The sequence below is a fragment of the Corvus moneduloides genome, chromosome 3 (assembly GCF_009650955.1).
Source record: "Corvus moneduloides isolate bCorMon1 chromosome 3, bCorMon1.pri, whole genome shotgun sequence".
Classification (NCBI taxonomy): domain Eukaryota; kingdom Metazoa; phylum Chordata; class Aves; order Passeriformes; family Corvidae; genus Corvus; species Corvus moneduloides.
This window is the reverse complement of record NC_045478.1, coordinates 3,207,010-3,346,065: the sequence shown is the minus strand read 5'-3', so window position 1 is coordinate 3,346,065 and position 139,056 is coordinate 3,207,010. Positions and strand designations below refer to the sequence as shown.

Sequence of the window (139,056 nt, the reverse complement as noted above, 5' to 3'; positions counted from 1 at the left end):
CCATGGGCAACTGTAGTGCATCTTTTGGATTGATTTAATCCAAAATGAATCCAGGGTTTTAGGCACTGTGTGATCTGGAGGGGAAAATGTTGAAGGCTCAAAACAGAGACTGGAGTGTGGTGATGCTTCAGAAATGAGCTGGTTCAATCCCAAAAGATGTCCTTTGTTCTTTGACAGCTAGAAGAAAACCCAAATTCTGCACACCTGAAAATGCCAGCTAATAAAATTGTCCTTTTTTTGTCAATGTCATGAACAGGTGGAACCTGCTCTGACAAGAAGGGGGTTGTGATCCTGGCACCTTTGCCTTGTGAGATTTCATTAATTAGGCAAAGAACCCAAATGCAGGTAAAAATGCCCCAAATCCGACCTCTGGTGTGGTGCCTTCTGCCTTTCTTCAAAATCCTCCAGCTCATGCTCCTCCTTCTTGACACGAGGCCAACAAGACGGGACCCAGGGCTAAAAACTTCTCAGGACATGACGCACAAAAATCCATCCTTCCTTCCTGGTGTGGGAAGGCTAAAAGTCACCCACCCCATCCTCCAGCCTGGTCTGGTCTGGGGATAAAGCCAGAGCCTCACCCTGTCACCCAACAGGGCTCCCGGGGTGGCACTGGGCGAGGAGATGCTGACCAGGGTGGAAAACTTGAGGTGATGGGGAACTGACCACGCTTGTTGAGGCTGCTGAGTCCCCACCCCTTTCACAAATGGTCTCCTTATCACTGGGCACTGTTTGTCCAGGAACAGGGGAGAGAGGACAGGGAGGAGCAGCATCAGCCTCTGCTCTGGGTCACCACACCAGAGGCTGCTCAGAGTCCTTTTATAGGATGGGTGGGATTCTTGTCCCAGCTGCTGCTCCTGGGAGGCCATTCCAGAGCCCCTGTAGGAGCCATCTCCTAAGGTCCAACTGACATTTCTCAGGCTCACATGTGTCTTACAGCACTGGAGCATCCCTGATACCTTCCTGAAGGGTATTTTTGATTGACTTGTTGATTCTACCCATGGATTTCAGGGTGTGGAGAAGGATGAGGTGACATCGCAGGGTAATCAATGCAGCAATGTCCATCCTGGCCAGTTTACAACACTAAATTCAGTGGGATGTTTTCTGGGGGGTGTTACAGAGCAGGAGCCTAATTCTGGCATGCTAAATTGTCCTTAGGAGGTGCTGCTGCCTCTTCCCTCACCATGGAGGGCCTACAGAGCCTCTCTGGTTAATTTAACTGGCTAAACTACTGCTTCCAGGTCAAGAAAAATCTTCCTCAGCCTCGTGTCTGAAGGCAGAAATGCACTTCTCCGCACGTTTCAGAGACTAAAACACCCAGCAGCGAGGCAAGAGGGACATGGAACTTCAGGACATGGTTTAGAGGCCTTGCTGGGTTAATGGTTGGACTCGATAATCTTAGAGATCTTCTCTAACCTTGATGATTCCATGATTCTGTAATTCTAGGGTGGTTGGTGTTGCCATGGAGATGCCAAGTTCCAGCTCAGGATATTCTATGATTGCGTTCATTCTGTGAAGTTGGGGTAAATCCTACCAGCTGTAAGCAGCAGCAGAGACATTTGCCTGTGGTGTTTTGTGCCCCCAGGATGTGTCTGATGGGCTCTGTGCCGTTCAGAGCAGAGAAAACCCCATTACAGATGTGTCCAGCTGCAGAGGAACCACAGCTCAGGGCAGCTGCGGAACAACCACTGTGGTGTGAGCACAAACAGCACCTGAAATGTGAAACAGAGTGAAGAGGAAGAAAAGTCTGTGATAGTTTTTCAGTGCCAATATTTGGGGCTTTCAAGGCATTTCAGGGTGGTTAGGTGCTTGGCCCCTACTGGAATAGGATGCCTTCGGGTGCAGGTACCAAAACAAATTCCGTAAGAATTCCAGAAAACCCTGGATGCAGAGTAAGGGGACAGTATCTTAACTGGAGTAACTTACCCCTATCTCTGGTTGCTCTGAAGAGACTCTTGGGACCCTGATTTTAGACAAAGCAGAGCCATGCTCCCCTCCTCCCCCTCCCTGAGCTGCGAAGGGTTAAAGGGTGGGGGAGCCATTTGATTAATAGATGTCGTGTGAACGAGCGCATTTGCCTGTGACTGCATTCCTGGGGCTTTCGGCGGGGCGATAAGCTGCGACCAAAGTCCTCCGGCTCTGGGCAAGGAGAGCAAACAGGGCCCCAGTGGAGCAGTTATTAATTCCAGCCTTGCATCTCCCAGGGCTGTCTCTCAGCAACGGGGCTCCCGGGAAGCCTTTCACACACCAATCGATACAGCTCACCTCTCCCCTTGCCCTTTTCATCCTCGTCCCCCCTCCTTTTGCCCTTTCCAGCCTCATCCCCCTTCCTTTTGCGTGCTTGCCCTGGTATCTTTCCATGCCAGGACCTCCAGCTCTGGGAGCCTTTCCCATGGGCAGCACGGGAAGGGGAGGATGATATTCCCCTTGGGGTGATGGAACAGCCCAAAGTGATGCTGTAGTTGTACCATCCTGTCTCCCCTCTGGGTTCTTCTGCAGTGGGGATGGAATTTTTGGGACTAAAAAGGGGAAAGAGTAATCTTTCCCAAGAGCATATAAACCCTTCTGCTCCCATGGAAAGACACCCTCTGTGAGTCGCTGCTTTTCTTCAAAATACATTTATAAAATGAACACACCTGATTCAGAATTTCTTTGGGTGCAGAATTTCCTTTTGCCTCAGTTGCAAATCGATTCAAGCCACAAGTTGTCTTTACAACTCCAAACTTTGTCATAAAGACACAGATTGAAAGCGAAACTCCTTTCCCTTCCCTGAAAAGCAAAACAAACCAAAACAACCTGGACCTTTCAACTTGCTGGTGTTCAGATAGAGCATTGGCATCCTTGCAAAGCTGCTTTCACACAGATATGTTTTTAGTGGCAGTGATTTCTCCATGCCCCAATTTGGGGGCAAAATGTAGATTCCTGGTTGCTGATGTCTCTCCTAACCCCACAGCTGCTCTCAGGAGGTTGGTGGTGGCAATGATCAGACTAGGAGGTGTCTCCTTCAGGAAAATCAATTTCTTGAAATGGGCCAGAATATTCAATGATGGCTTTGGGAAGGTTGAACACCAGACCACTTCACAATTTACAAGTTTACAATCTCAGGGCAGGAGGTAGGACAGGGGTTAATGGTTTTAAACTAAAAGAGGGTTGATTAATGTTACATATAAGAAAGACATTTTTTATGATGAACGTGGTGAGGCCCTGGCACAGGGTGCCCAGAGAAGCTGTGGCTGCCCCTGGATCCCTGGAAGTGTCCAAGACCAGGTTGTACTGGGCTTGGAGCAGCCTGGGATAGTGGAAGGTGTCCCTGCCCATGGCAAGGGGCAGAATGGGATGATCTTTAAGATTCCTTACAGCCCAAACTATTCCATGATTCCACAATTCCATGGATGTTTTTGGTGCTGATGAAAACAAGATGTTTTCAACGCATGCAAACCTGATTACTTCCAAAACAAAGTCATCTTTTTAAGCCAGCCTGTTTTCCATAAAGAATCCAATTCCAGATTTCCTAATAAATATTATGGAAACCTTCTGGCATTACAGAGCATCACAACGGATCTGTATTCACACCTAAGCAGGCAGAGGTCACAGAAAGGCACCACCTGCAAGCGACAACACCTTTGCTCTGTAGAAAACTGATTCGTGTCTGAATCCTTTTCAATCCTTGAGGAGAGAAGTTGGGATCACACCAGAGTTTGATCCAAACCACAACTGTCCTCCTTTCCTGTATCTCCTTCAGAGGATGTGGTGGTGTATGGGAGGCCAGGACCACCAACCTACAAGGGGTTTGGAGAAGGGAGACAAGGTAATGTAACATTTGATTATAAGCAACAAGCCACAAGCCTTGTGCCTAACTCTGGATTGTCATGGAGAAGCAGTAAAATGAGATGGCCAAAGAGTCAAAACTGATCCCGTACTGCGAAATGGAGAATTAAATGCCTGACTGGGACTGTAAATGTCTTCAAATCTATTGGGTGAGAAATATGATAATCTTGAGCAGAAATTCCATTTAGCACTGATAATTTTTACACGATTCACTACAGTGAGTACATTTCCATATAAAAATGTAACAAAACCAATAACAATAACAACAACTAAACAAACAGGTTTTCTCTATTAAAAAATACAGAAAAAAAAAGAGTAGTTCTGTCCAAGAATTCCCAGCAGACTCAAGTAAGCCTTATATCTGTGGTAGCCGATATGGAAAAGGCATACTGAGGTCATCTAATCCAGGGGCCGGAAACCTTTCAAGGGTTCAGTGCCAGACTGTATTTTTCTTCCCTGGCAGAAACTCAGCGGTCTCTGTCTCTCCTGAAAAAAGGGTGAGGATCCCATAAGGGTGGGATCCTGCCTCTCCAGAGCTAAGCTCTCTGCAGCAGCCCAGCTGCACTCTCCAGGATTTATCCTCATAGCTCCTCTCCCAACACGTCCCAGCCTTGGATATCATGGAATCATAGAATCCTGTGTTGGAAGAGACCCACAGGGATCATTGAGTCCATATTCCACTCAATCTCCAGTTGCTGGACAGCAAAGCGTGGGTCACCTGTGTTCCTTTTGCCTTCCAGCCCCATGAGGACATCTTGGCTGTTCTGGTGCATCTTCAGTGAGGAAAACCATCTTAAACTCTAAATTTATGTTCCTGGAACTTTCAGTTGAATCCCATCCCAATATTTTGGGATGAAAAACCCAGGAGGATAAAAACTGTGCATCTCCCTGCAGCTAAAGATCTCCCCAGGGGTTTTGTACTGTGGCAGGTAAAGGGTGTTTCATGAAGACCCCAGTATCCCCACAGCCACATCAATTAGGAAATCCCATTGGCTTCAGAAGGTCTTGGAGGATGTGGTGTGGAGACTCTTGTGTTACATAACTATTCCCACCAAAGCATTTCCAAAATGGAAGGTGGGACTTGATAATCTTTCAGGCCTTTTCCAAACATTACTGATTCTATGATTCCATGAAAAAACAGCATGGACCATCTGCAGGAATTTGAGACCAGACCCAGGCTGTTCTCTTTCCTGAAATCCCAAATCTAACCCTACACATCCCTTCTCCCTGAGTTTCTGAAGCCTCTTTCCCAGTCCCCAACCACTTCTCCTGTTAGCACAACTTCCACTTTTCAAAGCCAGATCGAAGAACCAGCGAGGTCAGGGGAGGGAAATGGGTCAGCACTGAGGTTGTATAAACTGGATTTTTAATCCTTAAGCATCTTTGATCACCTTCCTCTTGTGGGCTGCACTTCAGCTATGCAGAGCCCTTCTTCAAGTAGTCTTGAGTCAAAGGGATCATGGATTCTTTTGGAAGAGATTGCCTGTTCCAAGGACTCTTTCTTTCCTGAAGGGTTGATGCATTTCATTGTGTGGAATGGTGATTTCACAATCTGTGGTCATTAAAGATTTCCCATGGGAAGAGAGGTGTTCATTGGTGTTCCAGAGCAGACAGTGAATTTCTCCTGTGAGCATGTCCCTGGAGTTCCCACACAAAGCCAGGTTTCTCCTCCTGCTCTGTCCCAGATGTGGTCAGTGCAGGCAGACTGCAATCCCCGATCCATGCCCATGTGTGCAGAGTGTGGCCCTTGTCTACCTCAGGGAATTCCCTCTGGGAATGGGGATTTCCAACAGGATATTGAGTTTTGAGGGAACAGAAGTCAACCTCTGAAATACTGATTGACTCAAGGCCAGGTTGGACAGGGCTTGGAGCAACCTGGTGTAGTGGAAGGCATCTCTGTCCATGTCAGGGGGTTGGAATTAGATGATTTTTAAGGTGTCTTCCAACCCGAACTATCCCATGATTCTGTGATTCAGAGACCTCTACACACCAATGCAACCCAGGGCACAAACTGTACCCCCAGAAGTCCTGATGAGCACGGGGGTTTGAGCCTTCATCCCTCCCTTTATCCAGACAGAGAGGACCTCCTCTCCTTCCTCGTGCACCTCGGCACTAAAACCAGGCACTGCAACAAGAAATTTCACTCCAACCATTTAGCTGGTGTCAGAAACCAGATCCAGACTGGGTCCTTCCACACTCACGAGAGTTTGGGTGGGATTGTCATGAGGTGTCTTTGGCCAGCATCAGTTTATTGAAGCAAAGAGAGAGGAGGAAGGATGGAGATGCAAGAGTCAGAGCTTCTTATGAGGCAGGGTCTCCTACACAATCTTCCACCTTCAGCAGTGTTCCCTGGGCATCTTGGCTTCCTCACAAACATGGACCTCCATCCCTTTTTTTTGCACTCTTCAACATTTTAGGGTTTTAGGGTTTGCTTCTATCTTTGGATAACAAGGAAATGGTCCCCAAGTTGACCAGATGGGTAAGAAAGTCCTCTAGTTTGGGAGAAAGACTAAGGTCATACTCAGAAGTTTTTCAGCAGAAAAACATGTAAAAAGGACTGTAGAAAAAATACTTTATTTTTATTTTTGTTTGTAAGTCTTGACTCCTGATGAAACAGAGGGGCAATCTATGAAGCTTTTCAGCCAGATTTGATTCTCTCTCAGTGGAGTTTTGTGCTCTCTACCCCTGTGATGTGCAATGTCCTCATAGATCTGCTCCACCTCTGAGGATTTGGGTAAAAACATCACCCCTTTCACAGCACAAAACCCATTTTCTGCTTTTACTGAGTTTCCAGCTGGGGCTGATCTTGCACCCACTGCCTTGTGGCAGGCTCTGAACCCTTAGTGCTCCCACAGAGGGATGAACAAACACGGAGAGAAAGACCTGAGCTGGTTCCTGAGCCTATCCTGGCTCCCACATTTTCCCTGTGACACAAGGTTTTGCAGCATCCCCACTCCAGGCTTTCTCTAGGACTTGCCTTCCCAACGAGTGCAGCGTCGGCACTAAAAAAAGCCCTCTTCACTGCGAGCCAGGCCAGCACGTCCGCTGGAAAAATGACATAACCCCGTCACGTAATCTGGAGTTCCTCCTCTGGGGCAGCCTCGCGCCGGGGCCCTGTGAGAGGAGATCAAAGGGCAGCACAGGAAAACGAGAGCGGAGCCCACAGAGGGAAAAACACCCTCACCCGTCAGGCAGGGCACTATCGCAGCCCTCGGCGGGCTCTGGGAGTTCCCGTTCACAGGAGGGATGGAGACAGACATCCTCTGGCCCCTGGCACCGGCTGGGTGCGGGCAGGGTGTCCTTCTCTGTGCCTCTCCCACTTTATCTTTCAGACTAGTGTGGGACAGCAGCGGGAGACAAGGTTTTGCTCCTCTTGTGCCTGCTCAAATCCCGTGGAAGGGATGTTCTTGACCCAAAAGAACTTGGGAGACTGCAGTGCCACCAGCATACCCTCCCCTGCGTTCTCCCGCTGGTTTCCCAACTCTCCCTGACTTCAGAACACCCAGAGAAAACACAGAAGATGGATGAGGCAGTGGGAGGGAGGTGAAGCAACAAGGAAAAGCAGTGGAAAGTGGTGGTCCCATGCCAGGAGTGGTGGTGCTGAGTGATCTGTGTTGCACACAGAGCCTGGCACAGTCCTGGCAGGCTGGACCCTTTCCATCCTTCATCCTCCTCCCTATCCCTGCAGGGAATTTGCCACCAGCTGCACTCCCAGCCACGTCCTCCCACCCCAGCTCCATCTGCCCAGCAGTGCCCACACCAGGGGATTTGCCTTGCCCAGGGTTTGTGGTTTCTGACCCCTGACTTGCCCGTTGCCACTGGAATTCCCTATCACTCCAGTGACTCAGCTGACAGAAAGGGAGACAATGGCATTTTACATCAGCCCAGGCTATCAGGAGCCTGCCTTATCTGAGCTGTGTTTTTCTATTAGTCTAACACTCCATTGTGCATCCCTTTATCAGCTGCAATGTTGATGTAATGCTGGCTTGGAAGTGGTTTCTGCATCCTAGCACTAAGACAGCTCACTTTTATTTCGGGGGGGGGGGAAGGGGAGGGTGCGAGAGGAGGGTTTATCGGGATTCTCAGGAGATAGGAGCCCTTCTCCTGCACGGAGCAGGGAGGGAGCGCTGGCTGGGTGGTGGAGGGGGGCTACCAGCCCAAACTGAGCAGACTTTTTTTCAACCAGCAATTTAATGAGCATAATTTCTGCTCCTCCCATCCAGACAATATTTTTAATTGGAGTGTTCGCTCATCAGGATGAATGCCCTCTCTGGTTCCTTCTGCAAGTCCCAGAAGGTTCAGACCTGGCTTTCTGCAGCAGGACTGGCCCAGCTGCTGTTGGCAGTGTAAGCCCTGACATGTCCTGTAGTGTGGATCATCCCTTGGAGCATTTTCCTGGGCAGCTTCTCACTGGCTGATACACTTAGGGTCCTTTTCTCCCCCAGATTTTTTACATCTCTAAACATCTATTTTCAAAATCCTGCCAGCAACTGAGCATCCTTAAAACCACTTAAAAAAAATATCTGTGGTTGAATGAGAAGGATAAATTAATCCTCATGCATGAAGTGTTAAGATAATGGTGTGGCCTCATAGGCTTTGCTTCCTGATGATCCTTGTGGGTCCCTTCCAACTCAGAATATTTTAAGTTTAAACCCTCAGGACCCAGCTCCATGACAGCAACAGGGACAGAGTCACTTCAGCTGTTACACAGGAAGGGAGGAGCAGATTGGATTTCTGTTACTGCAGCAACACAAGGTTTATGGCCAGGTAGGATCAATTATATGTCAGATTTGGCTTATTCAGCAGTGGAAAGAGCAGCAATGAGGTTGTCAAGGCAGGGCACAGAACATCTGGAACCATCTCCGAGCATCATCCGTGACTACCATGGCCTGGTTTCACTCAGCTCCCCCAGCCCACGTGGCAGCCATGCTTTGGCCAAAGTCAGCAGCACCAAATACTGATCAAAATCATATTTTCAAGCCCACTGTGACTTCCTCTTGAAGCAGTCTCTGGGGTGAAGGGATGGACCCCATCAGGAGCTCTCTGCTCCTTCCTTGGTGGGATTTCGTGTTTATCCTTTGCTCCTGATTCCATGCGTGAAGGTAGGACCAGAAGATGTTTTTAGATGTCCTCTTGTTTTAATGAAGTTATTAATTTCGTATTTTGCTTCACTCAAGCCCAGTGGCCTAGTAAAGACGCTGCTGTCAGGATACTCCCTCATAAAGTGCATAGAGCCACTTGTAGAAGCCGTACATGAAATAGAATCATAAAATCATAGAATCAATTGGGTTGGAAGGGACCTCAAAGATCATCTATTTCCACTCCCTGCCATGGAGAGGGACACCTTCCACTATCCCAGGTTGCTCCAAGCCCTGTCCAAACTGGTCTTGGACACTTCCAGGGATCCAGGGGCAGCCCCAGCTTCTCTGGGAAACCTCTTCCAGTGCTTCGCCACTCTCTGAGTAAAGAATTTCTTCCTAACTTCTTATCTAAACCTGTCCTCTCTCAGATTAAAACCATCATCCCTTGGCCCATCACTATCTGCCCATAGAAAAAGTCCCTCTTTCTTCTTTTTATAAGCCCCTTAAAGGTCTCCCTACAGCCTCCTCTTCATCACTGTGTCATTAATAATGACCTAGTTTGACTCCTCCTTTGCTGTTTCACTGGTGCCCATTCGTGGGCTGACCAAGCAGAGGGTAACATTGATTTTGGACTTTGAGTTCAAATGCTGGGTGGGGCACCATGTGTGAGGGGCTGTATTTTGTGGCCCTAGACAGGTGCCTGCTGCAAATCCATCACCCCAGCAGCGTGGTAGCTCTGATTAGCTCAGCAGTTTTGTTTGATATGGAAGAATAAGCAATCACATGTCTTGCTGTAGACCTCTGAACACCTGTTAAATACCAACAGTGAGATTTCAGGCTTTTCTGTAGTACGTGGAGCTCCAAAAAGCTACTCAGGACCCATTTGCATCTCTTCAAAATGTATCCTTGAGACTAGAGGAATTTACAGTGAACTGCAAATAACAGCCCCAGGAAAATTCTGTGCAATCTTCATCCTCTGTGCCACCACCCAGGGTGTGATGGAGTTCTCACACACAACAGAAGAGAGGGTGAGTGGGACCTACATGTGCTGCCCAGGACAGTGCTGGAGTCACATTCCTGGAGGGATTTAAAAGCCCCATGGATGTGACACTTGGGGACGTGGGTTAGTGGTGGCCCTGGCAGTGCTGGGGGAACAATTGGACTTTTCATCCATCCCCAAAAGGCTTCAGCCTGGGGCTTTGGCGTTTGCCTACCGGCACTTTTGCATCTGTGTTTGCATACCCTGGGTGAGTGTGTTTGCATGTTGAGCCCTGGAGATGAGTGAAGACCACACCATGTTTTACTTGAAGCGGAGAAACTAAAACAGGCCTTTCTGAGAAGACCTTCAGAGCTAATTTCATTTCTTGCTCCTTCACTTGCTGCTCCTTCGCCTCTGCACCCATCAGATAAGTGAGAATCCCACATGATGGGGACTCAGCAGAGTTTAAATGGAGTGCTTGGGTGGCAGTTCTGAAAGCAAGGGTGGAAACACAAACTGTGGCGGGCAGAGTCGTGGTAAATGGTTACTGCCCATCATCAGCCACATCTGAGGGGCTGCTGTGTCCTCAGGCCACAAATAAAAGTGTGGAAAGGCTCATGCAATGGGGTGAAGAAGCCCTGGAGGATCTCATCTGGCAGAGGTCCTACCTGGACCAGCCATCTCATGCACTGAAGCTGTTTTGCTCTTGCCTCTTCCTCTTCAGCCTCCCCTGCCCGGGATGGGCCGGCTGCTCTCTCCTCACAGCGAGTGGCTGCGGTTTCGTCTCAGTCATCATTTCTATTGTTATCTGCCCATTATCTGATCCTCTCCCAGGCTGGGCCAGGAAACATCCTTCTGTCTCTGTCTTCGATGGCGCTCCATCCTCTTCCTCCTTGGAGAAGACAAAAGCAAAACAAGCGCATAATGAATCAGCCGTTTCCCTTCTCACTTCGCCCCTTATTTCCCCCTCTCATTTTTCACACAGGCCGGTTTCTGCCTTTTCCCTCCTGTTTGTTTGGGATGTGGCCTGCGCTCAGCATCCCGGGGAGTCTGGCCGGCTCCTCTCGGAGTCAGCGGGAGTTCAGCGGTGGGTAAGGCTGATAGGGCTCCTCTGGCCCCCAGTGCGTCCTCAAACGTCTGCAAGAAGCTTGGCCTCCTGACACCGGGGCATGGGATCAACTCCAGGGCAAGCTGGAGGTTCATACGGGTTCAAGAAAGCAACTGGACAGTTGGGTGGAGGAAAAATGTTCTATCAAGGGTGATTAAATATGAGATCAGCTTATCCAGCTCAGGATGTCACGCGGCAGAAAGGCGCTGAAGGCTGGAAGAGGGTGTTGGGGAAGCATTGCTCTGTCCTTGCCCTCGTTTTGTATTTCTCCATGGCATTCCTGGAGGAGAGGTGGGGCACTCACCTCTGTGCACTCCATGGGTTTTGTTTTGGCTGTAGAACAAGATGGGGCAAAGCTCTGCCCCTGAAGCCCAGCACTCCTTAGCCTCCGGGGACCTTTCCCTTTTGCTGTTCCAAACCAACATTGGGCGCCACATCTAACATTCAGTGGGATTCTGCTTCTAAGCCCGGTGGTCCTGGTCTTCCCTGGACCTGGTCAGGGTGGGAATATTGAGGGGCTGTAAAGAAAGCTCCCCTAAAACACCCACACCAGTCCCCATCTGAACAACACCTCCCTCCCCTTCACCTCTCCCCACTACCCAACAGTGCTGTGCTTTGGTTCTCCTGTTAATTAGCCAGCTTTTCTTGGGATTTTCAGAAATCCCTGCAGTCCAGGCTCAGTGCTGCTGTGGGCTTGGTTGTGTCTTCCAGGTAGGAGTCAGGTCTTTGGAAGCTTAGCTGCTTTTTAGGGAACTCAACTGCCAGCTGGCCAAGGGCAAAGGCCAGTGGCAAAGACTTCGATGTCATTGGTGTGTGTGACGGGGGTCGGTGCCAATGGGTGTTCCTGGCCCCATTTCCATGACTGGGGGAAAGACAAGAATCTCCAGGGACTGATTCCAGTCCTGAAACTTTCCTGCTCTTTTCAGAAAATGAAGGTGAAAAACAAGACACACACACACACCCCAGATAGACGAGTTCCCCCAAATTCAGATTCTGCAGTGATTTTTTTATTATGAGTTTTCACTGTAAGTAGAAAGGAACAAATCATAGAATAATTAAGGTTAGAAAAGGCCTCCTAGGTCATCAAGTCCAGCCTTTCACTCATCACTACCACACCCACTGAACCATGTCATGAAGTGCCACGTCTGCTCATTTTTTTAACACTTCCAGGGATGGTGACTCCACCACTTCCCTGGACAGCCTGTTCCGGTGCTTAACCACTCTTTCAGCGAAGAAATCTTTCCTGATAACCAACCTGAACATCTCCTGGCATAGCTTGAGGCCGTTTCCCCTTGTCCTATCTCTGGTTCTCTGGGCAAAGAGGCCAAATATGAGAATGCAGAAAGGAAAGATGAAAACATCCTTATTTCTTTACCTTTATAAAACACCCTGACTTTTCCTGTCATTTCTAACCAGGCCACATGGCCGAAACCAGAGGGATCTTCTCTCAGTGGATGCTGGGATAGTTTGTGGTTAGACACTGGGAAAGCCAAACTGCTGCTTTAGAAAGCCTGAAAAACCCTGAAAAATGAGAAAGGGCATGGAAAAGGGGCTACAGAGATTATCTGAAGAGTGAAGAGGAAGCCTTGGCATGACAGTCTCAGAAAGCTTGAGCTGCTTGGCTTATCAGAAAAGGAGATGGAGATGTAACTGGAGAAGCGCTGCCTGGGGAAAAAAATGCCTGATGAAAAAAGTGTCTTTAATCTAGCAAAAAGTGGCCTTGCCATGGCTGCAAAGCAGAGCCAAAACACCCAGGCTTGTGGTTGCTGCTGAGGGGAATTAGTCACCTGGCTAACCCAGGTTCTTCATCCCTGGATACCTTTAAATTAGGAGCAGATGGATTTCTGGAAGCAATGCTTCAGTCAGGTGCAAGCTGCTGAGTTTGCAGGCAGGAGCTGCATCTGAATATCACACTCACAGTGCTGAAATGAGACGGGATGAGCTCTGATGGATGGAGATTCCAGTTGGATTTGCTTCAGAAGTTCTGGAAGGACTGCAAAGGGAGACCTGACACCTCCTTGCTGACTGGTTTATGGGAGTTATGAGATTTCTTACTGGTTTGAGGGCACAGCCTTTATTCCTATCTCAGAGCTTCTGATTGGGGTAAGGCAATGGCTCAGCAAATCAAGGTGATGGGGAAGCCATAGTGAGAATCACAGAATCATCAGGGTTGGAAGAGACCTTCAAGATCATCTAGTCCAACTAGAATTTCCACTGGGAAATCTTGGAATAGGCCAGGAAATGTTTCTGCTTATGAAGACACACTGGGAGAGCTTGTGGTGTCCAGCCTGGAGAAGAGAAGGCTCCAGGGAGACCTCAGAGCCCCTTCCAGTGCCTAAAGGGGCTCCAGGAGAGCTGGAGAGGGGCTTGGGACAGGAGATGGAGGGACAGAACAAGGGTGAACGGCTTCCCACTGCCAGAGGGCAGGGTTAGATGGGATATTGGGAAGGAATTGTTCTCTGTGAGGGTGGTGGTGGGGCCCTGGCACAGGTTTCCCAGAGAAGCTGCAGCTGTCCCATTCCTTGAAGTGTCCAAGGCCAGGTTGGATGGGGCTTGGAGCAACCTGGGATAGAGGAAGTTGTCGCTGCCCATGGCAGGGGTTTGCAACTAGGTAACGTGTAAGGTCCTTTCCAACCCAAATAATTCTCTGAGTCTATGGATTTTTGTGCTTTTCTGCTGGTGTTTTTACACTCTTTATCCTTCTGGGTGTGCAGGTCATAAGCAAACAGGGAGGCTGTTGGATTTAGTACTTCACCTCTTCAAAATGGACTTGTCCTTTCTTTAATACTTATCCTCTTCTTCCTTCTTTTGTTTCATTGTTTTTTTCTCTTTGAAGGGATATTTCACTCCCAGCTGCTTCATTATCAATGTTCAGTTTTCTCACCGGGCAAGATTTACAGGAGAGACTTTCAACAAATGTGTTGCTTGAAAAATGTTCTTCCTGAGCTCTGCCTGCCATTCTGAGGAGGATTCTCTGTTGGGGAGAGCCTCAAGCAGCTAAACAGGGTGTAAAAATCCCATTTAGACCACAGGCTGCAAGGTGTGAGCATCAAGAGAGCAACTTGAAGGAATTTTGAGCAAATTTTCAGCAACAGAGGGATAAAAAGTGAACAGGACTGAAGAATACTGTGACAGGTAGGGGGCCTTGAAGAACTCAGTCAGTCCAAACAGTGGATTAAACCTCCATAACCTTTCCTCCTTGTGCAGCCTGTTCTTGTAAACCACTGGTGATGGAGACACTGTTCTTCCTCTCCCTTCTCTCCCTAGACAAGGAAATGAGGAACATATCACATTTACCCCGTGCCTTATCTAGGACTGAACACTCCATGTCCTTCAGCTGCTCCTCCTCGTCTGTGTTTTTCACTCTTCTCCTCATCCTTGTTGCTGTTTTCTGCATTTCCCCCACTTCCTGCTGTAGCTCCGTGTGGTGCCCAGGCTGGACCCTGTGCTGGACCTCCTCTATTGCAGGTTTTGGACCAGTTTATGCATCTCAGTGTGGAATAAAAGCCCCTTGCTCCAGCTGATTGATGCTCAGCCTCTGATCTGCAATGCAGATTCCCTTCTGCTCCTGCTATGCTGCCTGGTGGCTGGTCCCCATCAATCCCACCTTATTGCATGCAGGATCTCTTTCCTAAATCCACCTTTTCCTCACAAACCTTTGTTCCCTGGAGATTACTGTATTCTCAGAAACACTCAGCTTCCAGGAGTTTTTATATTGATATGCCAATGGAAATACTGTGTTCTCGCTGAGTTTCTCAAACTCCCACAGAACCAGTGGTGATCCAAATCTTTTGGAAGTCAGACCAGTCCCATCCATATGAGGCGGAGGTGGGCTCCCAGCCCTGGGGGACATCAAGGATTTTGTGCCCTGTGTACACAGCCCTCGGCATGGCAGGGAGGGGCTGCAGCCTCCTGCATAGAGAGAGGCCCTGATACCTTTCATTACACGGCTGAAGACAAAAAAAAGCCTTTCCATTCATTCTGAGCAGGTTTTCCAGCCCCTCCCGTTTTGACCCGGATTGCTTATCAGCTGAGATATGTTTATCCTAAATCTTTCTTTTCTCCTTTTTGTGTCTCCCCCTCACCCTCTCCCTTTCCTGCTTTTTCTCCCACTGTTTCTCTCTCCCAGCAGCCCACATGCACACCCCCTTCCCAAGGCCAGGGCTGAGCTTGCAGAGGAGTGAAGCTTCAGACTAAACTTTATTTTGCACGCTCCCTCTCTCAAGGGCACCCAGCGTTTTTTCAGCTGTTGATCACTGCAGAACTGGAAGGTTCTGGTTTGTGCCATTGAGACAGCACCAGTGTAATTACAGCGTGTTCCCTCCCTGTGGAATTCAGGAGACACCAGCTCCTTTTATAGCCTGGCCAGAGCCCCTCTGAGGGGCTGCTCCTGTGTCTCTCTTACACCCTCTGTCCCCGGGAGTGGCGTGAAAGTGCTGCAGCGTTGACCTCAAGCCCTGCAGGTCCTTTAAGTGGTTCCTAGAAAACCCTCCTGGCATTTTGCCTGTGGGGTACAGTCACAGCTCTGCCCTGGGACAGCTGTGCTGGTGCTGGCTTGTGTCTCTGCAAAGTCTCTGCTGCTGCAGACACTATTCAGAGACAAGGTCCTGAAAAATTCCACATTATGGCTTAGAGACGTGGTTTAGGGCTAGGCTTGGCAGCACCGGGTTCATGGTTGGACTCAATCTTAGAGGGCTTTTCCAACCTTAATGGTTCTGTGATTCTCTGCAGCGTGAGCTGCCCAGTTGTGCACATCTCCTGTTTCCAGGAGCTCTGCTTCTACCACTTCCTAGAGAATCCAGGAGCCCTTTACCTCAGCCTAGGTTTTGCCCATGCCAGGGCAGGTGTTAGGACGCAGATCAGGAGCCACCCTCCCTGCAATGGTCTGCTCCCAGAGCAGTGGTGCTGGTGGGGAAGATGCAAGAGGTGGGGTGAGATGAGAAGTCCTGCACTTCTGTTGTCTGGGAGGTGCTTGTGCTGTGGGAAATCTGGGCCTTTTTGGCATCCTGGGAGTTGACAGCAGTGTCTAGTCAGGACGATTAAATAGGAAGAAGGGAGAACATCACTACATGCTGCTTTCCCAGCTGTTCAAACCCAACTTTCAGCCTAAATCACATGGAAATATCAAAGCACCAATGAGCATCATCTTCTCCCTGTGGACCTGTGACTTCCATTCTGCTTCTGTCTCTGGGAGCCCATCCTCTGGTTGTCCCCACACATCCCAGCCTGCTGTTGTTTTCCACATTCCTACCTATTGGATGGTATTAGCAGAAAATCAAGTGCATGCAATTCTTGGGGATTGGAGAGAAGTCCCTCCTGCTCCTTCTGTAAGGACACAGTGTTTCTGTGAAGCCATCCTGGAGTGTTCCTCTCAGATTGCAAAAGCAGGATGTTGCAAAATCTCTGAGGACTCTGGGAGACTGAGACTGGATGGAAACCGAGGAGTCTTGTTCTCCAGAATTGCTTGGATGTTTTGGCTTTCCTCATTCCGAGGTCCATGGAGCGTGTTGTGTCCCAAGTGAGACAGATTTATTTATCCACTGGATAGTGTTGGTCTGGGAAGTGAGGTGGGATTTAAACTCTCCTCCTTGAGTGTCTCATCATGCTTCTCCCCAGCTGTGAAACAGAGGCAGTGCAAGAGTGGGATGAAGAGAGCTCAGTGTTATCATGAATTGCAAGAACAAGTGTGTTTCTAATCTTGGAGATGAGATGATCTTTTCCGTCACAGGACACAGCTCCACTAATAAATAAGACAGTGCCAAACACAGACACTGGAGCTTGATTGTCTCTGTCGTTGACACGGTGCTTGGCATAGTTTTGGCTCCAGCCAGCTACTGCCATCCTAAATCTGCACAGGGCAGAGCACAGGGGTGCTGCTTCACCCAGACAAAATCCTGATGGAACACCCAGTCTTTTGGGGTGCCCTGTAAGAACCCCCTCTGGGTGCAAGGAGCATGTGGCCAAGCACAGCTGAGCCTGTTGAGGCATCACTCCTCTTGCGCTGCTTCTTAGACCCTTTGCATAAACATTTGCAAGTGGCCAGGGTTGGGAAAGAGCCCGTGAGCAGATAGGGCTCTGCTCTGACTCCATGCGGCCGCTCAGATGTTCTTGCCCTGCTTTTCATGCAGATGAGCTCAGACCATGGCAGAGGTCAAACCAGCACAGGATATCTTTAAAAAGCCCAATGCTGAACATGATAGCTCTTCCCAAAAGCTTTCTTCGTCAATTTTTTTTCCACTCCTGCTGTAGTCAGGTCATGCCAGCATTTCTGCTTGTAGCGCATGGAAAGTGCAGCAACTGCATGTCAAAAAATGTGGGGAATAAAGAACTACAGAAGAAAAGGGCAGATAGCACAGGGCAGTTCTTGTTTATCTCGCACTGGGGCTTGCAAGGTTGCAGAGATCCTCAGGCTAAGCTTGGATGGAGAGGAGATGTCCATTAGCTCCGTCTCCTTCATTTTCCATGTAAAGCTTTCCCCCCACTTTGCCACTCCGGTCCCCCCAGCACTGCCCCTGGCCCCTGTCCCATTAGGACCCAGCGGGCTGTCGGAAGCGTAATGGAAGAGAGAGCTTTCATCCATCACAGACCTTGAAGAGTTCAGCGAGGCAGAGCCATCACAGAGGAGAAACATTCCTCCACGAATCCCCTCTTGTCTCTCGGGTGGGAAGGGGGAGGAGGAGGGAGAGATAAGGACAAACTAATTTGTCTTTTTTAATTGGCTCAGAATACTTGAACGAAAGCTGGTTTGTTATCCTTGGCTTTGCTCTGGCAGGCGTCCAGGATGTAGGGCAGGGCCGGAGGCTTCTGAAGAGTTAACCTCTCCTAAATATCCTATTAGGATCCTCTCCATTTAGTGTAAGGCCAATGTAAGCAGAGTCAGAGTGGGAGGGCCTCTTTGGCTTTCTTTTTTCCCTTTTTCTGGTGGAAACTCAGCTTTGGAAGGGACACAGGGACACAGCGAAGGCCTGAGGGTGAGAGTCTGCTGGTCAGATTTTGCTGTATGCACTGTAAACATCCAGAGCTGAGCTAATCACCCCCAGCTCACTCTGTAGTCAGCGAAGAGAGACAGGCGCTTTCTGAGGGACAATCGAGTCACACTAAGACAGGATCTGAAAGACGTCAAATGATTCAGACCTGGAGTGGCTGAAAAGGGACAATAGAATGGTTTGGGTTTGAATCATAGAATCACAGAATGGTTTGGGATGGACTGGACATTAAAGATCATCTAGACTCAACTCCAAGACAATTTTTCACAGGATGTTTATATTTACCTGGTGTCACACAGATGGGACAACAGATCTGTGGGAGGCCTGTGCAGGTCTTGGAGAGCAGCTGGGGGCTGAGGGCATCTAAAATGGCACTTGATGCCAAGGCATGGGCAATGGATCAATCTGATAAAGTCACTGTGGATGACTCAGACTCTGGATGTTTGGCCTTAGCTGATCATGTCTTCAATACACAGTTGTGCAGAATCATGGAATCACAGAAAGGTCTGGGTTGGAAGGGACTCTAAAAATCATCCATTCCAATCCCCGTGCCATGAGCAGGGGCACCTTCCACTAGACCAGGTTAAGAAGCGGCACTGAAGTCAGGCTTGGGGTCAGATTGCCCGGCCATCCATGATTTCTGTTGAGTGACCTGTTTGTTGTAAGAGGGAGATCACCAAATCCTTTAAAACAAACTCAAAAGGCATATTTACAAGACTGTTTAGGCATGAACTCCACTTTCATCAGTCTTTATGGTCATGATGTCTGACAGACAAAGTGGCTCAGTGCTTCCTTGAAGGGTCCCAACTGTACCTTTCATGAAGATGGATGATATGGGCCAGGCTGGTCCATGGGCCTTGGAGCAACCTGGGCTAGTGAAAGGTGTCCCTGCCCATGGCAGGAGGGTGGAGCAAGATGAGCTTTAAGTCCTTTCCAACCCATGACATTCAATGATTTTATGTGTGTGGAGCTGAGCTCAGGACAGTGCTGGTGGATCTTAGAACGACCCTGGACTTTTCCAGGGCTTCTCACATGCCCAGCTGAGGTCCAGCCAAGGGGCATTCTGCAGAAAACCAGCGAAGCTGCACTCTTTGGCTTCCTCCTGTGCTTGGAGGGGTGGATCCTGTGTTTGCAGATGGTTGCAGTCCCAGGTCAAGGCCTGTGCCCTCCACATGTCTGGGAGCATCAGATTTGCTTTGGTCTCTGACAGCATTACTGCAAAGTAATTTCTCTCTTCAGGCCGTGCAACTTCAGCAGGGGAAGAGGCGAGAGGCAGAGCTCAGCAGCTCTGACAGACAGTTTGACAGGTCCAAGGGTTAATTCTGTGCTCCGTTGTGAATTTCCCTTTGTAGAGCTGGCAGGCCTAATTGATTTAGGAGCCAAATTCCCATTTCTCAAACAAAACTTATCCGGACTTGTAAAAAGTGGAGCTTGCTTTCAACCCCAAAGCAGGAGAGTTAATGTGCTCTCTACATGTTCTGCCATCTTAAATCATGCTAATTAACAATGTCATTTAATTCACAGAAATGCCTGATTCCGTTTTTTTTTAGAAACCCATGTTGTGATCAAAACCCATCATGTGGGCAGTTTAGTTGCATTCCCCAGCCCTATGGAAAGGAAATCTACCTTGTAGGGGGGTTGTTTGTGCAAATAAAAGCTGACAAAGTGAGAAAGGGAAAAATGTTCTGGAGAAAGATATCCAAGACTGGAATGGCACAGCCAGGGCTGTGTTTTCCAGGGCTGGAAGTCCCTGCTCCTTTTTTCGTTGATGGAATATCCTGGAGTTCACCCAGTGTGACCCAAGTAACGCCATCGCACACCAGTCCCAGCCCCTGGGTTTTGCTTTTCTCAGAGGGTTTAATCAGCTCCTTTGACAGATGCAGGCAGAGAGGGGGTGGCCCTGCAGCCAAACACTGCCATGGGTGCCCCTAGAGATGGGTCTTGTTCCCTGCTCCATCCCAAAAGTCCCAAGACGCCTGGGGCAAGTCCCATTCCATGGCAGCTGCAACAGCCTCAGCCAAGGATCAAAGAACCCCGGGAGTGAAGGGGCTCCTTGAGGGCATCTCCCCCACCCTCCTGCCCCAAGGCAGAGTCAGTATTTGCCTCCTTACCCTTGCCAGGGCTGTTCTGAGCAATACTGAGTTTCCCAGGCAGTTTCTCCTTCCTGCACTTCCCTGTCCTTGCCATTAAAAGTCCCTTCCCTCCCTTCTTTTACCTCTCATGAAGGAATGTCACTCCTCAAGTGTCTCTGCAGACGAACCAATTTCACTGCTCCCTCCTTAATCTGACTTTCCTGCGCCTTTAGTCATTCTCTTGGCATTTTTTTGGGCTGTCCCCAGTCTGACCCCCTTTTCCCTTAAAGCCTGGAGGGGGGCCCAGTGCTCCAGCTGAGACCTTCCCAGCACCAAGGAGATAACTCCAGAGCTGACTTCAAAGATAATGCCATAACTCCATGGAGCCTTCCAACGGCTCAGAGGCTTCCCAGCTTCACAGAGGTTGGGAAGAGGAGTTCCCATTGTGAAAGGAGACTGGGAAGGCAGATCTAAGACATTTTGGTGTCCACGTCCACCTGGCCAAGCCTAGGGCTCTGCTGCTGAGGGGAGCAAGGAGCTGTGGTGGCTCCATCAGCACTGGGGTGGGATTTGGTTGCCACAGGGGTGTCTAAGGTCATTTCAGTCTGAGATCCTGCCACCAGTTGGCCTCCTGTTGACATCTCAGGTGCTTTCAGACTTTCCCAGTGCCTCTATTCAGCCAACTGAATAATATCTAAGGGTATAAAGGGAATAAAGGGAAAATAAAGGGAATTTAGACATCCAGATCACACAAAGACACTGACCTGGAGAAATCTATTAGTCTTAATCCACAACTGAGCCCTGACTTGTCATGCCAAGTCTCACAGCTTCCCTTGGTATTTCAAATCTCCCTTCTCCATTCCCATCACTTTTCCCTGTGCAAAGACTCCCCTTTCCCTGCTCGGTGGAGGCACTGCAGGACCCCTTCCCTCTCTGTCCCTGAGCATCCCCTGGGAGCAGGGGACTAAGATATCCAACATTTGGGACTTGAGTCTTGTACAGAGGAAAAACACCTTCCCTCAACTCTCCTCTCACTGTTGAGCTTAGCCTGGAGAGGAGCTGCCTCCTCCTGCCTGGGGATGTGCTGGGGGCCGAGCGGAGCCCATTCCTTCATGGAAACCCCCCTTCCCTTTTCCATGGCTCCCAGACCCGGGCACCCCCAGCCCTGGGAGGGCTCTGACAGTAACCATGCCACGGGGGGCTGTCAGTCAGGGCAACGTTGGGCAGTGTCAGCCACAGTTCGCTGTAATCTCCCAGGGGGAGAGCGGTGCCAGAAGTGACAGCTACCTTTATCCACTTCCCAGGGATATAAACAATATCCTGAAATAATGACAGGGGGAGCATAAGCATCAATATCCTTCAGCTGCTTCTCCTCCCGCTCTCTCCACCCCAGAGTACGTTCCTGAAAAGCCTCGTTTCCTAATACCTGGGGTTTCTTTGCTTATTAGCCTTATCTGCTGGAGCAAAGTACCTCGGTGAAAGACATTTTTTGGTGACGTTTTTCGGAATGTTTTTGTAATCCTTGCATTTATAGGCAAAGACAAGGAGATCAAAGCTGCCCGGGGTTTATAAAGCATGTCAGGCTGAAAGTTTGACATCAATTAGGGTGATATACACGTTGTCCAGATTTATGAGAAAACACTGATTTGGCCCCATCCCCTGCCCCCAAATCACTGAGACTCTTTGCAGTGACTTGCATCTCTTTTCAGGGCCTGCTGATGAGTGATCAGGGATCTGTGGCCCAGTGGTTCTTCCCAGCTGGAATCCTGCATGCCCTGCATGCACTGAGCTGGCCGGACTCAGCTGCTTCCATTCACTCTGCCCATGGCACTGCAGTGGCAGCAACCAGAAATTACTCACTTGAAATGTGTTTGGAAGGGGAAAGGGGGATACAGGACTGAGGATTTAGTTTTCTTCTTAATGCTTTTCTGCTCAATGCTTTTTTTTTTTTTTTGTGTGTGTGTGTGTGTGTGTGTGTGTGTGTCTTTTTTTGCTTTCTTTTGCAGTAGAAATTACTGTCACCAGAAGGAATGGCTGAAAACTGTAAATTCATCACGGTTTGGTTGCAAACGGACAAATTCCTTCTCAAAAGGCTGCTGAGGGATTTCTTAATGAGTGAGGTTTGGGTCCCCATCCCCACCATGCTCACAAACACTGTCCCAGTCTGGACACCCTCTCTGTGACACAGCAGGGAAAGTGCAGGGGAGCCTCATGGCTGAGTTGTTCAGGAGAAAAGAAGAGATTTCAGTTCACAGCCTCTCTCAGGCTCAGGAAAGTGAAACTGGAATCATCTGGTTCCCAGAAAGGAGCCATGACCTTCTCTCCAGTCCTCCTGCTGAAGGTGGCCATGTCTATTAGCACAAAATAAGTGACTTGTGGAGCGTGAAGGTAGCAGAGGGGAGGGAAGGCTGTGCCTTTCATCTTCGGGCTGCTCCCCTGCACAGGTGGCTGTGCTGTCTTTGCTTTTGCCTTATGCAGTGAGAAGGTGGGGATGGAGCTGGAATCTGATTTATGGACGCAGAGTCCCTCTCTTGTGGTCTTCTGGGATTTGTGCTAAGAATCATGGAATAGTTTGGGTTGGAAGGGACATTTAATGGTCAGCTAGTCCACCCTTCCTGCAGTAAACAGGGACACCTTCCACTAGCCCAGGTTGCTCCAAGGCCTGTCCAACCTGGCCTTGGACACTTCCAGGGATTGGGCAGCCACAGCTTCTCTGGGCACCCTGGGCCAGGGCCTCACCACCCCCAGTGTAAAAAATTTCTTCCTTATATGTAGTCAAAATACAGCCTCTTTTAGTTTAAAATCATCACTCCACATCACAACAGGCCCTACTGAAATTTTGTCACCACTCATGCAAGGTGATTGTGATTAGCAAACCCTGACCTGCAGGAGCATCTTAAAAAAGCATTTTTGGTGCTCAACTGTGTGTTTTGCAGTTCCCCTGCCTTTGGGAATTTGGTCCAGGGAGAAGATCTGAAATGTCAGGAGAAAGCCACCTTTCCCCCAGCTGGAGGAAGTCCCTAGACATGGATTTGGAAGCAGTGGAGCTGTGTATGTATCTGTTCTGCAGATTTCATTTACGTCTGGTGTCTGGACAGGCAACAAATCCCACAGAATCATTTACCTCTGCATGGCTGGAGTAAATATGAAAGCAATCCTGAACATCTGGGAGCCTAAAAAAGGTTCTGGATCTAAAAATGGTCAAAGCAAAGGCAGGGAGGGGGATGAGGATAATAAATGCAAATTGGACTGTTTATCCCTAAATTAGACCTCACTTCCATCTCATATCCCATGCTGCCTTAGATATCCTCCAAGTGTTTCCTGGCAGTCCCTCTGCATTTTTAACATCCAAATTTTCCTTGTTCACCCCAGCGTTCACTGCTCTTCCTGTGTCTTGTGACCGAGGGTTGATTGCAATGGACATTGTTCCTCCAGAGCAAACCAGGAGCTGATTGTCCCTTTAAACCTCCTGGAACACAGAAATTCACCCAAACCAAGGAATTCCCCGAAAGTACCTGTGACAATTAGAAATGGAGTTTGCCAGGAGGAGGGAACAGGAGGTGAAGATTTCAGCGGGGATTTTTGTCCCTGTGTTGTCACAAGTCATTCTGTGCCACAGTTTTGTAATGAGAACAGAAACTTCCACCAGGATTTTCCATTTCCTCCAAGCAAAGCCCAGTGCTGCAAGGATTCTCTCAAATCTCAAGGCTCCTACACATCTCAATACCTCCTCCAGATCAGACTCCAGGCAAAGGATAAGATTTAATAATTTATTGCTTTTGCATTGAAAATATCTCAGCACAGGGCTTTTTCCACTCCTTTTTGCTCACTGTGGCTGTCAAACGTGTCCTGTGATGGTCGCTGGAGGTGTCACCCAGACACTCAGCAAAGCCTGGAGGGATTCAGCTCATCTTAAAGCAGACACCTCCATCCTGCTGAATTGCTCTCCAAGCTCCACTGACTGTGGAGCCTGGGGGGCTACGGTGAATTCAGATGCCTAAAAACATCCTTGATCATTTTTCGGGTCCGTTGGCTCTGATGCAGAGTGGTGCCATTTATCTGGGAAGAGGAGATGTGCTGTGATGTTTGTGTGGTCCAACAAAGCCCATGCATGTGACCCAACCTGTCTTCTGCCCATCCTTTAGAGCAGCACTCTGAAAATTCCTGTAGGTCCATGAGCTGGCCTGGCAGCTTCTGTGTCTCTGCAGCAAGGGATGCTTGAAAATGGACCAGAATCAACATTCAGGGACAAAGAGCTGATGTGGGGGTGTCCAGTACAGCTATTTTAGGATGAAATGAATGAGGAACTCCTATGGGACCCCCATTATTGCCCTTTTGCTGATCTCTGGAGCCATTTAGGATGTCAAGGTGTGCAGGTTTTCTTGAAAGACCTTTTCTTGAAAGACCTTTCTTCCTGCAGACCCCGGTGGCTCAGCACTTCCCACCTTGGGATTTTACAGTGGGAGCTGATGTTTTATCAGTGAACTGAGCTGAGTGATCCAACTCACCAGGGAAAGCAATATTAGTTACAGCTTCTCTACAAGGGATGTTAGAAGGTTGGCTTTAGTTGTGGTGCAGCCACATCCTTTATTCCTTACTCCAGGCCAAACCAGAAATGACCTTGAGTGCCTACTCTGCTAATTTCTCCCAAATTTTGGGACCTTCAGCTTCTCCAAGCTGCGCTATTCAGTCCATGCTTGCACTTGCTCCTCATTTACAAAGCCATAATGAACAAATTCAGTCTGGGAAAGGCACCAGAATGTGGGAGCCCTCTTCCAAAGAGCTGCTCGTGGAAAGGTGCCAACCAGGGAGAGAAATGCCCTGGTGTCCCCTGATGTCCACATGGCAGTGGGATATGGGGCTGTACCTTTAGCTTTCCTGGCTGCAATGATTCCTCCTATGATTGCAGACAGGAAGAAATGGGAAGCCATGGAAATGATTAGAGGAAAGGCTGAGATAATTGGCATTGTTCAGTCATTTTGAAACTCAGGGCAAAATGCATCCAAGTTTTCTCTGGGGTTCTTTTGGGTTGGTTTTTTTTGTTGTTTTTGTTTGTTTGGGGTTTGTTTTGTTTTGTTTTGTTTTGTTCTGTTTTGTTTTGTTTTTTGGCTGGACTTGCCAAATTTGGCCTGAACTTGCAAAGAGACTTGATCTGCCAAAACCTGCATTTTTGAGTGAATTAATGATGGTTGTGAAAAATTTCAGCCAGCTCAGACAAAACCCAGAGCTGTCTTGAAGAGATAAAGTTGAAATGGTGCAAAAGTCTTTCCAGACAAGCCTTTATGGTTAGCTCCTTAAAGGAATGCATGTACCTAACTCCCTCTCAAATGATGGAGAGTCACTACTTAATTCTTGGATGACATTGGCCTTTCATGCTTAGATGGTGATGGCTGTTCTTGACAGCAGAAGGGACTGAACCAACAACCACTGAAAGCAAAAAGCAGAGTTCACACTAATTCCATGCACCCCATCCAAGGATTTGCACAGATTTCCTTTTAGGACAGTGTGAGAAACATTTGGTGGCACAGGACTGGATCTAACCCTTCTTCCTCTGAGCAAATTCCTGCACTTGGCACGTTTCAAGCCCAGTTTGCTTTAGCCTTAGCTGTAGAATGCAGATTCTGTTGAAAAATGCCAGTGACTGTCTCTACTCTTTGGCCTTGCTTCGTTTTCAAATCAAAGAATGGCCTCAGCATCCTCCCTCATCCTCCCTTTTATTTCCCTCTTGGCAAAAAATAAACGCGTATATTTTTCCTAGGATGCTGGTATCTCTGCCCAGAACATGCCATGACATTATTTTTAACTCTGTTTTCTCTTCCTTGCCTTTCTTTATGGAAGAGCCTTGGAAACCTGTCTCTTTTTTTTCATCTGTGCCTGCATCTGCTTTGCCCTTTCATTCCCTTCCTCGCTGCTCCTGATAAAACACCTTGGTCTGATTCCAGCAAAATGCCAAATGCACCGTGCAGGGAGCTGGGCAGAAATACCTCTGCTGATTAAATCACCCTTTTTAAATAGCCTGAGCTGTTCATGTCAGCCCTGGTGCCAAAGAGTTTCTTGCCTACCCAAATCCACTCAGCAGCAGCAGATCAGTGGCAGCCAACCTCTCTTGCTCTTGGCTTGTGCTGAGGAAAGGCAGCTAAAAACCAGACAGATATGGAGATATCTCCTGAAACAACAGGAGGAGGTGAAGGAGCTGGAAGAAACATTTCTGGGCAGACTGGATGCTGTATTTCACCAAAATTCTGTTGTTTTCTTGCTGAGTGTGGGCTGAGAGTTGTGTTTAGGGCCTTAGAGGGCCGACTGTCAGCTGTGGTGTGTGCTGGATGGACAGGGCACTGAGGGGTTTTGGGAGGCTCAGATGTGTCTTGGTGACCACCAAGGTCCTGCCTTATCTTTGAGATCTTGTGGCACTTCCTGATGCTGAGTTTTCTCCTCAGGGACACGGAGCAAAGGGACTGCCCTGCTCATGGGTGGCTGAGCTTCCCGTGGCTCCAATGCTCCTGTTCAGGTAGGGAGGAGGGTGGAACTGATTCCATCTTGCTGGGCACTCAGGACCTTGCAGATGTTGCATCTCTGACAAAAGGTTAAAGGAGGAAAGGCATGAGGAGGAGAGCTGACCTCCTCTGGGCTGACTGTGCTCAGTGGGTGACCAGGGAAGGAGAAATGTTCTCTGGCTAAATGCAGACTTCTCTTTAGGATGGAAAAGACCTTTTTTCCCCCCACTATCCATACTGGTGGGCTGACTGGACTGCAGCAAAGGCTGAAAGATTGTCCCTGTTCACGGTGGGTGCAGGTTCCAGTGCACTTTTGCATCTCATCTCCAGGCATTCCAGGGCCTTGTCCTAGTTTGGGTCCAGGCCATTAGCACTAACAGGTGACTGGGACTGTGGACCAGGGAAAATCCTGGTCAAATTCATGGTGGATTTATAATCCACATGAAAACAGTGTGGATTATATATGGATAGAAAGAAAGAAAGAAAGAAAGAAAGAAAGAAAGAAAGAAAGAAAGAAAGAAAGAAAGAAAGAAAGAAAGAAAGAAAGAAAGAAAGAAAGAAAGAAAGAAAGAAAGAAAGAAAGAAAGAAAGAAAGAAAGAAAACCCAATTTTACACCAGCAAGACTTTAAATAACACACCAGGGCTTTGTAAGGGGTACAAACCCTTATGTCTGAGGGAGGAGGAGAAGAATGGAATCTAAAAAATATCGCATGGGATCTGCTCAACCTGCTGCTGGGGGTATCTGGCACTTTCTGTTGAAGCATCACCCTGGAGCCACCAGCCTGGGGAGGGGACACCGGACCAGAGCATCCTGCACCCCAACCCCGTTACTCCACACTCGTCTGCCAGCGCAGCCCTGGCCTGTCCTTCCCGTTCCCAGGCAGGAGTCAAGGTCTCCGTGGCAGGAGAGCCTGACGCAGGCAGCTCCCGCGGTGACGCTCCCGCTCCCGGGGACAGAACATTCCCGAGGGGAGGCGAGGGGTGGCCGGGGGAGACAGGGCACGGATGCGCACAGACAGTCACCTTGAGCAGCTCTGGAGCAAGCAGGGACACAGCAGGATTGTTTTGCCATCCTGCTCCAAGCAACAGGAGGAGGAGGAGGAGGAGGAGGAGGAGGAGGAGGAGGAGGAGGAGGAGGAGTAGGAGTGAGGCTGACCGCAGGGATTTCGTGGGAGATTGTGTTGGAAGTAGCCGGCACAGCTGGGCTCCGTCCCATGGCCTTCACCTGCTGCTTTGCCAGGGGAAAAAGGAAAGGAGAGATGTGGCTGCAGAGCTCTCTGGTTTCTCCTGCTTTCATACTTTGTTTTCTTTCCAGATGGAAGGACCCTCTGGTCCTGCAGCATGGGTTGGGTCCATCCTGTTAGGCTGTCTTCACCTTCAGAAAAGGATGGCCAGACTCACAGTGATTATTGGGAATTTGTGAATGGTGTCTGGTTCATAAAAACCCCCAAACTATGCCTGGGACTCACCTGGGTCAGTGCTACCCAGGCCAAGCCAGACCTGTGCCAGACTAAGCAGGATGGACTGTTTGGAGGTGGAGCTTCAAAGGGTTTTTTCCATGTTTCTAGGAGAGACAGAGCAATGAGGTCATCCCCTTTCCCTCCATCCATCTTTTGAGCTCCTCCTGCTTCAGAGGGAACATTGGTTGGGCATTTCCCCTGCAACAAATTATCCTGATATTCCTTCCTTTTCAATCCAAGTGGGACAAGGCTGTGGGAGTCCCTCTGAGTAAAATACAGTCCATCCCCAGGGCTCAGGCCCTCTTTGCTTGTGTACAAGGAGTTGATGATGGGAAGCTGGAGCAGGGCTTTGGACAAGGGCCGGCGGGGACAGGACACAGGGAATGGCTTCCCACTGACAGAGGTCAGGGTTAGATGGGATATTAGGAAAGAATTCTTCCCTGTGAGGGTGGGGAGGCCCTGGCACAGGGTGCCCAGAGAAGCTGTGGCTGCCCCTGGATCCCTGGCAGTGCCCAAGGCCAGGCTGAACAGGTCTTGGAGTACCCTGGGAGAGTGGAACAAGATGATCTTTAAGGTCCCTTCCAACCCAAAGCATTCAAGGATTCTATGAAACTGGAGGCGAAATTAGATCACCAGCCTGGTGCTTGTTGCTTTTATCCCAACAAATGGCTTTAAACTTTCAGGCCACACCTTGGGGCTGGGATGCTGTTGGTCCATGCCGAAGGCTTTGCAGTCTTCCACTGTCCCACTCTTTTTAGACCAAATCCATAAGAGACAAAGCAAGGCAATATTTTAGAAACACCCACAAGTGCTTCTGTAGCACCACACACTCAAACTGTGCACACAGAGCACACACACAAACCAGTGCTCCCGCCCCTGCAGCCTTCCCCGACTCCCCAGCCCACCATATCCAACACTCAGCCCCAGCCTGAGCCTCTCCCAGCAATTTTGCCTCAGAGCAGCCAAAGTGGGAGTGAGAAGAGGGCAGGGGGCTGGGGGGGAAGGGTGTAAATTGCTCACGGAGGATGCTATCACGTCAAACGCTCTGTTTACAAGCTGCTGCCAGGTTATTGAAGATCAGAGAGTCGCTGGCTCTAAACACAGCTACTCCTGGAGTGCAGCGTGCCGGGGCTGGGTGATACATGTCCCCCCGCTGCCCTTGGGGTGACCTTTGAGACCCTGGAGTTATCAGGGGGAAGCGACCATGCGGTGGGGCTGGGGGACCACCTAGGGTGTGAGGGGAGCTGTGGGGAGATGCTGCACAGCCCAAGGGGATGAGATCTGGAGATACAGAGGGCTCCTGGCCTGTACAGAGCCAGGGCTGGGAACGTACAGGAGCATCTAAACACCTGGGATAAACATTTGCCGGACCATGGATGGCAGAGGTGACTTTTTCCAGTCTGACCAGTTGGGTTGACTGGCATCCTCTGTGGTGCTGGCGCATGGAGAGGTGGCTCTGTCCACCAGATGAAAACCAATGCTGGTGATTTCAGGCAGAATTTGGTTTATTGGATGTATCTGTAGCATTAAATTCAACAGAGCCAGGAATCTGATCCTCTGCACTGCTAAAGTCTTAACCTGTTCCCAGAAACTGTCAAAGACCCAAACAATCCCTGGGCATCAGACTGGAGACAGCACACACCAAGAACTGCTCCCAAAATATATTTTGGATCTGTCCACACTGCTCTGGAGGCTGCGAGAGTTTAATAGCATGGACATGGCCCGGGCAGACCAACTGGCCTCAGGATCAGGGGAAAGAACTGGTATTTTTTGTTTACCAGCACAGCTGTACAGAGTAGGTGCCAAAGTTTAAGGTACTGGAGAGTGAACAGCAGACAGAGCAGCCCTGGCAGTGTTTGTCAAGCCAGAGGAAGGCCCCTGAGTCTTTGTTTGAAGATGGCAATGGCAAAGTCTGGTGGAAGTGTCCCTGTCCGTGGCAGGGAGGCTGTAACTGGATGATCTTTAAGGTGTCTTCCAACCCAAACCATTCTGTGATTCCGTGATTTTATGAAAGTTGGTCAGATGCAGATGGGAGAAGCAAGGTTTGATATTAATTTCTGATCTGGATGGGACAGGCGAGTTGTTCTGGGCGTTGGATCTGAGTAAGAAAACAGGGGTAAAGCCTCTCACATTCACCTGTTCAGAGCAGCTGAAGATCCCCCTGCTTGCCAGAGCACATTCCCCAGTCAAGGCTTTTCCCTGTGGCTTGGAGTCTCCCTGTGGTTATGGAATCATTTAGGCTGGAAAAGCCCTTTGGGATCACCAAGTCCAACCATCCCCCAACACTGCCAAGGCCACCATTCGCCCATGTCCCCAAGTGCCACATCCATGTGTCTTTTCATCCCTGCAGGGATGGGGATTCAGCCACTGCCCTGGACACGCTGTTCCCTCATTACCAGCGGTGTCCTCATTCCCAGATACAAATATGGCTTTAACTCCCATTTCTGGTCATGATCCCGAGCATCCTCAGCCCAGGGTAGTGGACTGACCACAGCAAAATTCCCACCACCCTGCCAGAGCTGCCTTTCCACTGTCTCCACCCTGTGGCTTCAGCCTGCCCTGGAAAAATAAAAACAAAAGAGGAAAGATAAGGCCAGAAAGAAGGTTCAGGCGAGGAAGAGTTAAATATAGATTTGAAAGGTTGAGGGGAATCTCCTGCTATCACAGAGACAATGATGGCCAGCAAGACATCTGTCTCTGGTACAATTAGGCTGACATCTGGCATTTAGAGGATGGTGTCAGGAACTGGAGACTCCAGGGAGATGCTCCTTCCTCCTGCTTTGCTGGCAGAGGGCTGGAGCTCAGGTTTAGATGATGAGGCAGAGAGGATGAGCTGGCTGCAAATCCTTCGCTTGTGACCATGGGGATGGCAAGGCCATCCTCATCTCCAAGGACAGTCGGAGCTGGATTTCCTCTTGCCAGCTCCCAGGATTGTGAACAGGCCAGAGCAGCTGCCCATCCCTTCTCTCCAAAGCTGGATAAACTCCTAATTTTAACTGGGAATGACCTTGGACAGATTGAGGGAGGAGGAAACCCTGGAGAAAGGAGGTCTGGAAGCAGCCTAGGAAAGGAGAACCCATGGCAGGTCACAGCCTGTCTGCAGCGGTGGGCAATCCCAGATCCCCTGGAGGAAGGTGCAGCCCATGCCCCGGGAGAGCAGAACAAGGAAATCAGAGATTTAGAGGCTTTCCAAGCCAGGCTCGTAACACCCGGCTCAGCCCCCTGAGGGATGAGCAATCCTCCAGAAACAGCCCCAGCCCTCTGCCTGCAACCCAACACAAACCTCTTTGGGGCAGCCACGGGCCCTGAGTGATTAAGGAAAATCTTAATCCTTCTCTTGAGTCCTTCCCTTGAGTCCTTCCCTTGAGTCCTCTTATCCATGAAGAGTTCTCCTGGTTGGTATCAGAGATGGAATGTTGCCCTGAGCACCCACTGGGGATGGAGACAACTTTCCTTGGGCAGATGAGGACTCTGCTTCCCACCAGGAACACATCTCTGCTCTCTGCCACCCTCACAGCCTGGCTGTGACACATGGCCCCAGCATCTCCTTGGTTAGGGGTGCTCAGGGATGGCCACAAACGCTTTTCAGAGCCAGCCTGGAGCACCACAACCCTTGGGGATGTTCTGAACCAAGATTCCTTGGAGAAGCAAGCTGGGTGAAATCTCCTTGGCACTGGGCTCCTGAGCTGCCTGGCCAGGGGAAGCAGCCCTCCTGGAAAAAGTGGTCATTGTTCCCTTTGGTGGAGCAGCTCGGAGACCAGAGCTCAGCCTGGCAGGACATTGGTGCCCTTGTTTGCTCTGCAGTGTTTGCCAGGGAATATTTACCCTGCTGTGTGTGGGTGGAGGTAAAACAGAGCCAGGTGAGGGCTCCTCACCACCTCCCTTCCCCAGCAGCCATGCCTTGGATTTCAGTGGCAGCGTGGCAAGATCCAGGCACCCTGTCCTGCACAGAGAAGGTGGAGACACTTGGGTCATCCCTTTGGGAGTGATCCTGAGCTCCTGTAATGTGGCAGCGTGCATGTGAGTGAGCTGTGCCAGCCAGTGTGCTCCAGACAAAAGCCCAGCATAGGATGGCATTGAAGTAAAATCCCATTTCCCAGGATGTGGGACAATGGCTTTCAGCTGAAGGGGGGTAGATTTAGATTAGGTATTAGGAAGAACTTCTTGTCTGTGGAGAAGCTGTGGCTGCTCCATCCCTGGAAGTGTCCATGGCCAGGTTGGACGAGGCTTGAAGCAACCTGAGATAGTGGAAGGTGTCCCTGCCCATGGCAGGGGGGTGGAATGAGATGAACTTTCAGGTCCCTTCTATCCTAAATCTTTCTGTGATTCCGTGGTTCTGTGCCATGACTTTGGTGCTGCTTTAGTCTTCTTTACCCGGCTGACCAAGCCCATCTCGCAGCTCCAGAGTCCAGCTGCAGATGGAGCATGTGCTGTGCTGAGTCTTCTACTGGTGATGAGAAAACCCACACTGCTGGGAGTGCCTGGGTTCTGAGGAAAGCTGGAGCTCACACCTTATCAGATAGACAGCAGGAAAACCACCCAGTGCTGTAGCTCCCCAGTCCCACCCTCTCACTGGTTTTCCTGTGCTCTCCCTCCCTCTCCCACCTCTCTCCCCTCAGCACCTGCTGGTTTTTCCATGCCTGTCTCCCCCTCTGGCCCTGGCTCCAGGTATCCAGATGAACTTCCCACTTTGCCAAGACATCACAGTGCACAGCTATTGCCTGGAGAAGGTTTTACACTGCAGCATCTGCAAGGTGAAGAACTGAGAAATACCACAAAAACCTTCTCTCCAAAGCCTCAAACCACTTGTAAATAGGTGTTAATGACAACGAGCTCAGCACAAGACCAGACATTACCCACAGAGATGAAATTTCAGACAGAAGATGAGGATGCAGTAGCAGGACCAAGGCCACATGGGAAAGCAAAGACCGATAATGGAAGTCTGAATCTTTCAGTGTGAGAATTGGAAAGACCATCCCAGTGGCACCCAGGGAAGAAAAGAAAGGATTATCTCGGATATTGTGCAGGATACACATCACTGGGCAATTCTTTTAATCCTTGTCTGAGACATCCAGTGCTTCATGCTCTGTCTGTGGCAGGAATTGACTCATATCTTGTAAAACACCTTTGCACAGCCCGACAGGTTCTTCTTGGTTAGGTTCACAAACTGAATTTGAGAGCCTGGATCACTCTTATCACCTTCCTCCTGCTCCAAGACACCCCTGTGAGCCTCTGGCTGGAGCTCACCCATGTGAAGAGACGCCTCTTAGGCTGCCAGGTTGGTGACAAATGGGCTCTTGCAGAGCTTTCTGATGGCATTGGAGCCATCCTGGGCTGGAAGTCACAGAGGACAGCACCCCACTCCTCACCTGGGATTGTGACTGCAATCCCTGGTGTCCATGCTCAGGAGGGCAGGTCCTTTTCTGTCCGGCTGTGATGGAGGAGTAGCAGGCTCCGTTTCTCAGAGGTTTGGGTGGGTGCTTTGTAAAACAGAGGATATTTTTTAAAACCACAGCTGCTCACAGAGCTCACACTCTCCCTCCATCCCTTGGAGAGGCTCAGCTTGGTGGCACAGCCCCAGCCCACTCCCCAAAGCAAGGGAGGAGTTTCCAGTGGCTTCTTCCAGGCCTTCATGGAGGAGATTATGGAGCCGGGTCTGCTGCAGGGAACAAATTTAATGTGTTTGTGCAGTAGGAACAAAAAGGACAGCGGTGTCCAGAGCAGAGGAAGCTCAGCTCACAGACTCTTGTTATGTTCACCCTGGGCTCGGCCAAGTGCTGCTATTGGCCATAAAAATATCCATTTCCTTTCTAATTTGAGCTACAGCACTTGACACTTTGGCCTTGGGCAATAATGCAATGTACAAGTGCTCAGCAGACACCCTGCAGCCCTTCTTCCTGCTTTGCTCCAGCACAAATAACCCACAGTTTTCACTTCAATAAAATATTAACAGCCAAGGAGTCAAATAGCTTTCATCTGTATTTATTTCCTGACTATCATCTCATTAGCAGGAATCTGCTGGTTCTGCATGGAGTTCCTGGGATCTGGGAGAGACCAAGCTGGAGTTCAAGCAAGGAGAAAGACTTTTCCTTCCACTCCAGTGAAGTTATTAAATAAATGGCTTTTCCCCCCGCACCATGGTTTAAGATGGGCTTTGTGTAGTTACAGCACAAGTAACTTGTCCCTAGGGAACCATGAAGGAACTAGGCTGAGGCTGATTCATCTTAAATTATTTCTAGGACTTACTAGCACTGAGTTCATGGGGATCAGGTTGTGAGGATGGGGATCTTTTCCACTGCCCAAGGTTTCCCACCCAGCTCCAGTGCAGTCCTAGAGGGGTACAGGTCTCCCATAGACTTCCATCCATCATCCCTATGGAAAAATCCCAGACACCCTGGGGTTTCTCCCCTAGACCAGCATTTCTGAGGCTGGATCATCTCAGCCAGTTCCCTTCATCCTGAGTCTGGGAGATCATTAATTGTTATTTAAATCCTCCTTTCCCCTGCAGGCAGACAACTCCTTTTACTCTGAGGCTCTTGTGCAGCAGTGGCATGAACAGATAATTCTGTGTCATGTCTTGGGGTGTGTTGGGTGTTTTTTCTGGCACACAGGTCATGGAATCATGGAATGGGTTGGGTTGGGAGGGATCTTAAAGCTCATCTCATTTCCACCCCCTGCCATGGCCAGGGACACCTTCCACTATCCCAACCTGGCCTTGGACACTTCCAGGGATCCAGGGGCAGCCCCAGCTACTCTGGTCACCCTGTGCCAGTGTTTTACACCCTCATTGTAAAAAATCATCTTCCTTATACCTTTCTTAGGGTTTAAATCTACCCTATTTTAGTTCAAAAACATCACTCCTGATCATGTTGCAACAGATTCTGGTAAAAAGTTTGTCTCCATCTTTCTTATAAACTCACTTTGGATCTTAGAAGGTCACCCCAAAGATTTCTCTTTCCATCTCTGCTGTTTCTTTCCCGTAGCTTCCCTGTTCCCCTGTGAAACGCACCCTTTACAGCTGGACTCAAAGTCTCCTCCTTGGAGAAGAAAACAGCAGATGAAGCACCCCGGGGGGATGATTCGGGAGAGCTCCCCGTGTCCCAGCCTGGAGCTCGCTCCTGTGGCCCTCACACCCCTCCCATGTGCCATCTGTGCCTTATTTCTTTGCTCTCCGCTCACCAGCCCAGTGAAACTCCTGACTGGAGACCAGCCTGAAGCCTTTTGAGGGCATTTCCCTGGTCAGAGATTCACCAGAAACCAGGGAAATGGATTTGAACCCTGCCAGCGCTGGGTGCGGAGCGGGACCGGCCGTGATGCTGCAGCGGGAGCTTGTGCGGCGAAGGCTCAGCCAAGCGAGGAGGGGTTTCATTTCTGAGCTCTTTTATTACACGAATTTTTACTTCCCATGCGCCGTCCAGATTCGCTGGGAAGGAGGGACACCTCGTGGCCACAGCACGAACGCATCTCCTGCTCCTCGGGCATCCTCACCTCCCAGCCCCGGCTACATCACCCCGCGCTGCCCGCGGAGCCCCCCGGCCTCTCCCTTCTCCTCCAGGGGCTGGAGGTGGTCACGGGAAGGACAAGGGAAGGACAGGGGCTGGCCACGGGAAGGACAGGGCCTCACTCTCACCCTGACGCCCCAATAGAGAGATGGGAAATTCTCGTATCCAGTTTTTCTTTTATTACTGACTTGAGGCGGAGCGGGGGCATCGCCTGGAAGGAACGCTCCAGAGCTGGTGTGGCCCCAGGAGGTGCGGACAGGACACGCTCCCACCCTGCCCGTGGCACGGAGGGGGTGTAGTATTGCCAGTAGTGGCATCAGAGGTGGGGCAGAGATTCTTCACCCCCATACCACCACCCTGGCCACGGTCCCCTCTTCCCGGGGTTGCATTTGAGGAGCTGAGGGGTTTTTCTGTACCCAGGTGGATCACGAAGGAGCTTTCTGTCCTTCGTGCCAGAGGTGATGCCTGCAAAGTAGGTACAGCCCTCCGAGGCGGACGAGGAAGGAGCTGTGCCGTCTCTCAGGCACCTTTTCAGTCTCTGCGACAACCACAGAGCCGGCAGCATCCGCCTCCCTCACGTCCCTCCTCATTCCCCATCTCCAGGCGCGGACAGGAGGAAGGGAAACGCCTGCACCGAGCCACCGCCGGGTGGTGGCCGTCCCGCGGCGCCGTCCCCAGCCGCTGGCGGGGCGGTGGCTCAGGGCTGCGGCTCGGGCTCGTACTGCTTCTCCGTGGAGGTGTAGAAGTCCTCGAGCACCGACTGCAGGTACTCGAAGGTGGGGCGCTCCTCGGGGTTGCTGCGCCAGCACTTGAGGATGACGCTGTAGAGCTCCCCGGGACACGTCTCCGGGCAGGGCATGCGGTAGCCCCGCTCCAGGTTGCGGATCACCTCGGGGTTGGTCATCCCTGGAGGGGAACAGAGCCCGGCAGGAGTTATTCAGCATCCCGGGGGTGGGGGGAAGGTCAGCGCTCCCAGCAGCAGCTCACACCCAGGGAGGGGCTGGAGGGGCTGCGGTGGTTCCCATACCTGGGAATCATCCCTTCCTCAGGGCTGAGCTTCCCCTCCGTCCCTCTGTCCCACCCCTGACTCCCCTCTGTAAGTCTGGCTTTGGACACGGAACTGAGGGAAGGAAACCCAGCTTGAAGAACCCATCAGGACACTGAGGGACACGTGAGTGTCCCCAAGAGGGACGCTGAGGGGCTGGAGCATGTCCAGGGAAGGGAATGGAACTGGGAAAGGGGCTGGAGCACCAGGAGTGGCTGAGGGAGCTGGGCAAGGAGCTCAGCCTGGAGAAAAGGAGGCTCAGGGGGGACCTTGTGGCTCTGCACAACTCCCTGACAGGAGGGGGCAGCCGGGGAGGGGTCAGGCTCTGCTCCCAGGGAACAAGTGAAATAACAAGAGGAAATGGCCTCAAGTTGTACCAGGAGAGGTTTAGATTGGATATTAGCAAAAATTTCTTCACTGGAAGGGCTGTCCAGCCCTGGCACAGCTGCCCGGGGCAGTGGTGGAGCCCCCATCCCTGGAGGGATTTCCCAGACGTGTAAATGTGGCACCTGGGGACATGGGGCAGGGGTGGCCTCGGGTTAAATCAATTTAGAGGCCTTTTCCAACTTAAAGGATTCCCTGATTCTAAGAGGCAGCTGAGTGTGTCTGGGCACACGTCAGTGAGTGCCTCCAAGCCTGAAGCAGTGCTGGATGCTTGGAAGTGGCTGGACACTCATCCGGTATTCCCAGAGCCCTGTAGCTGGGTAAGGGATCCTGTACCTGGGTAAGGGATCCTGCCGTAGGTGATGATCTCTGTCAGGAGGATACCAAAAGACCACACGTCAGATTTGATGGTGAACACCCCATAGTTAATGGCCTCTGGAGCTGTCCATTTGATGGGAAATTTGGCACCTGTCCCAAAGGAAACAAAGGGAAATAACACCTGGAGTTGGAGCATCTCCCTCACCTCCCACAGGCACAGCAGATCCCCAAAACTGATCCCTGATTCCTTTGGGCTGTTGATTATGATTCTGTGATTCTTCCTAGGAGAGGGGCTCCAGCCCTCTGATCATCTCCATGGCCTCCTCTGGACCTGCTCCACCCCAGAGCTGGATGGAGGATTCAAAACCAACGTCTCTGGCAGATTTATTATCAGACAACAACAGTAGGATTTTATTCTGTATAAAATTTCTTTGGCTTTTGCCAAGAAAAATTGGATCAGATGATCCTTGAGGTCCCCTTCCAACCTGGTACTCTGTGGTTCTGTGAAACCACTTATCAGAAGGGAGTTGTTTTTAGCAAAAATGCATAAATATTACAGCAAATATAAATTCCCCAGTCCTTAAAGCGGCATATTTATATTAAAACCAGAATAATCCCCATCTTATTTTGTCCACCAAGTTCTTGCTTAACCTGCTGTGGATGGCAATGACTGTAAGGTTGCAATTTCAGTTTAGCTAAGAGAAAAAAAAAACTCAGCCAGCAGCCAAACCACCTTGATAAGTGGGAACTGATCATGTTACACTGAGGAGGAAATCACATTTTTATTTATACACATCCTCACAGGACTGAAAATCCAACTGCGGGGTGTGAAACAAGCGCCTCAGTTGTTGCACATCACGCTCTGAGTGACAAGGCTGGGAAATGCAATCTACGAAGTGAGAATTGCTCAGAGCAGACAGAGGGGAGCTGCTATTCCAGAGCAAAGCTAGCTGGAGAAATGCTGATGGAAGCTGCTTTGCACTGGAAAAGAAGCTCCTTTGGTTATTAACAGAAGCACACTGATTTCATCAAACCTTCTCTGAAGGATAAAACTGCCTTAAAAACTTGCAGCAAAGCCAAAGTTCCCCTTCATGGCAGTTTCCAAATTACATTTGGGATCTTTTACTACTCCGAAATAGTTTTGCATGTTGAAATGGGTATGATTTGTATCAAAAAGTGTTTTGGGGACAGGAAATTGAAAGAAATGTTTCTTACTTTATTAAAAAAGCCCACAAAAACTATTGGAGTTCCTTTCCTCAGAGTATGTCTTAAGGGGAATTTTATCTCTTCCCAACTCTAGACGAGGACAGATTCCAAAATTTGAAAATCTTCTGGTAAGTGCCACTTATGCCCGACTTAATTGTGTTATTTCAGCCGCTGCTGCTGCTTTCCCTGGTGCTTTGTAGAGTCTCTTTGCAGTCTGAATGATTTGACCTCATACCTGGCTCAGAGTCAGAGCTCAATACAGGGATGATCTCAGAAGTATTTTCCACACTAAATGATTCTGTGATTTATTGTTTTTAAAGTTGTCCCGCTGCTGTGGAAGAGACCTGATGTGGTCAGGCCTTGGTTTGCCTGGCACACCCAGAAGCTGCTGCTGGGCCCAGATTTGTGCCTCCAGCTCCCCTCTGCAGTGTAGTGACTGAGTTACTCTGTTATTCCTTCCCTCTGGACTGAATCCCTGGGAAAACCTGGGCACAGGCATCAGCTTTTGTTAGCAGAGGCCAAATTTCTCCAGCAAACAACTAGAGGGCCAGCAGAACTCCCACAAACAGAGCCAAAAGGGTTTTTTCCCATTTCCCTCTGCAGTTTTCAGTTGGTTTTATAGTCCCCAAGCGCTGCTGCCTCTCCCAGGACTGGATTTTTGGGTGTTTCTGTTTCTCTGCCTCTTGCCTGGCGCTGGCAGCAGCAGCCACGTGGGCTCTGGTGCCCTGTGCCTGATCCCAGCCCAGTGTCCTGGCATTCCCGAGGGCAGCAGAGAGGGAGATGAGGGCAGTGCTGGGAAGGACACCCACCTTCCTGTGCCAAGTACTCGTCCTCGATGAGCCTGGCCAGGCCGAAATCAGCGATTTTGCAGCAGAGCGTCTCCGAGACGAGGATATTGGCAGCCCTCAGGTCCCGGTGGATGAAGTTCATGCGCTCAATGTAGGCCATGCCCTCTGCCACCTGTGAGGGGAGGAAGAGCCCTTCTTCATCATCACCTTCCCATTTTATCTCGGCTGTTTCCCACCCACCTTTACAAAGCATTTGTACGGCGTTGCTGGTATCTCTCCCTGATTGTGGATGTGCCTATGTTCCCCACGGATGGATGGATGGATGGACAGGTGGATCAGCAGACAGGTGAATAAATTGATATTGCCCTTGTACAGGTGCAGATATTCAGCTTCAGCAGCCTGAGCAGCTGAGTGAAGCAGAACTGAAGTGCCACTCTCTGTTTTGCTCAGAAGTCACAGCCCTGAGTTGTGTCTGCAGCAAGACCTGAAACCACATCATCGGATTCCCAGTTTCTGCCACAAGTCTCTCCTCCCCTGGGGATTTTAGTCATAAACAATCCAGGTTAAATACATGAATTAAGAAAAGGAAGAAAAAAACCCAAAAAAACCCAAACTAGCAAATCACAGAATCATGGAATGGTTGGAAGGGACCTTAAAGATCTCATTCCACCCCATGGGCAGGGACACCTTCCACTAGCACAGGTTGCTCCAAGCCCCGTCCAACCCGGCCTTGGAGACACTTCCAGGGATCCAGGGGCAGCCACAGCTCCTATAGGCAACCTGTGCCAGGGCCTCCCCACCCTCACAGCGAAGAATTTCTTCTTAAAATCTTATCAGGGTACCTGGTGTGTGATGAGCCTTTATCAATGACAGCAGCAATATTTCATTGATGAGTGCTGGGGGTTGAAAAAGAAGATTGATGGAAGACAGAGATTGCCAGGCTGAGTCTCAGACTTGGATTGGGCATTTATTGGGAAGGTGAGTGGGTCTGTGCAGCCCTGGCCAGCACTGGGTAGCACCTATTAAAGCTTTTAGATGCCTGTGCGTGAGGGCAGAGCAATTTTCCACTCCATGCAGATTCTCATGAGCCTCAGAAGTCACATGTGGTTTCAGACAGGATACTCACACATACTTTCCAGTGCTGCATTTCTAACCTGTGTCAACACCCCTCTAGTGCAAGGGCTGCTTTCTGCAGTGGAAAATGGAAGAATTGATGTAATTTCCTGTCCTGATGTTAATGAGATAGGACCTGGTGCTCAGCCCGTTCCAGCCCAGAGTGTTTTTAAGCATTTACCCTCAAGATTGACCACAGGATTGAGTGCATGGGCCCAGACTGTTCTAATTTTAACTCCCATGGATGTCATTGGATCAAAAATTACGCTCGAGAGGGTCGGGTGCCTGTTGGGCTATGATGTCGCCCCAACACCGCAGATAAACAGATTGCAAAATAGCTCAGTAGACTGCCCTTTCCTCCTGCTGCTCCTCCCAGAGATACCCAGGGAGTGTTTGAGGCCCTGTCTTGGGGAGGTGGTGCTGGGGTGGGAGAGGGAAGGATGAAAGTTGTTCTTCCAGTTGACACCAATGCCTCAGGGATGGATAAAATCCTTCCTACTGCATGCTGAGGGTGTCTTCTGTGAGTTTGGCACCATTGAGGTATGGGGATTTGGTCTGTGCCCAATTGTCCTGGTTCTGGTGTGTGGTGCAGGTTGCCCACAGGAGCTGTGGCTGCCCCTGGATCCCTGGAAGTGTCCAAGGCCAGATTGGATGGGGCTTGGAGCAACCTGGGCTAGTGGAAGGTGTCCCTGACCATGGCAGGGGGTGGAAATGGGATGATTTTTCAGGTCCCTTCCCACCCAAACCATTCTGTGATTCCAAAGTTCTGTAACATTGACCAAAATCTTTGCTCTGAGTCACACACGGATTGCTCTGGCTGCAGGAATTTCCTCCTGCACAGAAATGCATCAAGGCAATTTCTGGGGAATGCTCCCCCTAAACCCAAGGGCTCTGTAATATGGATTAACTGGGATCATATTCCTTACCCTCAGGAATTTAAAACAAACCACAGGCTATAGTTTTCAAGAGAGGGGCTGAAACAATGAAAGATGGAGGAAGGGAAGTGGGGATTTCAAGAGAGGAGGGAAGGAGGGAAGTAATTAAGTCAAAGACACTAAATGGGGAGGGTGCATTTGTCTCCATAACATCTCACAGACAACAATGATTAAGCTGCAGATACAGAAAATTTATCAGTAGTGAAGAGGGAAGGAACAGAAAGAGGTTTCTCTGCACCCCTATGGACGGTTCAAAGGAAAAATTACAGAAGGTGGCACTGCTTTAAAGTATTTTCATCCTGGTTAAAGCAAGAAGGAAAGTCTTCCACTATTATAAAACATTTCCTCAAATATCAAGATTCCCCAGTTGTTAATTCATTAAAAAGTGACTCTATTTAATGGCTGGAACCAGAGAACCTTTACACATTTTTTCCTCAGGTCTACTTTGCCAAGAGAGGCTGAGTGACGCTGCGGATAAATCCCAGACCTTTATTCAGCTTTATTCAGCCTGATGCTTCAGGTTTTTTTGTTTTCCCAATATTTCCTAATTAGCCTAACTGTGCTCTGGGTGAGCCAAATTCTATCAGCAGCTGGCTGGGACCAAAGTGCAGTGATTTTGCAATTCTCATTCTTCATGTGGTTTCCCTAATTTTGCCCTATTTGTGTTTAGAGGCACTTTGGGACTAAAATGTTACAGTGCAGCTGCAGCTGTTAAGATTTGCAGCCTTTTAACTTTAAAGTTAAAGGTTTGTCTTCATAAAGAGCAATATTCCCAGATTTGAGGGTCAGAACATCCTTTGTGCCTCATCATCAGAAGGGCAGAACTGCTGGTCCTGCATTGGGAGTCTCTTTTTTGAGCTTTTTCTTCTTTTTCAGTAAAAAGAAAAAGAAACTTTTTTCCTGCTCAGCAAGGCAGAAAAGCAAAATAAAAAAAATCAGACCAAAATAAACGCAACCACCCCCCAAAAAACCCCAGACTCGAGATCTCTAGCTCTGCACTAAGCTATCAGAGGCTGCCCTAGGGACAGAGCTGACATGCACAGGGACACGAGAGGGATGAGGAGAATCCCTCAGAAAGCACACCAGGAGGAGCTGTTTTTCTCCAGGACATCTTTGCTCTGACTGACTTCAGACTTGCAGGAATTCCACTGAGGCAATAACAAACCTTGGATCCTTTTCCCAGTGACTGTTCACTGACCTGAGCAGAGATGTCAATGAGTTTGGGGAGATTCAGTTGGCTTCCTTCTTCTGTCTTCAGGAAATCCAGCAAACACCCTGCAGGAGAGGAGGGACTGCTGTAACTCTTCTGAATAATCTATAAATTTCTTTCCCCTGGTGCTTCTCTGAACGTAGGCAACAAATCTGCCTCCATCCTAGAGAAAATCCGAGGAACCAGAATGGGTGTCCGCTGGAGCATCTTCCTTTAGGAAAGCTCCCAAACAGCCCAAATTCCTCTGTGTTTTGCACAGATCAGTTGCAAACTGCTGGGCATTCATCATTTAAACTGTTATAAACAAGAGGGGCAAAAGAAAGGACAATTTTACCACGAGGGGAGTAAAAACCTGAACCAAACTTCCAGTGAGAACAGTGGAGGGGAGAATTTTAAATGCTCTTCAAATGGAGCATCACCATTTTTTTTCATCACCCAGAAAGCCTCTTTCTGTATTAGAATCAAACTTTTGGGTCACTTTCTTGCAGATTTGGTACAACCCCCTCTTCCCCACCCCCATTCTGCATGGGACACTGGCCAGTTCACCAAACTGGTTTTGCAGAAGCCCAGCAAAGAGCTCCAGGAGGGTTTTACCGTTGGCCATGTACTCTGTCACGATGTAGATGGGCTGCTTGGTGACCACAGCGTACAACTGGACCAGTTTGTTGTGCCGGAGCTTCTTCATCAGGTTTGCCTCTGCCAGGAAGGCGTCAGGATCCATGCTGCCCTCCTTCATGGTCTTCACAGCCACCTTGACGTTGTTCTTGTAGTAGCCTGCAGAGAGAGAAAGATGCTTTTCAGGGATTTTGGGCTCCCTGCAGGCGCTGTGGGGTTGTGCAATAAGGAGGAGAAGAGCTCATGGAGCAGAAAACCACAGGAACAGCTTGAATCCCTCATAAAGAACCACAGGGTAAATGCCAGTGCCAGCAGGTGTGAGAGGAGAAGGGGCACTCATGTCACAGCTGCATCAGGGATCATCCCTGCAATGAGCCCATCCTCACACAACCCTCCCTGACCCTTTCTGGGTGAAACCCCTGGGGCATCCCACCAGCTGGGCTCTCAAATCACCCAAATGCCATCCAAAAGAGGCAGGACTGTGCAGCCAGGACATGAACTCAGCCTGGTCCTGTCCGCAATCTCGATTTCCAAGGCAACCAGCAACCGCAGAGAGGGCGGCAGAGGAAGCTGAGCTCCCCCCACATCCTCTCCTGCTGATTAGCAGTGGGCAGGAAGGCATCAGGGATTGCAATCTGGGGTATAAAGTGGAGCAGGGAAGCAGAAAAAGAGGGAAAATGTCCCCCAGGTACCCTGCTGGGTGTGACTTAGGATCCTACAGCTGTGCCCAGAATTCCCAGGAGGAATGAGTGCATATCCTGAGAGATGAGTAAATAGTGACTTCAACACCCACCCCCTGTGAAACCCTTGCTCAGCCACTGATCTGTGCAAACATGAGCTGTCCAGTCCTCCCCAGGAACCCTGCAGGGTGTGTACCCATAAATATCTGTTCATCCTGAAGGATTCCCACTCCCAGAACAGTCTTGCCTTAGGGGAAAAAAAAAACAGGCTTTCCATCTCCTCTCTGTATGTCTTTGTTTCCTGGAATGGAGGGAATTCCACTTACCCATCCACACTTCCCCAAACTGCCCGCTGCCCAGCTTCTTCACCAGCTTCAGGGCCTCCCGAGGGATCTCCCACTCGTCCTGAGCCCAGGGTCTCTGGGGAGCCAGGGATGTGCAGGGGGCTGTGAGCCGCTGGCAGAGCCCATCCCCTTTCTCTGTAAGAGGACAAAGCAGAGGACAGTTCAGTGGGATGGCAGAGAAAACCTCCTCCTCTATCCACACATGCCAGGAAAAATCAGCCCATGGCAACCTCCACAACCACACAGGGTAGGGGTGGAGCCCCCAGCCCTGGAGGGATTTAAAAGCCGTGTGGATGTGGCACTTGGGGACATGGGTTAGCGGTGGCCTTGGCCCTGCCTTGGACTCCATGGTCTTAGAGGGCTTTTCCAACCTTAATAATTCCGTGATTCCATGAAAAGTTTCAGCCAGAGGGATCAAGGCATCCGGAATGGTCCCAATCAAAGGAAAAAGCTCAAAGGGCAATAGAGGAGCAAATCATCCTGCCCAGTTATTCCAAACCCTGCTTCCCAAGCATCCCTCCTGCATATCCCAGCAGCATTCATCTCTTTCCTTTCCTGATGGGACACACTCCCTGACTTTAGGGCTGCGGGCAGAGCTCACCCTTGTAATTCCCTAGGATGGAAACCAGGACGTGGGTTCTGGTTGTAGGATCACACCTGGCCCATGGGAGCAGCTGGAGCAGCTGTGGTGTCTCCCAAGCCCGTCCTCCCTCTGTCCCCACTCTCTTCCAGGACACAAATCCAAACAACTTACGGCTGTAATGATGGATGAGCTCTGGCAGGCTGGAGAAAGTCACCCTGGGGGAGATGTAGTACCCCCCACCATCCAGGGAGCGGATCCTGTAGTGTTTGATGATGTCCCCGTGAGAGGAGCTGTTGTCTCTCACGGACAGGGAATAGGCGTCTGGAGAAGGAGCAGAAGGAGCTGTGAGGACAAAGTGCACCCCAGCCAGGGACCAGCTGCCTCCTCTTCCCTTGGCTGCCTCCAGCTGCAAACCAGCCCTGGCTGGTGCCTTTCCAGGGCAAGTGCCCCAGAATTTACAGCTATACATTTCCCTCTCTCCAAGGCGAGGGGAGAGGAAGAAAGTTCATCAGAGCTTAACTGATGCTGTCCAGGCTTCCTGGAGTAAGACGTGCCTGTGCTGTGTTCCAGCAGCCCCGTGGAAGCACTGTGGGAAGCAGCAGCACCTCCCCAGGCAGGGCAATCAGATGTTCCTTAGGTCAGGATGGTCTTTCCACAGCTCCATATTCCCATCTGAGATCTGTCAACCTCAGCATCACAAAATCAGAACGGTTTGGGTTGGAAAGGACCTTAAGTTTCATCCTGTTCCAACCCTCTGCCATGGGCAGGGACACCTTCCACTAGCACAGGGTGCTCCAAGCCGCATCTAGCCTGGCCTTGGACACTTCCAGGGATCCAGGGGCAGCCACAGCTCCTCTGGGCACCCTGTGCCAGGGCCTCACTGCCCTCACAGGGAAGAATTTCTTCCTAACGTCTAATCTGACCCTGCTCTCTTTCAATTTAAAGCCATTTAAAGCCATTTTCCTCTCAATTAAACATTATGAAGCCTTTGTGCCAAGGTCAGTGGTTCAGCTGGGGGGGTACAGAAGGGGAGTTAGGGAGATTTGTCTTGTTCCGTCATGAAGTTGTGACTCTGGCTAAACCAGGTCTAGAGATTCCCATCTGGAATCTTGTCCCTTTTGGGCTTCAAGAGAGCTGCTCAGCCATCCACCACTCCAACCTCCTATTCCCTCCGTGAGAATCTAACCCAAGGTTGGTTTTCAGTGCACAAAAGCATCACTAGATGTTGCTGCAGAGCAGAACTTCCAGCCTGTGTCAGTGTGACTCAACGAAGCTCAGCAGTGGGGTTTTTTCCCTTCGTCTGGATCCTGTTTCTGGAGTGAGTTGCTACAAGCCCGCTGGGCTTTTCTAAGTCTAATATGTCACCTGGGCTGATAAACTGCCCGTTTTGATGTTTTTTAATGAAAAGACAAGGCTGTACATGCTTAAAAGTGTGTGTCTGTTCATGCAGGATCATAAAAAGAAGCAGGGCCATCCGCAGCAACTCTGAAACCCCAATCCTGCATGTGAGGGGAAAGTTTATTAACATAAAATCCTCACTGGCTGGTGTTTCTCCATCCCAGCATCAGCGGTTTTCCTTACACCGTGCCTGAAAACCATTTGCATTTATAAAAAGCAGCAAAAAACCCCACCTCTGGGGATATTTGCTCTGTTGAAGTGATCATAAATCTTTACAAGCGGAGTTTGGAAGAGCCTAAAGTTTTTCCAAGTGACAGCAATCATTTTGAGGGGACTCCCTTCCTGCAGAGATCAGATCTGGCAGTGTAAAGTTCATGGAAAAATCTGGTGGTTTAAATGCAAGGCCAGGGAACCTCAAATTTGACATGGTGGTCTCCTCAGCAGAGGAAGCTCTTCTGATTCTCTTTCCTTCACTTTGAATGTCAGGCAGAAGACAGATTGAGAAGCCCTTTTGGTTTGATCAGTCTTGCAGCTGAACAACTGAGAAACAGCCCTGAAACATCTCCAACAGGGCAACAAAACCACAAGAGAAGGCAAAGGAATGGCTCCTCTGGCTCCTCTGTGGTACCCATGTGGCCCTAAGTTCCAAAATAATGATAATAAACATCAAGGCCAAAGGTTGGGCTTGAGAATCTTAAGGGATCGTTTTCAAGCTAAATGATTCTGTGAGGAAGAATATGACAATGATGACAACACCTTTATGTCATTATTATTACTATTACTATTACTATTACTGCTATTATTAACTTCCACTATTGCTGTTGGGGGTGATGATGTTGTTTTAATTTCAAAGAGACTGAAATATTGCGCAGGCCAGGCTGCAGCCCAAGAGAGTTGGGCTCACATGGCACAAGACCAAGAAGGTGCTTGGCGTGCCTGGGACACGGCTTAGGGTTTGCGTGTTACAAATTTTTACAGGGCAAGGCCTGCTCGAGGAAGGAGCCAAATGTGGTGTGAAGGCCAAACAACCCTGGGGAAGGAAATCCAGGAACTGATGATGAACATGTCTGCCAGGGAGCGTCTGGGGGCTGAGAGTCAGCAGGGAAGAGGAGACCTGCCCTGTTTGCCAGTGTGGTTGCACCCAAAATGCTTCCTCTCCCGCAGGATCTCCTTTCCAGGCCCCACCAACCCTCTAAACTCTCCTGCACCTTTCAGAGACAGGGCCAATCTCTGCCCTACTACCTGTGTTAATTTTTACCCTATGATTAAGCTAATGACTGAATTTCACCCCCAGCCACAGTTAATTTGCTGCAGGGAGTGTGGTGGAGCTTCCCTGTCATTCTCCATGGCCGGTTACTGTTCCCTTGGGAGTTGCTGTGCAGAGGCAAAGCACCAAGGCTGGAAAGATTCAGTTCTTCCTTTGCAAAATCATGGAATGGTTTGGGTTGGAAGGGTCCTTAAATTTCATCTTGTTCCAGCCCCTGCCATTGACAGAGACACCTTCCACTAAACCAACTTGTTCCAAGCCCCATCCAACCTGGTCTCTGCTCCCAGTGACAGCAGCAAACGAAGATCATTACGTGGACTCCTAATTCCCCCTGACGATATATCCAGGATAGACAAAAGGAATTCTTGCTCCTCAGCCACAAGGGGCATTCACCTGTCCTGCAGTCCTGCACCACATCCCCGCACAGACCTGGGTAAAGAATCTGGAGTACAAAATTTATGGAACAATCTCTTCATCAAAATGTTGACCAGCCCTGTCACAGCATCCCAGGGCAGTGGTGGAGTCCCCATCCCCGGCAGGGTTTAAAAGCCATGTGGAGGTGGCACCTGGGGACATGGTTTAGTCCATTTCTTGGTCCTCTAGCTCTCAACAGCCCCTTAAATTCTTCCCGATGGGAAGCGCAGGAGCTCGGCTGGATGCAGAGGCTGAGCTCAGCGAGGTCCCTCCTGCCAGGAGCAGAGATGCAGGAATCCTGCCGGGAGCCAGGAGCCTGTGGCTCGGCACAGCTGGGAGATTGTGTTCCTGCAGCTTTTGGAATGATTATTACTTCAGGGAGACTTTGTTTATTTGCAGCAGCTTCAGCAAGGACAGTGCTCCGCCGATGATTTCACTGCCGGCCTGCTTCCCACACTGTCCCCATACTCCCATCTTCCCAGGATGCTGGATGTGCCTTTCATGAACTCTGAGAAATGTTGGCTCTGAAGATTTGCAGAGTTTCTGCACCTCAAACCATGAGGCAAATGAGATTCTGCTCAGGGTGGGCTGGAAATAGGTGCTGCTCTTAGTCAGGGTGCAGAACCCATCCCGCTGTGCCTGAGACATCCCAGTATGAGACAAGCACCTCCCAGTTTAAGTCACTAATGGGGATTACCTCAGCCCAGTGCTTGTCCCTGATGGTCAAATTTTGCTGGTGATGTGCAAAGTGAATGAAAACACACGTCATGGGGAAGGAAAACAGGAAAAAACAGTGGGGCTCTAAGGGCAGGATTAACTCCATGTCCGCTGCTCTGGACATCTCTTGGTGGGCCACAGGATGCTTTACATCAGGTAATTCAGCTTCATGGCACATTTGGAGATGCAGGGCTTTGTCTTTTCCCCTTCTCTTTAGGGAGGAGGAAGCTGTGGCTAAGATGGATCAAATGTGGCCATTCAGGCAGCCCAAAGCACGGGGTGCTCAGGTAGCAGCTGGGCACACAGGATGATTCAGAGGATGAGGTGTTTGAAGGAAGAACACCCATATTTTATACCAAATATCAGAAAAGGCACAAGGCAGGGACACATTTCAGAGCAGAACCCAATCTATGAGCATTTGGGGCTCACATGGGGCTTCTACAGAGTGGAACCCACCACACCTGCTAATGCAGAATATCCCACACCTCGTTCTTCTTGACAGCAGAGACAGGGCATTAAGGATCTGGTGATTTCTCCTTGGATTTCAGGACTCCACCTCTGCTCAAGCCCTGTGTGACCAAGAACCACCCAAACTCCGGATAATTGCAGAAGTTGGGGACAATTGTCCTGCACAAGTGCAGAGAAAGGTCTGATCCCATGCGGGTGTGGTATCTAGAGATGTCACAAAGACCAGGACCACGTGTGGACAGAGCTTCAGACACAGCATGTGAGTATTTGGTCTGTGTTGCTCCCTGCCCTTCCTGGGTGTGACAAACAATCACACCAGTTCCCCAAATATCCCAGCAAACAAAGGGAGAGTGGGAATGGGATAAACAGAAGAGCAGCATGTGTTGACAAGTCCCAACCAAGCCTGATCATTGCAAAGGCACCTCAAAGGTAGCAGGGAAAGCCAGATACAGCAGAAAAAGTGACTCATAAAGTGAAATGCTTAGGAACAAATCTTTTAAATGTTTCCTGAACTAAAACTTCTGAAAGCTGCAAATCCCTAAAAATTCTGAAAGCTGCTCCTGCTTGCCATCAGCTCAGCAGGGATGTGGGGAAGTGAGCCCCGGCACGGGGCAGAGGGGGGAATTCAAAGTAGGGTGCTAAAGTCTGACACAGCCGCACTGCCTGAGGGCTGAGGGAGACAGATACAGGAGGATGAGATTCCAGCTGCTGCATCCAGAGCCTGGCACTATTTAATTTTCTCTGGAAATGGTGGAAGGAGTGCTTCCATGGTGGAAGGAACAGATGCTGCCTTGGAGACCTCCCTTGTGAGCAGGAGAAAAAGGAGATAGGAAAAGAAGAAGGAGAAGCTACAGAAGGCAAAGCCAGGTGTAGGATGGAGGATCCAGACTGTCTGTTCCCTTTCTTACTGTTTGGCCTGGGCCTTTGGAAGTGTTTGGGAAACTAGTCAAGGAAAAAAAAGAAGGTTCCATATGATTTCAGATGGATGCTCCAAGTCTCTACCGATCGAGTCATGGTTGGACACCATGATCTCAGAGGTTTTCCAACGTCAACAATTCCTTGATTCTACTGGGAAGACACAAAGCACCTTTTTTCCATGTTTCAAGGAAAGACTCCTGCATCCGTTTGAAAGGAAATGAACCAAATGACAACAAGACTGATGAAACCGGATCCTGATCTACTCCAAGGATTTGGTTCAGAGCAGAACCATGGGACCACCATGAGCATCATTTCCTCCATGCTGTAAACATGATGGCCCAGAGGAAACAAGGAGGAAAATGTAGGAAAGAAACAATATGGAATTCCCATGGGACAACCTAAACTTTCTTCCAGACTCTGTGAATTAATAGCACAGAGCAAAGAAATTGAAATTACATGGTTAAATATTATGGTTAATAACTATACCCAGTGCCCAAGAGGAGTGGCCACAATGCTGTGCCCTTTCCATCCTCATTGGATCATTTCTTCAAAAGTCATGTTCATATGGATAGAAAGTGGATGAAATCCATCTATCCTGCTCCAGTCAGTCTCCTTCCAAAAGTTCTGATTTGTATGAATTCCCCTTGCTACCAGAAAAAACATATTTCCCCTGGGAAAATAACTTTTTCCAAATTTCTGCAAGTTTCTGTTGAAGATGGGAGAAACACTCCTTCAAGACTGCATAGAAATACTCCAAAAAAGCAGAGACATTTCCTTGGGAAGAAAAGGGAAAGAAAATGGAAAATAAAACCCCATACCTGTTTTAGGAAATCTGCTTATTTGTGCTCCTGTGTCTCTGCCATGAACTCCAGTGGAAGAGCCACCCTTACCACAGACAGAACTGCAGATCTCAGTGGCATCACGAGCAAATCTTTGCCCTCCAAGCCCCCAGCTCGCTCCTAGAGCCCTGCTGAAGGTTTTCCAAGTCTGGACAAAACCGAGGAGTTACCTTTGCTCCACAGATCTCACCTTTGGTGCTTTCACTCTCCCGGATGAGGAAAGAGCCAACTTTGTTCCCAGAAGACAACAGCAGCCGTTCAGCATCTTTTCTGCTCAGAGTTCTAAAATACCACCTGAGAGAGAGAAAAGGCAAAATCATGGCTGGAAAAGGAAAAACTCTAAAAAAATGGAATTCTTTCCAGTTAGTTCTTTCTTTTATCATTACACTGGGAAACTGAGGGTTGTTTTTATCACCAAATAGTTTTTTATCTGCTGGAAAGTGGCAGTAACAGACTGTTTTGGGTAGATTAACACCAGATTTGGGTCACTTCGGGCTTGTTTCACAGCCTGGAAATCCAGACAGCACAAGGAGTAGATGGGATGTGCAGGATCCCATATACAGGAGAAGTTCTGGGTTTGGATACAAAGAGCTTTTATGTCTCAGCCACATTTCTGTGCGCTGCTAAATATTTGCTGAACTCAGTGACGGTTGTGTCCCTCCAAGAGAGATTGAAAGCAGGACTGATCATTTAGGGCTGAATGCCACAGAGGAGGATAATTCATGGAAAAAAATTCTCCTTCTGTTTGTATTATAGGCAAAATAAACTCTTTTGACTCCAGTCTTTCATTCCATCTTCCTTGCAGGGAGGCTGCATCTGGGCTCGTTAAAAAAGCAGCACTGTGGGTCTGGGCACTGGCACTCAGTTTTCCTGTTAAACTGTTGGTGTGGCCCTTGGCACATCCAAGACCTGGATCAGTGCACCCCATCCAGAGATTCCCAGTTTACACATGGATACCCTTTGGAGGGTGAAGAGGTTTAACACCATTTGTGTGGGTGGACTGGCCCAGTGAGACCAGAGGATGGTCCCTGGCAGTGCCACCATAACCCTTCTGTTGTCCCCCCCAAATCCTTGTTTTCCACAGTGGGTGGGACAAGAACCTTTGCCCACTTCCCCATAACCACCTCATCCTCCCTTTCCACCCCAATATGATGCTTAAAAATTTGTCCTGAGCTTTTGGGCGGCGTTGTTTGGGATGAGGAAAGACCTCCTGCCATCCAGCCCAGCATTGACATCTTCCTGCCATCAATAAAGCTCATCCTGGAGCTTGTTGAGATCCAGGGCACTGCACTCGTGTTCACCACTCAAAAGCTTTCCCACTTACTTTTCCTCTTCCAAACTGTCCACTTGTGCCACAAAGTTACTGGGAATGTATCCTTTCTTCCCGGTGCTGAGGGACTTTGCCAGCCACCAGTCCCCCTCGCTGCAAAGGGAGCAGAGGAAAAGGTGTGAGTGCCCAGAGGGGGTTTTGTGACAAGCTGAGGCTGTGAGGACGTGGACTGTGGGGTTTGAGCACTGCAGATGGACTCGGATTCCTTCATCCGCTCTGCAGCTCCCTCTGGATTCCCTAGGATGGAAATCAGGTGTTTGGTGTTTCAGGGACTTGTGGAGGTGTCAGGCTCTTTCCATGAATGCTGAGCGACCACAGACCCAAACCTTTGCCACACACCTCAAGTGAGAGAAGGGGAATCTGGGTCATGGGGTTTATTTTGTCTCTTGAACAGGGGCGTTGAGAGTCCTTTTTGCTCCTTCCTTTGCCTTCCGGACACCCCACCTTACTGTCCACTGATGACTGAGCCACCAGCCATGACCCAAAGCCATCCCTATGCAGGGGTTCTCCATCTCCCTGTCCCACAGGTCCCAGTCTACGCAGTCTGGGTGAGAAATGTCACCTCTTGAGGCCCCCTCACAGAGCAGCCAAAGACTGAGCAGTCCTACAGGGTCTGGGGCCCCCAAGCCCACCTATGCCCTGTTATGGACTGTGCCTCTTCTGTGGTGAGTTTGAGAAGTTGAAATGAAACCTCACAAGTCTCTGGCTCAGTTCTGTCCTTTCCTCTGACTACACCCAACCCACATCCTTTGCAGAAGCACAATCAGCACAAACACAGGACAGGAGCTGTTTTTTTCTCTTGTTGTTATTTATGCTACTTCTGCACCCACAGGCCCCAAGGTCCCAGTACCACTCAGGCAGGGACAATACCCAGCCCAGAGTATCTGTGACCCATGGAAGTGTCACCGTGCAGAGAGAAGAGGGCACCCACAGCCAAGGCACAGGCTTAGCTCTGGTCAGCTGCAAAGTGGTGGCTGACCCCAAGGTCCCCTTTCCCCACCTCCCCATGCTCCTCATTGAACTTCCTTCCGGCAGCAGGTCACTTACTTGGAGAGGACCTGGAGTTTCTCCCCCTTGACCAGCTCCAGGTCACGGTCACTTGAGGCAGGAAAATCGTACAGTGCAACCACAAACAAGTGATCTGAAAGAAGAATTAACTCCTTTGAAGCCAGCCTGTTCCCTGAGTGGCTTGATGCACACCTGGGTGTATGGTATGGCATTTCAGCCCCTAAACACGGGGCTCTGTCACCCTCCCACCCCCAAATCCAACCTTTGCACCAACGCAGCTTTCCTGCTCACCCCAGCCTCTGCTCAGGGATTAACACTGATTCAACAAAGCATTTCCTGTGCATGTATTTTTAAACACTGCAGAACCATTCCCCATTCACAAAACTCAAGAGTATCAACAAAAAAAAGGGGGTTGTGTGGAATTAGAGGGGTCATAAATAACCTGTCAGAGTTCAGCCTGAGTTTTACACTGTGGTAAATGAAAACTGCCCTAGCAACCTTTCCCAAGGTGGCTGTGGAATTTGACTCGAAATTATGAGTTTTTTAATTGAAAAAAAATATACAGTCATTTCAGTTTCCATTGTTTGAGGCCTTTTCTAGGATTTAGCTCTCCCTGGGCTCGTGGTCTGTGGCCTGTGCACTGGGCTCATCCGGTATCTTGCCATCCCTCCCTCTTGCACACAATTCCTTGCAGATCATAGAATGAAGCATAGAATGGTTTGGGTTAGAAGGGACCTTAAAGATTATCTTGTTCCACCCTCCTGCCATGGGCAGGGACATTTTCCATTAACCCATTTTCCACTGTCACACACTGTTCCAAGCCATATCCAACCTGGCCTTGGACACTCCCAGTGGCGGGGCAGCCACAGCTTCTCTGGGCACCCTGTGCCAGAGTCTCACCACCCTCACAGAGAACAATTTCTTCTTCACGTCTAACACAAACCTGCCCTGTGCCAGTTTAAAACTGCTGACCCTTGTCCTGCCAATATCTGCCCATATAAAAAGTCCCTCTCTCTCCTTTTTATGAGCCTTGTCCACGTGCCACAATCCTCTGACACAGCCCGGGGCAGATCCTTGTGGGCTGGGGCTGAACCTCTTGGTTTGCACACCCGAGAGGTGCTGAGGTTGCTCTCGGGGAAGTGGTGCAACCCTTCCCCTGTGCTCTGCACACTTGGAGCTGCTGAAGCAGAAAGGAGAAGCTATTTTGGGCCAGATCTAACTTTATAAAAAAGATCAGCACAAGCACAGGACCACAGAAATCCAACCATAACACCGTGGTGAAAAAGAAAAGGAAAGGAGGAGGAGAGAAAGAAGAAGGAGAAGGAGAAGAAGGAGAAGGAGAAGGAGAAAAAGGAGAAGGAGGATGATGATGAGGAGGAGGTGAAGAAGAAAAGAAGAAGAAGGAGAAGGAGAAGGAGAAAAAGGAGAAGGAGGATGATGATGAGGAGGAGGTGAAGAAGAAAAGAAGAAGAAGGAGAAGCAGAAGATTGAGAATAAGGAGAAAGAGAAAAAGAAAAATAGAATAAAAATAAAACTAAAATTAAAAGCAAAAAGAAAAGAAAAAAATAATAATAAAAGAAAAAGAAAAAGAAAAAGAGAAAAAGAAAAAGAAAAAGAAAAAGAAAAAGAAAAAAGAAAAAAGAAAAAGAAAAAAGAAAAAGAAAAAAGAAAAAGAAAAAGAAAAAGAAAAAGAAAAAGAAAAAGAAAAAGAAAAAGAAAAAGAAAAAAAGAAGAAAAAGAAAAAGAAGAAAAAGACAGAATGGGAACTGTGCTGCAGCAAGGCTTCAGCTTGTGCTCAGCCTAATTAATGCACTGAGAGCGATGGACAGCCTATTATTAGCATTTTTCAAAACAGCCTGTCAAGCCACTGTCTCTGGGTGACCTTTTCAAATAATGCCACCAGCAAGAGAGCCAGACTGGCCCTTTGTCACGGCAAGATAACAGTGTCTCTGGGGCAGCTTGGGTTCGTGTCTGTGCAAGGCCGGCTGCTGCTCCAGTGGCAATTTGTAAGGGAGGAGAAAGGGTGAGCGTGGGAGGAAAGGCAGCTTTGGAAAGCAGAGCCCTGAGCAGCTCCCTTCAGGCTTTTCAGAAGGAAATAAGAGATCCATGAGAGGTTCCAGCAGAGTCTCTCTCCCAGGATGGGGAAAGGATGATCAGTCACAAGGGAGAATGCTTTGAAGTCTGAAAATAGCTGGCACGGTTGGGGGCTTCCCCCTGAGGCAGCTCGAATTAGCAATGCACCCAAACTCTGTCTGCCTCCTTGAGAAAGTTGTTATCACACATCTGCTCTGACATGAAAGGGTTTGGGGCATGTGCTTCCTGCGAGGTGTCCACAACCAGCCTGCGATCCACACACACCCTCCTGGTCCTCTTGAAAGGGAAATAATGCAGTGATCACACTTGTGCTTGGAAAAATAGGAGCAAATGTGTAAATATCTTCAAGCCCAGAGTGGCTGTGTACTCCAGAAAATGAAGATGGAGTTTTGGTGTGGAAGGAACTGACGTAAGTGAAAATAAATGAAATTAAAAAGAGCAAACACAGCAAGGACAAAAAGGGTTTGTATGCTGAAAAAAAACTTTATCACCTCTTATCCCAAAATAGGCGCTGAGAACACTGCACACTAAAAATGAGCCAGAAGTAAAGCTCTCTCTGCCCAAGCCAGCAGGAGCTGCCATGCCAGGATGAAAGGGGCTCTCCCTGTCTCTGAGTCCATCACCCCACAAGAAACACATGGCTGACACTGCCTTGGCCTGTTTGATCCACTCAGGCCATGAGAGGCTCCGCAGCGGAGAAGCCGTTGGGTCTGCGAGGAGCGACTGCTCTGCAGATAAAGCTGCCAGCCCCGGGACTTTGTTTGGGAGCCAAACACATCCTGCCTCAGAGCTGCTGTCAGGAAAGTCTGATACCAGCAGGGTTTGCAGAGGCTGAGGGCCAGCGTGGTGGCTCAATAGGAATGATTCAACCAGTCCTCCCACCACTGGCCTGTCTCAAATGGAAGGTCTCTGCAACCGTCTTGTGGCGGTGAAGCTGGGCTGAGACTGTGCCAGGGTGCCCCAGAGGATCATCCATTGGTTTAGAGCCCTTTTAGGATGGCCATGGTGTAAGTGACACCTTGCAGGACACGTTGGCCAGCTGGGTGCACTGAGCTATGAGTTACTGCTGCTGGAAATGTGGTCAGCTTTCTGCCTCAGCCTGGCATGGCCTGGTTGGAATCACTGAATCAGTGAAGTTGGAAAAGACCTCTAAGGTCACCAAGTCCAACCACTCCCCCAGCACTGCCAAGGCCACCCCTAAACCATGTCCCCAAATGCCACATCCACATGGCTTTTAAATCCTTCCAGGGATGGTGATTCCATTGCTTGGGCAGCCTGTTCTGAAGATTCATAACCCTTTCTGTGAAAAAAATTTTCCTAATATCCAATTTAACCCTCCCCTGGTGCAACTTGAAGCCTTCTCTTCCTGTCCTTTCACTTTTTACCCGGGAGAAGAGCCCAACCCCTACCTAGCTACAGTCTGTCCCCTCCTGTCAGGGAGTTGTGCAGAGCCACAAGGTCCCCCCTGAGCCTCCTTTGCTCCAGGCTGAGCCCCTTTCCCAGCTCCCTCAGCTGCTCCTCCTCAGATGTGCTCCAGATCAAAGTAAACATTTTTGATGAGAAATTTCAATTTCTCACTGAAAACTCAGCCTTTTCAGTAGAAATAACCCTTCCTTTTCCCACTTCTGCTCAAACCTACATTTCTGACACAATTCCTTTCAAACACAAAACCGTATCGGGAACAATAAAAAATGACCAAGAATTTCAGCATTAACTTTGAGATGACGCAAAAGAGCTCAAGTTCCAGAGCATGATGAGCTTCCACCCCCTGAAACTCAGTCCCATTCAGCAAAATTCAAGTGAAGAGGTGGGAGAAGTTGTGGTTCCTCATCAGAAGGAAGGACCTCGCAGAGAGTTCAACTCCTTGTGTTGTTGCAGGTTATTAAAATGCCTGAGAACAGGCACCCAAAACAACCAATTCTTTCCATCAGTGGGATTTAAATTCAGCTGTGAGCAGCTGGCAGGGCAAGGGCAGGGGTCATTCTCCCTATTTTCTATGTCTTATCCATCCAAGGCAAGCGAACAGCAGCTCTAACATGGGTTGGGTTTGGGGCCCACCATGGGCCAGGACTTTGCTGTGCCGGGGGCTTTGGCGGTTCAGAATTAAAATTTTGACTCCACAGAGACCTAAAACCAGCCTTAAAAACTTTGTGATTGCTCAGGGAACAATGTTAAAATGAATGGGAGACTCACACTGTGGAAGAACCACCTCCAGTGAAAAAAAGGATCGGTGGTGCCACGTGCACCACGTTGAATCCAGTTTTGCACTCCTTGCCTGGCTTTGTGTTACTTCCATGAGGATAAATAATGTCAGGAGCCGCTAGGCTTTTGTTAAAAATGAATGAATAAATAAATAAATAAATTCTGAGACAGGGGTGTGAAAGCTGGAAAGTGTGAAACAATTTCAACAACTTGAGATCAGAAAAAAACCCAAACATTCAAAATGCAAGGAGAGCAAAAAAACGCCCACGAAAATTAAAAAAAAAAAAAAACAAGGGGAAAAAAAGGGTTGATTTTACATTACATGCCACACTTCCACAGCCAATAATTTTCCCTGATTGAATTTTAAGTGCTCCCACAGGATTTAATTAATCTCTTTGAATTTTTTTTATATGAAGTGATTGCCTGGATTTTGTGCTTTCTCTTTCGATTCCCTTGAATTGCTGTCATTTAGGAGAAGATCTCTGGTATCTCAAATACCTTTCATGGTTCTTATCAGCCCATTTTACCACAAAGGGCACAGTCAGATGTACCATCATTTCAGGAAATTCAGACACTGGCAGAGAAAAATAGGAAGTTTCCCAGACTGTCAGTGTGAATATTCTTCCAGAACTGGAACTGAATCTAATGAACAAAATTATTTTTGAGAGCTGAAAATGGCTAATACGGTACTTAATCCATTTTTTAGCATCTTTCCACTTCTGCCTTTGGGCATGAAGGAGAAGTAAAATCTGCCTCCCTGATCACAATTTCTGCTGTGACTCTGACCAGGGTGAAAAAACCCTGTGATAAAAATCCTGTGAAAAACTGTCACTCTCTGCTCAGCTGGGGAGGTAGGAGAGCATGGCCACTTGGAATTGTGCCATGAAAACAATTCTGCAAAAGAAAATGTGGTTTCTGGAAAAGTGGTATTTCCATGAAAACACACCCCAGCTCACATGGCTGAGGAACTTCACCTCCCGCAGATTTGATCTCCATAACAAACGCCGAATTTGAAGAAAATGTTGGCCTTGCAGGGGTTCCCGTGCTTGGACCATGGCAGGCGCCCTCCATCATCATCCACAAGATCTAAGAAGACCTAATGCTCTCATTCCACCCACCCCATTTATTCACCACCCCTTTTTTCTTCCCTCATGCCCTGTCTCCCCTAATCCTACGTTTCCATCCACGTGAAGAACTTTCATGTGTTGCTGACTGCTTTCCTCCAAGCTTCTTCTATTTTTTCCCCCTCTTCTAATTATCTCTCTCTCTGTCCTTAATCTGCAGAACTTCTTTGATAAGAATACACACGAACTGCTGCTGAAGGCTGGGCAGAAGGAGCAGAGGGTTCCCTGCTAAAAGACACCATCTGTGATCCGCAGATAATTGCAGGGGTGGATGAAGCCAACGGCCCATCTCCAGGCAGGGGCTCTGTGTATCCTTATTTTGTGCTCTTCCCTTTCTTCTCCTTCTCTTTGTAGCCTCTCTGGGCTCTCTGATGCCTGTGATTTCCTCTGAAATTTTCAGCTGGCTGCATAAAGCATCCATGACTTGTCACGCTGCAGACAGGGCAGAGCAATCTCACGCAGCTCCAGTCTCAGACCTCCCTTTGCTCCACCAATCACAGAATTGGAAGCGACCTTAAAGATCACCTGCTTCCAAAGGAGAGGGAGTGATTTTCCCTCTTGGTTTCTTTGATGAGCAGGGGAAAGTTGGCAGCTGCAAAGACTTGGTGATGTAAACTGAGTTTTCTGAACCACTCTGATAAACTCCCTGTCAGGCATGGCTGCAGATACAGAAACCACACGCCTGTGACGTGATGGCTCGTCCTCAAACTCTGCCATTTGGGGACCACCATCCTGCAAAACCCCACGGGGAGGCAAAGAAAACAGAACCTTACCTTGTGCAGAGGCTTGGTTTAGATGAGGGTTGTTGATAACTTGTCTCCCCTGAGATAGAAATAGAAAGGAAAAAGGAGATATTTATTACTTTGCTGTGTTTCAGGAAGAACTGATTTCAGCTTCACAGACGAGTAGGAGTCTGGTTCAGAGACCACTGCTGGCAGTCAGCAGCCTCCGTGTCTGGCTCCACACGTGTTGTGATGGCCTTAGCACATTTTGCCATGAGGTGTTTGTAGCTGAATTAACAGAAAGCTGGAATAACCCTTGGCTTCCCTCTGAGTTAAAGCAGAAATCTGCTGCCAACTCATTCGGATCCTGCTCCATCCCATCTGATGCCAGATTTCAGACCAGTGAGGGATGAGATATGAATGGCCCAATTGAGAAATGGCAATTGCAGTATCATTTCAAGCAGAAACCCAGAAATATTGTCTGTCATAATTGTCCCAAGGCTCATGGAATATCCTTTGCTCAGGGTTACGTTCAGAAAACAGAGGCAGTGGCTATAACAACAAATTAATCAGAGAATTGTAGAAATCATAGAGTATTTGATGGTCCTTGTGGATATCCACTCAGGATGTTCTATGATTCAATGATTCTGTGACTTCTGAGTTGGAAGAGACCCACAAGGATCATTGATCGATCTCCTGGCCCTGCACAGACACCCCAACAATCCCACCCTGTGCATCCCTGAGAGCGTTGTCCAAATGCTCCTGGAGCTCTGGCAGCCTTGGGGCAGTGCCCATTCCCTGGGGAGCCTGTTCAGTGCCTGACCATCCTCTGGGGGAAGAACATTTTCCCCAATATCCAGCCTAAATCTCCCCTGGCATGGCTCCAAGCTGTTCCCTCAGGTCCTGTCTCTGGTCACAGAGGGCAGAGATCGGAGCTGCCCCTCCGCTGCCCTTCAGGAGGAAGTTACAGACTGAAATTAAATAGCAACAAGTTACTGCAACTTACTGGGGTACACTTTTAAAATGCTGTCATGGTCCCTGGTTTGGTTTGGCCCTGCTGTGGGAGCTGTCAAACTGTCCATAGATCATTCCAAATGAGCTGGGATGGAACCACCTTGTTTTGGGGGATAACAGTTTGAAATTGGCCTTCACCCAAGTTCCAGCGCCAGCCTTGTGATCACTCCAAGGTGCCCAGTGCCTCTAGTGGGTGTTTGACCACTCCCAGGTATTTTTATACACATGCAAAAGTGGTGAAATACGGACACAGAACTAAAAACACCTTGTGTTTTCTTCCTGCACCACCCTTTGACCCCTACTTAGCCGAAATGTGGGGTGGGGGAGCAGCTCATCCGCTGCCATTTCTCATTTAACTGGAAGAAATTTGGATTTCCCCTGACATGTGAGAGCTGAGTGCCTGTGGCAAAAAAATAAGGAATGGTCAATGATACTGTATTTACAGTGATACTGGCTCCTCTCCAGTGAGCTGGAGAGAATGAAATTTAGGAAAATAACATCTTCTTGGTCAATTTGACATCTGCTGTCATGAAAACTGGGCTGAATAGCCATGGGAGAACTCAGAAATTACACTAAAGGAGTGAAAAGCATCTCCAGCTGTCATAAAAAGCAATAACTGGCAATTCCTCCCCTCTCCCAGGGTTCGAGATGGTTTTCACATGAGAGTTGCACCTCGAGTTTGTCTTGTGCTGGCTGCTGGCTGCAGTGCTGTCAGGGGCAAGGAAAGACAAAACAATTTCATGTCCTCTGGACGGCAACAGAGGTGAAGTGACTTGCAGCGTTTAAACAAGGAGAGTGTCTTTTGAGGTCTCCTAAATCCTGCCCCAGTTCCTTCCTGCTCTGTGTCCATGCCAGCAGAGGCTGAGTGACCGCAAAGGGAGCAGCGGATGCCCAGCGTTTCTGATTGTCAGCTCACCCCGACACAGATTGGCTGCAGACCCTCTTTGCCGAAGCCGTTGAGGACTCACAGTGGTGAAGTTTCCATTGTGGTTTGCAACTTTGAATCTTAGCCTGAATCTGACCCATCTTGCAAGTCAGCAACATCAGCTTGGGTTTCAAAGTGCTGATGAGAAGATATTTCTAAGTACCAACACACTGTATTTTAGGGTTTTTTAATACACAGAGGTTCCTCAGAGCCCTTCCCACCCCTGTCCAAAAGATACAGGGATCAGCTGGGAGGACCAAGCTGCCCAGAGAAGCTGTGGCTGCCCCTGGATCCCTGGAAGTGTCCAAGGCCAGGCTGGACAGGGCTTGGAGCAACCTGGGATGGTGGAAGGTGTCCCTGCTCATGGCAGAGGGTGGAACAGGATGAGCTTTCGAGTTCCTTCCAGCCCCAATAATTCTGTGATTCTAAATATTGCCTGCCATCACTCCAGACAACAACTGAGGTGTGGGGGGACCCCAAAAGGACACAAAACTGCAGGCTTACCTGGAGTGGGGCAGGAGGAGGTTTGCCTTTGGTTTTTGGGTTGCCTCCAGAAGTGTGTTTCTCATTGGGCATCCGCTGAATTTTGCTGCCGAACAACCCCATCCTGGAAGGAAGAGCAGAAATTGTTTTTTAATGAGACTGCTCTTGGGGAAAGGCACAGGCACTGAGGAAAAAAAGTCTTTGCATTCATGAAGAACAAATTGGAGAAGATCAGAATGCAGGACGATGGGACAGCGAAGAGAGGAGTCTAAAACCATCCTGTCTACAGTCCTCCTGCCACCCTGGACCTTGCGAACCCCAAGATTTCTGTTCCCATGTGACTCTGGTGTTTCACACTTTGCAAATGAGGTTCAGACAGACACTATATGTCACCAGAGGAAAAAAAAAGAGGCACAAATGACTGCTTTGGATATGTCCCCTCTCCAGTGTAGAGATCCCCATCTGATATCGAACTTGCTCCAGAGCCGGGGGATGCCAGAGGGATGAAGATGGGTTTATCAACAGCCTTGTGCTGAGCTGCTCAGCTGCACCAGGGCTTCAGGAGGGTCACACAGTCCCTGGCCCAAGAACGAGTCACCTCAGGCTGCTCAGAGCTTTCTGCAGCTCGTGTCCCTCCCACGCAGCAAGGGCAGTGCGCGGATGTGGCCGCGCCGTGCACGGAACCAGTCCCGCTGCTCCTCATGTTTCAGCAGCACAGACTCGCACTTGGTTTGTCCAGGAAGCCACAGGACCTCTTCAACCCCTTGGAATACTGTAAGAAATGTAAGGAATATGGTGTAGCTTGCATCCATCCTGCCAGTGAAGCGTGGGCTGAGGGCTTGTCTCATCCATCTGCAATACTCTGGTACTTTTTGATGTGCTCTGGATCCTCTCAGAAATCATGGATTAGGTTTCCCTATACCCTATGCACATCCCAGACCTGGACACCTCAAGGATCACCGGACACAAATGAATCAAAGCTTTTCCATGGATCATCATCTGGTCTGCATTAAGGTTTCCAAATTCGGGCTTGAGAACTGTTTGATTTCATCATAGAAATGTAATTTCAGCTCTGGTCAGGAATCCAAGGATAATAATGGGTCTAGGTAGCCAAAATGGCCAAACTCCGCTTGGAGCCTCAAAAATGAAGGAGCAGATGAAGGCAGTGTTACTGAAGTGCGATATCCAGGGCCAAAGTCTGCCCCAGTCCCTGCTTTGAACCAAAGGCATTGGATGGTGTGGGCTACATGCCCAAAAAAACCCAAAATCCAAACCCTGAATACTCATAGCTGTGCAGAGACACATCGACTCCTATTCTTGCCAAAATACCCCAAGGTCTGCAGTGATCATGGAGGATCAGGGACCTCAGGCCCAGGGACACCCCCAAATGTCAGTCTGGCACTGTGTCATGGTAGTCAGACTCCAACCGCTGTGTTCAGAAAAGCTCCCAGCAAACAGACTTACAGGAAAAAATATTCCAGTAAAAGCAACTTTTTTTTTGCTTTCTAGCGTGAATCTAATATCTCAAAATCTGGGACTCTGAAATGAGGCTCCAAATGGAGCCATCACAATATTTTAAGGTGTTATTTTTCTAAATGTTTTCTCCTTTCTGCCTCATATCTGCCTCTTTATATCTGATAAAGAGAAAAATGGAAGGAAGTGGTGAAATATTTCAGAGTAGTCCAACATACATTTTCCCCCCATCCAAAACTTTTTCACCTCTGAGACTTCCTTTGACCTGAGTTTACAGATGGCCCATCCATCTGTCCCCAGGCCTCAGCTCTGCTCCAGGCACTGTCAGCATGGGCAGAGGGGGAGTTTCACCTATTAAATCAACCAGAGCAGCTCCTGCAGCAATTTCATTTTCCTTTGGCAGCCTCCAGGTTGCACCCAGGGCTTGCTCTGCTTAGCAGATCTGGCGGTGCAATGGCACAGGATTTATTAGGGGAACTTTTCCTGCTCCTCCCCTCACAACTTTGTGCCAGGACTTCTGATCCTGGATCGTGGTTTTTTGCCATGAGAGTGGCTGGAATTTTCTTTTCACCCGGGGACCAGCAAGATATCCTTTTAATTAAAGATGGATGATGGATAAGTTTTAGATATCACTCATTACCAACCATGAAAGACAGAAAAATCCATCTACATGTTGGACATCAATCTGTGGTTCTTGTTACAGTCTCACTGGAAAATCCTGGGATCTTTGATACACTCTGCTCCCAAATGAGAGATAATGTGGTCAATTGCCATATTTTTGGCAGATTTAGGGAATGTGAGATATAGCACGAGTCAGCAACTTGCTTTGACTGTCAGTCAAGTCACCAGGATGATCTTATGAGAGAATTGATGGACCATCTACGGCATCATGGATGCATCTTTTGGGGTTTTCAGCTGCTCTCAATGTGTGATGGCAATGAAAGATATTCGGGTCTTCAAATATAACCTCCCACACACATCCTCCCTCTCCTCTTTCGCTTTATGTCGGGCAGTGCAGTTCATCCGAACACAAGAACACCAGGTGCTCACGTAATTAATGGAATACATAATTAGTAATAATAATAATAATAAAAGTAATAGTAGTAGTAGCAGTAGTAGCAGTAGTAGCAGTAGTAGTAGTAGTAGTAGTAGCAGTAGTAGTAGTAATATATTTGCGATGATTTTGCGGCCTGCAAAGGGGTATAAAATGCTGTTGGAGACTGGACCCACTGGACCAACTGGTCTTCCAAGATGGAAGGCAGCTTCTGGGTGGGTTTTCACCCTGGAAGGGACACCTGCAGGACATCCAGCCCCAAGATGGGGAACACCCACTTTTGGGTGGGTGAGTAAAAGTGCTCAGACAAGGTCAAATACAGAGAAAAATCCTGAAGTAGCTCCATAGGCGCTTTGCAACTGTGAATTCTGCAGGGCCAAAGAATGAAAATCTACATTTCTAGCTGAACTTGCTTTTATCGTAATCCTTTAGTCACAGGCTGTTGACCAAATCTGAGACTAAGTGGAGTGAGCCGCATTTCAATTTCTTTGAGCAGTTCAGAAAGTGAGGAGCCTCATGACTCAATAGGTTATATATATATATAATATCTATAATATATATATAATCTATATATTATCATGACCTGGTGACGCTATAACCATTGCAATAGGTGATGGAGCTGCTATTTAGATATTTATTAGCCATATTTCTTGTATTGGCTATAAATCTAATCATAATCATCCACATCATCACCGTGTCCTACTTCTCCCACTGAGGCAAGAACCCTCTTTCAAGTACTGTGGTACCCAGTCATGGCATTGGTGAGGCAGAATGGGAAAGTCCTGGAGGAATGTCAACCTCAGCAAGTCCCACCAGGGGCCTGTGGCTTCTCTGGTAGGGTTTGAGAGGAGTAGGGACCACCACTTGTCCTGTGCACCCCTGTGGGGACACTGCGGCCCTTTCTGCACCCTGCTGACACTGGAAACACCTCTCTGCACCCTTGCACAGGCTCAGCTTTTTCCCCATGCACGGGCCAGAGACACAGTCATGCAAAAGCAGCTCAGAGAGAGGAACAACACGGCCCACCTCAGGTCAAGCAAAGGTCACTCTCTCCCGCAAAGGTCACTCGCTCCCACCCACGCACAGAAGGGGTTTGAACAGCTCTGGGGATTCACAGTCCCTACAAAATCTACCAGTCCCACTCTCCCAGTTGCCTCCATCACCATTCTTCAGGCCAGCAGGTGTTTTGCAAAATCCCAAAATAGTCCTGCAGACAAATGTTGTTGGATAGAAAGAGCTGCTGGTTCCCATTTCACAGCTGGTGGAACCTTCAATTGTTAAAAAGTAATTCTGTTTTCAAAAATAAAGGCAGCTGAGTTGAACGTACGTTGTGCCAACGTGTTTCCACTTCGGATTAGTGCTTTTAAAAATTACCTTCACAAGAAAAAAACAAATGAGAAAAGACATTCAGAATAGTTCTCCCACCCTGTTTTTATTTTTTTTTTCCAATGGAAAAGAGCACTGGGGAGTACACAATAACTCAGAAAAGCATAGAAATTTCCTTTTGTGAGTTTATAGTTTTTCACATCTAAAAATGTTGGTTTATATTTAATAACTGAGCGAGGAGAAACTGTTTTCCTCAAACCCTCAAATTTATAAAACAAGTTCTTTTTAAAGTGACCAGAAATCAAAGCAGAACACAAAGTTTTTCCATATTCTTCTTCATCAGGAGCTGTAGTGATAGGACAAAGAGCAGAGGGTTTAAACTGGAAGAAGTGAAATTTAGGTTCTATATACAGAAGAAATTCTTCCCTGTGAGGGTGGGGAGGCCCTGGCACAGGGTGCCCAGAGAAGCTGTGGCTGCCCCTGGATCCCTGGAAGTGTCCAAGGCCAGGTTGGACGGGACTTGGAGCAACCTGGGGCAGTGGAAGGTGTCCCTGTCCACGGCAGGGGTGGGAATAGGATGATCTTTAAGGTCCATTCCAACCCAAACCATTCAGGGATTTTATTATTCTATATGCATAAAAAAAATTTAGCAACAAAACAGTTTTAGAAAAAAATGGTGATGTTCTTGGGGTGGTCCTGTGCAGCCTGAGGAGTTGGACTCAATGATCCTTATCTGTCCCTTCCAACTCAGGATAATCTATGATTTTATGAGTCCCCGTTAGCTGCTAAGTCTTGAGTAAAAAATATGTGATGCAGAGGTGCTCCTGGAAGAGCCAAGCTGAAGAAGCCAACAGACACCAGGACAAGGGGCTCTGTGGTGCAGCCAGCTCTGAATTAGTGTGGGACAGACATGAAGGGCACAGGAACACCGGATGCACGGGCAGAACCTCTAAAATGTGCTGAGTGTCCACGTCAGCGGATGACAATGCAATTTTAGCAACCTTCAGAGGGGTAGCTGAGGGGGCATTTTGGCTACAGAGAGGCGGATGCAGGTGCAAATGTTCCTGCAGGAATGGGTCAAAGGGAGCTCTTCTGAAGATGATAGAATCACAGAATATCCTAAGTTGGAAGGAACCCACAAGGATCATTGATCCAGCTCCAGACCCTACACAGACACCCCAACAATCCCACCCTGTGCATCCCTGAGAGCATTGTCCAAACGCTCCTGGAGCTCTGGCAGCCTTGGGGCTGTGCCCATTCCCTGAGGAGCTGCTCCAGTGCCCCAGCACCCTCTGGGGGAAGAACCTTTCCCTGATATCCTACCTAAAGCTCCCTGGACTCAGTTTCATGCCATTGCCTCAGGTTCTGTCATTTCAAACCTTTGCCCATCTCATTTTTACAATGAGCAGCCCTGCACCACCTACTGCCGTTGGCTGCTTTCCTCTACCAGGGCAAAAGAGATCTGAAGTCATTTCTGATGTGAATCCAGCACTTTCTGCAAGAGGGATGGGGATGACACTGACAGACAGCCTTGGGATTGCATGGGGGGGTACAGGAAAGGAAACAAGACCAAATAGAGAAGAAAAGCAGAAGTCTTGGCTCACCATTTGCCTCAACCCCATGAAACTGCCATGGAAAAACAGGTTAATACCCAAGCAAGCCAATAGAGTTTCACTCTGAGGGCAGGTCCAAAAAAACCCCTAAGTTTACTGAAATCACAGAATGAGCCCCCTTTCCATCCAGATTCTGCGGTGGGTGTAACAAAGTGTTTTAACAGTTCACTAAGATCAGATATTTCAATTCATTTTAAAACTCAAGAACGTCTCTTTTTTTAAGAACATGTTTTTTAAAAGGAAATGGGTTCAAAAACCCTAAAAAAATTACTTTGAAAATGCAGATCTAGCCTATTATGAAGGGTTTTAAATGCTGAATTTCTCTTTGCAAGTCCTCCCCCATCCTGAAAGAATTGCTGAAATCAATTCACTGCAGATGCAATAATTTAAGTATTCCAGATTTGCATTTTTGCATCGGCGAGGAGCAAAAAAGTTCGGTAAAAGAAAAATTTCCTCCACTTCTCAGCACATCACAGATGCATTCAATTCTCTTTTCCCTCAAAAAAATAGCTTTTCAAAACGCTTCCTGACCTGGCACCCTTGGATCTCCTTGCAAGACACAAAATTGAAGAATTACTGAAGATCTTGGTGGATCAGCTCCTTAAATAAGAAGGAAGATTTGTTTTTTGCTACTGAAGCGGTTTTTGCTGTGACCGTTTTCTACTTCTGCTGGGTTTTGGTCAAGTCCTTTTTAGCTCATATTTTGAGATAATTTTCAGCTTTGTTGCTAAGAGAAGGTAAGAAGACAACTCGGAACCAATGCGCTGTGCTATAAAGAGCACTGAAACCATGAGCAAGGTCTTTCTCAGGGGCAGAAGGTGGAGGCTACGGCCACCATTCTCTGTAACACAGTGGCCAAACTCTGGCTGCCACACCCCTGGAAGGGTTCAGGGCCAGGCTGGATGAATCTTGGAGAAACCTGGTCTAGCGGAAAGTCCCTGCCCATGGCTTTAAGGTCCCTTCCAATCGAATCCAAACCATTCCGTCGTTCCATTAGTCCAGCACTGCTATCTCTGTGAAGAGCTGGAGAGCAAGAAGCATCGTGGTTCTTGCTGGGGAGTGAAGCAGATGTTGGGTTTGTGTGTTGCGTCCTCGCTGAAGAACTAGGAATATCCTACTGGCAGTGTTCAGACCCATTCCAGTCCTGGTCTTTGATGGATACCAGGCTGTATTTGCGCATTGAGGACTCTCTCAAGCACTCTGGTCCATTTAAAAGGTCCTTGAGGAAAGGTGAAAAACCCCCAGGAGCAGCTGGGCTTTCCTTCCGAGGTGAGGTGCTGATGTTGGTGCTGGTCCCTCATAAAACCTCTCACACCCGAAGAACCCCAAAGTAGCTGTGGGTGCCTCCTTCTCCTGGCCCCACCCTTCTCCTTCCCCACTCCAGGGCAGCCCACCTCCCTGTCTTGGACCCTGTCCTGGTCCCAGTCTTGAGCAGAGCTGGTGTGGCCAAATTGTCTTGGAGGTATCTGTTCCCTGCCAGCCCAGGACAGACCAACAACAAATCTGGGAGCTTTGTGGTCCTGTGGTTTATCCTTAAGTGAAGGGTACGCATTTCAGGAAGGAGACTGAGGCCCACTGGCTTATTTTAGGATCTCCTGCTGCAATCCAAGCCAGCTTTCCATTTCCATTACAACTTATATCTGCCCTAAATCTACCATTTTTCTTAGGCCATGATTTGCAGGAGAACCTGGCTCAAGCAAACGAACCAAGCAGAAAAGCCATCTGTTCCAGGCCTTTCTGAAGAGCTGGGACAATCCATGGGAGAAGGCTGTGTGAGGCTGGGGGGTATGGGAGCACACAAATTTCCAGGACCTTGAGTTTAAGCAGATGCAGAAAGTTTTTTGACAGGGAATTAAAAAAAAAATAAAGAGAAGAAGATAATAAAAGCTTCTTGCTCACTCCAGAAGTAGAAAACAGCCTCCTGTTGCCAAAGTTGTCATTCCCTAATCAAAACATCTGTCTGGAGGAAAAATGGCTGCTTACATTGAGCTTTGCATCCCGCTGGAAGCCAACAGATGCTCGGCTGGGCTGCAGGAGGCTGCCGGCCAGGAAACAGAGCCAGGGATCAGGGTCTTGGAGAGGGGAAAAGCAGGAAGGCAGACTGCTTATCCCACCTCCCTTCAACACGCTTCCCTCACGAGCTCAGCCCAGGTGTTCCAGCAGCCAAGTGGAATGCCTGCTGGGAATGTCTCTGCAGGACTTGGGAGATGTGAGGTGCACTGGAATGGCCAAGAAGGAGGAGGGAAGGCACATCTCTTCGGGTACCTGAAGCAACTCCATGATTCATCAGGTGTGACAGACTTTACGACAAAACTGCATTTCCCAGCAGAAATTCCTGCAGTGCCTGAAATATCAGCTCAGGTTTCAACTCAAACCTCTCTCTGCCCAATGTTGGTGCAGGCCAAATTGTGGATGGGTCCTGGGTGGGTTGGAGCACAGCAGGGTGAAATCCTCTCTGCAGGCCACCCCTATCTGACATCCAAATCCTATGGAAGTGGGCAAGGGCCATGGTCCCTTGGCCAGAATCCCTGAAGCTCCGTTTCACAGCATTTGGAGGACACATCACAGGGATCTGTAGGGATGTGGGGAGGTCCTGGCCCTCCCAGCCCTCAGAACATGAGGAGATGGATGGGATGTTCCTCCACACCTCTTTATGTGGCCACCCAAACTTCTGCCCTGGGAAAGGCCTTCCTGGAGGCCCTGCATCCCAGAGATGAATTTTCCTAGGAAGAGGACAGCATTTTATAGGACCAAGAGGAGGAATGAAGCTGGTGGCAGGCTGGTGCTCAGGAATTTGATTCCTTGGATCGGGTCTCAGAGGGAATGATGCTCCCTCCCACCACCCTCAGTGGAGGCAAAGGGCTATGGGGAAAGATAAACATCTCCAGCTGCCCACCTGAACACCTCCAGCTGCGTGTCAGGAATAGCTACGGGATGCCAGAGCACTTCCCTACTCATCACAGCTGTGTCCAGCTCCTGCCAGCCTTCCCCACACGTAAATCCTCTCTTCCCCTCCAGGCCCTGGGGGACAGGGCAGGATGGGAGCGCCAGGATGTGCACACCTGGCACTTCTTTGTCCTCCCCTCCTTTTGCAGCTGACCAAGGGAACAGCATCCCCGCAAACCATCCCTTGGCGCCGGATCCAGCAGTCACCGGGAAGTGCCTCCGTCATCTCTTTAACCCACAGATTGTGGGGAAAGGAAAGAGGACAAGGAGGGATGGGAGAGTGGATGAAGACAGAGAAAAACCTGCTGGGCTTCTCCCCACCCTCAGGGGAACGTGGATGGGGGTAGGATGTTCCCGACTTGCCTGCTTCCTACGCTGCTGCTCCTGGGGACGCGATCCGAGGACGCACGAGCCACCGGTTGGACCCATGACAGATGCTCCATGGGGCTGAAAGCCCTTTCCAATTTTTCTTTTAGAGGCCTCTGGCTTCCACCACATCCACACCATCCATGGGACCGACAGCTTTGCAGCCCCAGATCGCAGGAGCAGCCTGGTTTTGCAAATGCTTTTAATGGGCTTTCTTTTTTTAATTAGGTCTTTGTGTCAGAACTGACTCTCTTCTCACCCCCTAAGGATTCCTTGCTCTATTTTGAATATAAAAATGATCACCTGGGAGGGGGTGGGAGTTGCACTTCCCAGACAACCTGGGCAATGAAAATAGCAGTGAGGAAGGCAAGAAACACAAAGAGAACCCAGACACAAACCCCAGCAAATGCCACAGGCTATTAACAGCTGTCATTAAAAACAGTGAAAATGACTGTGAATGGATTGTGCTTCCACTATGCAAACCACCAAATTTTAGGAAACAACCAAAAAAACTGGCTTTGCCAAGATCTTTCCTTTCTGTGACTAAAAAAAGACCTTTTTCTGATGAAACAAATCTTGTTCCAGCCAGCCCCATCCCTCTATGAACCTACTCAACCATAGCAGCGTGGTCTAACGAATGAAGACCTGGTCAGGGACTTGTGGGTGGCTCTGAGGAAGTGACTTTTTCATTTTGCCTCAGCATGTTTGATTGAGAGATCGAAACTCTGTCCTGGGAGATAAATATTGTATAAGAAGCAGGATTTGTTTCTACAGAGGCTTCCCATGGCGGGTGTGTAACAAGTTGGCTCCTCCGGGGTGTTCTCAGTGTATTTTCTTAAGCTGGTGCAGACAGGAGGCCCCAGAAGCCAGCATGTAAACCTCTGTGGGTAGTTGCATGACGACATCTTTGTGTTGGATGTGGCAGCAAGAGGGAAAAGGACGCTTGGTCTCGGCCAGCTCGAGGCTGGGATGACCTCACATCGTTTACACTTCAGCTGCCCCCACTGAGCAGGACAAACATGAGCCGACAGCTGCTGGGTGTGATGCACAAGATAAAGGTCACCCCACACTGGTGATGTTGTTTACGGGAGGAAAAGCTTCACGGGGCAGATCTGAGCTGAGGTCACAGCAGAAGACCTTTACCAGCCATAGGACACAAGGACAACAAGAGGGTGCCTGAGGACACGACGATGTGTGAGGTGGGGGTGGCTGCTCCAGGGTGCACGTGCCTGGTTTCCATCCCTCTGGAAACACGGTATGGAAATCAGCCTTGGCTCTGCCGCTGTGCTCCTGACAAAGGAAGACAACCTCATGGAGGGCTGCAAGTCCGTGGGGCTCATACTGCGTCCCTAGTCCTGGAGGGTCAGCACAGAATCTCAGAATCTCTAAATCCCAGAATCTCTAAATCCCAGAATCCCAGAATCCCAGAATCCCAGAATCCCAGAATCCCAGAATAGTATGGGATTGGAAGGGCCCTCTGAAGATCACCCAATCCAACCCTCTTGCTAAGGCAGGATCACCTGTAACAGGTGACACAGGGACACGTCCAGGTGGGTTTGGAATGTCTCCAGACTGGGAACTCCACACCCTCCCTGGGCAGATGTTCCAGGGCTCTGACACCCTCAACATAAAGAATTTCTTCCTCATGGTTGAGGTGGAACTTTTTGTGGTATATTTTATGGCCATTGCTGTTCATCCTGTGGCTGGGCACCACTGAGAAGAGCCTGGCACCATCCTCTGACACCCTCCAAGCCTGGGTGACTCTGAAGACAACCAGGACAGACACCCAGCCCAGCAGGCCTCAGCCACGTGTGCCTGCTCCTAGAGACACAGAAATGAGGGAGCCCGTGCAGATTTGCCAAACTTCTCCCTTGTCAATTTGCATTTTCCCTTCCCAATTCTCCTCCAGCTAAGGGCAGGGGGTGGAGGTGGAGCTGCTCAGGTCTGGAGCTGGGGAAGAAGAGGACAGTGTCAGGTTTAGGTGGAGTGATTTGAGCTTTAGGGCAGGGCCTCATCATTTGGTGGGTGACCTCTCTTTGCTAAATGAGCTTCACTTCCTATCCCTATGAAAAGGGAAGTTGCTCTTTTAGAAAGCTGCTGTCATCCACTGCTGAGGTGGGAAGGAGGAGCCTACCACGAGGTGCAGCAAGGGCTGAGCAGTGAAGTAGTGTCTGCCAAGTCATCCTGGGAACAGGGCGATGGCGTGGCAGCTCCAGACAGAAACCTGCTTCTGATCTGAGACACATTCCCACTGCTGGCAGCGGGGAAACCCAGAAGCTGCAGCCGCCTGCTGCAAAGGCTCTCCCAGTGATGGCCGCAGTTCAAGCAGCTCAAAACCAAGAACTAAAAATAAAAAAATTGGAAATGGTGTGGTTTGCCAACTGCATCCCAGGGAGGTCGTTCTGGTATCTATGGTATCCTGTGTGTCATCTGGGGCACATCCCTTCATCCTTGTGCCTCCTCTGTTCCCTCCAGCCTGGACATCTCATGGCCACGAGATGAGACCTGGCATCCAGAAGCCCAGACAGTTGGCTTACTCAGCCCAGGGATGTCCTCTGAAAGTGGCTGGAGGGAGAACCCTGAGAAAGCTGGTGAGAAACGGCACTAAAAAGGGGGAAAATCTCTCATTTGCAGCTCCCAGTCACTCCAGATGGGCTCCATCTGTCCCTGTTCCCCCGACCTGAAAGCACAGGCTGTGATCTCACCCAGACAAGCAGGGTCTTTCTGGTGGTGGCTTCCACCCTGTTTCCATGCATCAACTCCCAGATGTTCTCCAGTGTCTTTGCAGGCCCCTACACAAGTGTGAAATCATGGAATTATAGAATCACGGAACGGTTTGGGTTGGAAGGGATCTTAAAGATCATCCTGTTCCATCCCCTGCCACGGGCAGGGACACCTCCCACTATCCCAGGTTGCTCCAAGCCCCGTCCAACCTGGCCTTGGACACTTCCAGGGATCCAGGGGCAGCCACAGCTTCTCTGGGCACCCTGTGCCAGGGCCTCCCCACCCTCACAGGGAACAATTTCTTCCCAATATCCCATCTAAGTCTACTCTCTGTCAGTTTGAAGCCATTCCTGGAAACTGAGGAAATCTCCCTCCAGATGACCCCACAGCCAACCAGGATGACCCCACAGCCAAACTCCTGCAGTGGTGGGCCCTGCACAACCTCCCTGTGCAGCAATGCCCATCCCATGGCATTTTATCCACTTCACGCTGAACCAAAGGTGTTCCTGTTGAGATTTCTGCTGCAGAGGTGACTCCAGCTTTGCACTGAACCCACCAAGAGGGATGAAGGTAGCTCTCCTCTCCCATCTGGCCCCCAGGACTGCCTCCCCATCCTACTGCTGTAAAAGCTGGGCATCTCATTTCTGCCAGACATTTTCATGGGCTGGCCATGCTTTTCTCTTCCCTTTTAGGAATGACTAGTCTCCTTTACCATCAGAACCTCCCTGTTCCCACTCCTCTAGCAGATTAAAAGCTTATTTACAGTGTCCTGTTGCTCCTGAAAGAGGCTAATGTGTTATAGACAACCCACCAGATTCCATGTGGAGACTTTTGGAGCTTTTTGAACTCTGAGGACTTTTTGAATTCTGAGGCAGCATCTCAGCTACTAGAACAGGCAATATTGGGGTTCCTCTCCCACTCTTAAAAATTTGGTGGCTGCATCCAAACCCCTGGTGGTCCCCATTCTACAGGAGCTGTGGTGGCTCCTGGACTACATTGATCCATATATGTTTATTATGTTTATTTAGAATCTATCCTGACTTCACTGGCCCTCCTCTTTGGTCTCACATTCCAAGGGACAGGCTGTCCCTTTCCCCCTGATGTGGAGGAAAATAGAGGATCCCATCCCTGTGTTTGGGATGACACTCAGACACGGGCACCAGGTACCAGATCACCCCGGGCGCAGGGTGAGGATGGACTCCCTCTTGTTTCACTATCGTTATTTATAATTAAATCCTTCTGGTTTTGAAGGGATATCTCCAGGGACTGGGATGAAAATATGAGTTTTGGTTGATGGCAGCTGGGACATAGTCTGCTAGGAAGGGCCACAAAGAGATTTTGTCTGGATCCCGTGAGGAAAAGCCTCTTCTGGACAGAGAAAGTGACTCCTACTCAGACCAGTCCTCCCTGCCAGGCTTCTCCTACACTCACAACTTGGCTATTCTTGGCTACTTGCAGCAGCCAAGACCTTGTCTCAATATTATTTCCTTGCTGATGCTCGTAAAGAAAGAAGGAACCCATTACTTTTTAATCCCTTATCCAAAATCAGAAGATTAACTCCATTTTCAGAATTAAAATGATATCGAAACATCCTTATGGTGCTCGAAGGAGACAGAAATGTGGCAGAACAAGGCTGAACCTCGCAACCAGGTTTGTGACAGAAAGTCATTATTTATGGCACAGAAGTGATGGGGCTGATCCACTCTCAGGTTACCTCACACTTGATCTGGTCTGAATTTATTGCTTCAGAGCCAGAAGAAATCTTATTTCCTCAAGTTTCTTGCTTTGCCAGTGTCCCTGCTCTGCCTGGCATCAGCAGTACTGCACTAAAACAACCAGGATTTCTTCTCACCTGCTTAGGACCAGGCTTGTACCGAGTCCCACATTCACAATTCCCTTCCACTCACAGTTATTATTCCTTGGCAGACCACTCAGTGACTTTTGGAATGCTTTTTCCAACTTTTTCACCACAACTTTTAGGGGGAAAAAAAGCATTTCATGGGAAATCACCACCTTTCAAAAGGTTCTGTCACAGAAACACCACGAATATTGGCACCTTCCACTGGAAAAAAAAAATACTAATCGTGCAAGTTCGCTGCATTAATGTCTCAAGCAGCTGTGCTCTTCTTCCTCTGCTTCTAAAATGGTCAAGGCCAAATATGCAAGAGGCAGCCAGGAAAAACTGTTGAGATAAAAGTCAATTTAAAGCTTTTCTATCAGTTTCTCTGCATGCTTAGCACGACACCACTTCTCCCTCTTTCCATCACACATTGAGTGTGATGCCTTGATTTTTCCATAGGTCAAATTTAACTTCTATTCAAAGGCCACTTCTCAGGCATCATCCTCCCATAGACACATTTTGAGATGTTCTGCCCCAAATTGCATGGTTCCAAGTCGTTCACATAACCCTGGATGCCACCACGGCTCAGCTTTTAGGCAAGAAACTCTCTGGGCTGAAAGAAGCCCAGCAGCTCCTCTGCCCACAGCATTTTGTTACGGTTTTTCTTTCCCACTTCAGGTTTCATGGAGATGAGGGACCTTCCATGAATGAGGAAACACCATCCTGTAGTAAATTGGAACCAGGGGGACCTGGGCATGGGGCCCAGCACCTCTTTTGCCTCTTGGCCGTAAGGTCCTTTTATCAAGGGACAAAGAGTTTTTCAACCAACATTCATCCACCAAAATCATTCCTGATTCCACCATCACCAAGGCAGACCAGATGTCCTGGACACGGAGTAATTTTTCACTCTTCTCTGCTCGTGAAGTAGCAAAGAATTCATTTGTGAGCCACATGTTTATTATTTGTGCTGTGTCTCCTACGTGCCTGACACACAGGACTGCAGGGGTACTGCTGGCTGCTTTTTGATCAGTAACAAATTCCACAGCTTCCAGAGGAGCAGAAATTGTCAGTGGGATTGGATCAAATTTGGAAAATGATTTTATAAGTGCGTAAGTAAATAAAAAAAGAGGGGAAAATGCAGGGGGATGAGTTTGAAAAGCACATTTCAGTTCAGGAGCCATGTGTATTTCACAGGGTGGCAGAAACATAGGACTGGCACCACGAAGATTCTTAATCTCAGAAACCCCCTAACTTGGACTTCAAAGCTTTCAGTGATGGAAATTCCCGCTGCTTCCTATCAGCCTATCCCAGCCCTCCAATTCCCATAGCCTTAAAATGACTTCCTAACAACCAGAACTAATTTCCTTCACTGAAAGACCCTTGACTGCCTGTCCTGCCCATGGATCCCTGGAAGTGTCCAAGGCCAGGCTGGATGGGGCTTGGAAAAACCTGGGATAGTGGAAGGTGTCCCTGCCCATGGCAGAGGGTTGGAATGAGCTGATCCTTAAGGTGCCTTCCAACCCAAACCATTCCATGATGCCATGGTGGACAGCAAGTTTCTTCCCCCTCTCTTTGCTGTGTCTCCAGCAAAAGAAGCAACATCATTTCTTGCAGCAATTCCACACAGTCCACACTTCCCACACCTCCTCTCAATCGTGTCCCTCTCCTTCAGGCATTTATCACTGGGTTTGGAAGTTTGAATAGGCAAGGCCACAATGTTTTTGAAATTAAAACTGACTAACATTAACACAGACAAAATTGCTCTGTAAAACCACAGGAACATTGTTCTCCTGCTCAGTTGCAGTTTTTTCTTAGAAAAAAACTATAATTAAACCCCGTTTTTTTACTTCTACCCAAGGAGCTGCTGTGGTCTGAGCTTGGCTTTCGGTGGTGGGGGAGATTTTTTTTGCTGGACATTGTGATGGACTTAAACAGCAGGATGACTTGTGAGAAGAAAATATCTTGTCCAGCATGAAACATTGGAATTCTGGCTTACATTCCTATCTATTTTTGATCAAGAACTGTGACCCTGCATAGCCTGCTTTGTCCAGTGATGTCCAGTGGTGCAACTTCTCCTTCCACAAGCAGCATCAGGACCCTGGGGCTGTAATTTGTTGCCAAGACCTCTGCAAGGGGGAATTTCATCCTTTTTTACCCACCCCCAGCTACTTCTAATCTTGCAATGTGGTGTCAGCCTAACGAAAAAAGCTGATTTGCACCACATGGAACTAAGACATGGATGGAAACTTTGGGGCTGGCGAGGATTCCAGGAGGATTTAGCCCCAGGTGTCGATTTTTTGCCCGTGATGGAACCCCTGCAGGAAATGATTGGCTGCAAAGGAACTCACCCACATGGAGGCAGCGCTTGGTTGCCTCCAGAGACTCATGAACCGTGAAGGAGCAGTGAGAAAATTCCTTTTTTAAGACAGATGGAATGGAAAGAATGAGGGGAAGGAAGGCAAATGATGAAGTAACAGTGTGCCCAGGAGCTCAGACTCTGCTCAACACATCCCTGCTATCCCTGTGAAATCCATCCCTGTGAATCCCTGTTTCCACACCCGCTTGAGATTACAAAAAATCTGGGCTGCTCCTGAAAATGTCCTAGAGGCCTTTTCAGATGCTGATGTGCCCATCAAGGCACCACAGAGAACTAAAGGTTGAAAGGCCAGTCAGGAAGAAAGTCATGATGTAGAAATAAAGGGGCTGATAGCTGTGTTTGAGACGGACACACAGCCCAAATTAGGAGGGAATGGGATGCCCATCCTGGGATATTTTGGGTTTAGCTAAGGGGAGCTGGGAGCGCACCATGTCAGATGAGAGCCCGGGGTATAACAGCATCCCAGAACACCCCACGCTGACTAAACCAAACATGGGAATTCATTGGAAAAGAAGATAAAGAATAATCAGCAGCATCTTAGCAAAATTTTCACTTAAATATGCCTTGGGTCTGTCCTCCTCCATCAGAAAATTCAGGTTTTGATTTCATAGTCCTCACGGGGCAGCAACAGCCCCGTATTGACAGAACAAAACAAGAATGTGCCAGAAGGGCTTTTTCACTGACTTTTGGGTATCAATATAATGAAAATGCTGCAGGAGGTCTGGGAGAAGAAAGCAAAACGTGAACAAGAAATCACAAGCTCTGCAGCCCTCAAATCTTCTGGTAAAAATTACTTAAGCCTTGACAGAATGACCGACCGAGAATATTAATGAGGGTGCCTGGGCTGCCCTGCAGCTGTCCTTTTTTAATTCCTCATTTCCATCTGCCTTCTCCATCTCCAGCACATACCCGAGCAGGGACCATGTGTGTGTGCTCTGCATGCAGCAGGATCCCTCACTGCTGGCAGTGTCCTGGTTTTGCACTGTTAAAGATCCATAATCAATTAAACACCAGAGCAGCCCAGCATGAGAGGCAAGAAACAGCCCCAAATCACGAGTGGGCTAACTAAAGCACTTTGAAGAGCGTTCAGTGGGGCATCGCTGGCCACAAAGCCCTGAGGAAACACCTGAGGAGGTCTGAGATGCAAATACCCTACAACACGGCACACGCTCTTCTCTCCCAGAAGTGTCACAGCAAGCACGGATAACCTGAAATATCCACGCTCCAACTTAGAGCTCTGGAATTTTGAGCCTGACCTAAATTCTAATCAGGAATGAAAGTTACGGGCTTAGTGCAGATCCTGCAAAGTGACCACAGTAGAAGCAGCAAGTCCACTCTTCCTATAGCTCTGCTGGAGATTTCCAACTTTGCCAGAAGCTTTGTCCACAACCAACATTAACTTTGCAGTGATTTTACCAGCTTCAGTGGAGGAGCTGATGGAAATAAAATATTACGTCCAAGGAAACCATTTAAACCATCTGTGGGGTGGAATAAAGCAAAAAACCCTCAAAGATCCCAAACGTGCCCCTCCAAATATGGGGAATTAAAGATTCGACCCTTCCCCACGCCGCCCACAGCACCCAAAGGTTGCTGAGTTGGAAGCTGAGCACCCTAACTTCCACCTCCCCTCAGCTTCAGAACTGATTTCACTTTCTCCTGTCACTCTCATTCCCAAGAAATTCAGTTGGATGAAGCTCATTCACTCCTTGCTGTCATCTACTTTCACTATTTTTAAGAGAAAATAAGTTGATCTGTGCCTGAGAGAGAACCCACTGGGTGAGCGTCCGACTTGGAGCATCAGTCCCACCTCAGAGCGTTCCCAAATCCAGCACTGGGAAGCTGCCAGAAGGAAAGACAGACACACCCCCTATCCTGGTCCACAGCAGCAGTTTGGCTCATTGGACATCCCACCCTAATCCTAAAGGCTTTAATAATCACTGGTCCAGAGATGGGCCAAATCTTTAAATACCCTAAGGGAATATGCCCAGGGGAGCACCAGACAACAAACAGGCAGCAGGGAGGAAGGAAAACTGCTGGAAAATCATTTATACTTACTTTGAGAGCCCTGTGTTCAGATTAAATCATACCCCACTCGATCTTAGCTGTCCACCAGAGCCGAAAAACCCCTTCCAGATCATCAGCTTAGGACCATCAGCTCCTTTTGATGAGTTTCAATCCTTGGAGCACGCAGAAGGAGAAGCCCTAATTCTTCTTCTTGTCGTGTGTTGAGTTGCTGTTGGTGGTTTCCTGTTGCCAGCAGCTGAATGATAAATGGAACTGGTTTGTTACACTTAGAGCAGTGGAGGGCTGACAGTATGACCACACTTCTCACACACTACTAATATTAGAACGGGGTCTACCTTAGAAGAACCCACAAAGGCTCCTCAGGCTGTAGAAAGTCTGGTCCTACTGCAAACAACACCCTGAATTGCCCTCATTTAGGCTGGGGTGAGGTGAAGTTGTCCCCTGCAGCCTCAGGGTATAAAGCTGGTCTCAAAATGGGAGGAGAAATATGGGTCTGGAGTTGTCTAAATTGACCCATTCACAGCTCAGAGCAGCCTGGGCCAATAGAAGGGGTGGAGTTACTTATTGCGTGCACTTAACTTTCAGAGAGCTTATCACCAGTCAGGTTCAAGTTTGAGAAGTTTCCCTTTTTGTAATCAGCTGGGTTACGGGGCTGTAACCTCACTCACTTTCCATCTGAGGTTCTGTTTCCACTTCAGAGCTCACCTAAAGAGGCTGGTCGTGTTCTTCCTCCTTTCTTCAACGAGTACAAGACAGCTGATGCCATTTAGGGCATAGGGGGAAGAGCCCAGGAGACAGCTGACAGCACATCCTGATATCTCTTTATCACTTGTGTGTAAGATTTCGTGAGATCTGCCTTCACCCTGTTCTGTGCAATTAGCTGCTCGTGGTGCTGCACAAAGCTCTGCCCGTGCTGAGGACCCAGCGCTCACCTGGAGCTGCTGCGGGCAAGGCCCAGCTCAGATCTCACTGCACTGGGGGGGTCCAGTGCCTTCCATTCCCAAGGGTCTTCGGGCACTGGAGAATCACAGAATGGTTTGGGTTGGAAGGGGAAATCAAGCTTACCTTGTTCCATCCCCTTGCCATGGACAGGGACACCTTCCACTAGACCAGGTTGCTCCAAGCCCCATCCAGCCTGGCCTTGGACACTTCCAGGGATCCAGGGGCAGCCACAGCTTCTCTGGGCACCCTGTGCCAGGGCCTCGCCACCCTCACAGCCAGGAATTCCTTCCCAATATCCCATCTATCCCTGCCCTCTGGCAGTGGGAAGCCATTCCCCCTTGTCCTGTCCCTTGTCCTAAGTCCCTCTCCAGCTCTCCTGGAGCCCCTTCATGCACTGGAAGGGGCTCTGAGGTCTCCCTGGAGCCTTCTTCTCTCCCGGTGAACATGCCCAGCTCTCCCAGCCTGGTTCCAGAGCAGAGGGGCTCTAGGCCTCAGAGCATCTCCATGGCCTCCTCTGGAATCACTCAGAAGTTCCTGGTCCTTCCTATTTTTACCATGCAATGCTCTGAAGCTCCATCATTCTCATTTCCACCCTCACCTGCAGGTTCCAGACCCACCAACTCATCTGAAGGCCAGGAAGCTGATGAGTGTCACCTACAGATCCTGCTGGGTTCTGGATAAACCCTCCACACATTGAGACAAGGAGAAAGGAAAATCAGCCAGAGCTTCAACAAACAGGACAACAAGGATCCTGCCTGAGACTGGCTGAGCAATGGGATGTTTATCAGCTCTTTTTTGAGATGAAGGATGAAAATCTTATATAGCAGAAGGTTGGATCTTCACTCTTGGTCCTGCAGTTTCAAGGATCACCCCTGGCTGAGATAACACCCTTCTGCTGATGGATTTCTGCAGGGGAAGTTGTCTGGAGGCAAATTGCAAAGTATGGATCTCTCTGGAATAGTGGACATCGGGACTGTTGCAAGCATTTGATTTTATGGCTCATTCATCAGGCTGAACAAACAGCAAAGCAGAGGAATCTAACAGGCAAACACATTTCAGGTGCTGTTCACATTTTAATGTCCCCAAAAGAGTCGGTTTGGTTTATAAATAGGAAAAAACCTCCAACAGTTGGGATGAAAGAAAAAGAAGATAAAAATCCAATTATTGGTCTTTCATTTTATTGTCCTGGGTTGAGCAGATTGTCCAGATTCCATTTGTCAAGCCACCAGCTGCTGAAGTAGAACTGTGTTTCCTGACAATCAGTTACAAATCCAGGAAATTTCACCCAGCTCTTGCTGCAGGAGTGAGCAGGAAGTGACTTTGGGGTGACAGGGGAGGGAAGCTGCAGCTTGGACTCCACCTTTTATTCACCCCAACTTAAAGCAGGGGTCTGAGATGGGCTTTTCTTACCTTTCCCTTCCTCACAAAGCCAAGGAAATAAGTTCAGGGCAATCAGAGCATTTTAAAACTGAATTTTGGGGAGATGATGTTCACTCAAGACCCCTCCAATCCTGTGGGTTTTGGTGATGAAGCCTTACAGGGTGGAATGGTAAGACTGGAAGCGGGGGGGAATTTTTATTCACTAGCACTTCTGGAATTAATTTACAACAAATATTTTGAGTGAAAGTGGAACGGAAATCCCTTTTTTCCAGCAGAGAGGTGAAAAAAATATATATCAGTCTTGAGATTTTAAATGCTTTTTACCTTTATGGATTGCTGCAATGGATTGGGTTAGTAGCTTTATCAAAGGAAAGCCATTACAAATCAGTCAAAATCTTTGGAAAGGGTCTTGATTTTATTTGGAAATGATTTCTAGTTCTTCAGGTCTTGGGATTTTTTTTTTTGAGTTGAGGGAAGGATAATTCACTAACTCAATATACACACAAAGTTAGTTATGGAATCACCAAGTGGATCTGCTTTTACCTTTGAAAAAAACAAATGGGCTGAAAATTCCCACCATGACTTTGGCAGGATTTCAGGCACAATCGTCCTCTGTTTTGTCTTTGATGTTTGACTCACCTGGGAGAGACCCATAGAGAAAATAATGTAGATACCCCAAGGAAGGAACCTGATCTAGTGGAAGATGTCCCTGCCCATGGCAAGGGATTGGAACGAGATGATCTTTAAGGTCCCTTCCAACCCAAACCATCCCATGATTCTGTGAAGGCTGAAACAGGCCAGTGCCAGGTCCCTCAGTGATCCACAGAGATGAGCAGCCAGGTGAGTTCAACTGACCTCTGCAGCCCTTGGGATACCAGGGGACAGCATCACCTGGAGACCTGCTGCCCTCTGCAGGTGCCTCTGCCGCATCTCCAGGTTGATTGGCCCCCAGGTGATCCTCCAGCCATGCCAGGGCACCTTCCCAGTACAAGTCCCTGGGGAGGTAAAGGAGTTTGAACCTGTCTAGGAGAGGATGATGATGGTTGGGAGCACCACAGACTCCTCTTCCCATCCTTGGAAGGCTGAGCCCCAGGGAGCCATAGGATCAGAATGGTTTGTGTTGGAAGGGACCTTAAAGATCATCTCATTCCACCCCCTGCCATGGGCAGGGACACCTTCCACTATCTCACGTTGCTCCAAGCCCTGCCCAGCCTGGCCTTGGAAACTCCCAGGGATCCAGGGGCAGCCACAGCTTCTCTGGGCACCCTGTGCCAGGGCCTCCCCACCTCACAGGGAACAATTTCTTCCCAATATCTCATCTAAAGATACTCTCTTTCAGTTTGAACCCTTTCCCCTTTGTCCTGTCACTCCATGTTCTTGCCCCAGCTTTCCTGCAAGTTCCCTTCAGGTACTTTAGGAACTTTTCTTTACAGGGTCTTTGCTTTAGGGGAAAAGCATTTATCTGGGGATTAACTGAGAAGAAACCATGGATGGTCCTGCGAGATTCCAGTACTGGTCCCACACAATGGCCACACAAGCCTGCCAGGAGATCCAGCTCCTCCATGCTTTGCTAGCAGGATACCTGCAAGGAGAAATCATCCAAATCCAGCAGAAAGGGCAAGAAGCAGAAGGTTCAAAATCCAAACGGAGTTGAGCTGCTGCTGTTGTGATAGAGGAATGGGCATTTCTGCCCATTTTGGGTGGTAAGAGGCAGCTCAGACGGTCCAGGTAAGATTTAGGGGGCTCTAAGGCACCTTACAGTGTTTGTGGTGTTCAGATCAGCACAGCGGTTCCCAAGGAGGTCTGGCTGCCTCATCCCTGGAAGTGTCCAAGGTCAGGTTGGACAGGGCTTGGAGCACCCTGGGATAGTGGAAGGTGTCCCTGCCCATGGCAGGGGATTGGAATGGGATGATCTTTAAGGTCCCAAACCCTTCCATGATTCTACAAATGACCACTACAACAAGAAATTCCCAGGTTGGGCTTTGCAAAACCACATCCCAGCAAGAACCCAGGCTTGGATCCATGTGTTCCCAAGAATTCACCAGTCCTCTGGAAAAGGTCCTGTGCCCAGGGATGGTGTGGGAACTGGCAGTCTCTGGAGCTCTGAGTGCAACAGAAAGGATTCCTTGTATCTGAGGAAAAGAAAAAAACACTGAGCCATATATGTGGACAGTGCTGGTGTTGCACAGGTTTATTTTGACTCATCCCACATAATCTCAGGTGTCCACTGCAGGTGGTTGGTGTCAGAGCATCACCAGCAGGAGCAGCACTGTTCTTCAGCAGCTCCCCACCAGTTTTTTTTGGATGAGGACAACTTATCCAAGATAAATCTGGGCCAAAAAAACATTCAAACCCCATGCACTGGCTTCAGAGGGACGTGGCTGCAGCCTTTCAGTGCTATCTTATGGCAGCTCATCTGAAATCCATTACGCAACTGAATTAAAAATAAACATTTACAGAAGAGGGAGCGGGTGACAGTGTGTGGTCTGTTCCTGCGAGGAGACAGACAGACAGACATCCAGCCTTGGGAGCAACACCTCTGCTGTAAGCTCACCCTGCTAGACCTGGGCTCTGGCCCTGTCTGGCCACGTCCCTGGGAGTCAACTCTCCTGGCTATCAAATCTGGGTGGCTGAATCCGACTTGTTTGTCAGGAAAGGGCCCCAGTCTTGGTCATTCCTGAGCCATGTCCTGGGATTGCTCATCCTACGTCAAAACCAGGCCAGGGGCTGTTTCACCCTGTGCCTGTCTGTTCCCTGGCACTGTTTGGGTTCCCTGACCCAGTTTTGGCTGAAATGTTGCAGGAAATGTTGAACCTCCACGTGCTTGATGGACCAGGCTCTGCTCCATGGGACCCAGCAATAGGATAGCAGGAACGGGCAGGAACGGATGCCCAGGGAGTTCCACCTGGATATGAGGAAGAACTTCCCTTGACTGAGCACGGAACAGAGACCAGAGATGGTGGGGAGTCTCCCTCACTGGGGATATTCCGGTGGGATGGCCCTGCTGGAGCAGGGAGGCTGGACCAGTTGACCCACCGTGATCCCTTCCAACCTGACCCATCCCTGGGATTCTGGGATTCCTTGCTAAGAGTTCCAAGGCAGCTGTAGGTCCCTGTCAGACAGTTTTAACAAGCAGGCAACAGCTCTTCCATCTCCCTTGGCGCCTCTCCATCATCATCAGCCTTCAGGTGTGTCCCCGCAGCACAGCGAGAGCTGATCACCAGGCTGAGTTTGCATATGCAGATCTGAAATCTGACAAAAAACGGGTGCTGGCAAAGCAAAAAAATTTAAAAGAAAAATTGAAAAATTTGCATTTTCATCAGAAATGTGAAAATGCTGCTCTTCACTCTGAATCTGCATTGATGCACCCAGGGCACCCCCCTTCTCTGCACTCCAAACTTCCAAACCCTGTATGGGCACAGCCTCTAAATTACTGGGGGGGGGGGGGGTCTGGGGTACCCTTGGCATTTGAAGGGAGGTGGGAAATCCCAGCCCTTCCATGAGGAGCTCAGGAAGGGGCTGTAAATCTCTCCCTGTTGCCCACAGGGGGGAGGAGGGATGGTTTAGGCATGAGAAGGGAAGGGTGAAAAAAAGGGGGAAAAAATGTTGTGAAGGGGTTTCTCTCACAAAAGCTGAATGTGGGAATGTGGGAAGGGACCTGGATGGTTGGGGGTCACTGGCCAAGGCTTAACTCTTCACAGCACCAGATTTGCAAATGCAGGTGGTGGCTCTGAGCCACCAGATGTGAGATGTGTGGGGTGCTTTGGAGAGCAGTCCCCAGGCTTTGAGGGGTTAACCTCCATCTTCTGGTGAAGGAAGAAAACCCCCTCTGTCCCCTGCCTTTGATTCTGGACCCCACTCAGCCAGCAGCCGGGGCACTGCCTCTCTCAGTCCCTCCTTGGAAGCAGCTAAAATGGTTTCCAGCCCCACTGGGGCAGCTATGGAAGCAACAGGCGCTTTCCCAGTACAAAATTCAGGCACAGGCTAGTTCCTAAGCTGGTTTTCTGCCCGGGGATGGATGGTATCAGCAAGCTGGTACCAGCCACGGTGCCCCGAGGCACCACCCTGGGGCTTCCCAGAGATGCTGATGCATCCTTGCAAAATTCCCCTCGGCACACGCAGTCACCCTGGGCAAGCTGTGGCACCTGGAAAACGTTATCCCAAAGCTCTCCCGAGCGCCAGAGGACCACAGGCTCCTTGAAGGGCTGATATCCGTGGTGTGAGACAGGAGTAGCGTGGGGACATCATCCCGGTTGGTGTCGGGAAGAGCCACAGATTCCTTTGGGAGCACAGCAGCTCTCCGGGCATCTCCTGCAAGCCCTGAGGGTACCCGGCCTCCACTGGACCGCTCCATCCCTGTTCTCCACGCCGAAAGCATCGTGATCCTGCTCCCTCTCCTGGGTGCCGGAGGATGTTTAGGACCCAGGCTGAGCAGCTCCTCCCTTTCAGGTCTCTCCAGGGTTATTGCTTGGTGGGAGGTAGGTTCAGGGCTCGGTGGTATGAATGAAAGAGAGAGAGGAAATCGGCACTGAAAAGCTCAAACTGGAATAGCTCGCCTGTCTCCAGGCAACAGCCCTGACGCAACCGCTGGGGGGGGAAAAAAAAAAAAAAGTCCCTTAAATGAAAAAAAAAAACCCAACAAAAAAACCACCACACACACAGATTTCTGAAGCGAGACACAGAGGGGAAGGATGAGACAGACTCCTGGAGGCACTGGTGACACCGCTCTGCAAACACCAAGTTGGGGACCCGAGGTGGAAGGAGGGAGCCAAGATGTCCGTGCAATCCCCTCTCTGATTCCAGCCCCGGTAAGTTTGCTGCTCGTGGTGGCTTGGGGGGACACAGCCACCCTGGGGACACCCAGCACGGGAGCTGCTGCAGAGCTGCCGGGTGCTGGAGGAGACCCCGGGCGTTTTGAGCCCTCGGGAAGGGGGAGCAGCAAGGACCAGGTCCCTGGGGAGCAGCAGTGAGGGGTGATGGGGACCCCACCGAGCAGCAGTCCAGCACTGGGGTCTGGCGTGCTGGTTCTGCTCTGCTGGGGCTGGGGTTTGCAAAGTGTCCCCCCAGCCTCAATCTCCTGCCCCGCCGACATTCCCCGGAGATGGCCAGCACGGCGGCTCCCCAATGACTGGGAATCAGCGCAGGGTCTGAATCCTGCTTCCCGATGGTATCTGTGGATTTTGCTCCGAGCTGGGAGCAGCGTGGGGCTCCTCACCCCCTCCAGGAGGATTTTTCCGCACTGGGTGAGGTGTGAGAGGGAAGAGGCTGCCCAGGTTTTGGGACAATCACCTGTTGCTCCCTCTGCCCCCAACCTGAGATGTGCAAGGAGCCCTGGAAAGGTTTGTGGGGTTGTGCAGTGCAGACATGGTGGGATGAGCGCGGTGGCCTCGCAGGGCGTAGCTACCTCGGGTTTTTGAAGCAGGCACCGTGTGCTGAGCAGAGCAGGTTTCCACCTGCTCAGGGCTGGCCCTCGCAGCTCACGTTTACACCAAGGAGGGGGGAAAAAAAACACAGCCAGAACTTCTTCAGAGCCCTTTATAACAGCTTGGGGTTAATTGTTAAAATAATAGCGCCAGCCCACACCCCTCCCAGCACGAGTGTTTGTGCAAGCCCAGCCCGAACGCCCCGGGGTGTTGCACACCAGGGCACCATCCCCATCCTACAGCCCGGACCCGCTCCGGCCCGGGCAGGCTGACACCTCTCCCGCCACAGGCGCCTGGCTAAGGACACCCCTCCCTGCTTTCCTGCGATGCTCCCCCTGTTATTCCACAATCCTGCACCCTCCGGACCTTTTCTACCTCGGGGACCTCAGCGGAGCGGGGGGAAAATGGATGAAAATCAAGTTCCTGGCTTCCAGCGAGGAGCCGTGCCCAGCTGATTCCCTTGGCTTTGTCTGCTCATCCCTTGTATCCGAGGAACTCCCCACTTTCCAGCGGGAACGAGCCTGTTTTGGCTGCTGTGGGCTCGCTCTGTGCCAGCCATCATTTCAGCACACGGGGGCTGCTGCTGGGTTCTGCGTCCCAGCTCTTCTCTGCTTTCAAATGCCCATGAAAGTCCCACCTCCCCCCCACCCCCATCCTTCGTGGGGGGGGGGGGGGGTCTGCAGACCACAAAAATCCAGCAGAATGGGAGGAATCCGGCTTCTCCCGGGCTCCGGGCTCGCAGTCAGCCCTGCAGCCATTAGGTGTTTGCAAAATGTAGCAGAGACACTGCAGGGAGAAAGAAAAAAAAAAATACAAATAATCAGCCTCAGAGCAGCGTAGCCCTTCTGGGGGGAGGGAGAGGAGGGTCTGTTTGCAACCAGCCGATCTGAAATGATATTAAATGCCAAAGAGCAGCTCTGCACTGGGAGAGGATAGGGCTGAGGATAGAGGTTGGACGATCACGGCTCAGATAATTGGATGGGACAGGGGGCATGTAAAGGGGATTAGGGGGTCACCGAGGGGCTGACCCCACTCCCCTGATCACGTTAACTTGGAGCCTGGGGGTCTCCAGTGGGAGCTGGCTGGCCCTGGCGTTGTCCCTGCAGGGGCTGAACTGGGTGCTGGGCAGATTGGAGCTCAGCAAAGCCAAAAAAAAAAAAAGAGGTTGTTTTTGTTTTTTTTTCTTTCTGAAAACACACCCTTGCGTGCTGCATTTGGGGAAAAAATAACTCCTCATACTAGTCTCCTGGGAAGAGAGCATTTCTCAGCCTGCCCTGGCTCATTCCCAAGGAATCCCAGCCCTTTTCATTACCCTGGGCGCACGGGCACAGAGGTCTGTGCCTCTCCGTGCTGAAACGTGGCCGTGCTTGGGGTGGCAGCAGGGAAAATAAGGGGACAACCGGCTGTGCCAAGCCACAGGTCCTTTGGGGGCATCTCTGGGAACAGGCTGGCCATGCCACCTCTGAGATTAGGGCCAAAACCTGCCAGGGGCCTGGGGCAGTGCGTGGAGAAGAAACCTTTGCCTGTAATCTGTGGCTCCACCGACCTCACCAGAACACACCGAGGGTGGACATGGTGGCTTCACCAAGAGCCTGTAAACTTGCCTTTGCTCTGCTCCTTAATCCTTTTCCTCCTCAGAGGAATCCTACCTGGTTTGGGCTGATGGGTTGAGAGCATTGACCCCATCCAGCTCCCCAGTTTGCAGCTACTTCCAACCAACTGGAAGACTGGTTCGCTGGAATGCCAAATATTTCTTCATGCAGGATTTCCACACAAAGCCTGGAAATCTGCTGATCGAGGGGAGTCTGACCGGTCTGAAAATGGAGCTACAAGGGTCCATCTGAAGCAGGCAGCAGCCTCAGCCCTGCTCCCTCACCAGGAGCCTTCTGGAAGCTGTGGGGGACGCAGGAGGGATGAGCTGTAGTTGGGCAGGAAGGTGCAGATGTGTTTATTGCAACAGGTTCTGACTCCTCCCTCGATGCTGGAAATCAGCCAGGGAGAAGTGCCTCGGGGCAGGGAGTGCAAATTGGTCCCTTCTAATCTCACAGAATCACAGAATGGTTTGGGTTGGAAGGGAGGTCTCTTCCATAAAGCTCATCCTGTTCCACCCCCTGCCATGGGCATGGACACCTTCCTCTATCCCAGGTTGCTCCAAGCCCCATCCAACCTGGCCTTGGACACTCCCAGGGATCCAGGGGCAGCCATCTCTGCACTTCTCCACTCCTCTGATGGGTTTTCTGCAACCCCTACTGCTCTCCCCTCCCCCTTGCAGTGTTTAGGGCTCTTTCTGGACACCATTTGGGCAGAAGGATGGGCCAGGGCAAACCCTTGTCCTGCTCCAGGTCATACGTGAGTGGAAAGCCCCTCTTTTTCCCTTTTCCCCGTTTTTCTGTGAATGCCATGTCCACATCCATGCTTGTGATGCCCATTTTGGTCACATCAGTGCTGCCATCCTTCCATGAGGAAAGGAACAAGTTCATGGTACAGGAGTGTGGCCCGAAGGTCTCTATGGACACCGTGCCCAGTGACACTGAGGCCTCTGCTGTGGTTCCTCCAGCATGGGCAGAGCCCTTTCCATCCTGTCCCGACCATGCTGAGCAGGCAGAGAGCGTCTGATCCTGACAGCACCAATTCCAGCCCTGGAGCATGTCCTGGCTTCGGGATCAGACAGCTCTTCATGGTGCTGGAGTCTTGTCCTTTTGAGGGGAGGGAGGATGAAGGTCACTTTGGGACCAGGCTGGTTTTCTGCAGGAGAGGATTTCAGCTGCTATAGAAAAGGATTGGGTGGGTAAACACTGAATGATAAAATCCAGGGAAACCAGTTCTCCTCGGAGTCAGTGGGGTGGCTGGGGATTTGCTCTGCATCTCTGCAGGACCCCTGTGCAGAGCAGCAGGATGGGGGGCTCTGGCAGGGTGAGGAAGCCCCCAGCTCACCAAATCCACACAGCTCAGCAGCTCCTCTCCCGAGTGAGGCCATTCTGGCATGGAGAAAAGAATGACTGATGTGCAGCCACCCTGAAAGGGAACCACTAGCTCCAGGGAGCTGCAGTGTTTATCCTGATGGGTCTCTCCTTCCCTCACCCCACTCCTGAGGCCTCTGAGTCTCCGCTGCCCCAAGGATGCTGCAGAGCATCCATCCAGCCCCGTGAGCAGCTGGAGTGCTCCCTTACTCCATTGCTATGGCAACCCCTTCTCACAGGCATCTCCTCCTCTCTGCCCCTCTCCCACCCTGCCACAGACACCCGGGGGGGTCAGAGACTCGAGGGGCGTCAGTCATCCCCACCCCATCCCTGTGTCACTGCTGTGCTAAGGAGGGAAGCAAACAGCTCTGCCTGCACACCAGGCACTGTCCCCTGCCTCTAGCTCCACCTCGGTGTTCCTTCATCCCACGTTTTCAGGCTCAGGATCCTCCTCTCCCACTGGGAGAGCTGCATGGTGATGTTGGCAGGTCGGATTTACTCCAGGGGTTTCCTCTGTAGGATCAGGGGGTGTCTGCGTGGCCCAGGGTGACCCCTGTGCGAACCATCAGAGCAAACTGTCAGGGGAGTCACATCCCAAACTCCATGGATCATAGAGGGTGTCCCTGCACCGACTGGAGTGTGGGCATGGGCACCCAGATGAGACCTGGAGACACCAGAGGTGAATTCTTTACACCGCTGAAAGTCCTCAGAGCTTTTTGCCTGAAGGCCTGTTGCATGGACCGACTTCTCAGTGAGAGGGAAACTGAGGCACAAAGCGGCTGAGGTGCTTTCTGAAGGTCATTCACAGGCTGAACCATCGCCTCTGCCCTGTTTGCTCCATGCCAGAGGTGCCATCTGTGGTCTATGTGGGCAAAAGGGTTTCTGTCAGCTGGGTTTTTTCTCCTATTGAGGCTTTTTTGTCGTCCCAGTCTCCAGAGGAGCAGAATTCCTCCAACACAGACTCCTACAGTCACTGCTGCTCCTTTGCAATAAGAATTGGGGTTACAGGAATCCACAGTCCACCAGGAACAGTGAGGGAAGAAGAATAATTTGTTCCCCACACCTCCACCTCGGCCAATTGCTGAACTCCCAGTTTAACATTCCTGTTACTTCTCCATCCCAGGCTTGTGCTCCTGCTGATCGCTTGGGATAGGTCAGTTGACTTCTCCAATGGAAACCTAACCCAAGAAAGAAATTAAAAGGCTTTTTGTTGTTGTTTCAGTGACCTGTTGTGTCCTGTGCTTTCAGGACTCATCTAAAGGAAGGGGGAACCCCCTGAGCAAAGGTTCTTAGTGAGGTGTGAGCAAACCCTCACCCCATTTTGGAGCTGAACTCATTACCCCTAATTAGGGCTGGCAGGCTCTCCCTGCAGCGAGTGTGATAATGAGACAAATCAAGGATTAATCACTTAGATCCCCTCACACAGGGCAGCCCAGGGGGAGCCCAGCCTAGGGCAGGGAGACTGGGAGTATGTGGATTTGAGCCAGAGGCACGTTTGTTCCTGGGAATTTGGTAGCTCTCCGGCACCAAAGGGTTTGTGTTACAGCACAAGGGCATTTTCACACGCTTACAACTTTCAGATCTCTTTCTCCACAGCAGGTCTTTGATCCAAGTCCAAGATATTGATAGGAAATTAGAGGTGGCTCCATTCTGTCACTTCAGAGTTTGGACAGGCTGGGGAGGAGAGCTGCTTATTTAGGGGGTGTCCCTGCAGAGGGAACGAGGCGTTTCGTGTTACACCAGGGAGGAAGTGAAGGATGGGCTGAATCAATGCTGCTTTTAGGGTAGAAAAACCAAACCTCCTCCAAAGCTGCTGGGACTTGTGGTGACAGGGAGGGGGAGATGGCAGCAGGGCTGTGACAAAGGGGATGCTCCAAGCCACTGTCCTGCTTTCATGGTCCAATGCTCTAAATGTTAACTGAGCTGTGCCCAAGGCTCAAATACCAGGGGCCTTTCCCACCCTGAGGATTCCATACACGCTGGAGAACAGGACAAAAGAGTTTGTGTGGGGCTCTGCTTTGTAGCTGTGGCATTCAGAAAATGATAAAAATATGATCTTTGCTGGGGACTAGCAAATCCAGCAGCCCAGTGTGGAACTGCAGCAGACTCTTGGACTGCTGGGTTTGGGCCACCCTCAGCAACCTGCACAGAGGTCTCAATGGACAAAAAAAAACCCCTCAGAGGTGAAGTCTTTGAAGTCATTACTTCTTTTCCTTTATTGATCTATTGAGGCTGGAGCTGGAGGAAAGGTAAATTCATCGCCATGCCCTGAGCCCTGCAGAGCACCCCTCCCCCAGGGCAGCCCACTGCTTTCCCCTCTATTTTTCAAGAGAAGAAGGAAAATTGTTGCTGTTCCAGGCACGAGAGCTGTTGGCTTCAACCTGACAGAGTGTCTGTGAAGGCTCCCTCTCCTGTAAAACTCTCATTAACATAAATAGGAGCAGGAAAGAGACCACAACATGACTAATCCTCCACCCCCACACTGTCTGTGTGTACGCTATCAACTCCTCGTTCAGCTCATGTGCCCCCACACAATTGTTGGGATAAATCTTGCGCGCTCTCTCTCTCTCTGTGTTTATTTTAAATTGAATCTTCTTACTGAAAAGGTTGGAGAGGCATAATTATGGTCTGGATTTCAGAGCTGCACACGCCTTTGTGGAAATGGCAAGGAGAAGAATGGCTGAGTAACTCTAGGAAGCTGCACACATCCTGCCTGCTTTTCCAGGCATCTCACCAGGCAGGCAAAAAAGTATTTCGTTTTGCTCCTGGCATTCAGAGGAGAGCTCTGGATCTATTCCTAGCTCAGCTATAGATGAGCACACGACCTTGAGAACGTCCCTTACCTGATCCTGCAGGCAAATGAATACAGAAGCTGCCTGAGCTTAACTCTTGGAGAGTTGTTCGAGTCCTCTGCCCCTCCAGGGCCCAGGGTTTGTCAGAGCAGCTTTGGGCACAGCTTCCATGAGTGCTGACAGGAGCAGAAGTGGGGAGGAAGCTCCTGGTTTCTCTGTGCTACTGCTCCTAAGGGGTGTTACAAGGGACCGTTCCCACTGGATAAAGTGGATGTGGCCAGTGGTGGAAACCACAAGTCCAAGTCTTCCTGGATGTCTGAACCCAAACCATGCCAGCAGCCCAGTTAGTTCCTCACATGGCTGGGAGCACATTCTGGGCTGGAACCAGGGGGTCAGAAGGGAGCTGAGTCCTAAAGCTGCATCTTCAGCAAACCCAGATCTAAACCCTGATCTGTAAAACTGGAGTGTGGTGTGGGGAAGAATAAATCCCTTTTTCCAGTTCTCCTTTTGACTCAAACTCTTGGGAGAAGTTTGGGTTCACAGAATCCCAGAATGGTTTGGGTTGGAAGGGACCTTAAAGATCATCCCATTCCACCCCCTGCCATGGGCAGGGACACCTTCCACTAGCCCAGGTTGCTCCAAGCCCTGTCCAACCTGTCCTTGGACACTTCCAGGGATCCAGGGGCAGCCACAGCTTCTCTGGGCACCCTTTGCCAGGGCCTCACCACCCCTACAGGGAAGAATTTCCCCCTAATATTTCATCCAAACTTCCCCTCTTTCAGGTTGTCTTACTTGATTTGCCCAAATGGGGAAATGTGGGTTTGCCAGGCAGAAAATCAACAAGACCAGACAGTCCAAAACCCAGCAGTAGCCACTGGTGTTTCCAGAGAATGTTGGGGTCTGGGAATGTGTCCTGGCCTCCTTGGCAACCTTTCCATGGCCCCTTGAGTTAAGATTGGAGGTGTAGGTAACCAGAGCTTTGCTAAAAGCCAGAGCCTGTCTGTTCCTGCCCCAAAGCACTCAGATAACCGAGGTGAGATCACCCTCCCCAGCAGCACTCTGGCACTGAGCCTCTCCCAAAGCCCTCACTCCCCTGCTCCAGCAAGAGCTGTCTCTCTTTCCTCACTCCCTTTTTCCTTCTCAAAACCAATCCTTTTTTTCTCTTCTAGGTCTTCATCCAAGGCTGGTTTGCTGCTTGAGCAGGGGCCCACACCTCAGCTGTCCTCCAGGGTGCTGTGTTGGGCACCTCGTGACACCAGGTCAAACCTTGAGGGTTCTCATCCCCATCCCTGGCCCTTTCCAGCCCACCTCTATGCCTTTGGACTCCCAGAGAGGATGTCTGTCCCCCAAATCCAAATAGAGGAGGCGCTGGACAGCACGGATGCTGGCTCTGGGGGGGTTCCTCCTCCAGATGATCACCTGAGGACCCTCAAGGCATTGACAGAGAAGCTGAGACTGGAGACCAGGCGCCCTTCCTACTTGGAATGGAAGGCAAAGCTGGAGGAGCAGGCTTGGAAGAGCCCCCAGGCTGAGGGAGATGGGGAGGACGAGGCCACCAAGGCCAAAAAGACCCCAGGGGAGACTGTCCCCATGAGGAAGGTGCAGCTGCACCTCAACGGGACCCCTGCCCAGGACAAGGGGACTGTCACCTCAGGGAGAATAGGTGGCTTTGAGAGCATCGACGAAGCTTTGACGTGGCTCAGGAAGGAGCTGGTAAGTGATTGCCTGTCCCTGTTAGCACAAATTTTGAAGAGGGATAAAAATGAAAGAGTGGGGAAACTCCTTGTTCCTGCCTGCCTTCAGCCCCAGGTGGAAAGGCAACAATCAGTCATTGTGTTTTCCATCAGTCGTTGTGTTTTCCACACCTGGCTCTTCCAGATCCATCTTCTGTTGCCTTTTTCTTCATTCGAATCCAGTCCACATTTCAGTCATCCTCCCATCCCAATCTTGGGCCCTGTCTCACACATCTGTTTATTTCTGGACATTTCGCAGAGAAAAGAGAGGACAAAAATGCTTTGTTTTTTCTAGGAATGTGTGCTATAGGAAAATCCACAGAGCCAGGGCACAAGGGCTGGAATTCACCTTTTCTCTGTCACTTTGCTATCATGGTCTTCAGCACAAATTTATCCTGGGCCTGACCCAGCTCCCGACCCAGCTCAGGAGTCAGCACAGCCTGGGGATAATTCCCAGGAGGATGCACCAAGCCTGACAGAGTTCAAGAAATGTTTGGAAAACACTCTCAGGCACATAGAGTGATTCTGGGATTGTCCTGTGCAGGGCCAGGAGTTGGACATAATGATCCTTGTGGGTCCCTTCCAGCTCAGGGTATTCTATGATTTTCTGGAGGCCGATAGGATGGATGTGTCCCTGTCAGGGCAGCCTGAATTCAGGTCTGGAGAACCAGTCCAGGTGATCTTCACAAGGGTAGAAGCAACCAGGTTCCAAAAACACACTTCCCAGAGATCCTTCCCTTCTCCTCACTGGCATGAAAAGTCCTTATTATTTGGCCCAAATTACTGAAAGTGACTCATGACACGTGGCTCTGTTTCTGTTGCCCAGTTGGAACTTTGCCTGTGAGTCCCAGCAGGAATATTTGCAGCAGGGGCTGGGACATCACTTGTGGCCAACACTTGTGAAAATGTTCCTGTGCAGACGCTTTGTTTTTGAGAAATACTGAAATCTTTGAGGGAAACTTCTGACTACAGTGAATAATAGTTTTAAAGATTTCTTTGTGGCTTTTGCTTCAGGTAATGTTGACTTGTCAACTTTCTGTTGCTGTATTCACCCAACTCCTCTGATCCCCTGAGAATTTATTTACAGAGGTGGTTCTGGGTGCTGTGCTTTGGTGACTTTGTTTCTCAGGATCTTGGCTTTCAGGCATTCAGGACTATTAGGAACAGTGTTGCCATGATCCCCTACAACCCCTCAGTGCTCTGGAGAACCTCAGCTCCAGATGTGTGACCTGAATCTGGGTGCAATCCTAAATTCACACTTGATGTAAACCCTGAATCTCGAGATGGTCAAAGACAGCAAGAAGCAGATTTTCCTTCTCAGAATCCTGGACTTTAAAAGATTTGGGTTTTTTTTCAATCTCTGCCCATGATGGAAGTATAAATTGTCTCAGAGTCTGATTCTACCCCTTAGACTGGGGTGTGGTATCTAAACCACCATCTGTCAAAAACTGAAAGTTTAAATTAAGGAAGAGAAAAGGCCAAGCAAACCTTAATTGTTCCCCACTTTTCATTTTCCAGACACCTAATTACACTGGTCTTTGCTGGATCTGGACGTAACTGGTAATTTAGAACAATTTCCCCAAAGGAGAGAGCAGTTTTTTGACTGACCACAGGGTGAAATAGCTGTGCTGGAGGCACGAGTGTGGGTAAGAGCTGCCAGCAGGCAGAGGGAGCGCAGCCAGGCCATCCCATCACACGGTGTTGGAACCAAAAGGTGCATTTTGCATTGCATTTCAAGGGTGAAATCCAGCTTTTTGTCAAATAAAGGAACAAGCTTCCAAACATCCCAACATAGCCAGGATTTTTCCTTGGTTTTGCCCATGTTGTGGTAAGAAAGGCATCGGGAAGGCTCCATAGCAGGATGAAGCCCAGCGACCAACCAGATCCTGGGCTGATCCCCCAGCATGGACAGGAGGGGACGGGGGAGTCTGCTCCTGTGCCCTGCTCAGGTGAGACCCCACCTGCAGAGCTGCCTCCAGATCTGGGGTCCAGCACAGGAAGGACATGGAGCTGCTGGAGCAATTCCAGAGGTGGCACCAGGATGATCAGAGGGATGGAGCAGCTCTGCTGTGAGGAAAGGCTGAGAGAATTGGGATTGTTCATCATGGAGAAGGCTTCAGGCTGACCTAATTGTGGTCTTCCAGTTCCTGAAGGGAGACTACAAGAAAGATGGAGAGGGACTTTGGACACGGGCCTGGAACGACAGGACAAGGGGGAATGGCTTCCCACTGCCAGAGAGCAGGGATAGATGGGATTTTGGGAAGGAATTCCTGGCTGTGAGGGTGGAAAGACCCTGGCACAGGGTGCCCAGAGAAGCTGGGAAGTGTCCAAGGCCAGGTCGGATGGGGCTTGGAGCACCCTGGGCTAGTGGAAGGTGTCCCTGCCCATGGCAGAGGGTGGGATGGGATGATCTTTAAGGTCCCTTCCAACCCAAACCATTCCATGATTCTGTGATTCCATTAGATGGTTATTTAGGGTCTGTAGGATTCATCTATCCAATGAAAGGGCAAAAGCTGGTGAAGGTGGAGACTCTTTCCATGCAGGACAGAAGTGCAGCAGCCATGTCCCTACTGAATGAAATGCAGAGTGTGCAGCTCCATCACCCCTAACCCTCAGCACAGCTCCCAGCGTGTTCAGGCCAGGTTGTTTCAACAGCATCACCCTGGAATGGTTCTGGCTTGTCCCAGGGAGCATCCTGCCAAGCACTTGGAGCTTCAGGAGTCTGCACATGCTGGGGACTGTTCCCAACAGGCAATGGGTACAGGACCACCCAGCTTTGGATTTATCTCTATCCCAGACAAAAGCAGCAGAGGCAGGAGAGTAAATTTCATGCTATCATAGAAGAGTTTAGGTTGGGAAAGCCCTCTAAGATCATTGAGTCCAAGCACTCCCCAGCTCTGCCAAGGCAGTACTAAACCATGTCCCCAAATGCCACCCTCACACAGCTTTTCAGTCGCTCTGGGGATGGGGATTCCTCCACTGCACTGGCCAGCTGTGCCAGGGCTGGACAATCCTTTTCCTGAAGAATTTTTTCCTAGTATCCAATTTAAACCTCTCTTGGGACAACTTGAGGCCATTTCCTCTTGCCCAATCTCTTGTTACTCCCAATCCACACAAAAGCCATCATCTGACACTGCAAGAAATTTTCCTCTGTGTGTCCAGAGTCTGCTCAGGTTTAGCTTCAGCCAGGTTCAGGCTGCTCATGTTCAGAAGTGAAGGAAAAGACAAACCCAAGGTTTTCTTGTCCATCTGGTTTTCTTGGCCTGTCACCTGCCATGACCAGCCCCAGGCCCTGGTTCTGCACACCAGGCCCTGGCCCTGGTTTGTAGGACTGACATAAGCCCACAGAGCCTCAGCCAGCCACGTCAGCTGGGCCCTGCTGAGAACCTGGCCCCGAGAAGCTGATTTATTCAGACATGCGAACTGCTCTTGTTTTTGTGCTGAGAGGCTCTGTGGAGGTGTAGGAGCAAATTGCAGCTCTCAGCGTGCGCTGAGCTGCCCCGGGGCTGGAGCATTTCCCTCCCCAGCTCCTCCTGCCTCTTCTTTGCCCTTGTGTTTGCCTTTGCACTGTCAAGTGTGGCAGCTCCTCATCTGTGCTGAGAGCAAAACCATCACCAGCCTGGGGATGGTGACAGACTCGAGGACTGGAGGGGTCACACTTTGCTCTTTGTTTTTGAAATTTGCCAGGTTTTACAAGTTGTAAAATTAAGCACTCAGAGTTCCCTCCCTCTCAAGTATGGCCAAAGTACAAACCTATGAACAGGGACATCTTAGAATAGTTGTAACTTTGTCCCCTTAGGAAAAATGAGTTTTCTGTCTCAAATTCACCAGTTTGGTACTCAGATCTGAGTGAGCCTGCATTCTGTGAGCCAGAATGCAGGAAGGAGTTGAAAAGGAACGCAAATATCTGATGTCCTCTCCTGGGAAATTGTAAAACACCAGTGTCCTGTTGGTCACACATTTATTATTACGTATTAGGCACTATTATTATCATTTGGGATACTGATATTGGCTGAGCAAGTGCTTGAGTGAATTTAAACAAAATTTCCTCATTATGAGGGTGCAGAGGCCCTGGCAAAGGTTGCCCAGAGAAGCTGTGGCTGCCCCTGGATCCCTGGGAGTGTCCAAGGCCAGGTTTGGACGGGGCTTGGAGCAACGTGAGACAGTGGAAGGTGTCCCTGCCCATGGAACAGGATGATCTTTAAGGGTCCCTTGCAACCCAAAGCATTCCATGACTCTGTGACCTCTACTGTTAAGTTGCTGAAACTAGGGAAGAGTTTAGGATTTATTATGGAACAGGACCATGCCCAAGGGTCAGCTTGGGTGCAGCCACCCTGTTTTCAGGAGAGAGGGAGCCAACACAGACTAAACAACACTGAGGAAGAGTGAGATTTGGTACCCACGACAGGATTTGCATGGGCTGCACCACAAGGACATGAGTACCTAAAATTACCTACAACAGGGTGGTGTCTGAGCATCTTTGAAGAAGCTCCAAACCAAAACACAGGCAATGTGGACTTCTCTGAAGGGTTTGGTAAGGATCTGACAAGTGGCCTGTGCTTCTCCGTGCTTGAACCCAAGTGGCTGCACGCAGGAAAGCACCAATTCACATCTCAGTTTCTTTTGATCTTTTGGAAATAAAAAGGGCTGGCCCTGCGGGAGCAGCTGTTTCTCCACAGACCGTCCCCCTGAGCTTCATGGGCCAGGCTGGGACTTCATCCATGGGACTCTTCTCTTCTGGGAGGAGAGGGAAATCTCAAAGAGCTCCCCATCTCCATGCCTTGGGGTGTTCCCTGCTGAAACACCCCCCACAACAATGCAGGGAAAAGATGGACTGCTGGAAATGGGAAAATTATTGGAAAATTATTCCTGTCTGTTGAAGGCAAAATTGAAGGCAACTGCTTGTATCTGTTTGGGCTGAGCCACCTCAACTGGAAAACAGGAAAGAATACATCCAAAGCTTTCTCTCCCTGGGAGAGAACAACCCTGGGAGACTTTGAGGCTTAATCCAAGCAGAAAATCCTCCCTGGCTTCATAAGATTCTGTAGTCCAGCTTTGCATTTCAACCCAGCAGTTGCTTCACTGCTGGGAAGGAGCTGAGTTTGATTCCCCCTTCCACCCTGGCAAGTTCAACCCAGCATCCTGTGCACCCCAACAGCATTCCCCAGCCATGCTGGTGAGAAACAGCTGGAGCTGGGTGTGCAGGAAGAGCCCAAATGTGTTAGAAATTTGGGTTTTATGAGCAAGACACACCTAAGGTCTTCCTGTCCTGGCCATGAGAGGATCAAAGGAGATGGAAAGCCTGGCTTCTGCTGGATGCTCCCCATGGGTTTCTCCAGGACGTTGCACTCCGTGTGGGGGATCCTGCTGCTGTCCCACACGGGTGAACTGGAGCGTGGAGTTACCTCGTGGTGCCCGGCCCTGTGGGCGAACTCTGCCAACCAAAAACCCCACAGCTTCCCGTGAGGTGGCCCCTGTAATCCTGTTCTTCATTCCCAGGCAGCTCTGTGGGGCTCTGCTGGCCTGTCAGTGCTGCTTTTAAAGGGACATCACTCATCCTTTCCAGCGATTGTTTGGTCCTCAGCATGGGACGGGGGGAATGGCTTTAGTATTTGTGCAGAGCCTCTGGGAAAGGGAAGGAGAATGAGGATTTCTGGGTTCTGGCTGAAATTCCACTAAATATTCCGGAAGGGTTTGACCAGAGCAGTGTTTAATGGGAGAGCTCCATGGATGCAGGACAGGGGGTTTGCACCTCAAGCCAAGCCCCAGGGATGAGTGTGAGGAGTGAGAGTTCATGTCCTGCAGAGCAGCCCAACTTTCGTGCTCCACCCTCTGCCCAGATGTCACCCCGTGGAGCTGCCTCTGCAGGACCTGTCACCAGCCAAGGAACTCCCAAGCCCTCGGGAAGACAAGGCAGCCTTCCAAGGAGCGCAGGCAGTCACAGCCCTTACCCCGTGTGCCATCTCCTCCTTGTGCACATCATCCTCTCATAGAAACATGGAATCGCTAAGGTTGGAAAAGCCCTTGAAGATCGTTGAGTCCAAGGCCACCTCTAAACCATGTCCAAAAGTGCCACATCCACATGCTTTTAGTGAACCATTGCCAGGCTTTGTTCCTCATCTTCATTTTCTAGAGGGCTTTGCCTTCCAGCTTGCATGAAACCAAACGGCTTCCTCAAAAGGGAGGGAAAACAAGAACCGGTCAAAAAATGTAAAGCTGGTTTGCAAGAGGAAAAAAGCACCTATAGCTCACACCCCTCTGCACAATGGCCTCATAATTCTCTTTTAAATGCTTTTTTTTGTTGGCAGGAGAGGCTTTTTTAATCCCACATTCTTCCAAATATTAAATGAAAGCCTTTGTTGGCATTTCTTAGGTAAGTTGATACACCGAGAAGAAAGAATGACCCAGGGTCTCTTCAATAGCACCTGTGATCACCTCCCTGATAAAGTGTCAGCATTTGTTGTGAGACAGGGAAAATTATCAACAGAATGATTTTTTTATTACTGCAACTCAGGTGGGAGAATAAAAGCCTGCCTGGCATGGCTCTGCTGGGGGCACAGGTTATGGAGTCTGAGAGGAAGTAGTGGAGTGTTTTTTGAAAAAGGTGAATGGCCACAACCCTGCCAACAATTTGAGAGAGATTTCCTGAGAGAGGGAGAGAGATTCACTCAGAGATTGGTACAAAGGTGACTTAATCCCCTCCAGACAGCCGAGCTGGAGTCCAGCTGCTGGCTGGGAGCATCAGACAAGGTCCTCCAGGATGCCTCTGTAGTGTCAGAGAAACACAGAATGGTTTGGGTTTGAAGGGATTTAGATGGGATATTGGAAAGAAATTCTACCCTGAGAGCGTGGTGAGGCCCTGGCACAGGTTCCCATCCCTGGAAGTGTTCAAGGCCAGGTTGGACAGGACTTGGAGCAACCTGGGACAGTGGAAGGGGTCCCTGCCATGGCAGAGGGTGGGGCTGGATGAGCTTTAAGGTCCCTTCCAACCCAAACCATTCTGGGATGCTCTGATTGTCTGGAGGAGGAGGGATTATGGCACAAGCTAAAGCAACCCTGAGGCTGCTTTGGTTCACACCCTCCTTGCAGCAGCCCTTGTTTCAGGCATGGAAAGGTCTCATGTAGGAATATCAGGGTCTCTGTGGGGTCTCTCAGGGGGAATTTTCCCTCCTCCCTTCCCTTATGCATCTCCATGCACAAGCCACCAGGCCAGGAATAATTTACTCCCTACACCCAGAGCTACATCTGTACCCACAAATTGAGCAGATCATTTTCAGGCCTGGAGGGAAACTGATATGGTCTGATCACATCCCTGCTGCTAAAATCCAGACAAGGGAAATTTATCCCAAAACCTATAATCATGGAGTCCTGGAAGTGCCTGAGCTGGAAAGGACCTTTGAGATCACCCTTCTGGGGGGCCTGTTTGGCTTCTCTCCCACCCCCTTTTCTCTGCAGCTTTTGTGGTTTTGTTGCTTTTCTGTGAGGAGGGAAGTGGGGTGAGAAAAGGGAATTGTCTTGATCTGCTTTTCCAGCCCTGCCTGCTCCTGCTCCCCAGGCTGATTCCCACACCAAGTGTTCACCTCCTTCCTTCACTACCCACAGCATCCTGTGGCAATGGATTTTCTTAATTATGAGTTAGATTTTTTTAAAGAATAGAAGACCTCTTTTCTTTCATTATTTCTGAATCTTCCGCCTTTCCAAGCCAGGTGCCAGGGGAGAGAAAAATACGTCCAAAACACTTAGATCATTAGCTTGGAGGTGGTAGTTCTCTCTCCTGGGGGAAACCATGGAGGTCCCATCCTGAGAGCCACTTCAAATCACCGAGATAAAATAAGCCACAGGGGAGGTGGAGACTGTCATGGACCAGCTCTGATTTATGCAGGCTGGAAACCCAGGCTGAGTATTTGGGGATCAGTTATTCGGTGTTCTTTTAATTGGTCCTTTCCACCTCTAATTGCTCCATCTCCCTGTGGCTGCTGCCTTATGAGCAAAATTAATTTGGGCTTTGTTTAATGTTGAGATGGAGGCTCTGAAGCCTGACGGATACCCAAGCCAACAGCCTTGGCACGGCTTTAATTCCAGTTTCCTGGTGCTCCTGAAAACACGAGCAGGCACGGACTTTCTCGATTGTTAAAAATTCCCCATCCTGAGCTGCTATATTTTTGGGATGCATTGCTGGCTTGGAAGATCCCCGTCTCCCTCCCAGATGGAGCACCTCTAGATGAGTTTACAGAATCACAGAAGCAGCTAGGTTGGAAAAGACCTTTGAGATCATCAAGTCCAACCTGTGACCCAACACCACTTATCAACCAGACCATGGCACTGAGTGCCGCATCCAGTCTTTTTTTAAACACCTCCAGGGATGGTGACTCCACCACCTCCCTGGGCAGCCCATTCCATGCCAAATCACTCCTTCTGTGAAGAAATTTTTCCTCATGTCCAGCCTAAACCTCTCCTGGCGCAGCTTAAGGCTGTGTCTTCTTGTCCAGTCGCTGGATGCTTGGGAAAAGAGCCCAATCCCCACCTGGCTGCCCCCTCCTGTCAGGGAGTTGTAGAGAGTGATGAGGTCTCTCTGAGCCTCCTCTTCTCCAGGCTGAGCCCCCCCCAGCTCCCTCAGCTGCTCCTCACAGGGCTTGTGCTCCAGACCCTTCACCAGCCTTGTCACCCTTCTCTGGACACATCCAAGCACCTCAACATCCTTCCATTCCGTGCTCTGGTGCAGGACGCAGCAAATTTGCCACTAAAAACCCTCTTCCCTCCCTGTTGCAGGCAGAAATGCGTCTGCAGGACCAGCAGCTGGCCAGGCAGCTCATGCGGCTGCGCAGCGACATCAACAAGCTGAAGATCGAGCAGACGTGCCACCTGCACCAGCGCATGCTCAACGATGCCACCTACGAGCTGGAGGAGAGGGACGAGCTTGCCGACCTCTTCTGCGACTTCCCCCTCGTGAGCTCCTTCAGCCTCTCCACGCCCCTCAAGCTCATCGGGGTCACCAAGATGAACATCAACTCCCGCCGGTTCTCGCTGTGCTGAACGGGGGGGAAGGAGAGGGAAGGATGGGAGAGAAAGAGGGAGACGGGTCTCTCTGCCTCATGGCTGGGTGAGGAAAGGCCAACGAGGAGCAGAGGGAACGGGAGCAAACGGGGAACCCGCAGCTGGTCTTGGTGGCAGCGCAGAGGTGGGCACTGGAATGGCCCGGGGATGCTCATGGGGAAGGCAGGACCTGCATGGAGGAGGCCTGGAGAGCATCCAAACCCAACACATGCACTCAGCTCCTTTGCCAAGTCCCTTCTCCTCCTCTTCCCCCCGCAGGACGCAGCTCGGTATAGGTGGCTGTGCTCAAAAATCAAAGGAGGGGTCGAAGATCAGCCACAAAGCAAAATCCCTCTTCCCTTCCCCTTCCTCTCCTCCCAGGCTGGAGCAAGAGTGTTGCTCTCCTCCATGGATGTCTCCCTGGGCACCAACCCTCAGCCTCTGCTGCTGCAAGCGCAGGGTCCGTGGGGCTATTTCAGGTGGGAAGTTGATTTCCAGTGGGAAGGAGCCCTCCCAGCAAGCAAAGGGCTGTGGGTTAAATGGTACCAGCCCCAACAAGTGGTGAGAAGATGTGTTTGTTGGATTGCTCCATAGAGTCCAGGTCACTACAGCTTCCTTTTGCCTGTGGTATAGATTATGGATTCTCCATGGGCACATTCAGAGATTCCAGCTGACCAGAAATCTCCTGTGTGCTCTGGAAGTCATACCCAGAGCAATACATGTTTCTGATCCTGTTGGATCCCATTGTCAGCCACAAGACATCCTGTGGTTCTCCCTGCAAATGAGGAAATGTCGTACCCAAGACATCGCCTATCAGAGAAATCCCCAGGCTGACACCCCCCAGCAGCAGCACCAGCAAATCCTGGATCCTCTGTAGCAACACACATCCATCAGAGAGAGGAACTTCAAGAGGAGAAAAGGGACTTTTGGGTAATGAACTCAAAAAGGGACTTAAAATTTAAGGGAGAAATTGCTGTGATGAGCTTTGGACCTGCAGCAACGTAGGGGTTCCCCCCCTGCCCAGCAGAATGTGAGATGGATGCTGGATTTTCTTGCCTTTCAGTGCACACAGCTGCCTGTACCTGGCACAGGGGGCAGAGACCTCTGGTGCTGCCCAGCAAGGGCAGGGACTCCAGAGGCTTTGCCATGGCAATTTTGGGACACTTGGCACCCAAGACAGTACAGATGAAGCGTGGGTGCCGTCAGGTGCTCCCTCCTGTGCCCACACCGCTCCTGACCCTGTCAGGGTGGAACAATCCTGCTCATGTCATCCCTGCCCATGGCAGGAGGGTTGGGATCAGATGATCTTTATGGTCCCATCCAACCCAAACCATTCTACGAACCCAGCCCAACTCTGCTCCTCACCATGTGCCTGAGCAGGAGCAGCTCTTGGCTGAGCAGACCTGGCTGTGTCCGCAGCATCAGCCTGGGAAGGAGCAGGAGGAGCAATCCCGCTGCTCTGGAAGCTGTGGCTGTGTCGATGTGCCTGTGGCTGTCTGTGAGCTCTGTGTGTGTGTCAGTCTCTGTGTGTGTGCATCTGAGCCCGCAGGACGCCTCTCCCGGGAGGCTCCGGGCTGGGTTCATGCCTTTGTTCCGAAAGGTGACGGGAGCCGAGATCCGGCGAGACTCCGACGTGCCTGGGAGGATGCAATGAGGCTTCCAGACCTGGGGGCTCCACAGGGAGTTTTAGGTTGGTGCAGAGAAGACAGATAATTCGTGTGCCTCCACAGGTCTCCGTGGGAGGGACAAATTAAGGGGTTCACAGACGTGTGGGGCTGGGGACTCTGGAGCTGAGATCAGTCCTCCATCCCCCGCAACCCCCGGGTGATGCCTCCCCATCCACTCCAGAGCTCCCTGAGTATCTTTTCTTTCTGCTAAGGAAGAATTTTAGGCACCAGAGCTTTATCTACACCATCAGCACCATGCCTGGGTGCTGAATCTTGTGCTCCCCAGGTGAGGAAGGTTTATTTTGGGTTGTGACCAGACTGTCACTTGGCCTCTGGACAAGACAACCAGCCGCGGTGCCGCTTAGTTTACTAGGAACAGCCTTATTTCCCCATCGACATCTTGGAAAAAAAACCAACCCACCTCATTAAAATTCTTCTTTGTTTACTTTTTTCATGAAAATAAATCAGTTTGTGTCCCACATGTTGATTTTCAGAGGCATTTTCAATCAGAAGATAGAAATGATGGTTTTTCAGTGAAAAGAATGCCTTGGAAAGGGGGATTGTTTCTCTCTAGGGGCAACTGGAGTCAAGTACAGGGTGGACCTGCCTTTGGGCTCTTGCCTGGTATCCAAAAGCAGGAGGTTAATTCAAGCACAGTCTTAGGGGGTCTTTACACGTGGCATTGGAAAATCAGACGTCTGGGTTCCAGACATGTATTTTCTGCATTAAGGGGGATGAGGGGTGGGTGTAACTGCCAGCTGTTTGTCAAAATGCACATTTTTTTAATTATAAAAGGTCTGTCTGTATTGATTTGTGCCTCTGGTCTCTCACTGTGCTGAGGAAGCACCAGGATGGTGCGTTCCAGGATTACAGGTGTGCCGGGTTTGTTCCTGGCAGGTTTCTGTATCCACTCACACCCATCAGCTCCACCTGGCAGTCCAGGAGAGATGGGAGGGGAAGAGGAAAATCAGGTGGGAGCACTTATGGTGTATTTGGACAAAAATGTATGGGAAAGAAAGCAAAAACAGCAACAACAACAAAATCCCTTTTTTATGTTTTATGTTTTTCAGCCACTGAATAAAAAGTGGGTCCAGGCACTTAAAATATATCAGGGAGGAAAAAATAGATAGAAATAGGTCTGATTTTTGCTGAATTTTGTTTTAAAATAGAGAGTCACCCAAAAGCTGGGTCAGCTTTGAGGAACATGAGGAGAGGTCATTGCTCCCACCACAGAATTCCCAGCAAGGAGCCTGCAGGTCTCAGCTGTCCCCAGTGAGGTGATTCAAGCCCTCGAGTGCTGGTTCCTCTCCTGGGGCTTAGAGCCACATTCACTTCCCCAGATGCCTGGAGAGAAAACTGGTGGAAGTCAAGGTTGATCCTTCTGAGGTCCATCCTGAAAATGCCTTTTCGTGGACCGACAACCAAAGCTGCATCTCCATCTGGAGCACCAGTGGCTGCTGCTCCATCTCTTGGAAGCAGGAATCTTCTGGGCACTGATTCAAGTGTTGTCCTCAGCCGCCCAGTGAGACACGTTCCCCATGAAATGGAAGAGCCAGTTTGAGGCTAATCCATGGGAATAATTAACTGCATTTTTATTTTACATGGTCAGACTGGAGGACCATGGATTTTTCCAGCCTATCTGGAGGACAAAATTTCAGATTGTTTTTTGTGCCCCCAAAAAGCTCAATGCAAATTTTCAAGGGGAAGAGGGGGGAAAATCTGTCTAGCATTTTAATTGGATAAATTCTGCTTTTACTTACAACTTAAATATTTCACTTAAAATTCTTTTCTTAGGAGGAAATTCTTCCCTGTGAGGGTGGGAGGCCCTGGCACAGGGTGCCCAGAGAAGCTGTGGCTGCCCCTGGATCCCTGGAAGTGTCCAAGGCCAGGTTGGACAGGGCTTGGAGCAGCCTGGGATAGTGGAAGGTGTCCCTGCCCATGGCAGGGGATGGAACAGGATGATCTTTAAGGTCCCTTCCCACCCAAACTGCTCTGGGATTCTGCAAAAATAGTTATAAAAAACTTAAATTACTGAGCTGAGACATTAACACTTCATTTTCATTCAAACATTGTTTTGCTATTAACAGTCAAAAAATTTTCCTTGGAAGAGCCTTAATAAAACTTTTCCACTTTCTCTTTTTCAGCTAGACCCAATCCCAGAAGTTTTAGTCAGTCCAAAGCCCTACCTTTTTGGCATGGAGAAATCAGTTAAAAATTAATTGGCCCAGATTTCTTTTTTCTTTTTACTTCCTTTGGGTCAATTAAGAGGAAGCACAAAATTTGCACATTTTACCTCACGATCAGCTTGCTGCTCTCCTTGGCATGGCCACCACGACCCGGCAGACAGCCTTGCTCCTCTGTCACAGCCCCAAAGCAGAAATGATGAACAGGGTCACTGTTCCCAGGAAAGTGTCTAATTCCTCACTCTTCTATCACTGGGAAGTGCTATCCCATAATCAGTGAGTGATTCAAGGTCTCCCACAGTCACCCCCATAAAACCTTAATTAAATTCGGTGGAGACACGGTCACAGAAATGCCACACTGGGTCCCCTTGCACCAGGAAAGCCAAGAAATGACACATTTGAGGACTTAAAGGCTGAATTTTCAGATGGACTCTGCTGCACAGGATTTCAGCTATCACAGTTTAACCTTTTTTATAGATATAGATGATGCAGATATGGATATATATAGGAAAAAATCCCAGCTGGAGTATTCCCAGCACCTCCTGGGTTTATTTCACAGCCTGACGCTGTCAGCTGAGTGGGTTTTCCTTCAGATCGAGGCAGACAGGAGGAGGGGGAAGGAAAATACAGGGGATTGCAAGGAGGATGTGGCAGGCTCCACTCCAGAACCGGAGTCAGACTTGCTTCCCCCGCTGCACGTTTTACAACCAAGGGTTGTGTCTGAGGGGATGCACACACCACATCCCAAAACCCCGGGGAGAAACCACCCCTCTGGCATCACTCATAAACCAGATGGTGGCCAGAGGAGCCGTGCAGCAGCTCCGAGGAGGAGCAGCACCCAAAGGTGTGCAAACGGCTCCTAAGATCCTCACTCATGTCTGTGTGACCTCTGGGAAATCTGGGAAGCTGACTGGCACCAGCACATCCCTCCCCTCTCCAGGCACGGGACACTCCTGAGTCCTGGATCATCACACTCCTGGGAGCTCCAAGCTGCGATGGTTGGGAAGTTAAGGTGAAATGTAAATGTAGGATTTAAGGTAAGCAATGATCGAATCTGGGGAAAACTCCTGATTTCAGCCTTTCATCTTTTCAACCTATTTTATGAAGAAGAATCAAGAAACCACCTTCATTCACACACCACTCAGAGCAGCCAAGACCTGGACTGGCCCCATCCTTGCAGAAGATGGACATTAGAGAGTCCTTGTGGTCAGACAAAGCATTCTGGCCACTGCTGCCCTCAGCACTAAATGTGCTTTAAAATGCTCTGGGGCAGCCACTGAGAGGGGTGTGCAGTGCCAAAGCTGTGGCTGTCCCATCCCTGGAAGAGTCCAAGGCCAGGCTGGACAGGGTTTGGAGCACCCTGGCATGGTGGAAGGTTGGAAAGGGATAATCTTTATTTTCCCTTCCAGCCCAATCCGTTCTGTGATTCCATGAGGATGCTCAGTGCTTCACCACTGCTCCTTCTCCACCCCCCCCTCGCCCTTGTGGCTGTCTCAGCTCCCCCCAAGAGGGAGGAGGGAGGTTATTACACAATGTTTTTGTTCCTCTGACAATTTCCCTCTGCCAGTTGGAACAGGCTGCTCATAAATTTCGGCTTTTTGGAGGGGTTTCAGGAGTTTTGCATTCTCAGATCATTGTCTGCCTTTCCCAGGAACAATGGGGGTAGGAAGGAGCTGCTCCAGAAATGCCATGTGCTACAAGGGGATCTCTCTTGGATAGGGATTGCTCAAGGGGGCAGAGGGAGTTGCCCTCAACTGCTTCAGCTCACAGCCTGGGTAGCCAAGGAGGCAGCTCAGTGGGAAGCAGGAATGCTGCTGGCAGTGCCCTGTGCAGATCTGCAAAGGTCAGCTCCTTCCTGCCACCCCAGAAAGATGATTGGAGGGGTTATCCTGTGATTATAAGGTGGGAAATGAGACGTGGGATGCCCCACGCTGTGGGTGCTCAGCCTGAGATGCAGCTGGGCACCTTCTGGACTCCCAGGTGTGAACACCTTGGCAGGCTCAGCACGTCCTTCACCACCCTGGAAGCTGCCGGGGCTGGGATTTCGGAGAAAATCCTGTCCTGCAGGTGAGATAAAATCGAAAGCCTGTTGTAAGTCTTCTAACCAGATCAGAGGGATCAAGTTCCTAATTCTCTCCAGCTCATCCTGTGAAGGCAGCAGCCTTTCAGAGAGCTCTGTCCCCTTCCCGTGCTGCCAATTCCAGCCAAGCTTGGCTTGCCAAGGGTGGGCTCTGCCTGCTCCACGAAGTTCCTGGCACGGTGTTGGTCCAGCCCAACCAGCACTGACTCCAACCACCAGCAGGCTGGGTTCAGGAGATGTGGGAGCCAGGGATCATCCCAAACTGCCAATCTGGGTGCTGCTACCTCTCTGGGGGCATGAGGGTTTAACTATATCAACCTGTCTGGGCTGTACCAGCTGGAGCCCTGGGCACAGGAACGTCCCTGGTGCTGTTCAGCTCACCCACAGAGTTGCAGCAGCTGCTTGAGGGAACTCAGCCGGGACAGAGTGCAACAATCCTTCCTCAGAGAGAGCAGTCACTGAGGACTCAGAAATCCTGCAAAGGGACAATTCCCCAGTGCATTTTTAAGCCAAGGATGTAGGGGCAAAGTTTTCTTGACCTGTGGCACACAAACCTCTCCCCCAGAGGTGGAATCACTCATTTGGATGGGAACAGCTGGAGCTGTGCTTCACCAGCAACCAGGACCCATCCTCTGACCCGAGGCCAAGTGCCCAATCTGATCAAGTCTGTATTATTAATTACAAAACAGCAGCCACAGCCAAATGACATCTCAGGAATGTCCTTGACCCGTGAAAGCTCCCAAATTTGCCTGGGGGTTGTTTTCCTGTGCCTAATCCATGCCAGGAACTGTGATGACCATTGAAATCCAGCACCTGGAAATGCTCTCAGCCTTTTGGTTTGCTCCCAGCCCTAATACAGCTCCAGCACTGACACCAGCAAAGTCCTGAACAAGTTATTTTTCCTTCTCTGGGTCTCTTCCAAGCCCACTCAGCACAGGCAGAGGACCCCAGCCCTCTCAGACCCCCACGGAGAGGATTGGCCAGCTCGTTCAGAAAGGTGGCTATAAAATCTTAATTATCTTCATTAGCTGCCAGCCTGCTCCGAGTTGCAGTCCCAGGGATGCCAGGATGTTTCCTAGTAACAGCATGCAATCAGCCAAAAAAGAGAGGGAATTATTTATCAGAGAGTTGCTTGCCATGCAGGAGGAGAGGATGGCAGAGGAAGGACGTCCCAGGGGCTCTGCAGGGAGGAGCTGCAGTCTCCAACACCTCTGTGAAGGATGGCAGGGTGCAGCACTCCTGGAAATCCCTCCTTTGGGCAAAAGACAACCACCAAAAAATCTTCTTCTTCCCCTGGGTGGGAAAAGCCAGGATATCACACAAGAGCCAGGCTGAGCTCCTGCCCCGAGCTAAAAGGAACACTTCAGGCCAGGGGCTGGCTGTATATACCCAGCCATATTTCCTGGGAAAAGCCCTTTTTGGAGTTTTTCACCATTTTCCCATCGCAGCTTTGGGATGAACAAAGGCAGGGACTGATCTTGGTGCAGACAAAGCTTGAGATTTGCCATGTTCCACAGAGTGAGGTGAAATTTGCCTCATTGCTCGTGATTTCTTCCCAGTTCTGTCAGGGAATGAAAGGATTTAGCACCAGGATTTCAGTCCTAAGAGGTTTCTTCACATCCTCAAAATGCCAGCCTTCCTCCTGGCCCCAGTTCAGAGCTATTGCCACTGAAGAAGGAAAGTGGATTGCTTTGTGTGCTTTCTCTCACCTGGAATTCCCTGGAATTCTGTTTCTGCAGAGCAGCTTATGCACCAGCCTCCAGAGAACTAAGTTTGGAGTCTATGACTTTTGGTCTTCTTGCTCTTCCCATGTCCAGAAATTAATTCCCAGAGGACATGCTCCACGATTTTTCTAGGGTGCGAGGAGGACCTGACCTCCAGAGCTCTCCAAATCCTCCTTTTTCCCTTTCTTAAGGTGTGTGTAAAGCTCAGAGACACCTGAGGGTGGGCAGAGATCAGACATTAGGAGTTTTTTGTAGATGACAGGCAGCAGCCTCACAATCCCACCAGAGAGATCCATTAGAGCGCTAGGATGGCTCTCATGGATGTAAATACATTTAATTTCACTAAGCAGCCCCTGAAATTTTATTTCCCCAGCTGCTGGTTATTCTCCTTCCCAAACTGTCGTTAAGTGCAGGAGCTTGGAGCAAGTCTGACCGATAGGAACCGAGGCAAAAAAGGCCATTCAACCTTTCCCATAATCACCCTTTGTTAGGCTCTCCCCCCATCCAACAATCCACACGCATTTTCCCTCAAGTGTGCTGTTAAAACACTTGCAAACCCCCTTTCTGCCACTCTTAGCATCCCTGGCCACTCTCTGCTCCAGCTGGTCCTCAGCCCTCCAGCTTTCATCCCTAAGTACCCCAGCCTGGCATTTGCTCTCTTCTTTCATTTCCCCTCCTTATTTCCATTTCTTGTATGCTCCCTTTTAACAGCTCAGTTCACTAAGAAGTGTCTTAATTAGCCAAGGAGGCTTTGTGCTGAAATTCCTGATTTTCATGTGCAAAGGCAAGGTTTGTTCCCAAGCTCTGAATGAGTGTTCTTTAAAAATAAATCAGCCAGCTGTCTTGGACACCTTCTCCCCTTCATAGCAACCTCAGAGTTCCCCAAAAAATCTGAAGTCAACTCTCCTGAAATCCAAAGCCCTCAGCCTCGGCTTCCTAAGCCTCTCTCCAGGTGCAAGTCCAGTTACTTCACAGCTCTGAGAGCCCCAGCTGCCCCCCCTGAGCCCAGCTGTCCTCTGCTCCTCCTCCTTTATGAGGAGCAGGTCAAACACTCTGATGGAAGTGGACAGGAACTGACCAAGGAGTCTCCCTGTACTCTGTGCTTGTGAAATCCCACCTGGAGCACTGAATCCAGCTCTGGACCCTCACTGTAAGGACAGGGAATCGTTGGAGCAGGTCCAGAGGAGGCCATGGAGATGCTCCAAGGGCTGGAGCCCCTCTGCTCTGGAGCCAGGCTGGGAGAGCTGGGGGTGTTCACCTGGAGAAGAGAAGGATCCAGGGAGACCTCAGAGCCCCTTCCAGCACCTGAAGGGGCTTATAAAAAAGAGGATGCACAACTTTTTACATGGGCAGAGAGGGACAGGACAAGGGGAACACTTTTAAACCAGAGGAGGGGAGATTTAGACTGGATATTAAGAAGAAATCCTTCAGTGTGAGGGTAGAGAGGCCCTGGCCCAAGGTGCCCAGAGAAGCTGTGGCTGCCCCTGGATCCCTGGAAGTGTCCAAGCCCAGGCTGGATGGGGCTTGGAGTACCCTGGGATAGAGGAAGGTGTCCCTACCCATGGCAGGGGGTGGGAATGGGATGATCTTTGAGGTCCCTTCCAACCCAAACCATTCTGTGATTCCGTGGTTCTGGATTTATCCTTCCCTGGAGATACTCAAAAGCCGTCTGGACACAACCCTGAGCAAGCAGCTCTAGGGAACCCTAGGACCAGGTGACCTCCAGTGTCCCTTCCAACCTAAACCATCCCGTGAACCTCTGATTCTGTGAACTGAAGCCAAGCTCTTGCACTTGCCAGAAGCTCAGCTGCAATCCTTCAGCCGCTGCTCGTGGCGTGGGGGATTTTCAGATGCCCCCTCTGCACACACGGGATCACCCCGACTTTCCCAGCCTGGCCAGCCTGTAAAGGACACAAGGACATGGTTTTCCTTGATATCACCCTGCCTTCCTCCCACCTCGCTCTCACCCTTTATCATCTCCAGCCTGGCATCCTAGCCCAGAGGAAACACGGCTTTTAATGAGCTCAAGCCTGGCAGATCTAAGAGGTGCCACCGCGGCTCAGCCTCCCAGCGCTCCCAGCTCCTTTCTTTCCCATCACATCCCCGTGGAGTGTTTGCTCTGCCTTCCCCGCTCCCCTCCCGCGCCTCTTTGTTCCCCTTTCACCGCTCCGCGGCCGCGGGGGTTTGATCACCTGCGGCTTTTTAATCCCCACGTGCAGCTCCCCTCCATCTCCCGGACAGCAGAGAAAGAAAGGTCCCCTTTGAGCTTCTCCCCGTTTTGTCTCCGGGCCCCCAATACCCTCCGAGAGCAGCTCTGCCCCATTCCCTTGAGCATCCCGCCCGCACAAAGCCCTCTTTGTGCCGGCCTGGGCTCCAGCCAGCCCGGGCTGCAGGCTCAGGCTTATCTTTAGGCAGAGCCAGCTTTACAGGCTTCAGCAGGACCACTCCAGCGCTGAGTGGATCGTGCCAGGCATCCGAGTTCCTCCTGCAGCACTCAAAAATTCCCTGCCCCAGCCCTCACTGCCAAGAATTGCCCTTCTTTCCCCATGTTTTCGCTCGAAGGTGATGAGGGGATGATGCTTCTGCTGCTATTGTCGTCTGCCATCGCTTACTGGTGCTATCCAGGGGGAAATTGGGCTGCTTGGCCAGGCTTTGGGAAGCTCTTGCCAGCTCAGGATTCCCCGGGGGCTCACACTGGTCTCTCCGGGTGATTGCCAAGGGGAGCAGGGGGAGCAGCAGGAATCTCTGCCAATATGGGATGCAAAGGTTGAGTTCATCCTGTCCAGGCACCTGGAGGGTTCCGTGCACTGCAGAGGCCGATTCCCTCAGGGAAGGAGATGGAAGGATTCAAGGGCTGCTCTTAAAATGGTTTTCATGTGTGGAGTGGGCTCAGTGAGAGAGGTCAGAGAGGGTTTGGGGGGATTCCCTCTAGCCTGGTTTTGCTTGGAAAGGAAAATTCCCCTGTTCCTACTGATTTATCCTCAGCAAGCTGCACTTGCAGGCCTCAGGCAAGGCATGGACTCCAGGCTGGTTTTAGCCGGAATGTTCTGTGAGTCCCAGAGGGAAAAAGTGCTGCTTCACTGCTCCAGGAGCGCCCTTAACCCCAAAGGAGGCCCCTGTGCTATGTTAGGGTCTTTTCTCAGGGGAACACCCTGATCTCTAATTGCCAGGTGGTTGTTGAAAAGATTTTTGCAGTCACAGCCTGATTTTTTTCCCCCTGTGCTGCTTGCAGGTGGAAATCATCTCCTTGGGGGCATCTGTCCAGGGTATTTACCCATCTCTAGAACAAGCCTAAATCCTGATTACACAAAGGTTCCCCAGCAAAAGGAATAGAAGTGTCCCTTACAGGTAAAGGAGAAAACCTGAATCCTCTTGTTCCCTGGCCAGCTCTGCCCAGAGAGGAAGAGAAGAGCAAAGCTGCTCCCTCCAAAATCCAGGAGAGCAAAAAGTGAGGGCCTGAGGGATATGCCAGCAGCAGACAAAGGCTTCTGAGCAGGGGAGGGATCGAGGAGCTGGCTCCGAGGCTGCTGGCCGGGTTGCCATGGATTTTGTGCTAATCAGCCCCTTTCTTGCCGGGAAGCAGAGGGAAAAGGGAGGATTTTGAGCGTGGAGGAGTTGCCTCCCTACCTGAGCCGTGTCCTGCCACCATCTGCACGGTGGATGTGCCAGAGCAAAGGGCCAAAACTCGCTGGTACGGGATATTTTGGGAAATGATGTCCCTGGCTGTGGCTCGGACCTGGCCGTGCTCTCCTGCAGGGCTGCCCGCATCGTGCCACCTTTGGGGTGTGGGTGTTGTGAAGGGGGAATTTACAGGGGTGGACAGCAGGGGCAGGATTTGGGGGTGCCTGTGTGAGCTGCGGGACACCTCCAGACCCCAGATAAACCCCCAAAGCCCTCCTGTAAGCGCGCACATCAGTGTGCAAACCCATGTGTGCTCCGCTCTGCCCCTGTGTGGGGGCTGGCACCATGCCTGGGGCTCCCCACAACATTTCATCTTCATTTCCAGGATGTTTCCTTGAAAAGACCAGAGGGGCAGAGGCAGGCTGCGGAGCTGAACGTGGACCAGGGGAGGTTTATACTGGATATTAGGAACAATTTCTTCACTGAAACCGTGAAGGTTTCTTGGAACTTGGAACAGGCTGCCCAGGGCAGTGCTGAAGTCACCAGCCCTGGAGGGATTTAAAAGATGGATGTGGCACGTGGGGACATGGGGCAGCGGTGTGCTTGGCAGTGCTGGGGGAATGGTTGGACTCAAGGATTTTAAGCTCTTTTCCAACATAAATTATTTGCAGTATTCCTCCAGAGTGGCTTTTCATGTTTGCAGTCTCTTGGACATGGATTTATATATCAAAAAAACCCCAAACCCAAACAACAAACAAACCCACAAAACCTTAAAATCCAGATAACATGAAAAATATAATATAGACAAACTACTCAGTAGCCTGAAAAATATAAAATACACAGGTTTCTCAGTAACCTGCAGCCTCCCTCTCTCCCTGGAGCACTTTTTGGGACATCTGTTGACATGCAGGGAGATCCTGTGAGAAGGACTGGAACAGACTTCCTGGGGAAAGGGTGGAATCACCATCCCTGGATGTGTTCAAAAGCCGTGTGGATGTGACATTTGGGGACGTGGGTTAGTGGTGGGTTTGGTAGTGCTGGGGGAACTGTGGGACTCAGTGATTTCAAAGGTCTTTTCCACCTTAAATATTTCAAAGTTTCTATGATTTTATGTCCATGCTCCGGGGTGGGGTTCCACACCAGCCCTGGGGAGCTGTCACCCCATGGGCTGTGCGATGTGTCTGTGACCTCCAGCCAGCTTGTCCCTACCTCCACGGAGCCTCTGTGGCCATAGGGGATGCCCAGGGACAGGGGACAACCCCGCTGCTCCCAGGAGCCCATGCCAGCACAGGCAGGCTGCAGGGAGGAGATCTGTGCTGGCTGTCCTTGGTGGCAGCAGGTGAAGGGCATCTCTTTGGAACTGAAATAACACCCCAAGGGCCACTGCCTGAAGATGGATCCTCATGGCAGATTTCATTCCCAAATCCCTTTTTCCTCCTTTACACCAGTCTTCCAAGCCTCCTCCTTGCACTGTTGTCTCCCAGGGAGGTTTCCTCCTCTCCTCTCCCAAGCAGCTTCTCCAACACCATTTTTCCTCTGGAACACCCTTGGCTGTGGGACTGAGGTAAGGGCACAGGCTCGAAAAGGATGCAGATGTTCTTCCTCCATCCTGCCTTCCACCTGGCTCCAGGACCCGCTGCTCCAGCCCCTCTGGAGGGCTGTGTCTGTGCCACAGAGAGCTCTGCATCAGTAATGAGCTGCTTGCTGGCTCACGTTTCAGTTTCTCCTTTCTCAGCATCCCAAACAATCAAATATTTGCCTTTCCTTGCAGCATCTCTTTGTACAAACAAGGAGGAGGGGGAGTAGAGAACGGTCTCAGCTCGCCCAGCCCATCTGTCCCTCTATCACTGTGGAGCTCTTTAAAAGAAAGGACATAATTACAGAAGAAATAAAGAATAGCTGTGCTGGTCCTGCTCTGCTGTTGACATGTGTTCCCAGATATTTCTCTGCTCCATTTGGTGCTCATCCTGTGCTGGCTGTATCCCAGGAAATCCCTCTTGGCTGCTGTGGGGTTTGGAGCACCACAGACATGCACACTCCAAGCCTGCAGCAGGCAGGAGCCAATTTTGGCACTGCAAGGCTGATGAGGGATGGAGACCCTGCTGCCCAAAGCTCTTCTGGGCACCACATTCCTTTTTATTCCTGGATTTTCCATAATGGCTCTTGAGATACTCCTCCAATTCTGCTGCTGCAAAATCCAGAGCTGGTCAGGAGGCAGGCTGGGCTTAAAACACACAAACCTGGGCTTAGAGGACCTCTGAACTTTTTAAAACCACAGCAAAATCTCCCAACGCCATCACTGCCGTGGACAGCTGCTTTGCACTCTGAGGCTGTGGAGTTCAGGTGCCAAAGCCCAAAAACCAGAGGTTTGGATCGCTCTGCACAAATCCATGGCTCTCCATCCAGGTCCTGCAGGATGAGTGGCAGCATCCCAAGAGCCTTCACCGGCCCATCAGGTGGGACAATCCTCGTCACGGCAAGGGCCAACTGGGCACAGGATTTCAGTGGGAAGGGGTGAAGGCACCCTGCCTCCTCAGGATCTCATTTTGGAGGATCTCATCTTCGCCCTGGGCCCCACTTTTAAGCTTCTGACACCAGTGTGAGGTTTTCCTGAGTGAGATTTCATTCAATTCCTATGGATTGGCCAACCCTGCATGAATTTCTCTCATCCCTTCCTTGAATCTCCACAACTCCTGGGGAGGATGCAGCAGTCCAGAAGTCAGGAGCTTTTTAAGGTTTTTGCTCAAATCCAGGCTGGGGGTTGAGGTGCTTGGGCCAGTGCTCAGCCTCCAGAGCCAGGAGCAGCCATTCCCCACAACACCAGCATGGACTGATCCCTGGAACGGGGTTCACTGTGCTCCCAGTCCTTCCCAAAGGATGCCTGAGCTGGGAGGCTGAGAAGTGGGAAGAGCCAGAGCTGCTCTGGTTTTTGAAACAGCAGCATCATTTCCAAAGCCAGCAGCTTCCAGATGGAGCTAAAAACAACCCCAGGTGAATCCCCTGCTCCTCCTCCTTCTCCTCCAGCATTCCCAGTTCCCTTTTACCCCAGGAAGGGAACTTCGAGCAGGCATTTTGCTCTGGAGAGTGAAGGGAGGCAGGGAAGGGGGGTTGCAACCCCAGACAAAACTGGGTTAATTCAGCATGGAAAGGTTTTTGTCTCCCCATTGCTCCCCTGCCGAGGGAGGAGTGTGCTCCTTCCCCTCTCCATTGGTATTCCAAGCTCATTCGCTGCCGCGGGAGCTGCACAGCCACCAGCCGGGCTGGGAAGCACATCTGCATCGTGACGTAGTCAGAAATTCGGGTCTCCAAATCAATTACTGACCTTCGGCTGCTCCAAAAATTGCTCAGGATGCATTTGCATGCTGGGTGTGGGGAGAGGGAGAGGCTCAGCCTCGTTTTCTGCTTCCCTGCTTCTCCGGCTGCCTCAGAGGCAGAGCTGTGGTTTATTTTTTGGATCTGATTAATTGAGCCTTGTAGAATTTTCCCACTTGTCTTGATTTCCCTTCTCCTGGTATAAATTTGGGTTGCTGATGCACAAGCTGCTTTTGGAGTGTTTGTTTTATTCCTACGACACTCAAGAATGACGCTGGTTGTGTATCCCACTGTCACCCACCCCCTCTTCCCCCAAACAACTCTGGGACCTCCTCATCCTGGCCGGATTTGATGGACCAGTGACCCTCAGAGATGTCACATTCCCACAAATGTTTCTCAAGTGCTTTTCCATCAGTGCCCTTATCCAGAGGAGACTGAGAGCGTTGGGTTGTTCAGGCTGGAGAGGAGAAGGCTCCAGGGAGACCTCAGAGCCCCTTCCAGTGCCTAAAGGGGCTCCAGAAGAGCTGGAGAGCGACTTGGGACAAGGCATGGAGGGACAGGACAAGGGGGAATGGCTTCAAATTGGAAAAGGGGAAATTTGGGTGGGATATGGAGATGGAATTTTTCCCTGTGAGGGTGGTGAGGCCCTGGCCCAGGGTGCCCAGAGAATCTGTGGCTGCCCCTGGATCCCTGGAAGTGTCCAACCCAGGCTGGGTGAGGCTTGGAGCAACCTGGGCTAGTGGAAGGTGTCCCTGCAAGGGATGGGAATGAGATGATCCTTAAGATCCCTTCCAACCCAAACCATTCCATGTTTCCAGGGTGCTGGACACTGACTATATCCACACCAGTGAACTGACCAGTGCCTGGACTTGTCCCCTGGCCCAAGACAACCCTGGCTGTGTCAAGTGGCCGGGAAGGAGCTGGGTATGACAATTACAGACCCGACTTTCCCCAAATCCTGGGGAGCGAGGGTTGAAACCCTCAGGGAATCAGTTTAAAACCAGTAACATGAATTGGCTGTTGGCACAGTGGGCATCAGAAAATATAAGGGCGTTGGAGAAAGGGAGGGGAAATAGCAGCAAGGCCATGAATAAATGTTGAAGACCAAGCTGGGGTGTCCTCCCTGGCATCCCTGACTCCAGGGATGAGGATGCAAAGGAAGCTCTCGAGGATGGGCCCATGGAGAGCTCCTGCCCATGGATTAACAAGCTCTCCCTAAAAAGCATCTCTTTGGCCAGTGTGGGCTCAAGGGACTGTGCTGTGACCCTGGAGGGATTTTCTATCTCCACTCCTGCCTGTACCACCCGGATCCTCACAGTCCCTCTGGGGGCTGATGCTCCTGTGCCCAGATTGCTGTGGAATCACATCCCGAGGGACCCCACAGTCCAAGGGAGGCAGATGGAGGAAGGCAAAGCCGTCTCACAGTGCCCAGAAATCCTGCAGGGAGGGAGACCTTGGAAAACTGAGGAAGCTGAGGTCTCATGGGGAGACAATTTCCCCCTGGGAGCAACATTCCAGCTCTGTCTGCGTCACGTGCGGAGCGGAGCAGGAGAGCGGAGCGCCGGTGTTTGCTGAGCTGTGAACAGGCAGAGCCTGGTGTCATTTGTCTCAATGAACTGGTTATTAATCCTTGCAGGAAGGGATGATTTTGCATTTTCTTGGCAGCATCGTGTGCTGGCAGGAGAGGAAAAGGCAGGAATGTCGGCTCTTCCCTCCTTTAGAGAGGACATGGACACCCAGGCAGAGCCAGAGGCTGCTCAACCATCCACGGAGACACTGAGGAAGCATCTTGGGGGGGGTCTGGTCACTGCCAACTCTCAGATCTTCCTAAATTAGAGGGGTGAAGCCTGATCTTTGAGGGGAAAATAAAACCAAGCCAGCAAGGAAATCCAAGCCTGTGTTGGCTCAGAAATCCCTACACACACGAACAAACCTGCCCATGCCCACCGTGTCAGATCAGTAAGGGAATACAGGGAGGGTTCTTTAGTTCTCCGAGGGTTTTGGCCTCAGCTCACTGACAGAGATCAGAGCATCCCCTGGATAATGTCAGTGCTTGCATCACATTCCCAGCAGGCACCGACGGGGCTTGGGAGCTGCTCCCTCTCTCAGATAAAAGATCAGCTTTGGAGGATTTGGGGGTTTGATTATTTCAGTTTCTGTGAAATCCTCTCCTTATTTTCCTGGTTGGTTGGCGCTCACAGGAGAGGGAGGGTGGCGGGAAATGCCCTTGTCAGGTGAATGTCAGTGATTGCAGGAAGAGAGGAGAAAATACAACAGGAGTCAAAGCACAAAAGGATCCCTGAACCTTCATGTTCAGCCCATCCCCATCCCTCTGTGGTGGAGAATCCAGAGCTTAAACTGAGAAAACTGATGGAGCTCAAAAGCTTCATTGAAGTTACTCAGATTCTTCCCCTGCATTGAAGTATCCCCCCTGGAGCTGTCCCTTGCAGGAATTTCACAGAGCCACAGAATGGTTTGGGTTGGAAAGGAGCTTAGAGATTGTCCCATCCCACCCCCTGCCATGGGCAGGGACACCTTCCACTATCCCACATTGATCCAAGCCCCATCCAACCTGGCCTTGGACAATTCCAGGGATCCAGGGGCAGCCACATCTTCTCTGGGCACCCTGGGCCAGGGCCTCTCCACCCTCACAGCCAGGAATTTCCTCCCAATATCCCATCCATCCCTGCCCTCTGGCACTGGGAAGCCATTCCCTGTGTCCTGTCCCTCCATGCCTTATCCCAAGTCCCTCTCCAGCTCTCCTGGAGCCCCTTTAGGCCCTGGAAGGGGCTCTGAGGTCTCCCTGGATCCTTCTCTTCTCCAGGTGAACACCCTCAATTTGGATGTACAAGGACACTTCTGGGATCACCTGAGTCAGCTCAAACAAGGTGCTGAGCCCCAGGAAGACCAGGAAAAAGCAGAAGTGGCCAGTGCCAAAAGCAGAGTGAGGAGAAGGGACCTTCCTGGCTTTGCACACAACATTTTCAAGGATCACAATTTCCTCCAGCACCTTTGGAGATGGAGGCAGGACATCCATTCCCAGGGAGAAGTCTGATAAGGCCTCTCGCCAGCAGAGATGAAGGAAGGCAGAAGATTCACTGAAAGGGTTTCTGCATCCCCAGCAACCTTTGAAAAATGGCCTTTGATCAGGAAAAAAGGCAAAGAAGCTCCATGAAATGGGTGAATCTTTACAGAGTTCATGTTTGTGTCCCACAGCTCCAAGGCTGCTTTTACCCATTCACACAAGACTCCAAGATATTCCAATAATCCTTATTTCTTCTGCTTAAGTCCCTTTTATCTCCCAGGCGCATTTTTTTACTGCTTTCTCTCCTCTGACCCTGTCTGCTCCCCATCCTTGCTCTCCTGGCTGTGGGTACACCTTGTCTTGGTCTTGTTTGGAGCGTTCCAGGTGCTGAGCAAGAGCGCAGAGGCACATCCTGGCTGCTGGATCTGTGCTTTAAGGAACATAAACAATCTCAGGCACTGCCACCCCCACCCTTCCTTCAGTGCCAGCAGTGAAACATCTCCTGTCCTCCAGCCAGCAACCAGTCTTACTTAAAACCTTCAAAACCCACCCATTTTTGAGAGCTGCACCCCCAGATCAGCCATGGCTGTGATTTGTCACCTATTTCAGGTGACTAAACTTGCAGGCAAGCAAGTGACAAAGGTCTGCATGTCATGTGGGCCCTTTTCTTTAGAAAACCCCCCAAAATCATAGCCTTGGAGCCTTGAGTTGGCTGCTGGCTCTGGTGTGGTTCCATTTCTTCCCAATGTTGCTGTGTAAACACTAATCAGTCCAAATTATTCACATCACAACTGTCGAGCATGGAAGCGGCGTTAATGAGGAAAAATAGGGAACAGATTGGTGGAGCAGAACATGTCCTTTGGCTGGAGGTTGGTGGCTCCCATCCAGCACATGCAACTCACACCCCTTCCTCTGCCACAGCCCTTGGAAATCCATCCTGCTGGGAGAGAGCTCGGGGACAGCTTGTCCAGCCCCAGGGTGCCTGGATGGCCAAACACCAGGGGATATTTCCCACCAGGAGTATGAGTCCCTTGGGGTCTGACTTCAACATGTTTTGGGTTGGGAGGGACCTTAAAGCTCATCCCATTCCCACCCCCGTTCCATGGGCAGGGACACCTTCCACTAGCCCAGGCTGCTCCAAGCCCCATCCAGCCTGGCCTTGGACACTTCCAGGGATCCAGGGGCAGCCACAGCTTCTCTGGGCACCCTGGGCCAGGGCCTCCCCACCCTCACAGGGAACAATTCCATCTCCATATCCCACCCAAATTTCCCCTTTTCCAGTTTGAAGCCATTCCCTGTGTCCTGTCCCTCCATGCCTTGTCCCAAGTCCCTCTCCAGCTCTCCTGGAGTCCCTTTAGGCACTGGAAGGGGCTCTGAGGTCTCTCTGGAGCTTCTCTTCTCTGGCTGAACACCCCCAGCTCTCTCAGGACAAGTCTCCAGAGCCCAGGACTGTGAAGAGCATGGAAATTACCATTTCCCAACCCAGTCCAGGAGCACCACGGCTGCAGAGCGACATTTATTCATCACTGCCCCTGCCCACCTCCACATTAGACCACAGAGATTTTGCCAGACGTGGGGAACAGGCTCCCATCCTTCCTCAAAATTTTACACAACATGGCCAGGCCCTTCTTGGCCTCCCTCATCCTTGCAGGTGTATAAGACACACCTGGACATGGCCATCAGTGACCTGATTTAATTTTATGTGCACTGAGCAGGACATGGAATGAGATGAGTTCCAAGAATTCCTTCCAACTCAAATTATTCCATGATTTGAGATTACTGCTGTTGTTTGTATTAATAAAATAACCACTACCAGCCACCAGGCCAGGAACAAATTCCCCCCCTGGGGGCTACATCTGGTGGTTGGTTTCTCTTTGAAGATAAACTTTTCCAGATCATTTTTGAACATCAGTAACACCAATACCTGGAATAGATGGGAACCACTCACCCAGAAAGGTCCTGGCAGAGCCTTGCAGGAGGCTCTTCAAAGGTGGGAATGGGATCTCTTGGGATCTCTGTTCAGAATCAGCAAGATTTTCATATTGGAGCAATTTTCCAAAAGCAAAGCACGTGTTGTGGGTAGAAAGGGTAAAGTGGATTCTGAGGAGTGTCAAATCCACATCTTTCCATGGAAACCTGTTGTTCTACAGAGAAAGCCAGCCAGAAATCACCTGCATCCATCCCTGCACCCAAATGCAGCACAAACTAAAGCAGGAAACCATCCAGTCAGCCCTCAAAGCTGGTGTTTAAACTACCCGGAAAATGTCCCAGACATTAAACACTTGGAGCTGCTACAATAAGGTCAGAATAAGAGGAATTACACTTGGGAAGAGAAGGAATGAACCCATCAATCTTCAGCCTCAGGAAGAGCAATTTTAAAACCTTCAGGGGGAAGAATTTTGAATTTGGCTGGAGCACCATGAAACGCTGCACCCAAGGTGTTTGGGTTTCCCTCCTTGCTCCGCTGGCAGTCTCGTTTTCCACCTGTCTGGCCCAGAAACGTGGAAAATCTGGGTGTTTTGCATTGTGGCCCTGCTCCCTTCTCCTCTGAAGTATGAAAGGATCCGTTGTCCCCATCCTTGCTTCAGAGGCAGCAGCATTTTGGAGGGACAGAAGCCAACGCTGTGTCCAGAAGTTGGAGGAGGTGTCAGTATTTCCCAGAGACCAACTGGAACCCTGTTTTCCACCCAGGCACAATTCAGCTGGGAAAGTGCTTAAAAATGGACTCACTTCCCAGAAATGTGGCAACTCCTTGCTGCAAGGTGCTGCTCCTGCTGAAAGCTGAAATTGTTGGGATGCCGGATGATTCTATGTCAGTGAAATTCCATGTTGGTAAATGAGAGGATGGAAACAGCAGATAAATTCAGGAATATTTTGAGGCAAAACTGAATCCTTCTTAGTGAAGGATATTTCAGGTTTGCCTTATCCTGTTGGGACAGAACAAGGGCTGTTGGGTTTAAGATGAAGAAGGGTTGATTTAGATTAGATAAAGAGAGATTATTTTTTACAACGAGGGTGGTAAAACACTGGCAAAGGTGAGAAGCTGTGGCTGCCCCACCCTGGAAGTGTCTAACGCCAGGTTGGACTCAGAACAACCTGGACTAGTGGAAGGTGTCCCTGCTCATGGCAGGGTTTTTGGACTGGACCACCTTTAAAAGGGTCATCCCTTCAAATCCAAACTATTCCATGATTCCGCAATTCTCCGCAATCCATTCTCCAGCTCTTTACGCCTCTCCTGGTCTGTTCTGATTAACAAGACTTTGTGGTTTGTCTTTATAGGGATAATTTCTCCCAAATGAGACATCTGAATGCTCTCAGCTGTGCTTGGCTCCAGCTTTTTCCTGAGGGTGGTGAGATCAGTTCATGCAACTCCAGAGACTCCCGTGTCTCCTCCTGGTTTCCCACCGCAAAGGAAGCCAGCCCCATCCGTGTCTCCATCCACCTGATTTCCGTCTGTCCCTGTCCTGCTCTAAATGGATGTTTGCACTGGAGCTAAACTGAGGTTGGGATAATATTTACAATTCCCAGATGTCCTCTACCAATGGCTAAATAAATCCCTGGGACTAATAAGGATATTCTCCAGGTTGGTGCAGGCTCCTCTACTCCAGTCAGACCCTGCACCCACGTCAGTGAGGTGGGTCAGGGCTGCGCCTCAGCCTCCAGCACCCAAAATCAAGCCCTTTTAGATGCAGACCCACAAAAATTCCTCAGATTTTATGTATCCTGCAGGTTTTCGGGAGTCTTTGGCCCTGGGAGCATGGTGGGTTTGTGAAAATTAAGCTTTTAGCAGCTGCGAGGTGTTGTTAAGGTCAGAAAAGGGAACCTTTTCCAATGGGCTGATTTTGGGAGGGAATTTGGCCCACTGATCCCATGTGATGTAAGTCTGGCATGAAGCAGACCCCTCCCTGCTCAGGGACCCAGCTTCCCCACCGTGACACCACGTGGGTGGCCCAAGGAGCCTTGGGCTTCGGCCAAGTTAAAGGGCAAAGAGAGCAAAGAGCGAGGATTGCTGCTCTCCTTCACAAAACGTGTCCTCAGGCAGGTCCTGATCTCCTTGAAGGTGTCCCTGCTCATGGCAGGGGCTTGGAATAAATGACCTTTAAAGGTCTCTTCCAATAGAAGCCACTCTGTGAGGCCCTGCCTTGGTGGACACAGAGTCCCTTGGCAGAAGGAGCTCCACAACTCAGAGGTCACACAGACCAACCTCGGGGAAGGAGTCCTGGTTCCCAGACCCTCCACCATCACTGCCTTCCAGATTTGAGGTAAAACCCCTTTATTTTTGCAAGCAGTGGGACCAAAACCATGTGAGCAAGTATCACAACCCAGTGGAGATGTCCCTGGTCCAGCACATCCATCTCCCAGCCTTCAGGAACCCTCTCTGGGAACGCAATAATGAATCCCACTTCAGTCCGAGTCCATTTGCACAGAGCCTTACATAAGATTTATAAGGGATTTCACCTCCTATCAACCCCACGTTCTCTCAGGGAAGAGTGGCAGGGACTCAGAGCTCCTCAGAGGCCAGGACACAGTTCATTAGTGTGGAATTGCAGGACCAATTACAGCAGAAAAGCTGAAAGAAACCGAAACGGAAAGGTCAGCCTCAGCCCCCAGCTACCAGGTCATATCCAGGTCCTTGCACAGTGCATGGAAATGCAAAGGGAAGTCTGATGGCTCCAGGAAGGGTAATTAGCTCACAGTGATGAGTGGGAGACTGGGGACAATGTTAGGGCAGCATAAATCATCTCTTAAACAAGCCTTGTTTATTTATTATGGGCTCCCATGACCTGTGCCCTGAACTTCAATCCCCCCCTCTGCTCCCTTATCCACTCATCTCCAGCCTTTTGCTGGGCTGGGTGGAAGGGAAGGTCAGCCTGTGGGTTAGCAGGCTCGCTGGGCACTTCAGAAATGCGGATGAAGAGATCTGCAAAGCGCCTTGAGAGGTTTTTCCAATCATTTCCATGCCCTGATGGAGCAGAAATTACACAGAAATCAGAGCTGGCAACATCCACGTGAGGGTCTCATCAAGTACCACACCTACATCACGAACATCACCTTCCACCCCAGCTGCCCTGGGTTTCCTCTGCCACAGGCTGAAGGATCCCCTTTATCCCTGCTTACTTCCACGGTTGCACACACCTCAGTGGCCTCCTTCATCCCTTGCCTTTGTCTTTTCACCCCAGGATGATGCTCGTAATGTAGAGGTCATAAAATCACAGAATGGTTTGGGTTGGAAGGGGCCTTAAAGCTCATCCAGTCCCACCCCCTGCCATGGGCAGGGACACCTTCCACTATCCCAGGTTGCTCCAAGCCCCATCCAGCCTGGCCTTGGACATTTCAGGGATCCAGGGATGGCCACAGGTCGTAGCAGGATTCTTCATCTCCATCCAAACCCTGCAAGTATCTTCAGGAAAATCCTCCTTTTCCCAAAAAGCCCATTTTTTTTTTCAGCCCACCACCCCCTCACGCACATGTACAGTGGGTGTTTGGGTCAATGGGATTGGTCCTGGCCACACCTCTGCCCAAAGCCCAGGGTGAGCAGGTGCAGAGCAGGAGCATAGCCCTGAGCCTGCCTGCAGCCCTTCCCACGCCACTGGAACGAAATCAACTCTTTAATTATGGCAATTTTAGCAAAAAAGAGACTATTTCTAGGGAATGCACTAAAATATATATATTTAATACACATCTTGAAGCAAGAAGGGTCAGGATGGGTTCTTGGTGGTGCTGGGAGAAAGGTGACCTGTCCCTTGCTCAGCCTGTCCTGTGAATGGGATACAAGGGTCACTCATGGGTCAGCTCTGCCCTAAACTATGCAGATACCCTATAAATAGATGCAGTTTCCTGCTGGAGCCTGGTTGCTGCTGTTTTAAACCAGATCTTGATGCTGGAGTCCCCAAGGAAAGTGGAGGGTGTGCTGGAATAGGCAAGAGTGACCCTCAGAACAGTGTTGTCCTGGCTGACCCCAGCACCAGCTTTTCTCCAAGGCAGAGCTCCTGTCACCGTGCTGGGGAAGGCCAAGACTTTCTGGGATCGAAGACAACTCATCTCCTTCTTGTTGAGATGAGATAATTCCCTGCCTTTATTCCCTTTGACCTGCTGCATCTCCCTGGAAGAATTGTTCTGTTGAAAGGTCAAGTGCCTGTCTCATCCAAGAAAGGAAATTCCTTGATCTCCATCCATTCTTTAAAGTAGCCCAGAGAAATTCTTGCCAGGTTTAGTTGGCTTTGAGTAGCCTGGTCTAGTGGAAGGTGTCCCTGCCCATGGCACAGGGTTGGAATGAGATGAGCTTTAATGTCTCTTCCAATCCCAACTGTTCCATGATTCTGTGATTCCACCCTGGAGCAAGGATGTGGGAATGGGAGCTCTCCTGGCAGGTCTTTGATCACCCCCCAGACCCAAAGGAGCGCTGGCAGCAGTGGCACAGATCTTACTGTGAGTCCTTGCTGCTGCTGGCCCTGGCTCCCACCTCTGCTCCACGCCCAAGGATTTTCCAGGCAGGGCTTGCAGGGAGGTCTCAGCCATGCTCAGCTGAGGTGAGGGGGAGATGATTGTCCTCAGACTCAATCTTACAGCTCCTCTGGCAACCAAAAACATCCTGCCCACCTTTACCTGCCAGTTTTTCCCTCTGGCACTGTGGAGTGGGATTTCCACCAGCCAAAAAAAGGGAGACCTCAGGCTGGAGAGGGCCTTTGGCCTCCAGCAGTCCTTGGCCAAGCCTCTCATAGAATGGTTTGGGTTGGAAGGGACTTTAAAGACCATCCTGTTCCAACCCCCTGCCATAGGACACCTTCCACTAGCCCAGGTTGCTCCAAGCCCTGTCCAACCTGGCCTGGAACACTTCCAGAAGTGTTATAAGTGTATAAGCAAAACATCCCCAGCACAACCACGGAGCCCCTGAACTGGGGTTGTGGGAGTTGAGGCACTCTGCAGGTGCCACTCTGCACTGCAGCTCAGACTGGGTTAAACTCAGCTCAAACTGCCTGGTTTTCACAAAGCAATTCACAGACTTAAATTTGAGGGCTGGTGCCTCTGACCTCAGAACCCCAGAGAATCCGTGCTCCTGTTTTGTTTGGGATTTAGGATCTCAAGGAATGAGTGTTACTGTGCCCAGACCTCATAGAAATCACTGGAGCCCTTTTTAGGCTATGACTGGCTCTTAAAGAAGAGCTTTAGGATACTGAACTGCCCCTTTGCTGCCCAGCTGTGCCTCTAACCCATCATTTTCTGTATCCAAGCTCACACAAACCCAGCCCATTGTCCCCTCGAGACGGAGTCTGGCTTTCCCTGAACAGCCAGGGCTCAGTGTTTTTCTCCCTCTGACCTGTCAGTCCATGAGCACTGTGGCTGAGGAGGCTCCTAAAAGTGACATGAAGACCCTTTGCCTTCTCCTGGCTCCTGGCACAGCTTCCACGCTGTTCAAGTTGGGTTTAAGACCCCTCAGACGGCCCAGGCTCTGCCTAAACCCATTTCCCTGAGGGTGGCCACTCTTAAACCGCATTCAAAGCCATCCTTGCTGTCCCCCAAGGTGCCCATCCATCCCTTACTCCCCTCCTCCCTCCTCAATCTGCTCAACTCAGAGCAAAACCACTGACAGGGAAAGAGTGTTCCCAGCTCCAGCCCACAGGGAAAAGGTCTGGGGAGCTAATTATAAACTCCTGCATCAGAGCCATCAATAATTCAGGGAGCTCTGAAATGGAGCTAGAGACGAGTGGCAGGACAGGGCTCACTCAGTGCCTGAAGCACCCGGGGTCAGAGTGGCCAAATCATGGGGATCTGTGGGATGCAGCACTGTCACCTCTGCATTTCCAGGGCCAGGCACCAAATTCAGGCTCCCCATCATTCCTCCTGCTTCACTGACAGGTGAAGGGGGCAGGATCCAGGAGTTCAGGCCACCAGGCTCCAGGTTTCCCTCCCAAAACAGACACAAATGCCATTCACCACCTCCTCCCACACCCAGCTCTGCATTTTTCTCTGCCCTGAGTGAGGTTTTGAATTTGTTAGAACAGGGGTTTATCCATGAGGTTGGGGTTGGAGCATCCAGCCAGCAGAAATGCTTCTCTCTTCCCATCCTTGAGACTTTGGGACAGGGCTGCCCCATCTTCCTGAGCATCCCTTAAATTCAGAGGGAAGGAAAACGGGAAGGAAAAAGCCTGAAACTGAAGTTAACAGCACAGAGGGTGCATTTTGCTAAATTGTGAGTTCAACCCATATTGGGATGCGTTTCCCATCAGCTGAGTGGACTCAGCAAAAGAGGGATTGCATTTGCTGTGGCAGATAAAAATGGGATGTAGGTTCCTAAGGCCGCAGGAGAGGGGACGAGGCGACATCCCACCCACAGCACAGTGCACCCCATGCAGTTAAAATTCCAGGCAAAACTCACACAGGGCTTAAAATTATTGTCCTGACTACCCTGGGATGTGACTCCATCCTGATTTAACCAGCCATGCAGAACCCTAACAGCTACTAGGAAGGAAATGAACTCTATCCCAGCCAAAACAGCCGGAGTCAGGGATCTTGGAGGGCTTTTTCCAAGCTTTGATTCTCTGAAACAAGGACAGTCTCCAAAAATTAGGGCCCTGACGTGTTCTGAATATCCTCGAATGTGGCTGGGACCAGCTCCAAAGGGGCGGTTGTGTAATTTGGGATGTCCCTACAGCGGTGAGAGCCCTTCCCTGCAGCTCTCACAGCTCATAGCTGAGGCTCTGGCTCCCTCTCCTGACTCCTTTTACTGGTCCAGCCATCCTCTAAAAGCTGGTGGGGAAGGCACTGGGATTGCTTTTCACCCATCAGGTCCAGACCAGGGGCTTAAACAAAACCTCTGGGTGGCTCAAGCGTCCCCAAAATCCAGTTGTGGAGATGGTTCACTCACAGAAGCTCCTGAAGGAATAACGGAGTGGAATGTGCTTCAAAAGTTCTTCCAAAAACCCTGTCAAACAGGTTGGACCAAATCAAAGCACCTCCAGCACCATGCCAAGCATGGCCTTGCATATTTGGGACACATCCCCCAGGCCTACAGGGAGTGTCTCCCATGTCCATCTCCTCCCAGTGCATCTGTGTTTTCACATGGGACGGATCCTCTTGCTTCTCCAAGCTCTGGTGTCCATCCCATATCCTGGGATGGGTTTCACAGCCTCCTAACTCCATCAAAATCCACGCCGGGCCACCTGCAGCTCGTCCTCGGGATCTCTGTGTCAAGGAAGGTGGAACCAGGAGAGCAGCAGCAGCGATGAGACAGAGGAGGGAACATCCCTGAGCCAAGCCTGGGGTCCAGGGAAGGGACCCTGAGGAGGTTTAGGAGAGGGATGATGCACCATGAAGATAAACATGTTTAAATGGGAATTAGTAGCTCCAGGAGTAAGGAAATCCTTCTGGAAAACAAAAAGTTACCTTGCAAGGCAGTGCTTGGTCCCTTCCTGACCAGGCTGGGCCCCTCCAGGGGTGACAACAGCAACACAGGGCTCAGTCCTCCCCTTGTCCTTGTCCTCGAGGTCCTCTGTCCCCCAGTCCTGCTCCTCTGACAGGCTCCAGACTACACCAGTAGATGGCAAGACGAGCCCACAGTTTGGGGTGACAGTAACCACGAGTGGGAGAGAGACCTGGGAGCCACCTGTGCCAGGGTGGGGCTTCTCTTGTGTCTGCTGCGGGGTTCAGCTCACCCCAGGGCATCTCACTCTCTCCTTCCAGATGCTCCTCCCTCAAATTTTTTGTATGTTTGGTACTTTTTGTCTCTCTGCCTCTCAGTGAAATCACTCTTGGGGTGCCAGGATTGCTTGGGAAGGGCTGATGGGCAAATGGAATAACACTCAGGCATGTAATGCTTGATTTCCTTGGGAAGAAGGCTGTAAAATACCTATGGCATGGGAGACTGGAGGAGAAAAGAGGGGAATGGTATCAAGGTATTTTAAAAAAAAAGTGAGAAAGCAGTGCTGGTCCCTTGTATCCTGTCCCAACAGATCAGCTGCTTGTGTTCCCTGCCTGAATCTGACCTGCTAGGGAGAGATTTGGCTCCCATCCCACCCATTCCCATTCCCATTATTGGGAATTTATTGAGATTTATTTCAAGCAGCTATTTTCTCTCTCTCTCTCTTGCTGTCTTTCCATCCTGGCCTCCTGCTGATTCTGTGATTCCATGATTCTGTGATTCTGTGATTCTGTGGCACCATGAAAATAGTGACACATTTGGAGAGGGGAGAGCTGCTTTCACAGAAAGGAGTGTATCCCAACTGTGCATAACCATCATTTTCCCTTGAGAATACAAAACGATCAAATATCCAAACAAAACCCAGTATTGGGGGAGTTTTCAAACACCAGCCCCTGCTGATGTCATCATGCACAAGGTCCTCAAAATCCAGGGTGCAGAGGAGAGAGGATGTGATGAAGCAAAGCAGCGTTTTGGCCTGGGCTCAATGTGGGAGGATGGAGAAGCCTCCACCTTCCCACTTCTTCAAAAACATTCTTTGAGCCACTTCTCTGCAGTTCAGAAGAAACCTGGGCCAGCTGTTCCTCTGACACCAAGCTTGGACACAGAAAAAACCTTTCATAGAATCCCAGAATGATTTGGGTTGGAAGGGACCTTAAAGTTCATCTCCTTCCACCCCCTGCCATGGCCAGGGACACCTTCCACTAGCCCAGGGTGCTCCAAGCCCCATCCAGCCTGGCCTTGGACACTTCCAGGGATCCAGGGGCAGTCCCAGCTTCTCTGGGCAACCTGTGCCTCACCACCCTCACAGCCAGGAATTCCTTCCCAATATCCCATCTGACTTTGTCCTCTTTCAGCTTAAAGCCATTCCCCCTTGTCCTGTCCATCCATGCTGTTCCAGTTTGGCCAAATTTAGAAATATAGCCTCTGAGAGAAGGCAGGTTACAACCATCCCTCCCCCACCAGGTTCAGGAAAAAATAATTTTTCCTTGAAGGAAAGTGAAAGAGATAAAAACTATTTATTTAACAAACACACAGGAAAAGGGATAATGATGCTCAATAATAAAATCTCTCACTCTGCTGAGAGAAACCTGGGAAAATTTCAGAGTCCTTCCGTAGATCTCTCTCCCTCCTTGGAGCTGGGATCGGGTGGTGGGCCCCCCTCCAAAGCCAAGGCCTCGGTGGAAAGTCCTCCCAATGTATTCTGATGTTGAAACCATCCAGCAGAGAAGAAGGGAAAAATCTGAGTCCCAGGAAAACAAAGTTCAACTTTCTGGAGGAAAAGGAGCTGAAAAAAACTGACCGAAAGCTGGCTGGAAAAAAACAAGCCTGGAGCTTCCTCCCGCTCCCACCACAGCAGAACGCAGAGCCATCTCTACCTCTGTGTGTCCTTGAAACACTGCTTTGAAAGTTCTGCCCAGTTTTTTTTTCTCTTCCCCCTCTCAGGCTCAGTTTAAAGGCATAGAAAGGCACAAAATTAATTTCTGGGCATAGAACAGCGATATGAGATACAAAATCATAAAGTCACCCCCAAGACACATGGCCAGGGACATCTTCCACTAGCCCAGGTTGCTCCAAGCCCCATCCAACTTGGCCTTGGACACTTCCAGGGATCCAGGGGCAGCCGCAGCTTCTCTGGACACCCTGTGCCAGGGCCTCGCCACCCTCACAGCCAGGAATTCCTTCTCAATATCCCATCTGGCTTTGTCCTCTTTCAACTTAAAGCCATTCCGCCTTGTCCTGTCTGTCCATCCCTTGTCCCAAGTCCCTCTCCAACTCTCCTGGAGCCCCTTTAGGCACTGGAAGGGGCTCTGAGGTCTCCCTGGAGCCTTCTCTTCTCCAGATGAACACCCCCAGCTCTCCCAGCCTGGCTCCAGAGCAGAGGGGCTCCAGCCCTTGGAGCATCTTCCTTCCAAAGACTTCTCCTGCCCCAGCAGTGCTGCTTGCCCCAAGCACACCCCAAATTTGTGCTGTTGCTGCATCTTCGACGCCCAGAGCAGAGCAACCTCCACCACTTCTGCTCCAGCCTCCCGGCCAAACCAGCACCAGTTATTTAATGGCTTCTGGGGAGAGGACAAGTTAAGTCTTAAATTAAACTTTCCACTTCAACAGGCACCTTGGCAGGATGGAGACCCCTGCCCTGGCCAGACAAGCAAATCTGTGTCTGTCTCCAAGTGTCTTGGAAGAGATGGAGAGGCAGCTTCTGGTGGAGTGGCAGGTGGCTGCCATGGGAAGGGATTTGGGAACTGGCAGGAGAGCAGCACAAGCCTCCAGCCCAGCAAAAATCTGATCCCAGCCATGGAAAAAAAGCCATCATTAAAAAGCATCAGCCAGAGCCATAAGTGGAATCTTCCTGGCAATAATGGAGCAGTGTTGGAAGAGCATTCAGGCTTTGAGCTCGGTGTAAGTGGCACTGCTGTCACTGCATCATCAGCACTGCATTCAGAGTCTGAATCAGGCCTGAAAACTGAAATAAGGCCTCTCAAACTGACACAGGGTGGGGTTAGATGGGATATTGGGAAGGAATTCTTGGCTGTGAGGGTGGGGAGACCCCAGCACAGAGTGCCCAGAGAAGCTGTGGCTGCCCCTGGATCCCTGGAGTGTCCAAGGCCAGGTTGGACAGGGCTTGGAGCAACCTGGGATAGTGGAAGGTGTCCCTGCCCATGGCAGGGGGAGGAACAAACTGATCTTTAAGGTCCCAACCCAAATCATACAGTGATTCTACCATTTTAATGGGGTTTTTCGAATTAAATTATGATTTCTTATATTTGCCTCCAGCAAGAAGCTTGGGGGCTGTGGGCTGCAGTCCCTCCCCAGATTCCCAGCCCAACAATGCCTTTTTCCTCCTGTGCACAGCAAAGTTGCCCTTCCCCATCACAGCGCCCTTCACTCCGTGGCTGGAGCTCTGTTGTAACCTTTGGAGAGCCAAAGCCTCCCCGGAATTCCCCAGGCCCTTGCACAGACACGTTGTCTGGAGAGGGCCATGGTGTGTCCCCAGCCACTGAGGTGCCACCATGCCCATGGAATGCAGACCCTGATGGCCTCAGTCTCCTGCCAGCTGAGGCCCTGGGGTCACTGCCAGGCCTACGTGCCCGGGGATGGGTGGGAAATGTCCCCAAAGGCTCAGGATTACCTCAGGCCAACGGGCCCAGCTGCTGTTGCCAGGCAGAAAGGCCAGAGGTGGGAAATCAGCTCCTGGCACTGATCCCAGGACACGCTGCCAACAGAGCAAACACCCCTGGGGTCATCAGCACCCAGACATCTGCTCTGTCATCCACAGGGTGCACAGTGACACCCTGCTGCCTATGTGCCATGGATGGGGCAGCTTTCCACCCAGAAGGGCTGAGGGTCCTGTGGATGGATGGAGGGATGGATGGAGGGGTGGATGGAGGGATGGATGGAGGGGTGGATGGAGGGATGGATGGAGGGGTGGATGGAGGGATGGATGGAGGGATGGATGGATGGATGGATGGATGGATGGATGGATGGATGGATGGAGGGATGGATGGAGGGATGCATGGATGGATGGATGGATGGATGGAGGGAGGGATGGATGGAGGGATGGATGGAGGGATGGATGGAGGGATGGATGGATGGATGGATGGATGGATGGATGGATGGAGGGATGGATGGAGGGATGCATGGATGGATGGATGGATGGATGGAGGGATGGATGGATGGAGGGATGGATGGAGGGATGGATGGATGGATGGATGGAGGGATGGATGGAGGGATGGATGGATGGGTGGAGGGATGCATGGATGGATGGATAGATGGATGGAGGGATGGATGGATGGATGGATGGATGGAGGGAGGGATGGAGGGATGGATGGATGCACGGATGCATGGATGCACGGATGCATGGATGCACGGATGCATGGAGGAATAAAGGTGTTGCTCTTTTCTTGCCAGCTCCTCAGCCAGATAGCAGATTAAAAACAGCTCAACAAAATTCTGGGTGGGCCCTGCACCCTGGTTAGGGCTTTGCAAGGCCTCTACCTGCCATAGAGGATGAAATAGTCATGGAGAAGTGAGAGGAGGGGTGGTGGGATCAAGGGACTTGTGGGGGGAACCAGAAGATTCTTCACAATGTGGTTTAGTGGGAATGATGGTATCCAGTCAAAGGTTGGACTTGATGATCTTGGAGGTTTGTTCCCACCTTAATGATAACATTCCATTCACTGCTTCTGTGATCAGCTGTCCTGGGCTTGGATGAGCAGGACCTGCACCTCACTGACCCCTCTTCCTCCTCCTGCTGCTCTCAGTTCTGGCAAATTCATCTCTGACCCAATTGGGAATTACTTTTCTTTGTTATATGTGTCAGATCTCACACCACCTTCACATGGGGGAAAGGTTGCGGGAGGAATTGGGGTTATCCCCAGTTTCCAAAGTACATTTTCCTCCAACAGGGCCAAGTGTGACATCTCTTGGTCCCTGGCACAACTTCAGACCTGCTTAACCCACACCGACCCATGGAAAAAACATGTGGATGTGGAAGGAGGAGAGATGATAAAAAAGGAGGAACATGAAGAAAAGGAAATTGCTCATTTATCGACCTTTCCTCCTTTTACATTCCCCAAAGGCAAGTGCAGCTGGGAAGAGTGTGGAGTCCCCTGTGATGGGGCTGGGCTCAGGCAGAAGGAGAAGGCATCTCTTTGCAAAAGGAACGTTTTTAATTTCATTATAAGACACCCACATCAATCACAAATCCACACCAAACCGAGTTTCCCTAGCGCTGGAGCTCAATAAACCACTTATGCCATGAAACAGCATCCTGGGGGTGGTGTTTGTGTGCAGCCAAACACACTCAGACACTCTGTGATGAGTCCCCTATAAGACACCCTACCAAAAAAAAGTCATTTCAGCAGTTTATCACAATTTAGGAAATGCTGGCAAGCCATATCTGAGCAATTATGGGGTCATTCCTGTATTTACCAAATATATGTTGCTGTGGAAATAGTGAAAAACTGATCCCACTAAAGTAAGCAAGATAGTAAAATGAAGAATTATTATAAATAAAACAGTGATAAAATACTAAAAATTGACTGTCTTAAAAATTAATTACAGATTTTGGAGCTCACACAGTCCATATTCATTTCCAGAAGATCAATTTTTCTTGAAATTACAAGAATGAAAAGGACTACGAGAAAAGAATGGCAAGAAAGGTAAGAACTGGTCCTAAACCTCCTATGAGAGTTTCTCAGCACCACAAGAGTCCAGGACGAAGAGCTTTAAAAATCCGCCAAATCTGATGAATTTTGGGCGGTGTTGGGCAAAAGGGGCGAACTCTGGACTTTGCTTTCTCTCCTCTGACTCGTCCCTTTCGCAACAGCTCTGCCGGTGACAGATCTTTAATCGGGAATTGTGGAAAGGCTGGGGAGATGAAGGACCTGTTGCTTCACACAGGTGAGGTGACGTCACCCTGGCAGCAATGCCCCCGCCTTGCCAAAAAACGATCGGCTCACTTCGTCCTTGGAGCCGGGTGTGCCCTGCCAAGAACCTCCTGTTTTACAGGATTGGGCCAAAGCCCATCCCACACATCCAGGAACGTGCCGTGGCCTCACTGGGGATGCATCCCCAGCCCTTCCCCCTGGATGAAGCTCACAAGACCAGGAACAGAGGGGGGGATGTGCTGAGCAAGCGGTGGCAAGGTGGAGGACACACTGGCCAGGGACAAGGGACATAGGATTTGATTATGGGAAGATATTCCGGAGCATCCTGCTTCTTCCCAAGCCTGCCTGGATGTCTGAGTCCCAGGCCCGTGGTGGGAAGGGAGGCTGGAGATGTTGGTGTGGGGTCCCAAGGGATGGAGTTAACCTGAACCCCCTCTGGCTGGCACAGCCTTGCTGTAGGCATTTACTGAATTAATTTGTCATCCAAAACAGGGTCACTGCCCCAAAATTTCCTGCTGGGTGTGGTTCTTACTCCAGGCTAATCCCTGAACTATGCTCAGGGATGGGGTTGGGAGGTAAAGAGAGCAGGGAACAGCTGTAAATTGGGTAAATCTGTGCTGTTCCCCCTCAGCCCCAAATCCCTTCCTGCCCCAAACCTCACTCCCAAACTGACAGGGATTTGGATACTCTGCTGCTTTCCCCTTCAGGACAGTGACAGATGGTGCCAACCAAAGCCACAGATCCAAGGACATCCACAGCCAGTCCAGGCTGGGAGCTCACACACATGAGGGGTCTCATTTGCTCCTCTGGGAAAGTTGGGATGGGAAAACCTGAGGTTACTTAAATGTGGGCTCAGAAATAACCTCTGCAGAGTCTGTTTTCCATTCGACTTCACATTCAACTGTGGAAGAGTTCACAGAATCACAGAGTGGTTTGGGTTGGAAGGGAACTTAGAGAGCATCCAATTCCAGCCTCTGCCATGGGCAGGGACACCTCCTGTTTTATAGTGTCCAACCTGGCCTTGGACACTTCCAGGGATCCAGGGACAGCCACAGCTGCTCTGGGCACCCTGGGCCAGGGCCTCACCACCCTCACAGGGAAGGATTTCTTCCCAATATCCCATCTATCCCTGCCCTCTGGCAGTGAGAATCCATTCCCTGTGTCCTGTCCCTCCATGCCTTGTCCCAAGTCCCTCTGCAGCTCTCCTGGAGCCCCTTTAGTCTCTGGAAGGAGCTCTGAGGTCTCTCTGGAGCTTTCTTTTCTCCAAACTGAAATATCAGAGCTTTGCTTGAGGTCAGAAGAAATATTATCCAGCACTCAAGGTCTTTTCTACTGTGGGGATCCATCTGAGATGGGGGGAGAGGGCACAACACCGCTCATATTTTTTGTCAAAATTTTAAATGCCCCCAAAAGTGAATGCTAACCTGTGTGCTGCACCTTCTCAGGAGCTCCAGAAGGCTGCGCAAGGACTATAGAGGCAGGAAAACATCCTAAACTGCTCCCAGTTGCAGAATCAGGGGCAAGAAGCAACTTTCTCTCTTGGCTGAGCAATGCCCACTCCAGATTGAGCTTCCACAGTGCTGCTGCTGAGGCATAAATGTCTTTTGAATTGCGTCTCCACAGCCGTGTGTGCCAGCTCTGTGTCATCCCAGCCATCCTGAAATCCCTGGGTTTGTTCCAGGAGCTGCCTCCTCCCCGCCCCTCAGCCCCCACGTGCCACAGGCGCTCAGTCCCACGAGAAATTTAGGATCACGTACAGTTATGGTGTGAAGCCAGAAATAGCCTGGAGGGCATTTGTCTGGCCCGAGGCTCCAGGAGAAGGGCAAACGCCAGCTGATGTTCACCTAAAATAGACACAACCTGCAGGGGGGCAGGAAACCACCGAGCCTGACTGAAACACCGAGTGTGGGGAGGAAGGCTGCAAGAAATCCAGAGCCTGGATTTCCCTCTGGATAACGTGGGTGGTCTCCTCTCTTCACCTCCCTGGGCTCAGCTTCTCTTCCCTGAAGGAATGAGGAGCTCCTGACAGTTAGGAGCTTGATTCTATCCCGAGGAGCAGCCGGAGGGGTTTTCCAAAACCACAGGGGTTAATCCCCCACATCCCTCACACCTTTCCACTGAGGGAAGGAGCTTCCTCCTCTTCCTGCACCTGCCTGATGTCTTAAGCAGGCAAGAGGAGAAAGCAGCTCCAAGCTCCATCCAGCCTGGCCTTGGAAACTTCTAGGGATGGGGCAGCCACAGCTTCTCTGGAAAACCTGTGCCAGGGCCTCACCACCCTCACAGGCAGAATTTCTTCCTAATATCCCATCTAAACCCACCATCCTTCAGTTTAAGGCCATTTCCCCTTTTCCTGTCACTCCAGCCCTTGTCCCAAGTCCCTCTCCAGCTCTCCTGGAGCTCCTTTAGGCCCTGGAAGGGGCTCTGAAGTCTGTCTGAATCCTTCTCTTCTCCAGGTGAACACCCCAGCTCTCCCAGC

The 139,056-nt window shown here is 50.2% G+C and overlaps 2 protein-coding genes and 1 long non-coding RNA gene across 4 annotated transcripts; 1 reads left to right on the top strand and 2 right to left on the bottom strand.

Annotated features, from left to right (window-relative positions):
* Positions 1 to 35,667: 35,667 nt before the first annotated feature.
* On the bottom strand, positions 35,668 to 79,903 carry BLK (BLK proto-oncogene, Src family tyrosine kinase). Its single transcript, XM_032104528.1, has 14 exons — positions 79,732 to 79,903; positions 79,427 to 79,631; positions 61,674 to 61,776; positions 59,282 to 59,330; positions 53,128 to 53,221; positions 52,075 to 52,173; positions 50,941 to 51,044; positions 44,901 to 45,050; positions 44,129 to 44,281; positions 43,102 to 43,281; positions 42,496 to 42,572; positions 39,271 to 39,421; positions 37,274 to 37,405; positions 35,668 to 36,414 (listed from the first exon to the last, which is right to left on the bottom strand). Exons 3-14 carry the CDS (start codon positions 61,773 to 61,775, stop codon positions 36,206 to 36,208), a joined length of 1,500 nt encoding a protein of 499 aa, XP_031960419.1. The 5' UTR covers position 61,776; positions 79,427 to 79,631; positions 79,732 to 79,903; the 3' UTR covers positions 35,668 to 36,205.
* A 3,979-nt stretch (positions 79,904 to 83,882) lies between these two features.
* On the bottom strand, positions 83,883 to 89,213 carry LOC116441833. Of its 2 annotated transcripts, XR_004239256.1 has the most exons (3): positions 88,791 to 89,212; positions 85,864 to 87,927; positions 83,883 to 84,987 (listed from the first exon to the last, which is right to left on the bottom strand). It is a non-coding gene; the product is annotated as an uncharacterized LOC116441833 (long non-coding RNA). The 2 variants fall into 2 exon arrangements; XR_004239255.1 differs by having other exon boundaries at positions 83,883 to 87,927; positions 88,791 to 89,213.
* On the top strand, positions 86,440 to 106,136 carry FAM167A (family with sequence similarity 167 member A). The gene is made up of 3 exons (XM_032104161.1): positions 86,440 to 86,526; positions 94,063 to 94,606; positions 103,396 to 106,136. Exons 2-3 carry the CDS (start codon positions 94,229 to 94,231, stop codon positions 103,657 to 103,659), a joined length of 642 nt encoding a protein of 213 aa, XP_031960052.1. The 5' UTR covers positions 86,440 to 86,526; positions 94,063 to 94,228; the 3' UTR covers positions 103,660 to 106,136.
* Positions 106,137 to 139,056: the final 32,920 nt, after the last annotated feature.

Coding starts and splice junctions, on each gene's coding strand:
- FAM167A (XM_032104161.1), top strand. CDS start 94,229: ATGTCTGTCCCCCAAATCCAAATAGAGGAGGCGCTGGACAGCACGGAT. Junction 94,607..103,395: donor CGTGGCTCAGGAAGGAGCTG/GTAAGTGATTGC, acceptor TCCCTGTTGCAG/GCAGAAATGCGTCTGCAGGA.
- BLK (XM_032104528.1), bottom strand. CDS start 61,775: ATGGGGTTGTTCGGCAGCAAAATTCAGCGGATGCCCAATGAGAAACAC. Junction 42,573..43,101: donor GACAGAGTACATGGCCAACG/GTAAAACCCTCC, acceptor CCTCTCCTGCAG/GGTGTTTGCTGGATTTCCTG. Junction 39,422..42,495: donor TCATTGACATCTCTGCTCAG/GTCAGTGAACAG, acceptor CTCCCCTCACAG/GTGGCAGAGGGCATGGCCTA.